The following is a 133100-nucleotide window of genomic DNA, read 5'->3' as shown; positions in this document are numbered from 1 at the left end:
TTCTGTTTCCAATAATGAGAGGCTCAGAGAGTCACACCCTGGAATAGAGATGAATTAGAAATAGATCAGGCTCAAATAGACAAAATCAGCTACAAATACCTCATTCTTAACTGAATTAAGTTTATGTGCTCCTACCCTAAAAGAGTGCCCGAAACAGGCTTGAATTCTTTCCGGAGGAAGATAAAATCACCCAGATGTCTACTAATAATGAATGTCTCTTTCAAGGTAATAAGAACAAAGAGGGCAGCAGAAGTGGAATGGCAGAGCAAAGATTACAGTGGAGTTAACTGAATCATCTACCATCAATCTGAGTGTGAAGGTAGAGAAGGAGTCAGAAGGAAGAGGCAATTTTGACTAAGAATTATAACATGCAGTGTTATAATTTGAGTAGGACATAACACAGGAGAAGTAAGTCTAGGAAATGAAAGAGCTAATAAGTTTGGATGGGATTTATTATACTTTGAAGTATCTGTGGATTTGTTCCAGGTGGAGATGTGTCCTATTACAGGAAAAGTGTCTAGGAAAACAATATTTTTTATATGTCTGGACCTGACTCTTTGCATTTGCCATCACTGCGCAGCCTGAATATGCATGATGTGAATGCCACCTGTTAAAGTTCATCTGAAACAGCTATGCGGTGAAAGTCTAAACTGCACAAATAGTCATTTTGGCAATGAATTCTTCTAAGTAGATAAAGGAAATACAAATTTATAAGAGTGAAATGGAAGCATAACTTAATACATTTGAAATAGTATTAATAAAACTCACAGTAAATTCTTTTTAAAAAATTCTCACTTATAAAAAGTTCTATTAATATTTGAGAACTATGTAATCCAAAATTTACATTTTCAATTGTTTGCAAGATTTTATCTAATTTATGTTTATCTGAACACACTAAATTGTGTTGTTTTCTTTTTTTCTGTCTCAGTATATTTACATAAAAATCACTTTCTAAGGAATTTTAACTCCTTCCATTGAGAAAAAGTGGTTATGAATCAGCCAGTCCTAAACCATAAGGAAACAAACAATTGATTAAAAGAATTAATTCCCTTAGAAACAGATTATCTAATGTAAAATATTCATTTTTCACATTCAATACAAACACTTTGTAAATATATTATTTCATTCAATATAATAAAGTATGACAAAGATCTAAAAATAGTGTATATGTTGAAGACATTTAAAAATGAATAAGAACAGGGATTATAAAGTATTTCATAAAGGGAAAAGTTTACACTTTGGTTTTGCTAGAAAAGCCCAATTTTTTTTTCTAATTGAAATATATCCATTTTCAGAAAAGTGGTGAAAGAGTAAAAGTCAAGCAAAATCAGTGTTCCTGAACCTCAGTCTACCTACTTAGATTTCAGGCCATACATATGTCCCCCTCTCAGAGAGCTAGTTCCTTAATGAGGAGAAAACCTGCGAAGATCAGCAGAGCCTGAGTGAGAACTGCAAGGAAGAACAGATGTAGTCTTGCAAAACACTGACAGGAAAGGTGGTTCAAGCAAAACAAGGAATGAATTCTGCCAGGATAGTGTTCCTGAAAGGTACAAAAACAAACACACAAAATCCACTGTGAAATATGAGTTAAAATGTTAGCAATGGAGCAAAAGCATAACCCAGGGTTTAAAGATACGGAAGTACCATGTAGAAAAAGTGGAGCATGCTCCACTGTCTGGTGCCGCCGGTAGTGATGAGATAAGCCACAATGATACGTTATTATCTTCTATATGGCAATTTAACTAAAAAGAAGGGAAAATAATTTTCCTACAAAAATTCATTGAGATATTTAAGACCTGTAGCATAAACAACCATACTGGTATATCCTAGATTGGTAATATTAATCTTTTAAGTGTCTTATATAAAATTAATTAATGGGAAATGTACATTGGATTGTAAGTTGCATTACATCAAAGAATCCTTAATATAGGGCCATCATAATTAATAAATATGACTACTTTGGGAAATGTCACTTTGACTGTGAAAGAGATACAATTTTAGTTGGTAATTTCTGAACAAGCATTTCCAGATAACACTAAAAATACTTAACATTATACCCAATTTCCAGGAACTAGATTTATAGACAATTCAGAAAAAGAGCACTACCAATAATAAAAGGCACTGGTTAATGAGGTAGTAGCAACTAAAATATAAACACCAGATAGAAGGAGAAATGGAGAAGAAACATACTTCCCAAAGAAAAGGAAACCTAGTATTAAAGCAATGTAAGGCATATAACGAATTTTTAGTGGAAAGCCACTACTGAAAATTAAGAAATTATGCTTGAAATAAAAATATAAACTAAAAATCTGTCAGGTGGAACTTTGTGTTTATAAAACACTATTTTTATTGGTCTTGTTCAGCCACTAAGGCATGATTACAAACTGACTTAGCAATTTTCATCTCCTGTCTTTAGTCTAACCCTCCCCTTCTCTTGCCATATTTCCTGTCCATATGAAAAAAAATTTGTATTTGCATCTCTTATTTACTGTTTCAGGAGGGAAATTTTTGAGTGATTTATAATATTGTAATATCCTAGAAAAAAAATGTGCTCTCAAAGGTTAGAACTCAAAGTGACAGTTTTGAAATAGAGCAATTTAAATACTTAACAAGATAAGTAAACAAGGCCAATCTCCCTGTTTCCAATTTCAATCTATGCTCCAACAACAAGAATTTGTTAACAACTGACTTATGACTGTCAGTAGATTCTGGTTCCTTCAGTCTCACCAGATTCTCTGGGAGAGAGAATATATACACCAATATATATACATTTGGAAAACCCATTTCACACCTTTTCACTCATCTAGATTTCCCAAGGAGGAGCCACACCAGATGTAGTCACAACATCACGTTCAGGAAAAAAAGTTTCAGAATAGAATACCAGGATGAAAGTGTATGAAATGTCATAATTTACTACTGAGCCTGAAGATGAGAACGTGTTAATCAACTGACATATTTTTATTTAGTTTTTTATACACTGCCTTGGTCCAAAAAGATATTTAGCTAAATGGAATTTTGGATGGAAGAGTCACCAAAATGAAAAAGAAAATTAAATAATAATATAGGTCCTTTATTTCTAAGGGTCTTTAAGAGAATTCAAAACACAAAGTTAAAAAAAAAGTCTAATAAAAGGCAAAAGAATAAATAACATTTTTTGCTTTGATAGCAGGTAAGTCCATGATTACATTCCTGATATACTATATATTCATAAGATTTGCATCATTCCACATTGTAGGCCCCCTGGAGTCCTTCATTACCAAAGGGGATCTGCAATACTAACTGTGTCAGGGTTAGCCAATATTTAAGCATCTGCCATTCTGCATTCAGCAATACTGCAATGCTCCATTTCCTTACCTTTTGGATTTATTCTTATTTTCTTAGAATTTTTTTCTTTTTCCTCTATTGGATATATAGGGATACATAGAATACATACGGTGTCGAAATGTATTGGGACATGAAATCTTCTCTATGTAAAATGTCACAAACTGCCAAATGTTTATAAGGAGATTGGGCAGGGTACCCAGACAAAGGTGAGGATTTCAGCAGAAACTGAATGAATCTTTCTCTTTTTATAATGTTCTTTCCAGTCTCCTGTCATGTGATATGGATGATAACATTTTTGGGGGGGCAGCTAAAAATGGGGAAAATAACTTTTAACACTCTCGTAGGGAAAACTGTCTTATAACTACGTAGGTCTAGACAAAAGCTTACAACTTTGAGAAAAGTTTCAGGCACTGTATTACCTCCTTGGATACAGAAGAATGATAAATTAAATTATAAATTGAATTAGCCATTGTCTTTTTTAAGGTTTAACAAAAGCATTAGAAGGCCTGAATTACTGCAAGGAGTCCCTGCAACAACTTGTTCTAATGTCACAAGCAGAAATGCTCCTAAATCATACACTCACATGGAAGTCTGGGTAAATCTAATGGCATTTGGAATCAACTGAACCTGTGAAAGCAGGACCTTGGGTACTTTATTTGACGCAGACTTCTAGAAGAAATTAAAATTTAAAAGATCTATTATTTACCAATGAGCAAAAGTAGATAATATAAATTAAATATTTAGTTATAAGCCAAGGAACACACAAAATAAGTCACTGAACTAGAGTTTCTAGACAGATGATCACATGACAAGGTCTAGATAAGAAAATGACCCTATGCCATAGTAAAAGAAATCACCCACGAATGAATGTAGGTAAAATCCAATGGTGTTTATCCTATATATATTTGTTGAATTACATATTTTAATGGTGATGTTAGTTAAAATGTATTATGGTTTGTTTGCTACTGAATCATTCATTATAAATACACATCTATACAATAGTTTCAATTTGCTATTCAAATTTTAAACTACATATAGAGGAATTTGCAATCATTATGAAATAATACTTAACTTTCTATTTAACCAAAACGACAATAGGAGTTATTAAAGAAAAATACAGAAGATTACATAGTTGTGAATGAAACTTAGCTCTTTTAATACGGAGAAGACTGGGCTTTTTTTTTTTTTTTTTTTTTTTTTTTAAGTAATTGAAAGCCTGATAAAAACAATGGGAAACACAGTAATGTATTTTGATAAAACAAAAAATCTTTACTGTCTAGAGAGATTATATAAAACGTAAAGAAAAATCTTTGTTTACAATTTCTTATTAAGGGCAGACCAATAATCTAAGAAAACTTTGTTCTTTTAACAGAGAGAAAACCAAATTCTAGTTTTACGCCAGTATACTTTTGATATTAAAACTCATTTTTAAAAACCTTAAATAAGTCCATTCCAATCTCAGCTAGCTTTACCACACACAGAATTCCTTCCTAAGATTCCTTTTCCACAAACTTACAACTTTTTTATTTCCATTCAGTTTATGTCCTCATTTTTTCCTTCTTTCTCTCTTCTGGAACAACCAGTCACTTTACTTCCCTTACCTACTTTTTATTCACAGTTGTTTCCTTTCACACTTATTATTTCTAAGTAGTTTGAATTATATATACTAATAAAAATTTTAGCACTTAGAACCATTCCTAATGAAAACTAAGAAAAAAACAATTGTGGACTTTCTGGTACACTAGCATTCTTTGGATTTTATAAATACAGTACATAATTTCTAGAAGTATATCCTTCTTCATAGTAAGTTTTCCAATGTGGCACAGAATATGTTTATTAGGAGACTCCAGTATCTTTAGTTTCTTAGTAAAAGGAAGCCCAAAGTGTATAAACTAGCATTCAGTAATTAATGTTTCAATATTTCATCTTTTTTGGAAATGGTCGGGATGTTCAATGAATATTGATCATTTAACTTGTCTCAGTATAACTGCAAGGTTTCAAGTTAACAAAAAGGGTCTAGAAACTATTTTTAAGTAGACATATACTTTAAAACATAGTTATTACTGAAAAGGTCATTAATAAATTTTTATCATATTTAAATCTACATAACTTAGTTGTTCTTAACATTATACTTAGATTACTCATGAAAATTTTATGAAGACATTAAATACTAACCATCATCTTATGTTCTCTTTCTTGCTGAGAAGTTCTGTAACAGAGATAAGGTGAGCTTATTTGACTTTCAATAAACTTAAATAGATTAAATGCTGTATGCCTGCATTACATTTAATATTGCTACTTCTTTTTTTTAATTATTTTTTTTTAAGAGAGAAAGTGACAGAGAAAAAGAGAGACAGAGAGACGGGGGGGGGGAATCTTAAGCAGACTCCATGCCCAGTACAGAGCCTGACTCAGAAGCTCAATCTCACAAATGTGAGACCATGACCTGAATCAAAATCAAGAGTCAGACACTCAAGTGATTAGGCCATCCAAGTGTCCCTTAATACTGACAGTTCAGGAGATATGCTGCTTTAATTAAAATAACAATCTTAAAAAGCATTTATTTACCTAAGATTATGCTGGATCATGTGAATTTGAAAAAACATTGGTTTAGGTTCTATATTTCTGGGAGTATTATTTTTTTAAATTTTTTAATGTTGAATTATTTTTGAGAGAGGGAAAGTTAGAGAGAGATGAGTGGACGAGGGACAGAGAGGGAGACACAGAATCAGAGGCAAGCTTCAGGCTCTGAGCTGTAAGCACAGAGCCCAATGCAGGCTCGAACTTATGAACTGTGAGATCATTACCTGAGCCAAAGTTGGATGCTTAACTGACAGAGCCACCCAGCCACCCCGAGAGTATTCTCAATTACTGTCTTTATCCCAATTAAATAAAGATTTTTACAAATTACTTTTGGCAATACTATCCCGAGGTAGAAAAAAATCACACATTTATAACATACATACCTAGATATACATAAACATATATATAGACACAAACAGAGATCTTATGGCTCTGGCTTCCTAGAGGAGACCACACCTCAAAGGCATAGAGAAGGGACACAAGATTCTCCAAGAAGGGCTCTTGTTATCATCTAAATCTAGATCTTTTATAATACCTGTAATCCTTTGTCTCAAGAAGAATACCTTCAACTAAGATGGTATTATATAGGTAAAAGTCTCCTATATTCTAAATTTAGAAATGTGTGTCTTTGTTTTAGCAAATCCTCCCACAAAGACTTCAAAATATTTTGCATTTTCTCTGTGTACATAGTTTCATTGATGTTTAGGGGAGAACTGGAAAAAAAAGTTTCTTTCAGGTTCTGAATATTAGCTCCAGTTTGGCCAATTTCAGACCATAAAGACACGTTAAAAAGTTCTTTCTAATATTTGCCAGGTTTCAGCTGAGACAAACACTAAATATTCCTCTCAGTGTTGAAAAAATTTGATGGTCACAAGGGGCATCCCCAAAGAGGTGCAAATGATGCCTCCACTATCCAGAGCTATTCCCAAAGATAGATAGATAGATGATAGATAGATAGATAGATAGATAGATAGATAGATAGACAGATAGACAGACAGATAGATAGATAAGGAAAGAAAAAATTAGACAATTTCCCCCTGTCAACTGAGAGCTGGCATTAGCCAGTAGGACCCTAACCACAAATGGAGTGCACCCCCAAATCCTATCTGGCTATATTTTGAGTGCCACTACCCTGATGGGTGATCTGACTGCACACATACAAGCTCACATGCGCTAATCAGGCAGCAAGGTACGTCAAGTTCTTAGGACACAAAATGAAACAAACAAGAAGGCACAGAAAAGACTGACAACCAACGGTTACCAGAAAGCCAAATTCACAAGCCATAATTCAAAGATCTAATTCTTACAAATGTTTTTTTATCTGCCAATCTGAAAGGAGCAGTGTAAAATTTTATCTTTCTCTCTTGACCTCACACCACGGATAGAGATTTGGGAGAAGGGACTTTGAGGAATTCTCACCCTTTGCTGACTTCTGTACTTTTCCCATGATGCCCTCTGCAGGCTCTGGAGCATGTTGGGTGTCTCAGTGGATCTGAGTCACCAAAAACTGGTCACCAAAAACTGTAGAGAAGGAAAAGCAATCTCCCCTCTACCCTTAATACGGGGTGCTTGCCTAAGATCCCTGTTTCTCTAAGAGTACCTTATAAATGGATAAGTGTATCTAGGTGAAAAGTTCTACACTGTGGCCACCATAAGTCAAGATTACCTTTGTTAAGGTTTAACTGCTTTTTCAGCCTTAAAACAAAAATTTTACTTACCTAAGGCTTCAGTTCCAGCTTTAGTTGGACCTAGTCTGACACTATGCCTGGGGTAGTTTCTAAGTTGGACCCAGAGTGACTATGGCCAGTTTCTGAACCCAGTCCAGAAAAAGAAATACTCAGTCTCTGAAAGCACATAATGCAAAAGGTGGAGAGGCAGGGTCTGAAAGAGACCTACCACAACCCTGAAGCTGAAAGAAAAGCAGCGAGCTCAAGAGGCTCAACAGCTACCTGTGTCTAGCAGCTCACCGCTCCTAAAAGCCTACTGGGGGTCTCCTTAGGTTCCCTCCTCTGACTGTGGAACTATTAAAAAATAAACTGAGCACATTAAAATTTTTAAGAGTTTACTTGATCAAAATTCAACTTAAATCTGGCAACATTCAATCAAGCAGATAAAAAGAGCTCGGAGGAGCCATAAAAAAGAAAGACTTTTATAGACAAAAGGGAGCCGGAACAAGAAAGTGATAGAGGGTGAAAAGCAGGTTGGTTATTGCAAAGTTACTTTCCTTCAGGGGGTGGCAGGGAACTATCAGGCAGATTATCTAACTAGGGCCCATCCAGTGATTCCTTTTTGACTGGTTTCAGATTTCATTTCTGAGAGAACTGAAACTTATTAAGTCTCAGTTTGGTGACAGTGGGCTTTAATGTTTGTGACTCCATTTGGAGCCTAAGGTCTTGTTTTTAACGCTTCTTAATAACCAAATCATACTATAATACAGATTTTTTAATATAAAGGCAATTAGCTATGTTAAAATAATTAAACATCTAGAGGCCATTAGACTGATGGGGATCTAATGCTATCCTGGTCTACATAAGTAAGCAAACAGAAACCCAAGCCTATAAATGTCTGTGGGTTTGCAAAACCAAAATGCCAAGACCATGCATTCACAAACAGCCAAAGAGGCTTTAATCTGTAACTAATCAATAATTTCCTTACTTTGTTTCCTTCTTTTCTCTATTTGTATCTCCTCGTAGCTCCTGTCAGTGGAGTACTCCTAACCACTTCCAGTCTGGCAATGCCTCATTTGAATCACTTCGTGCTCAGAAAAACCCTTATAATTCTTAATAGGCCTCAGTGTATCTTTTAACTTTTTATTATTTGTATTACTTTTTATTATTTTTTCATATTGTCCTTTGATATTTAAGCTTCCAGTTCTGTGCCTAGCCCTGTGCATGGCACATCTGATTTGATAATTCTAACACACTGTGGAATGAGAAACAAGATAATTGAGCAACTGAATAGTATACAAGAATAAGCTTCTTGCTTTAAGTTCCTTGGCTTTAAGGGATCCATGAAATTCAGGATGAAGAAGCAGCTTTCAACCTTCCTGTTTGTGGCTCTGTTTGCCTTGACTATAGTGGCTGAAGTACTAGCTGAGACCAAGCAGCATGTAATTTATGATATTTTACTATGCTAATTACATTTCTTTTGAGGTCAGATGTACTAACAAAGGAAATCGTTCTACCTAATATACTTGTTTGGGGAAGAGGCTAATTTTGAAATAGTTAAAACACAAGCTTTAGGATGCAAAAGACTTGCTTATGAGCCCCAGTTCTGCCATTGAGTGGCATGTGAGTTTAGACAAGACACTGACATTTACTGAACACAATTATCTCAGCCTAGGACAATACTGGACTCTAACAGAGCTGCTGTAAGGCTTAAACAGTATAATGTATTAATTATATTGCAAATAGCAGGTAGGTCACACACAATAAGTAATAACAAATCTAGATTCTTATTAAGATAATAAAGACTTTTTATTGTAGTAGACATCTCTAAACCCTTTAAAAATTGTCTAAGTTTTTCTACTTTGCTTTATAGGAGTCAGCACCATATCAAATGAGTGTTATCAAAAATCAGTGGTAAAACTATGAAAGCCTTCAATACTTCCTTTTAATCGATATGTATATAAAGGAAATAAATTGGTCATTTGGCTCTGGAGAGAATTCAACAACTCTGGTGAGGTCTGTTTACTCTGATAATAGAATGGGTTCCATTTAGTAAGTATTTAAACCTAACTTGGCAAGAAATTAATTTATGTATTTGGAATTGGTGGTTATATTTTTCATCTCACTCTTCTTTCTTCATGGACTTTTCAGCAAAAATATATAATTGGAAGATTATTTTAATAGGAAATATATAACTTTGATGTAGCCTATGTCCCTGACTTAAAGTAAAGCTTTATTCCACTGCTGATGTTAGAAGTAATTTGAAAATCTTAAAGTTTTGCTGTGCAATCTGACCTTTGCAACACCCCAAAAATGGAATGCTTACATGCCATGCTTAAATTCCATTTTACAATATTATACTTTTTTTCAACAAAACATAGTCATTTTAGACCACTGTAAGCTTGACACCTGATTTCACTTTAACAGCACCTGCCCAGAGCATAATTAGCAGTCCACTTTTGAAAAAGGACTTCCATACTGCACAGATGGCATTCCTCATACCAGACAAGCAACGATGTATGTTTGGAACCTGGCCAAAGTGTCTGCAAAAATTGTGAGAATTTCAAGACTGACATCTGAGCAAAAGGAAAAATTTCCCTTTTCTCTCAAACATAAATGAACATCTGTTAAAGACTATTCTCCTTAACTTTTCTTTCTATTTAGTCTCATCTGACTTGATATATTTTTAGTGGAATTTCAAAGGCTGTAACAAAACTTTTGTTTTATCTTGTGACACCCATATAATGGCCATTAAAAAAATGTTTGAGCTGCATTTTACAACCTATTTAGATTCACAACTATTTCTTTGAATAGATAATGTCATTTTATTCATGAATTAATTCAACAAATATTCATTGATTACTACAATATGTTAAGAGCATAATCAGTGTTCATAATTGTGCAAATTATGCATTGCACATCTCCAGGGGATGACATTCACATCAAAATTACTATATAGTTTTACAATGATCATTATCATCACCAGGTGTTGCATTCTAATATTTTGAGGCAGAAGTGACCTTTTCTAATTCATAAAAATCCAAATTATAAGCTGGTGGTGGGGCTTCCAGAGATTGTTTAAGATGCTGGAGACATGGCAATGAACACAGCAATGTTCTTGTTCTCATGAAGGCTAAAATCACTAAGGGGAGGAACTAAACAGAAGACACTTATCTAAAGCTGGCAGGAAAAACAATATTACTTAAAGGAGTAGAATGTGGTGGCATTTTATTTAAGAAGATCAAGGATTGCCTATGAGGAAGTAGAGACCAAAAAGGGATGATGGAATAAGTCCAAGATATATGTGATGGAAAAGCATTCCAGGCAAGGAACTAGGGAATGCAAGACTGAAATGAAGGAGCACTCAGCGTAGTCAAGGGTAGGCAGGAAGCAAGAATGACTGAAGCTGAAGGCCATGCAGAGGAAGTGTTGGCAGACAAGATGAGTCACCAGTTGGTGGCCAAATGTGACTACCTCGAGGCCCAGGTAAAGATTTTAGTTTTTATTCTAAGTCCCTGGAGGGTTTTGTGTAAAAGGGGGACATGATCTGATTTGCTTTTTTAAAAATGTCTACAAGTGTTTCATTATGGACTACAGCTTTCACTTTAAATTTTATATTTGCAAAGTCACCATGAACCACTTATTAATCTGATTTACATTTTAAAGGAATGACTGCGGCTGCAGTGTGGAGAAGTGATTACAGCAGAAGAATAGAAACAAGGAGGACAGCTATTTTCAAGAGTCAGGTTTCCCTACATGGTGTAAGTGGCTTCGATCCAAGACCAATTCTTCTGTCCTCCTGCCCAGGGAGCCACCTAAAATCTCAAATGCTGTTTGATAAAGAGTCACTGTTTCATATGGCTTCATTCATGACATTATTATTATTTTAATTGCAGATGAACTTTCTTTAACTTTGAACATGTTAATCAAAATTATTTTGAACATCTTTAAAAGTCACTTTAAAATTATCTTTTATAATTGGATTAGTGATTACCAAGAATGACAGAAAACAACAGGTGTACTCAAATTTCTAAAAGAATAACTTACAGGAAAGTTTCTGTATAATCTAGTAAATTCCGAGTGAATAGTCTAACAAACTTCTAAAATATATGTATTTTCAAAGACAGCAATAAAATGGTAACTAGTGATCAAAACAAATTTCCAAATATGGAGTTTAAATGATCAGAATCATTATTGGTTTTGCCACAGTATCTTGAAAATCTGTTGCCAGAAATAAAATGATAGTTGAAAATACAGAGAGTGTGGTCATAAATGTAGCCAGCCCTTAAGTGCTTCGTCTTTTTAAGATGCTCCAACTGTAGCTTTACCTGACCCATTTTTAAAATACTCTTATGGGGACACCTCGGTGGCTCAGTCAGGATAAGCATCAGACCTCAGCTCAGTCATGATCTCCTAGCTTGTGAGTTCAAGCCTCATGTCTGGCCCTGTGCTGGCAGCTCAGAGCCTAGAGCCTGCTTCAATTCTATGCCTCCTCTCTCTGCCCCTCTCCCTGCTCTTAGTCTGTCTTATTTCTCTCAAATAGAAATTAAAAAAAAAAAAAAATTAAAGCCTTGTAAATAATTTACAGGGATTAGTAGTTTGATTTTAAAAAAATAATGTAGGTGTGACATTTCATCAAAAAAACTGGGCAAGTAGTGATATATTTTCAAAATTAACATTTGTACTAAATTTTTAAAAAATCAGCATTTGTACTAAATATAAAAAACAATAATATTTAATGTTTTCAACTAGCTATATCACCTACACATATGAAGAAATACAATGTATGTTCAAATAATTTTAGGGTAATGTAATTATTCCTAAATCATGTGATTTCTTTTTCATTTAAATCAAAAACATTTTATAGTGGCTCATTTAGTTCATAAAGGGCAGAAATATACAGTACAGCCCAAGCTTGATATTACTATATATTCAAATCACTGTATCACTCCTTATATGAAGTGGATGTGATAATAATTTTTATTTGCCAATACATTGTGCTTTGGAAATTTTTTCTGGAAACCATCTTTAATCAAAGTAAATAATATTAAATGGGGGTTTACTGAGCTGATTGAATATAGTATTATGCAGTAAAAAAAGTTGGGATGGCTGGGGTGTGGGCCCTGGGTGGCTCAGTCAATTTAGTGTCTGATTCTTGATTTTGGTTCAGGTCATGACATGGAGCCCTAAGTGGGGTTCTGGTGCTAAACTAGGCTCTGTGGAACCTTCTTAGGATTAGTTCTCTGGCCCTACCCCTCTCAAGCACGTGTATACATGTCTCTCTCTCCCTCAAAATAAATAAATAAGTTTTAAAAACAATTTTTTTCTTGATTGTTTCCTTGACTGTGGTTTCAAGCTGGATTTGAATAAAACTTAGCTATTAAAGAGGAAAAAAATATAAAAGAAAACATCTTTACCCCTTGAAATGTACCCTTAAAATATTTAGTCATTTTAAATGTCAAGATGAGAATATTATAAAAAATATATAATAAAAGAGAATCACTTAAAGAAAAGCCACATTTAAATCTCCAAATACATTTTTGATAGGTTTTCAGAGTTTGCTGGAGCAATGTTTTTCCTTCTTTCTTTTTTTTTTTTTTCCTGGACCTGTTTTATTCCTTTGTCTACTACCTCTAGCATTATTTTGCAAGAACTGAAACCAGAAATATGAAGGTACCCATGGAGAAGGACTGTTCTTCAATATTCTTCTCAACTTTAGGTAGGGAATATGAAAACATAACAACAAAAAAACACACTGTTAAAACACTTTTTTCTTTTTTTGCAAATCAATGCTTCAGATTCTTAATGTGCTAAAGATTTGGAACATTTAGAATATCAAACTAAATGTTAAGTTCTAAGTAGCCATGAACTCATTTTTATAAATAGATTGCATTTTGCTGGAAAAAAAAAAGGTGTCAAGAAAATATAATTAGTGTATACCCCAAATGGTTCAACGAACTATACCAATTAAGTCTTTGTGTTCGATAGTTTAAACACTGCATCGTAATTTAAATATCATTCCCTTCAAATATTAAGTGAATTATCTTAATGACATTTTATTAGAAAATAGGTTATGGAGTAAATGACTTATCTTAAAAATCACCAGCCTAAGTATATTTAGAAATTAAGGTCAAACATACTACAGTAAACATTTCTAATCACTAACTTGATACTCCACTGTCTTGTTACTGATTTTATTATAGTTCCATAGTTTCCTCTAAACATCCCTAAGAAGAAAATTAGCATTGACCATTACAATTATGCTAGTAATTTTTTAAAGGTTATTGGAAACCAGCAAAACTAAAAACATAAGGGGAGGGGCCAAGATGGCTGAAGAGCATATAAGTTATTTTTTGCATCTCTTGTTTCTGAAAAGCAGCCAGAGCAATACTAAACCAACTTGCACGCTTAGAAATCTGATTTGAGGATTTGCACAACAGCCTGCACAACCCAAACCACAGAACTCAGCAGGTAGGCGGCGCAAAGAGGTGAATAAGGGGAGAGAGAATCTGCAGAGGGCGGGGAGCTGCTTTTGCTTGCAGAGAGGACGGAGACGGGGTAGGGAGAGTATGGGAAAAGCACCTCCCACCAAAAACAGAAGGAAAAAAAAAAAGAGAAGTGGCAATAGCCACAAAGGAATGAACAAAAAAAGGAGAAAAGAAAAGAAAGGATTTAAATTCCATTAAGACGCAATAAACAAGGGAGCATAGAGTCTGAAACTCTGCAGCTGGATACCTGGTGGTGCTCTGGTGGGAACGGCGAATCCCCAGGAGCAGAGCGCGACGTCCACGGGGGTCTTGGGGCCACACGGGTGAGGTGGATACCCTGCTGTGTGGCCTCCCACAGCAAAGGTCCCAGTGGACCCCAGAGAACAGCCACATTCGCAGGTACTGGAACAAGGCCATTAAGGGTGAAGACTGGTGCCAAATGTGTGTTGCGCTTTACCAGAATCCCTGAAATGCTGCTGCTACAGGTTCGCGCAAACTTTTTCTGGGGCAGGCTGGCACCTGGCCGCAGTCTGAGCATCGGCAGCAGCACAATCAGTCTCGCGAACGTTCCCGGAGGCAGGCCGGCACCTAGCCTTTTCTCTGTGAGACCTTTCCCCAGAGGGTCTGAGCGGGTCAAAGCCGCAGTCGGTCAGAAATGATGGGCTGGGAAACACACCCCCATTTGAGATAAAACTCAGGAGGGAGGTGCGCTGGCCAGCCCGATGGCTTGGTCACTGACAGTGTAGGGCGGGGAGTAGATGGAGGCCAGAGACAAAGGAGGAGAGCTTGATGGCTGGTCCTCGGTGAGAGCACAGAATTCTGACACTAGGAACCGTGTAGCTGGGTGACGCCATTTTCATCCCTCCTGCGCATGCGATTGGGCCTACACACGCCACAACAAATCACCCCAGTAAGCTAAGCAGCGCCATCTAGTGGAGAACGGAGACCTTACACTCAGACCCGCCCAATAGGGCCAACCACACTTCTGAGGAACACAAATCTCCCTGTTGGCTTAATTTATGGACTATAAAGTGCTTCATAGTTTGACTTCTAGGGGAAACTGGATGTATTTCAATCATATTTCAGTCTGTTCATTGGTCCATCTATTCAATTTTTTTCCTTTCTTATTCTTGAATACAGAATGAGGAAAAATTAATTTTTATTTTCCACTTTTATAAAAAATATTTTTCTTTACTTTTTTATCATATTTTTTGCTTTTTGTAAACTTTAAAATTCTATTTTACTTTCATCATTTCATTGTATTCTATTTTATTGTATTCATTTTTAAATTTTCAAACGTTTCCTTTTTTCCTCTTTTTTTTTCTTTTATTTTCTATCCTTTCTTTCTCTATTCTAACAAGCTTCTTTCAACAACCAGACCAAAAAGGCCTAGGTTCTAGCATTCTTTATTTGATTTTTTGGTGTTGTTTTAAATTTTTAAATATTCTTTTTTTTTTACTTTATTAATTTCTTTAACATGATGAAACAAAGGAATTCACCCCAAAAGATAGAACAGGAAGAAGTGACAGCCAGGGTCTTAATCAACACAGATACAAGCAAGATGTCTGAACCAGAATTTAGAATCACGATAATAAAAATACTAGCTGGAGTTGAAAATAGCATAGAATCCCTTTCTGTGGAGATAAAAGAAGTCCTAGTCAGGATGAAGCTAAAAAGGCTATAACTCAAATAGATGCCACAGTGGCAAGGATGGATGAAATAGTATACCAAATCAGTGATACAGAGGACAAACTTATGAAGAATAATAAAGCAGAAAAAAAGAGGTAGACTAAGGCAAAAGAGCATGACATAAGAATTAGAGAACTCAGTGATTCATTAAAGAGGAATAGCATCAAGAAACATAGGGGTCTCAGATGAAGAGAGAGAAAAAGGGATAGTTTTTTGTGAGCAAATCATGGCGGAAAATATTCCTATCCTGGTACAAGACACAGACATCAAAATCCGGGAAGCATAGAGAACTCCTATTGGATTCAACCCAAACCGACATCAACAAGGTATATGATAGTCAAATTCACAAAATACGCAGTCAAATACAGAATCATGAAAGCAGCAAGGGAAAAAAAGTACTTAACCTACAAGGGAAGACAGATCAGGTTTGCAGCATACCTGGCCACAGAAACTTGGCAGGCCAGAAAGGAGCGGCAGGATATAATCAATGTGCTGAATTGGAAAAATATGCAGCCAAGAATTCTTTATCCAGCAAGGCTGTCATTCAAAATAGACGGAGAGATAAAAGGTTTCCCAGACAAACAAAAACTAAAGGAATTCATGACTACTAAGCCAGCCCTGCAAGAAATTTTAAGGGGGACTCTTTTAGGGGAGAAAAGACAAACAAATAAGCAAACAAAACCAAAAAGACCAAAAGCAACAAAGACTAGAAAAGTCCAGAGAACACCACCAGAAACCCCAACGCTACAGGCAATATAATGGCAATAAATTCATATCTTTCAGTATTCATTCTAAGTGCTCACTTTAAACATAAATGGACTAAATGCTCCAATCAAAAGACAAAAGTTCACAGAATGGATAAGAAACAAAATCCATCTATATGCTGTTTACAAGACACCCGTTTTAGGCCTAAAGACGCCTTCAGATTGAAAGTAAGGGGATGGAGAACCACCTATCAAACTAATGGTTGCCAAAAGAAAGGCAGAGTAGCCATACTTATATTAGACAATCTAGGTTAAAAAAAAAAAAAAAGACTGTAACAAGAGATGAAGAAGGGCATTATATCATAATTAAGAGGTCTGTCCACCATAAATATCTAACAATTGTAAATAAATAATGAGTTAATCACAAACATAAAGAAACTCATTGATAGTAACACCAAAATAGCAGGGGATTTCAACACCTTACTTATAGCAATGGACAGATCATCTAAAACAGAAAATCAACAAGGAAACAATGGCTGTGATGACACACTGGGCCGGGGACTTAACAGATATATTCAGTACATTTCGTCCTAAAGCACCAGAATACACATTCTTCTCAAGTGCACATGGAACATTCTCCAGAATAGATCACACACTGGGACGCAAATCAGCCCTCAACAAGTACAAAAAGATCGAGATCATACCATGCATATTTTCAGACCACAGCATTATGAAACTCAAAATCAACCACAAGAAAAAATTTGGAAAGATAAATACTTTCCAAAGAAAAAAGAAAGAATGAATGGCCTAACCATGAAGTTAAAGAGGAAATTTAAAAATACATGGAAGCTAATGAAAATGGTAACACCACAGACCAAAACCTCTGGGATGCAGCAAATACAGTCATAAGAGGGAGGTATATAGCAATCTGGCCTTCCTAAAGAAGGAAGAAAGGTCTCAGGTACACAACCTAACCTTACACCTTAAAGAAGTGGAAACAGAAGAGCAAATAAAACCCAAAACCAGAAGACAGGAAATAATAAAGATTAGAGATCAATACCATTGTTTCAATGCTATTGAAACAGACAAACAAAATAACAGGAGTTGGCTCCTTGAAAGAATTAAGAAAAATGATAAACCCCTAGCCAGTCTGATCAAAAAGAAAAAAGGGAAGAACCCAAATAAATAAAATCAAGAACAAAATAGGAAAGATCACAACCAACACAGCAGAAATACAAACAATAATAAGATAATATTATGAGCAATTATATGCCAATAAAATGGGCAATCTGGAAGAAATAGACAAATTCCTAGAAACTTACAAACTACCACAACTGAGACAAGAAGAAATAGAAAATTTGAACAGACCAATAACCAGTAAAGAGATCTACTTAGTGATCAAAAATCTTCCAAAAAACGAGTCCAGGGCCACATAGCTTTTTATGGAAATTTTACAAAGCATTTAAAGAAGAGTTAACACCTATTCTTTTGAAGCTGTTAAAAAAAAAAAAAAAACAGAAATGGAAGGAAAACTTCCAAATTCATTCTAGGAAGCCAGCATAATCTTGATTCCAACACCGAAGACCCACTAAAATGGAGAACTACAGATCAATTTCCCTAATGAACATGGATGCAAAAATCCTCAACAAGATACTAGCCAATGGATCCAACATTACATTAAGAGAGTTATTCACCACAACCAAGTGGGATTTATATCTGGGATGCAGGTGAAATATCTGCAAAGCAATCAATGTGATATATCACATCAATTAAAGAAAGAACAAGAACCACATAATTCTCTCAATGGATTTAGAGAAAGCATTTGACAAAATACAGCCTCCTTTCTTAAAAAAAACCTTCGAGACAATAGGGATAGAAGGATCATACCTCAATATCATAAAAGCCATATATGAAAGACCTGCCTCTAATATCCTCAATAGAAAAAAATTGAGAGTGTTCCCCCCTAAGGTAAAGAACATGACAGGGATTTCCACTCTCATCACTGTTATTCAACATAGTGTTGGAAGTCTTAGCCTCATCAGTTGGACAATACAAAGAAATAAAAGGCATCCAAATCAGCCAGAAGGAAGTCAAACTTTCACTCTTCACAGATGACATGATACTCTATATGGAAAACCCAAAAGATTCTACAAAAAAACTGCTAGAGTTGATCCATGAATTCAGCAAAGTGGCAGGATATAAAATCAATGCACAGAAATCGGTTGCATTTCTATATGCCAACAATGAAGCAACAAAAAGAGAAATCAAAGAATCAATACCATATACAATTGCACCAAAAACCATTCTAGTAACAAACCTAACCAAAGAGGTGAAAACTCTGTACACTGAAAACTATAGAAAGGTTATGAAAGAAATGGAAGAAGACATTTTTTAAAAAAAAGGAAAAATATTCCATTCTCCTGAATTGGAAGAATAATCATTGTTAAAATGTCAGTATAACCCAAACCAATCTACATACTCAATGAAATCCCTATCAAAATAACACCAGCATTCTTCACAGAGCAATAACAAACAATCCTAAAATTAGTATGGAACCAGAAAAGACCCCAGATAGCCAAAGTAATCATGAAAAAGAAAACCCAAACTGGAGGTATCACAATTCTGTACTTCAAGCTATAATACAAAGCTGTCATCATCAAGACAGTACAGTACTGGCACAAAAACAGACACTCAGATCAATGGATCAGAATAGAGAACCCAGAAATGGACTCACAAACGTATGGTAACTCACTAATCTTTGACAAAGCAAGAAAGAATATACAATTTAAAAAAGACAGTTTCTTTAGCAAATGGTTTTGGGAAAAATGGACAAGGACATGCAGAATAAACCTGAACCACTTTCTTACACCATACACAAAAATAAACTGAAAATAGATGAAAGACCTAAGCGTGAGACAGGAAGCCATCAAAATCCTAGAGGAGAAAACAGGCAACACCTCTTTGATCTTGCCTGCAGTAACTTCTTACTCAACATGTCTCCAGAGCAAGGGAAACAAAAGTAAAAATGAACTATTGGGACCTCATCAAAATAAAAACTTCTGTACAGTTAAGCAAACAATCAGCTAAACTAAAAGTTAACAGACTGAATGGGAGAAGATATTTGCAAATGACATATCAGATAAAGGGTTAGTATCCAAAATCTATAAAATACCTAACAAACTCGACATCCAAAAAACCAATAATCCAGGGAAGAAATGGGCAAAAGACATGAATAGACACTTTCCCAAAGAGGACATCCAGATGACTAACAGACATATGCAAAAATGCTCAACATCAATCATTATCAGGGAAATACATATCAAAACCACAATGAGATACCACCTCACACCTATCAGAATGACTAAAATTACTCAGGCAACAAGAGATATTGGCAAGAATGCGGAGAAAGAGGGTCTCTTTTGGACTGCTGGTGGGAATACAAACTGGTGCAGCTGCTCTGGAAACAGTATGGAGGTTCCTCAAAAAATTAAAAATAGAACTACCTCATGACTCAGCAATTGTACTACTAGGTATTTATCCAAAGGATACAGTCGTTCTGATTCAAAGGGGCACATGCACCCCAATGCTTATAGCAGCACTACTGACAATAGCCAAAGTATGGAAAGAGCCCAAATGTCCATAAACAGATGACTGGATAAAGAAGAGGTATATGTTGTGTGTGTGTGTGTGTGTGTGTGTGTGTACACAATGGAATATATATATGTGTGTGTATATATATATATGTATATATACATATATATACAATGGAATATTACTTGTCAATAAAAAGGAATGAAATCTTGCCATCTGCAACTACATGGATAGAATTTTAGGGTGTTACGCTAAGTGAAATTAGCCAGTCAGAGAAAGACATGTATCATATGACTTCACTTACATGAGGAATTTAAGATACAAAACAGATGAGCATAAGGGAAGGGAAGCAAAAATAATAGAAAAAGAGGGAAGGGAACAAAACATAAGAGACTTTAAATTATAGAAAACAAACAGAAGTTTGCTGGAGGGGTTGTGAGAGGAGGGATGGGCTAAACGGGTAAGGGGCATTAAAGAATACGCTTGTTGGGATGACTACTGGGTGTTATACATAGGGGACGAATCACTGGAATGTATTCCTGAAATCATTGCTGCAATATATGCTAAGTAATTTGGATGTAAAATTAAAAAATAAAAAGTATAAAATATTATTTTTATAATTTACTTTTTCTATCTGACCTTTAATCTCACCATATTATCTTACAAAAAGCTCACATTGAATTTTATGAGTCATTTCTACATTTATTTTATGTAATCACTCAAGAGTGTATTAAAGCTGTGGTTGGGGGTAAGTGCGTTTAGTTCTTAAGAAAAAAAAAAAAAGGAAATTGGTCTTAGGTCTCTGAAAAGGAAAATGCAGACTGACAGCCCTAGATAAATATGGGAAGTAAGCGGTGATTGGGGTTGTGTTAATAATGAGTTAAAAATTTGTGGATCAGCTTTTGGAAAAACTCTGTAGTGTTCATCCCTCTGAACCCTGCTGGAAAAATCTCTCTAACCATGATTCTATATTATATTCAGAGAAAGGTACTTTCATGCTATTATAAATTTCCACGGAGCTACAAGTTCTGAGACAGAATTACATGTAAGGGGTTTTATGTGAAAACATACCCTGGCAAGCCAAGATCCTGGTGTAGAATAAAAACAAGTAGAGTTCTTTCAGATTTTGCTATTTCTGGGGTATTTAAACCTGATAATACATGAGAATATCTTCAGAGAATTTCCTCAGAGGATTTTGATCCTAGAATGATGTTGAGGTATTATCTAGTAAACCTATTCACTGCTTTTAAGATAGAAGCATATAAAACACTCCAAAAAGATAGTAAGTTCTAGTGAAAATTAATCTAGACTGCTTGTTTACCTGTCCATGTGTGTCATTGTGCTAACGTGTTCCAGCATCTTATATGGTGATCATTTAAATCTATTATGAATAAAATGATGCCCCCTTTTGGTCATCCAGTGGTCTGTCCTGCCTGGTGATTCTTCATGGTCTCTGGAGTCAAATTTCATTACATCATTTTAGAATAGCTCTCAGCTCTCTCATAAAGTCCACAGTACAAATGTCTCACATTTCCTAACTGTCATAGCTATTCAGAATCACTTTTTCCTACTTCACTTATCATACAAAATTATATTTCTTATATCTTTCTGTTTGGTCACAACCCTTAGTTCTCTCTTTAGCTACTCCTAAGCAGTCTTTTCCTCTTATTTCTGGAAATTATTTTCCTGCCGCAGTGAATTATCCTCCGCTTTATCTCTATTGAACTCAGTTCAATTTATATCTTCCCATTTCCCCAATTTGTCAAGATGTTTTGAATTTAAATCTTAAAATCAGAAAGTCAGTCCACCCGCGTAGACATCATCAGTACAAATACACTTTGTATTCATTCAGGTGATTGATAGAAGAGTGTTTGTTTTATGCCTGGAAGATGTCAATCTGATTGGTCTTCGCCCCCAAAGTTAATTCAGAAATACTGCTAACTGCTGTGATAACATTTATTACACAAAGGGAAAAATGTAATACAAACAATCTAATATTTTAAATTTATTGAATACTTTTTATATATACCATACTAGACTAAGTAAATTGAGATTAATCAAATCTATTTTGGCAGTATCACTATTCTAAAGAAAATGAAATTAATTAAATAATAAAGTTTTGGAAATTTTTACTAACTAGTTTTCTCTATTTGTGTTTTGAATTAATTAGTGGGGAGAGGTAGCTGCTGGAGATTTCTAAGCATTTTAGGTCACAACATGGAAAAAATGAAAAACAGTATTATAAAGTTATCAGTAAAACTTAGGTATCCCATGTATGTGTAATCATGTGTGAAACAAAATACATTAAAATAATTCTTAACCTCTTACACTGGTAATGTCCATAAGAATTTGGATTAGCTTATTTAACTTATTTTCACATCAGAAAACGGATATAATGGATATTTTGATGTAGAAAGAATCATTGGATTCATATCTATTATTTGTAAGTTTCAGAATGTGTGACTGTTCCCTTTACCTCATAACAGTAAATACTACTACTTTTTCTCATTTTTTATCTTCAATTTCATAAAATACACACAAAAATCCATTTCACATATTCTTCAAATCAGAAAAATGGCTTAATATATATGTATTCTTAGATGCTCTTTGATTATTCAAAGATTAATTTTTCATAATAAATGATTTCAGAAAACAAAAAGAAACAGTAGATGATTCATTTATTATGATCATTTGTATATATGCAAGCGCAGGTGAATTTGGGACCTTCTTAAGTCTTTACTTGAAAACCTGTAAAAATTTAGAAAAGCACAGTAGGGAGACCAAAATTATTTACAAAGGATGATTTATTAAACACTTTTTTTTACAAAATACAAAGATTGTTGTTCTGCATGAATACATCATATATGAAAAAATAATGTCTTTACTGAATCTAATTTGAAAACATTCAGAATTTTATCTTCTACCAACTTGAGAAGTCAATTTTACTTTGCAACTTGTCCAATACTATCACCAATCAAGGGGAAACTTTTTTCTTGTTAATTAAATCATACAACAGCTAGCATTTTCAAGAAATAAAATCAGACAAGATCTGTCATACAAAGCTCTTTCTGCAAGTTAACTGGTTTGCCTATGATCATAATTTTTTTGTCAAGCTATAAGATAGGAAGAATTGAGGAGCTAGGTAAGTTTAATAATGTATTAGCAGCAGTTGATAGAAAATGCAACATAAGATTTGTTTTGTCTGTGGTACAAGAATATGTCCTATCAGACTCTAATGTATTTTTCTCTACTTGAACACAAGTAAGCACGTGCTGATTGTTTCTGGGATGACAAAATGCATAAACAGACAGGAAGCTGGTTCTGGTTGTCATCTTAAGTGCCTATTTTCATCAGCTAATATGAATGCATTGCTAAACTTAGTGAAGACAGGAAAATGACTTAAGGGTAATATATACAGAGTTAAAATACATTTTTTATCCACTTAAAAGTGATTTCAGGCACTGTGGCTATTCAGGATAAAATGTTTCATGGTTTATTCTCGATAGCAATTTAAGTGTCAGTGCAAGCAAAAGCAAATACCTGCCCACTGTCATACATATAACCTTGTACATCTGGAATTTTCAAAACAAGTTCATCTTCTGCATCTTCACTCTGGAGGCATCCTGAATTAAAAGGTCTCATAGTTTGCTCTTGATAGCAATTAAATTTTCAGTGCAAGCAAAAGCAAACATACCTGCTTACTGTCACTCACACGACCAACACATCTGGAACAGTCAAAGCAAGTTCACTTCCATCTTCACTGTGGAAGCATCTTTAATAAGTGGCACTTAGTGTAAACCCTCTATAGATCATGAAAAACAGACTGGAAATGCCTGAATTTAATAATAATTAAAAATCACTGTCATAGTCCTCTCTCTGTGTAAACGATGGTTTGAGTAAGGCTTGCCATCTTGACATTTCTTTCCTGAGAATGGAGCTGATCCTCTCTGTGTATCATAAGTGTGCATGCTCTGAGCTGTGGTCACTGTCGTGGCTGTCCTCATTTGCTAGAGAGTCCCCTGTTTGCTGGAGGGTGGCTGCACCAATCCCCGAGAGCTCGGAAGGAAGAAGTGTTCCCTTTTTGACATTCACCAGTTCCTTTTCTCGAGCTGCAGCTCCTTGCTGCCCTCCTTTTACTCTCTTCCATTTCATGCGCCTGTTCTGGAACCAGACTTTCACCTTAACAAAGAAAAGGAGTGAACAAAAGAAAGAAAAACAAGAAAGAAAATGAAATGGCATTTTTTTCTTCCTTTTTTTGTCACTGATGAAAAAATAGCTCCTCAAAGACTTAGACAAGGACTCTGTGAAGGAGTGAATACGAAAATAAACCAGCATTGAATTTAATCAGATCCCATACTTAATTATAGTGATTTAAACTTTCAGAAGACTCCCACAAAGTACTCTATTCCATATTTTACGACATGCAGTATCAAAAAATAGATGGGAAAGAATGCTGTCATTTTGGGTTGCTCAAGGGTATTTGGCTTATAAAGAGTTTCTATGAATATCGGCCAGTATTTTAATAATTATATTGGTGAAATATTTTTTCCTCCCAAGTCTTTTGGTTTGACATCTAGCTGTCAACTCCTGAGCCAATCTGAAACATACTCAGAGAGCTACTGGGAAGCTACATCTTGAAGGACCATTCTGTACCGTCGCAGCCCACTGCTGCATTCACAAAGCTTTATGTGACTGTACCACTTCATTGTGAGTTCATTTTATAAACTATATATGATACTTTGAACTAATATCTATATAGAACTATATATAGATATATATTTCACATCAGCATTGTAGATACAAGTTTTCCTTCTAAAATTTAATTGAATTTGCCTAATACATTTTATATATCTATATCTATCTATCTATATATATATCATAAAACAAAAACTAAAAACTAAATAAATATACATTAAATGACAATTTATTTTCAGAACCAGAATAATATTGGCATCATTTAACTTCTTGTTTTAGAGGAAATTTATGTTCCTTTCACATTGTGTTTCTCATCATTGTGTATTCTTGTTAAATGTCCCTTTACATTGTATTAATCTGTGTATTTCATTCAAAGAATGAATTTTGTGCTTATCAGCTCTAATCCTTTATATAAACAAGCAAACAAACATAAACAACAGTATTTTTCACAATGTGTGACCTGAAAAAGTACTGTGTAATTTTGCTTGTCTTTTAGGTTTATCCAAATGGAATGTTTCTAACGACAGGCTTCTTGACCTATCCACTTTGATTCAAGAGACTGCAATCATTCATTCTTTATGGTTGTATACTATTCCACTGTATGAATATACTACAGTTTATCCACTATTCTATCCATGGGCACTTCAATTCTTTTCTTTTCCTCCCCTTTTATAAATGATGATGCTATAAACATTTTTGCATTTGTGTTCTGATAACCATATGATAGAACTTCTCTGAGTATATACCCAGGGTTTACATCAATGGATCATAGGATATATGAACATTCAACTTAATGTGATAATACAAAAAAACTGGTTTCCAAAATTTCTTCAATTTACCCACTGCCACCACATATACACATAGAGTCCAGAGTGTAAAAGTTGTTACTGATCCACATCTGTATCAACATTTGGAGTTACCAATTTTTATCTAATATAATGACTATAAATGTTATCTTACCATATTTTTATTTTGCATTTGCTAATTACCAATGAGTAAAATATATTGAAAATGATGCTTAAGTCTTCTTTGTGAAATCTGTGTTTGCATTGAAGTCATCTTAATTGAGTTTTATTCTTCATAGCCTTTTAAAATATATTCTGAATGCTAATTTAATGGTTTGTGCTTACATGGCTACTACTATATTCTCCCAATTTAGTTTCTTTCCTTTCCTTAGAGTGTCTTTTAATGTTCAGAAACCCTAAAGTTTAAAATACTCAAATTTATCAATTTCTATCATTTTTATGTCTTCATTAAGAACCCTCTTTCTGCTGAGGCCATTAAGATGTTTTTCTAAGTCTTCTTCTATGATTTTAAGGTTTGCATTTCACATTGAAGTGTTCAATCCATGAAGTAATGATTCTAGTATACAGTGCAAAGATCAAAATTTACTTTATTCCATATGGATAACAAGTTGCCACAAAACCTTTTATTAAATAGTCCACTCTAGGGGCGCCTGGGTGGCTCAGTCAGTTAAGCGGCCGACTTCGGCTCCGGTCATGATCTCACAGTTCACTTCGGCTCCGGTCATGATCTCACAGATCGTGGGTTCGAGCCCCGCGTCAGGCTTTGTGCTGACAACTAGCTCAGAGCCCGGAGTCTGCTTCTGATTCTGTGTCTCCCTCTCTCTCTGACCCTCCCCTGCTCACTCTGCCTCTCTCTCTCCCAGAAATAAATAAAATTTAAAAAAAAAATTTAAAATACAGCAAAAACAAAATGACAACAAAAACTAGCTGATGGGTGTTCATGTGCTATTGTTACTTAATAACAAAACGACCAGTAGTTACCTTTCATTATATACCTATTTAAGGCTAGGCAACTCTACTATAGGTGTTGTTTATGTAATATTTCTAATAATCACAGTTTTTTCCAGATATCTTTAACTTATTCCTATTTTATAGATGAGGAAGTTGAGACTCTGAGGTTAAGTAACTTGTTTAAGATTACACAAAGGGGAAAATGTGGTGCCAGAATTTAAATATGGGGGTGGTTTGGCTTCAGACTGGTCTTTTGTTGTTGTTCCTGTTATATTTCAAACCCCTACTTTTTTAGTAGTTAGAATACAAAAGTAAAGCTTATAAAGTATGTGAACTCCATCCATATGATTACTATCATTCATGTAATTCTCCTACTCGATATAATTAGGTTTGTAAATATGACACTATTTCCTGTACTATAATTTAGGTAATTATACTACTCAATTTAATTACCTTTGCAAGCTTGACATTGCATGTTGCATTAGATCTTTTCCACATGAGTTGGGTTCTACTCCTGGCTTCACTTCTGAGTTTCTGTGTGAATTTGAGAAAATTATACTTCTCTCTGCCCCAATTTTCATATTTGTAATATTGGAATAATGAGCCTTTCAAGATTCTCCATAGGGACATTTTCTCCATGGACAATTCCAGATGGAAGAAACACATCATCATCATTGTCACCAAGAGCTGAAACATTCAGTCAAAATAATCTTGGCAGAAAATGGGAGGAATAGATTTCTTTTAACATCTACACTTATTTCCTTTTCTGGGAGAAGGAGTACAGTAATTCTATAATAACAGTATAAAACCTGTTAGTGAAATTCTAAATGAGAAAAATGTAAGAATATGGTATTGATTTTAGAGCTCATATAGGCTATTTTGTGTTGTTTTCCATGTTTCCATGTGAAATTTTGCCATTTTTTAAAAAACAGGCTGATAAAAGACTTTCATAGTATTCAATGGTAGCTATATATCCATACATAAAGACACATACATGTATATATGTGTGAAAGCATTTGATAATTATACAGTAATTATTTACTATTTTCTTTAGAGGTCAGATAACATATTTGATATCAAAACTACATGAAATTAATAACAAAACAAAAATCAGCAACAAATACATGATAGGTACATTGTATAAAAATGGAAAGGAAGAATGCAAAAGTCAGTGCATCTAGATATATTTTCAAACATACTATAAAATACTGAGGTGAAATGACATTAGAGAAAGATTTTGAGGAAAAGCCTATGTTTTTCTCTTAGCATCACAGTATTAAAAGCAAATCTACAAAAGCAATTCCAGATTATAAAAATATTTCCATTAGAATATTAATACTACAGTTTTATAAATAAATAAACCATAGTTTAATTTAGTATCACTTTATAATCCAGTTTCATGGGTCGAATTGAAAAAAATAGCTTTTGTTTTGTTTCATTTATAAGTTAGCTAAAGCATTATCATTCAAATGTCTGACCCTTTATTACATTTTTTTTTTCATGTTTATTTATTTTGAGAGCAAAGAACAAGAGCGGGGAAAAGGAGCAGGGAGAAAGAGAGAGAGCATCCCAAGCATTCTCCACGCTATCAGTCCAGAGCCCCACATGGGGCTCTAACTCATGAACTGTGAGATCATGCCCTGAGCTGAAATCACGAGTAATACGCTTAACCTACTGGGAAACCCAGGCACACCCTGACACTACATTTTTTAAAAACAAATATACTATTTATTTTCATTAAAGCTTATACATGTGTTTAATATAATGATCTGCATTTATAAACTAGACAGAGTAAAGCTAATCTCCCATTTCCTTGGTGACTTTCAAGCTCCATTTATTCATTCATTCATACACTTGATAATACTAAATGTCAGCAACAGCTACTGTGTTAGATAAAAAATGGGAGGGTTAGAGTGAGGAATGTACAAATAAATAAGACAAAGTCCCTACACATTCAGAGTCAAGAAAAAAGACATGTAAATAACAGTTTACTGGCTGTATATGAGAAAGCCTTTGGTATAAGAATTAGCTTCATATTTTACAGAATATCCTTAAATTGGGGTGCTGGGTGGCTCAGTTAGTTGAGCATCAGATTTCTGATTTTGACTCAGGTCATGATCCCAAGGTTGTGGGATCAAGCTCCGTGTCAGGCTCTATGCTGTGTGTGGAGCCTGCTTTGGATTCTCTCTCTCTCTCTCTCTCTCTCTCTCTCTCTCCCCCTCTCTCCCTCTCTCTCTCTCTCAAAATGAAATGAAATGAAATGAAGAATATCCTTAAACTGTTGTTGTTCTGGATGGTATCATTGCTAATTCACTATTAAGAGTTTCCCCCAATGTTCCATCATATAGTATAGAACTCTATCCCTAGGCTCAATGTGCCCCTCTTCTAATACTGTCACACAATTATTATAGTAAATTATTTATTTCCTCTGGGAATCTCATACTTTTGATGTTATTGGTATTGGAATATTTTGTCCCAATAACATAGAATAATGCCATAGGTTCTAGGATATTGGGTCATCAAATATTTTGCATACAATTAAAACAAATATGTCCATCTTGGAGCATGAATATAAATTCTGTGAGCTTTTATTATTTAGGGGGTCCTAAAGCCCATTTTATATACGAGATTGCCATTTTTCTGAAAAGTACTAGATAAATGAATTTTTTTCTTTACAAATATTTCCATTTTTAAGCCTTGATCTAAGGCAAGATTGCATGTATAGTGTGTATTGTTATGTCACATAGTATGATTAACAATCTGGATAAAAATAAACTCTTGGGGCACCAGGATGGCTCAGTTGATTAAGCATCTGACTCTTGATTGTGCCTCACATCATGCTGTCACAGTGGTGAGACAGAGCCCTGCAGTGGACTCTGCTGACAGCACAGAGCCTGCTTGAGATTCTCTCTCTCCCTCTCTCTCTGTCCCTTCTTGCTTATGCATGCTTTCTCTCTCACTCTCTCTAAAAATAAATAAACTTAAAAAGATAAATTCTTTATCCCAAGAATCTGAGTTATGAAAAAATACTATTATTCTTGAATTCAACTATATGGACCAAACCTTATAGACTCTTAATATCTAGTAATGCAGGTATTTTTTGAAAATATTCATATTAAATAGTAACAAATATATAATAATCTGCTGTATTATAGTAATGAATACTTAAAGTGCTCAGTTATGTGCCTTACTTTTCAGAACATTTACTTATTATGAAGAATTCTTACTTTTTATGCCTTAGTCAACAAACTATTTAGTATTCATATTGTCTGGATTATCAAACTACTATTTAAATTAACAGAAAGCATTTATTTACATCTTGACTCCTTTTACTGAATAAAGCAGCCAAGACATTTCTGCTGTGATTAATTTCTTTGAATGATGTATTTCAGAATCTAGTAATCATATTTTTGTCTTTAATAATACTGTGAGAATCACTGTTGTCACTTACTAAACATTCATTTTACCTTATTATTTAATTTATTTAGTCACTCACATTATAGCCTTCTATATAAAAGTTTACAGTACCTGTCCTTTTAGGGTTCACAATATACCATAGGAGAACACAAATGAAATACATGTCTGTAACTGCTACACAACTTCCTATGATGGCCACAGGCAAACAGATTGAGATAATGTTAAACTATATTATGCTATAACCCATATTTATATAACACCATAAATGTCTGTCTTTTGAAGAAACAATTGTAACACCAAACATCTGGATGAAAACTATTTCAGTGATATATCTAGAGGTCTCTAAACATCTGGAATTTGTAGCTTTAACATTTCAAATGTTTTCATTTGTATCTGGCCACTTGAAATACTGTAGACATCGTCTAACAAATATTTGTTCACATCTTTACCACGTGAAAACTGGCAAAGAATAATTTTATTAAGTACAATGTTCAGATTTAATCACATTCCCTGTGATTAAATTTGGTCATGGCAGCTGATCTAGTTAGCCAAGGTAAAGAGGCCCTAGAAAGACTCACCCATGTAATTCAGTGGCAAAGTCCTCAGTTGAACTGAAGAACTACAACCAATAATGCTCCATAAGGTAAGCATGAAAAATGAGGAAAAGAAATCTTCTTTACTCTTGCTGCCTGAATAGATTTATCTTATAAAGAAAAGGAATCCCTCAGCTCTTTCCAAGAAATGCATGGGAGCAGCCAGTTGACTGTGCTTTTTCTACAGCCATACAACATGGGGTTGGGAAGCGGTTGTTTGTATGTATAGGAGGCTGAAGGGCATTAGGATATATTCCATGACTAAAGACTGAATTCTTGTTTGGAGGGCTGCATTTCGTGTTTAGCCTCTATTTCAGCACAATGTTTATAAATGTTTCCTCACCTTTATAATCTTCAGTTTTGAATCCTCTTTTTCTTTCCTCTTTAGAATGCTTGAGAATTAGGCTCACTAAATGTCACCATAAAACATTTACTATTTTGCATATTTTTAAACAAACTAAATACACATCAGCTATTGGGAGCCAAGGCAAATTATATACTCAACCAAAAAAAGTAACTTTTTTGAGGCAACAAATGAAATTCTCCATAATAAATTATAATGTGATGGGTATTATTATAAGTCAACAGAACATTCTCCTTTCCAAAAATGCAAACCAAAGTAGCCTTTCAACATGGTGAGCAAATTCTTAGAGGAGTGATTCTTTTTAATTGATTTTTTAAGAAATGTTGCAGTAGTAATAAATGCTAACAACAATACCTTTTCTGTCATACCTAATGAAATTCAACTTAAATGGCCTATTTCAATAATATTAATTTAGAATGAAAATTCATTATTCCTAACACTATTTTTCATACAGTTGAAAAATAGGTGTACCTTTCAATTATTTTAAGTGAAATACTGTTTACTTAACTATAGTATTAACACATGACTTCTGCAAATTTGTGTGGATATTTAATATTTAACATTTCCAACCAAAATTAAATCAGGCACCTTTATCTTTTATTGTATTAAAAAATTCCTGACTAGCAAATCTTTACTATATAGAATTTGTGTATTCTAGGCCACAATTGGTACTTACTTTGTTTACACCACTGAAATCAACTAAAATAACAGCATTTGTTCTCAACATTTTCCCATCATCTGGGATGATGTTTAACAATGGCTAGCAACATACCATGGTCAGTATATACCATTTTGACTAACAGCCTCTTCTAGCCTTGATCTAATTAAGTGAAATCTATCAAATATAAATATGTGGTTGAAACACAGAAGCACACTATTTTTAACAGGACACTAGAATAATGGGCAACTTTCTATGGTTAAATTTAAGAAATTAATATTCTATTTCTCAACATCTTTAAGGTCATTATTATAATATATATGAGCCTTCAGTATACTTGTCATTTAATTTATTAGATTTAGGAACCACCTCCTTAGGACCAATATTATTTTAAGAATAATAGTAATTATTACTATCATATTCATATGCATTAATCACAAAAACATCAATAACCTTAACAACTGGAAAAAGTTCAAAACTTAAAAAAAAAAGTCCAGCATAAAAAATAAGAAACAATAAAGAGATGGGAAGTTAAAAATCTATTCTTTTTTTAAATGTTTATTTATTTTTGGGAGACAGAGAGAAAGAGCGCAAGTAGGGGAGGGGCAGAGAGAGAGTGAGACACAGAATCAGAAGCAGGCTCTAGGCCCTGAGCTGTCAGCACAGAGGCCAACACAGACCTTGAATTCATGAACTGCAAGATCATGACCTGAGCCGAAGTCAAGACACTTAACCAACTGAGCCACCCAGATGCACTAGTATTATACTTTAAATGGTGACCCTGTGAAGCAATGCATGTTATATTTCAGAATGTTATTGTTGATTTACTGATTAAGTATAAATTAATAGATTTGTTTCTGTATTGAAGACATTGGGAAGTAAAATATGGCAATTCTGAGATTAAACAGAGAATTATCCTTATGCTTTCATTATATCAGTTTGATGAATGCTCACACCAAAAATTGGTAAAGCAAATTTCAATAAAGTTGATAAAATAAAGGTTCATTTTATAGGTGTATATATAGATACATATACACAGATATATATATATATATGAATGTATGTATATATATATCCATATATATATGGATATTTCTATCTCTATTCTTAACAGCATTTAAAAATTGATTTCTTATATATTTTCAAGGATATTTCAATAAGGGTAGGGCTTTATTTTTCAGAGTTCTTTTTCTATATTATTTCACATTTAGATATTTATATTTGTAAACTGTTAGAAATCAATTGTTTACTTCTCAGTGTTCTACTTTATATAGGTAGTATTTCTAAAAATTGATTTAGGAAAGGGTTAAGTAATTCCTTTTTTAATTTATAGACCTTGCTTTATAATCGGCTATCATATGTTACTCTTCTTTTATCATAGCCTTGGTTTTGTAGTATGTAAGATAGTTCTGATTCTTGTTTTAGATTGTACATTGTCAATATGCATTTCTTTAAAAAACCAAAAAACAAGAAAACAAAACAAAACAGCAGTACTCAGGCAATACCCCTTTCCACTAAAAACTAAGATTCCGTTATGTTCCACCATCAACTCTTCTATCCTACGCTTCCCACCATGTTTCCAGTGGAGTCAACTCATATTTAATCTTTTAAAATGGCAGGCACACCATGATTTAAGCAAAGAAACATCTTGCTGCTACCGCAGGTGACTATTAAATACTACTCTAAGAAATGAGAGAATATTCTAACATCATTGGCTATCCAGGTAGTCTTGAATTACCTTGAACAGACAATGTGTCTGGTCATGGGGAATAATTTATTAGGTAAAAAGTATCCATATGGATGTAAAGGAATAAACTTTTAAAGGATACAGAGTGTGTAAATTGCTGAGCAAAAGGCAAAACCACTGTTTATTTGATACATGAAAAATTCTCCTTCATAGTGATCCAAAAAGTGGATGCCTGTTTTGAAAATATTTGACATTGAGCCATTTAATGATTTATGGGTAACAAACAAAGCATAATCCTTCTCATTTCTACTAATGGAATATGATCCAACTAGGTGGGATTTTCCATTTATCTTGGCAGAGGTATCATGAATTCGGTCTGTTTATTCCAGTAATCTTTGATAGTTTACAATTCTGCAACACTGCACCTCTGATTAGCTTTGTGAAATAAAAGGATCTCCCATTCTTTTTATATTTGGCAGCCTTATCTATATAAAAATGTCCATTTGTCACTCCTGTTATAGTTTCATACAGCTGCCTTCCCTCCTCTTCCCACTGTGAGATATTAAAAAATTGCGGGAGCTTTCTCCAAGTGTGTCTTGATGGACGAAAAAGCCAGAATAAGCATGCCCAATGTAAAAATGCCTTGGGACAGGAGGGTCTTTAGACTGACTGGCTCTTCAAAATATTCCAAGTGGCTCTGCCAATTGAGGATTATTAGCTGTTGATTGAGAATACAGTGTAAAATAGAAACTGTAAGTTAGAAGCTGGGAGATACTAGACTGATGTTTGCACAAAGCAGTTACATAATTAAAAAATATTTGAAGTGCAATTTTGTTCTAGTATCTCCATTTTTATTTGACATAAAATAATTTTCTTTAATACCTATGTGCTAATGTGAAATTACATTGCAGAATGAGCCTCTTCTTTTGCTTCTTTGGCCAGATGGAGTTCAAAGGGGATTATAGGCTCCCTGGACCTACAAAGGCACTGTAAAGACACTAACATAAGAATCTGACTTCTTTGTGAGATTTCAGAACTATTCTTCAGGTGGGGGGTTGAAAATTCAAGTCCTGAGTGATATTAAGGATTTAACATATATTACTTTTTTCCTTAAGGGAAATCTAATCATCATAGCAAATCTTTATAATTACGTGTATGTGGCCTATAATAAAATGTAGCAAATATATTGATTAGTAATTTATATCACTAAGCAAGGTAGGAGTATATACAAATAACTTATCAGTTATACATATGTTTATTTCATAGGCGATCATATAAAATTCTTACATGAAAATACATCTAAAGACTACTTCTGATTATAAAGTAAGTTTCCATTTAGGAGAAAGTTATTTCTTTACGACAATTCTGCCATAAATTGTTATAGCTTATTTAATATTTATTTTTCCCTTTACATCATATACCTATGAGTTCTACCTTTGCATTTATGTCTTTGAATGCTTTTATAAAGTCAAGAAAAATATTTTAGGAGATTGAAAATTCCTTTAAAGTTAAGGAAAACACTGAACAATATGGAGTTAGATATAAGTCTCAGGTTATTTTAAAGTATGGAAAGATAAATCTTGCAGAATGGAAATGAAAAAAGTACATGTCTGTAATTAGAATATTTTACATCTGGAAATCTTATAAATGGGGTATTATTTAAGAATATATAGTGTTAGGATATAGATTACACAGATAGGCACGTATAGCATTAATTCAAAATCAAAGTAATAGAATTACTGTAAAACAATTAAAAGAAGATGAATGAAATGGGCTCAGTTTATAATTCTATGTTTTTAAGTTTAAAAGGCCAACTTTGAGGAAAATAAACTGAAAATATCTCACTGGGACAAGAGTGCTGGCATCTTGGAAGAAGTTTTCAGACCTTTAAGAATAGCAAAATTGATGACTGACAGCATACAATATTTTTCTGATAAACTTAGCATAGTAAAATTCATCCCAGAGAACATAAGTAAAGCCTTTAGATTCCCAATTTAAGATACTACAGGGGCACCTGGGTGGCACAGTCAGTTAAGCGTCCAACTTCGGCTCAGGTCATAATCTCACGGTTTGTGGGTTTGAGCCCCGCATAGGGCTCTGTGCTGACAGCCAGCTCAGAGCCTGGAGCCTGTTTCAGATTCTGTGTCTCCCTCTCTCTCTGATCCTCCCCTGCTCACACTCTCTCTCTCTCTCTCAGAAATATATAAAACATTAAAAAAAATAAGATACTACATGTGCACAGAAGTCTAGGAATAAAATGAACATCTGGCATAACCAGGAACTTTTTCCCATACAACCCTGGCATACGTCTTTTGTGACATTCAACACTCATCACAGTTGTTAATACTTGTTCGATTTTTGCCCTTCCATGAGTTCTAGCAGAGATTTGTCTAGCTTATTTTAGCAAGATTTAATTTCTAGCATCTAGCTCAACAAATATTTGTATTACAAAATAATCAATTCACTATGTCTTGCATGGCAAAGATTTTTTGCCCCTCTGGTTGACAGTTGTGTTTTATAGTTTATGCTAGAAATACTGTCATATTTATTATGACATACAGACCTGAGTAGAAACAATAGAAGATAGTTTGCTTGTATTTTGTTTTGTTTTTTTAAGCAGGCTTCACACTCAGTGTGGAGCCCAATGTGGGGCTTGAACTCAGAACCCTGAGATCAAGACGTGAACTGAGATCAAGATTTGGACACTTAATCAACTGAGCCACCCAGGTGCCCCAAGAAGGTAGTTTTAATTTCCATTTTGTGCCTTAGGGACGTTGTTACCTGCCTAAGAATACACAATTCCAACTGGACAATCTAATACTTCTCTTCAAATTTTTATCATAATAATTCAATTTTTTCTCTCTAATAAATAATGGCCCAGTAAAAACTTAATTTTTTGTTGTTATTGAGAGAAAAAAAGCATGCAAGCCAGGGAGAGGGGTAAAGGAAAAGAGAGAAAGAATCTTAAACATGCCCCAAGCTCAGTGTAGAGTCCAACACAAGGCTTTATCTCATAACCCTGGGATCATGACTTGAGTCAAAATAACAAATCAGATTCTCAACCAACCAAGCCATACAGACATACCTAACAACTTAATTTTGATCGGGAATTTGGATTCCACATGATACATCTCCTTTTCATATTAACTTGCAAAATTGTAAATACAGTTTATAGGATTAAAAAATGCACAAAACCAAATTGCAGTTTTTTGCAAGCCCCATTATATCTCAATTTATTTATTTTTTAAATTATTTTCCCCCTATAAAGCTATAGTTAGATTGTTTCAGTAATGGCCTCCAACAAACATTGCCTTCCTTCCATGTATACATTCTTCTATATTGTCTCCTTCTACACAGACACTGAGTTTGGTCATATGACTTGCTTTAGACAATGAAGCATTAGTAAATATGAGGTTAGGAGACACTATGAAAGCCCTTGTACATTGAAGTTTTTCTTCTATTCCTGGGAATGCTTCTACCACCATCTGAAAAGACCCAGGACCCTATTAAAAAAAGATGGAACCACACACAACAGAGACAAGCTGTCCCAGCTGAGGCTGTGTACACCAACTGCTCTTCAAACTCATAAGGTGACTATAGCTCTATGATAGATCTAGGTAAGCCTAGCAGTATAACAATCCAATTGAGCTCAGTCAAAATCCCTGACTCACAAAATTGTGAGCAAATTAAATATTGGTTATTGGTTGAAGCCACTAAAATTTTTGAGTGCTTTATTACCTAGAAAAAGCTAACTGATAGGGGACCTTAAAAAAATGAAAATCCAAAGATTAAAATGGGGGGGGATAGGTGGCTCAGTCAGTTAAGGATCCGACTTCAGCTCAGGTCGTGATCTCACAGTTCATGAGTTCAAGCCCCAACATCAGGCTCTGTGCTGACAGCTCGGAACCTGGAGCCTGCTTATGATTCTGTGTCTCCCTCTCTCTCTCTCTGTCCCACCCCAGCTTGCACTCTCTCTCTCAAAAATAAACATTAAAAATATTTTTTACTGTGTGTGTATAATTACGCATATAATTACACATCACTCTTTATCAAGAATGACAACTCACTAAGAATATGAAATATCCAAAAGAACTTCAAAATTGCCAGGTCAAATTTACAGAATTGCTTCTAAAATGAATTATTCTAAACCAAAGGTGAACCTTCTCCTTTATAATAAAATAACCACAGATAACCATAGCTATGTTTGGAGTACCAAGAACAGAACCTTGACTTTTTTCTTGACTAAGGGAATTATAGTACTAAGGTACCATTATTGTGGTACCTTGGAAGCAAATCCTTGTTTGTTTCTTTTATGTATCATATAAAACATGGTTGCATTTTTTAGAATTCACTATCTATATATGAAGACATCAACCTGTAATTCCTCCTCTCCTCTATATGGTCCCAGTGTTTTTCTTTAATAAATGGAAAAAAAAAACCAGATATCTGATAATGAAGATTTTGGATTCTCCTTTCTTGCATGCCAAATGTTGGACACTTACAGAGGGAATTTTGTATGTGAAGTTCAAGGGAAGGAGAATGTTGTGTTTCACAAAGTAGGCATTAGTCAAAATATTTAATAAAATATAAACTGCTAATAAATAAAACCACATAAAAGTGTTTCTTTATATATTCCCACTATCCAGAAATATCCCACGAAAAGTTGAAGCATAGGAATTTAGCAGAAGGAAAACAGATGATTTAAGAAATTGGATAAAATAACTTGTTCTCCTAAGATTGTATTCATTTGTCCACACCCTGTTGGTATTTCTTTGGTTCCGATGGGATCCCTGGAGGAGGTGTACACAGTGAAAGAGGAAATGAGACTCTACTCCTAGGAGTGCCAATCATAACTGCACTATCCATAAAGTTGTTTGGATTTGCCTTTCAGGAATGTTTTTCTAAAGATTAGCAACTGTTGACCATCAGTAGGCTAGATTCTCCCAGGGCAAATCAAGATCCATAAAAAGAATGCACTGGCAGCACTACTGGAGCAAATAAAATCTAAGAAAGAACCCAAAATGTAATTAATTAAAAAGTATTTTTTAGGTTTTATCCCCTGGGGTAGAAACATCATTAATAATTTCAGCATTTTCTGAGTTGGTGTCAGAATTTTTAGATTTTTTAGACCAATATAATTTTTTAAATAGTTGGGAAATATTTACCAATAATCTACACGCCCTTGCTCTCATCATTTCCCAACCCCCATGAACTTAACTGGCACTACTGATGATTTCCGGACCTTAGAGTATAAATGGAAGTGACATGGGTCATTTCCAGGTGAAAACATTTAAAGGTCAATGCATGAACCTCCAACTCTTTCTTACCTCCTGTGGTTACTAAGGACACCACATGTCGAGATGCCAGAGAGTCAGACTGGGTCTGTGAGTGATTGTTTGTAATGCTGGACTTGTAAGTATGGCGAGTGAGCAAATAGTGAGCATTTTTGTTTTGTCATTGAGGTTTGGGGGTTAATGTGTTATGGTAACATAGCAAACCCTGTACTGAGCAGTAGAGGAAACTAACACGGGGTTTCCAGCTTTCTACTATAGCAAATAAGGAGATTTTAAAATTTAAGCAAACAAAATTGCTCACTATATGTTATTATTATATACAAGAGACAGTACTTTAAAAACAATTACAGAATAAAGAATGATTCCTTAAACTGGATAGATGTAGTTTTTCTTAAAACACTGCTATTTTATCCTTAATTTTATCATTCTGCTGGGCCCAAACATCATCATGGAATACAGCACCTGTCTTCCATATGGTATTTAAGAACCACAAATCTAGTTATTTCAAAAACGGCAAGAGAAGATTGTTGATTCAACGCAATTAAAAATACCACAATCACATCAATGTCCAACTTTACCTGTCTTTCAGTGAGATCCAGATTCACTGCTATCTCATATCGCCTCAGTCTGGTCAGATAATTATGATGGGCAAATTCTGCTTCAAGTTCTCTGATTTGCTCTTTGGTAAAAGCTGTCCTTTCCTTCCGGGGTTTGCTATTGACTTCTGACTTATAGTTTCCTTCCTGGGAATCTGAAAAAAAAAAAAAAGCATTCAATCACATCCTTCATACCAGAAGCATTTATTGAGTAACTAATTTTATCAGGTACTGCGTTAGACATGGGAAAAATAGAGCAAAGATAGTTAAGACTAATCTCACAACAGGATAAGATACATTTCTTTTTTTCAATCTGCTCTCATGTGACTCACAGCCTAATGTCCAAAATATGAACAAAAAATTTAACTGCTCTTAATATGCTATTATAATAAAAAGACCAATATATAAGATAAACCATTTCTAGAAAATAATTTTAGATATAAAATTGTGTCTAATAAGTTTAACATATATATAGTTGGGATCTAAGTATGATTAAATTTTTTAATTCCTAAAAGAAGTGTTGACTTAGTATATGAACACTTAAGCAATTGAAATTTTTAGCAACTGGGCCATAAGAGTCATTTCAAGTTCAGACAAAGCATACATATGAGTATGGTTTACTGACCTTCTAATTTCTATTTAAGTTCAGCTTCTTCAAGGACAATAGCATTGCTATTCTTTTATTTTGTATAATACATATTCCAATGTGGGGTCTATAAATAAAATTGTGTTCATATAACTCAAAATATAAAAAGTTTTTTGTTTTTTCATTATATATGAGATACACATAAGATGTACAACACCTAACCAAAGCTATCCAAACACCAAATCTTATAATGCCATGTAGAAATAATAATAATTTAGGGCATATTACTCCATCCTTTTTTCTAGGAGTTTAGACATAATTAAAATACGGTATTTCACTTATCCTTATCATATCCCTGAGATGTATGTTAGAATATATTCTTAATATACTGAAGAACAGAATGTGTGCCTATAATGGAAAAAAATTAACATAAACCAATAACAGATCATTGTACCAGTTCTAGTAATTCATGTCGAATCTATCTTCAGGGAAATACCAACATAATCAAGGTAAAGTGGTGTGTTTGTGCTCTCTTAAAAATCACTTCAGTTCTCTATTTTTGAGCATACACACACAAATTGTGATGTCTTCATCAGGTGGAAGTACAACAAATTCTTCTTGAGCCCAAATGAGAGAATATAGGAAAATGATGGTTAATCAAAGATTACAAAGAGTGACATTTTATTTTTTAAATTGACAAATGTAATATGGTATACTTTGGGAAAGATCCTTTTCGGCAACATTTGTTTCTTCATTCAATGATGCTTAAATATGCTAAGTAGTATATGCATATATATGTCTGTATTTAAATATGCTAAGTACTATATATATATATAATTAGTATTTAGTGTGTGTGTATATATACATATATATAGAGAGAGAGAGAGAGAGACACTAGTATATGCTCTTTTATGTGTTCTTTAATGTCTGGCTGCTAAGTCTAATGAAGTCAAGAGAGCCCTGCATAATGGCAATCCACTAGAGAAGGTGTTCTAATGTAAAACAGTTTAGTTCTGACTCTTTCTAGAATCTTGTTTGGCCAGCTGCAAAGCTGTGTAGGTCCAGCAGTAGCAGCAGTTACACAAAGCCTGCATCAAAATTTTGGCACACTGGTCATTACTTGTCTTCTGAAGAATCAGAGTATGATTCACTGATGCGGTGGCACAGTCAGAAATTCCTCAGATTTCACTGACCACATTTCTAGGCTTATCACTTACCCCTGTGTTGACTGGCTCCCTACCTTGCTAGAGCAGGCAGGGCTTTATCCAAGGCAAAAGTGGTTTGTGATATGTCACATACAGGCTGTACTTTAGAGTAAGCCACTAGGATCATATATAAGTTGTATAATAAGTGGAACGAGTAGTCCATCATCCACTTTTTTTTTTTTTTAAAGCCACGGATGTACCAACCTCTTCATCTTTGGAGCATTTAGCTCTTCTGTGTGAGCAAATCTTCTTGATGACTGAATTTTTTAAATTTAATTTCTCCATGTTTCATCCTGGCAGACTGGAAACTCAGTCACAGCCCAGAATATTCAGATAAGTCCCTCTCACAGGATCTATGTCCTCACGTGAATTAAAACTTTTATTGCCAATTTGGATCTATACTCAGTCTGAAATCTGCAGTTAATTATTCTTTATATGGGGACAATACTCTTTTCCTTTCAGTAAAGCAACTCTGGAAACTGACAGCAAAGCCAGAACATTTTTTCTCATGAGCAGTTCAATTTGAATGATTCATGGTTAACACAGTCTCTTATATAAGCATGAATGAACAAATTCACAATGAGGAGAGCCTATCAATTTATATATATTTTTGAAATACTTTAACTTTTGTAGTATTCAAAAGTACTTAAAAACCAATACACACACACACACACACACACACAAATAAGCACACAAAACTTGGTTCAATGCTTATAAGAATGATCATTTGGAGTCAATCTATATACATGCCCATTCTAACTAGAAATATACAACAGGAGGTTTATACATTCAGTGACTGAATTTAAACAAAAGTCTGGCTATAATTCAAAATTTAAATCCAAAAGCAATTTATTGAATGCTTGAGTTCCAAACCAAAGTAGCTCCTAGTAAAATCCAGTGACTAAAACAATATGAACTGTGCATACTTAAATTTACCATAATCATACATGGGTTAATTAAACTGTAACTAACATGATAAAGAGTGGGTGTGTGTTTCCTTAATTCATCACCTAAGAGAGAGGATGTCATTGTAATTGAGGCAGCACCAATGTCAATTAATTCTGTGGACACTTTCATCTGTGTATCTGTGATTCTCTTGTGGTTTTCACCAGGTTTGCTCCCACGTTTTCTGTCTTATTGAAAACATGTTCCTTGGGACTACAATTCTGGACTTGTATTTACTATAATCTTTGATTATTTTTTTTGTTGCACTTCCTGAAGCCCATCATTGCTGACCCTGAGGCTTCTACTACCGTCACCTGACTAGCTTTTCTTTGGTGGAAAATGGGTGGAAGACTTGGACAAGGCTTTTGGCAAATTGCACACCAGCTTCCATCTGTTTCCCAGCTGTTTCAACGGAGGCAAAACTCCGTTTTCTTCAACCTCCCATATCCAATGCCAAATGGTAGGTGTTGGGGGGTGGGGGGGAGATCTGGAAACTGCCTTACTTTCTTCTCTACAGCCACAAACAAAATGTCACCATCTGTACAGTATATTCCAATGTCAAATATTACAATTGTTGTTTCTTGTCTCAGATACTTTAATGCACATGTGGGTGCACTCTCACACTCCCTCGCTGCTTGGCGGAAATGTTGACTTATGTGTTCAGGTAGAGTTGGCAGTCCCGGTTCCCTAACCTTTTGCTCCCTGGGACTATGCTAATGGAAGAAGTCTGCAATACTTCCGTGGAGGATAAAAATTGCCCTCCAAGGATCATTTCTGTCTAGAATTTAGAAATTCTCCACATGTGACTTTTTATTTCCCATAGTACAAGGGGATGCCAAAAGATAATAATGTTTTATTGAAGACAAGTAATGTAAGGGCTTGGTCTGCTCACTAGTGGCATAGAGTGCTTTTTAGCAAAAGAAATATTAAAGTATGATTGAGTATATTTTTTGGCTACCCTAGGTAAGCTTATTAACTTGTTTAAATGAAGAACATAATTTACCTGTGTCTGTAAAATATCAAAATGTAGAGGAATGTCTCCATAGCTTAGACTACAATGAATGTTTGTTTCATATTCTGAAGGAAGAATGAATACTAAGCCACAGCCCTTGCAACTTCTTGTATCAATGTTTTGTATTCTATTCAAAATGACAGATATTCTGTTATTATTAACAAAGCTGCACAAATAATTGGCATAGGAAGCTAATAATTATCTTTACATGGGCATAAGGATTGTGGATGGAGATGGGGAAATTTATAGAATAATCCTATTGATGCTAGTAACTTTCACATTTAAATGGGAAATAGACTTCCTTATGGCAAATTATCCACCTTGCTACTCCAGCTTCTTAATGAGTAAGAATTTCAGCCTTTCCAAATTTCTTTTTCCAGAGTAAACAACCTTCCTCAGGGGTTCTTAAATCCTCTTGCCGATCCACAATCTACTCTCCACATTTGAGAACCATAGTCTTAGTGAGCTTCTATTACTAATGAATGTGACTGTTATACACTGGGATGTTAAAAGAAAAACAGGATTGAAAACCATTATACTAAATCCACAATAGAAATTTGTACTGAAAACATCCACTATTTCTTGAGGCATTGATGTGAAAAACACACAGCTATAATAATTGCTTCTTTTTACTTATAAAGCAAACCCATTTTTCAAAGACAAAAAAAGGAATTTCCATTTTTTAGTTTAGTAAGAGCAATAGTAATAGTATAAGTTGTATTCAACATGCAAAAATCATCCTATGGGCTGGACCAGTGCTTGTCAACTGGTAGATGTACTTTTTCATCATCCCGCCTTCCTGCTCATTGTCTCTTTGATTATCGATGGGATTGTCTAATATGCTCTCAAGGATGAAGTCAGTTAGATAAATCGCAGTTTGTGTAGCCAACTATATGTTTTGAATAAATAATTTAGAGCATATCCTATTTATTTCTGTTAAAGGCATTTAGATTCTTACTTGGTGGGCTATATGGAAAGATTCACTGTATATAGCTAAAACTTTTATGCAACAGAATAGTTACTAGTATGTAATAGTGAATTTTATTTTACAGATTTGACTGTTTCCCAGTACACTTAAGCTTATGTTTATATAATTAATTCTTAAAAGGAGATTAATAAATATTAGCATACATTATTGTGTTAGTGTTTAGCAGTAGCTGCTAATGTCAGCAAATATTACAATGTTAACTTACTACACAATCATGCTATATGATGTAATGACAGAAAGGAGAAAAGAATGAAGATGTAAGATACTTTATAAAATCTATATATTCTTAGGTTACATTTTCAAAAGAAAGAGAGGGAGATTGAGAGAGAGAGAGAGAGACCTAATAATAGCACAAGATTGTTCCTAAATTGGTACCAATTTAATAATTTAGTGCAGATATGGACATGAATAATTTGAAATGCATATCTCATAATTTGCGTAAACAAAATATTCAGGTCACTAAAATCATCCACAAAATGTATGTAGGTGGTTCCACAAAGTTGGTAATGATCTTGCCGTGGCATTGCATTTCATTCCTAGAATAAACTGACAAATATAACAAAGTCCATCTCTTTGCTTCCTCTCTCCTCTATAATTTTGAGATAATGGCAGTTACAGGAATTTTAGCCAATTTAAAATAGTTTCCTAGTTTTCATTCTTTTTTATGGATGAGTAATGTTTCATTGTATATATAGCCCATATTTTTATGGGATATATCTTTATCCTATGCCTTTATTCTTCTATGGATGGCATTTGGGTTGCTTCCATATATTGGCTATTGTAAATAGTACTGCAATAAACACAGGGGTGCATAGGTCTTTTTAAACTGATGTTTTTATTTTCTTTGGGTAAGTACCCAATAGTGAAATTACTGGATCATATGGTCATTCTATTTTTAATTTTTTGAGGAAACTCCATACTATTTTGCAGCAATATGGATGGACCTAGATGGTATAATACTAGGTGAAATAAGTGAGAGAAAGAAAAATACTATATGATTTCACTCATATATGGAATATAAACACAAAACAAATTACAAAGATAGAAAGTCAAACAAACAAACAAAAAACAGACTGAACAAATTGGGCGTTACCAGAGGGGCACTGGGTGGGGGGAAGGGGAAAGTGTAAAAGGGAGTAAGGGTACACTTATCCTGATGAACACAGAGGAATGTATGTAATTGTTAAATCATTATATTGTACACCTGAAACATATATATATATATAAATGTTTATGTGTTGTATGTTGACACTACTTGAATAAAAAATCATTAAAAAATAAAAGTTACCTATTTAAAAATTTTTTAATGTTTAATTATTATTAAGATAGAGAGACAGAGGAGAGAGAGAGAGAGAGAGAGAGAGAGAGAGAGAGAGAGAACGAACATGAGTGGGGGAGGGACACAGAGAGAGACACACATACAGAGAATCTGATGCAGCTCCAGGCTCTGAGCTGTCAACACGGAGCTTGATCAGGGCTCAAACCCACAAACTGTGAGATCATGAACTGAGCCAAAGTTGGACGCTTAACTGACTGAGCCACCCAGGCACCCCCAAAGTTACCTATTTAATAACAATTTCTTACTTTCTGTGCCCATCAATATAGGAATCCATTTTTACCTTACAGCCTCTTCTTAGTGGAGTTCCTTTGTTTTTAAATACTGACATGTTAACAATTGATTTTAATTTCATTAGCTTGCCCTACTTATTATTTATTTACTGTGTAGTTCTTTCTGATAGTAAGAAGATGTCAGTCTAATTGTTCTTCTGTGACATAACTATAAAATAAAATATACAAAGAACTAACAAGTTTTGATGAAATTAACATAATTAATATTATACAATTCTAAATACACTTAATAAAATAGTAATATTGTTTAAAGTTTAAAAGGAAGCCAAAGACACAAAAATGGGAATATAATGCAATTTACTGGAGTCGAATTTAGCAAAACTGTAGTTCCCACTACCAAGGTCAAAGTATTTAACACAAAGACAAAACCAGCATATGTTTTCTTGGTAAATGTAAACTTCTTCAATCTTGCTACATGCTTCTAGGATTAGAAACTGGTTACAGATGCCCAGAATTGACTTTATGCCTCTTTTTATATGCCAGAGAAAAAACATAAACTACAGAAATATCATGGCCATCTGTCCAACAAAACAAGGCACACGTACATGTTTGAATTGTGCCTGCTAGCAAAGGACTTCACAACAGTCGCCATTTGCACCTCCAGGGGAATCCCTAGTGAAGAGCTGCTGACATATAGCATTCCATCACATTTTCCTGATTATGTTAATTTAAAAAATGCACCCTTCCTCTGAGGTCTCATCAAATGATCTTTATTCCTGTCTTCCAGTGCTTAACTCATTCTGTCATTACATGGATCCTTTATTTCCTCAACTAATATAATATATATAAATGTTTGATGCATACTACTGCTCTCATTTATTCAGTAATTGAAGGCAAATATAAAGATAATCTGGGTGCTTGGATGGCTCAGTCAGTTAAGCATCAGATACTTGATTTTGGGCTCTGAGCTCGCAGTGCAGAGACTGCTTGGAATTCTCTCTCTCCCTCTCTCTCTATCCCCCTGCCCTGCTCATGCTCTGTCTCTCTCAAAACAAATAAATAAACTTTAAAAATTTTAAACAAATACACAAAGATAATCTTGGCATTCACATTTACATCCTAATACATGCAGACACAACAGACAAGGGCATTAAGAGGATGTACACCTCCATATGCACCTCCATCCCCCCCGTTTACCTTCCATTCAACAAAAATGTCAGGCAATGGCTTAGAGTTATATGGTGTTGAAGAATATAAAGGGGGAAAGTCTTTTCAGAAACTAGGGGCAATAAGTAACTTGGCAGTGCCAGAAGAATTGTGACACCTCTAATTTACAGCTGTCAACAGGGTAAAAAGTACTGAGATCTCTTGAGACTTCAGAAAACATCATACAGCATTTGCAGTGAGGTACCAATTCTGCTAGTAGCTTGGTAAGTTCCTTGGGACATGTAGCTGGAGAGCTTCCAAAAAAGGTTTATTTGTACGTGTGCTTTGTTTTGTTTTGTTTTTATTCTGGAAGACAAGTCTACACCTTCTAATAGTGTGAAGGCTTGCATTTATGCCATGGTTCTAAGCACTTTTTTTTTTTTTGTCAAGTCACCATAGTGATCCTAATATATTTTTAGAGCAGTAAGTCTTATAAATTGTTGAGCTTGTTTTTATCTTTATATTGCTTCTCTGAACTCTAGACTCCAGGTAATTTAAGATTAAGAAACGTGCTTTATTAATCTTCATATTCCCAGTACTAAGCATCTAATTCTGAAACTCTGCTGGATCTTTGATTTTCACAATTTGGCTGTGGATTATGATTCCAGTCATAGCACTAAGGGGTTTTGTTCTGTTGTAAGAATTTAAATCACCTTTAGCTTAAAAAGAGAGAAAGCATCAAAATAATATTGCTTCATATTAACTTCACAAAGCACTTACATATATCAATTAATAGCAGATGGAGATGAGAAATATCACTTTCATTTTATATCTATAATGATATCTCTAAACATGTTCAGGTAGAAAAGTACCAAATCAATGTCACTATTGTGAAATTTAAAGCTGAGGGTGAATGTTATACAAGTGAAGGAACAGACTTCACACAGACTATAGTTACCACCCTCAGCACTACTGATTGACATGTTGGACTGGATAATTCTTATTACATTTATATTCAGTGAAATACAAACATATTTAAGGTAAATGGATGGTGATGGCTGAAATGGGTACTGTAGGATACTTAGCAGCATTCAAGTCGTACTCAGGAAACTTCTATAGTAACCCTGAAGCCCATTTTAGCATTGTTCAATACTATATAGGACTCCCAGTTCAATTTAAAATCCAGATAAACAGGGGTACGTAGGTGGCTTGGTTGCTTACATGTCCAACTCTTGATCTAGGTTCAGGTCATGATCTTAAGGTTATAAGATCAAGCCTACAACCAATGAGGCTGAGCTCTATGTTGGGTTCCTTGGGATCAGCTTGGGATTCTCTCTCTCCCTCTCTCTGCCCCTACCCTGCTCATGTTTTCTCTATTTCAAAATAAATAAACATTAAAAAACTTTAAAAAAAGGTAAAAAATTTTTTGCCAGTTCCCTAAGCTATACCTTTAGAAATGTTGAGTGTCAACAGATTTCAGAGGAGTATTAGGTTTTTATAATACATCAAAGCACACAAGAGCTACTACTAATTAAATTATTCTATTAAATATGTTTATTTAATTAATACACTTGGATTTAATTAATATTTATTGATTTAATATGCATGAATTTTAGAATTTGAATAAATTTTTTACAAATCATCTATTTGTAAACCTGCTTTATTTATACATAAGAAAAAATGAGACTCAGAGTGAGTGAAGGGTCATGGAAGGTCTCATTTCTAGGCCTCATGTGTCAGCTATAGAAATAGACATAAATACAGTTTCAGAACTCCCTAAATACCCTTTACATATTGCATGACCTTTTCATAAGAACAAAGATTTGAGAAACACCACCATTTAACTGTGATACTAACTATGGCTATGAAAGCTAAAATCTACACAGAATCTTTATTACCCAAGATGTCAAGGCACAGATTTTAAGAGCATAGTCTCTGCCACTAATCTGCTTGTTCAATCAATAAACTTCCTTTTCTCTCATCTTTAACACAGAATTAAAGTGAAGGATATTAAATTAAGTAAATCAGTTGGCATAGTGTCTGCAGATTACAGACACTCAATAATCAGTTGCAAGGTCTAGCCATTCTGGGGTACTCTGCACCCCAGGACCTCAGTAATTAACAATGATAGACTGATAGAGTCAGGATTTAGAAAGTTGGGGGTTTTTTTAACTGTAGGAAAATTTTTTTGGAAAACAGAACTCAACCTAAAATCTAATAAGTTTAGAATTTACATAGTAACTAGCAAACTTCTATTTGACATTGAAAATTAATGAATCCACAAACCTATCTGTGTTACTTTTTATTAGTCTACAAATGAAATGAAGCTTAAAGTTTCATTATGATTTCCCAATGCAACTGTTGAGGTAACAGTTTATAAGGCTCCAAGGGATCAATGTATGAATTTCTGCTTTCTCTGAAAGTTTATTCAAAAGTTTGTTAAAACTTAATCAAAACTGGCATATGCAATACATTAAAGTAGTGTGTGTGTGTGTGTGTGTGTGTGTGTGTGTGTGTATTTCGTCTTCTTTAAAGAATACTGACAACCATTTACATGGATTTAGGGAGAAAGGAGTCATATTCTGCTTTGACGTTAAACCATACAAAAGATTTAGCAAACACTATTAAATGGGTTAGAAAATCAGGTAAGGGGGATTTACTAAACAAATAAACCCATTCTCTTAAAAACTGTTAACTTATTTATTTGCTTGGGAATATTGCCTACTAATAATTTTCCTCACATAGAAGGCCTGAGAAATAAATAACTAACTTAGTTTAATCTCAGAAATAATCATATTAGAAGATTAATAGAAAAAATATTACAAATTGATTTTGCTTTAATTTCACAGTAAAAAGGAAGATTAAAAATAATAAATAAAGGCTCCAGGGTGCTTGAGTTGGTCAAGCATCTGACCCTAGATTGTGACTCAAGTCATGATCCCAGAGTAGTGAGATCAAACCTTACATGGGGCTCCATGCTGGGTGTGGAGACTGCTTAAGATTCTCTCTCTCTCTCTCTCTCTCTCTCTCTCAAATAAATAATATATAAAAGCAGTAAAATAAAAACAATAAAAAATCCCACCCAAATTGGTATTCTGGCCCATATAATAAGCAGCAGTTAGTTTACTTTTGATTGCTGTTGCTAGAGTTAAATACTTTGTGATCTATTTCTTTAGTGCAGCTGTACCAGAAGGAAAACAGTCTTGGAGTGACTCATGTGCATTGAAGTCAATTTGTGATTATTTTTGTAAAGGGATTTTCCCAACAGGAAGAAGTGTAAGACTTTAGAACTTACATTTATGGAACACTCTTTAAATATCCTCTACAAATAGAATTCTGTTCACACTGACTAAGGAATATTTGCTTTATATTAAATAAACAAAACAAACAAACAATCAGGGCTCTGTGATTAAATCAACTACTTGTGATTTGATAGTCTACCCAAATAATACAATCTAATGTAAATATGTTTAAGCATATTATGAAAATGACAAACACATGCTGTACAGGTCATATCATTCTTTTTCTCATCATCATTGTTACTACTACTTATATATATTTTGAGTTGGGGAAAAACTGAAATGATATTTACTTGAAAAAAATATGAAGCATGAGATCTGAGTATGGGGATAAAATATAATAGAAAAGGATTTTTTAATTAAAATTTTAAAAATTTACATCCAAGTTAGTTAGCATTTAGTGCAACAGTGATTTCAAGATTGAAAAGGATTTTTGACGAGAAAATGTTAAGAAATTCCTGAGCTATGCTATTAAGAATATGTAAGCGAAGGTGGTTGGTGGCAGATACCAGTGAAGCCCGAATGGTTCCAAGAGGGTAAAAGATTATGAATAAAAGAGGAAAAAATGAGAGGTATGTGTCCAACTCTTGATTTCGGCTCAGGTCATAATCTCATGGTTCGTGGGTTCGAGGCCCATGCTCGGCTCTGCACTGATGGCGTGGAATCTGCTTGGGATTTTTGTCACCCTCTCTGCCCTCCCACTCTTGCCATCCCTCTCTCTCTCTCCAAAAATAAATGAACATTTTAAAAAAGACAGAGAGAGGGTTGCCTGGGTGGCTCAGTCAGTTAAGCGTCCGACTTCAGCTCAGGTCATGATCTCATGGTTCATGGGTTCAAGCCCCGCCTCGGGCTCTGTGCTGACAGCTAGCTCAGAGCCTGGAGCCTGTTTCAGATTGTGTCTCCCTCTCTCTGACCCTCCCCTGCTCACGCTTTCTCACTCTCTCTCTCAGAAATAAATAAAACATTAAAAATTTTTTTTAAAAATAAATAAAAAAGAGAGTAAAAGATGAGGTCTCCATTTAGTTTATAAATATTATTCTGAGAGATGGAGGAAGAGGTTAATGTCAGAGAGATTTGATTCTCGAGTTTATTTCTTGAACAAAGAAAAGTGTGAATGATAACTGAGTCTGAAATCTGCCCATCTATGGAAAAAGGGGTATTAGAAATTGACAATATTGACGGGGCGCCTGGGTGGCTTAGTCGGTTAAGCGTCGACTTTCGCTTAGGTCATGATCTCGCGGTTCGTGGGTTCAAGCCCCGCGTCGGGCTCTGTGCTGACTGCCAGCTCAGAGCCTGGAGCCTGTTTCAGTCTGTGACTCCCTCTCTCTCTGACCCTCCCCTGCTCACGCTGTCTCTCTCTGTCTCCTAGAAATAAATAAAACATTAAAAAAAAAAAGAAAAAAAAAGAAATTGACAATATTGTTGAACTGTGAAGCTCAAAAATAAAGTGTAATTTACATACCAATTTATGCTATAATCCATCTTTGAACCAGGTATCTACAGCCTATACTCTATGTGGAGAGTGGTGTGCTATATATATGTATGTGAATAACGTAACGTGTCATGTCCTATCAAATGAATCAGTCCAACATAGTACCAATCCTAAATTGGCTTACAATCAAGGTGAGACTAAAAGCTGAAGATAAATTCTAAAGGTAAATCCACAAATAATTATAAGTAACTATTTGGGGTATAACATCACAGAAGTTGTTTATTAACATTTAATGTTTGGTGGTATGTAACCAGTGTTTTGTCAGATCATTTTGTGGGAAATGCCTGAATAGTATCATTATTACTAAATTTCATGGGGTGGGGGGGACAATTTTTAAAAGATACACATATATATTTTTATATATTATGGATTCTAATCATCTACCCATGAAGCCTTCCTTCAATCCTACATATGATATGAAACATATGATATGAAAGAGCCTTGAGAATTGCTACAGAGGAAACCTCTAAGAGACATTTTTGAAAGACTTACACGCAATCATACATTTGACAAAGAAACCTAAGAATTTAAATGCAATTATCTATGCATCCATAATATTTTACATCAACTTGAAGCATTCCATCAAAACTCATGATTTAATAAGTTTTTCACATGTCTTGGATCACAGACTATAGCTTTTGAAATGTTTCAAAAGCTTTTGAGCCTGCAATATTAAGCAGCATTTAGTATTCCACCACACTGTGGGAGGAAAAGGGTTAGAAGTATCAACAGTTTTGTTGTACTTAACACTTGAGAGTCAACTCCTGTGTTCTACAAAAGCATGTACAAGTTATCCTAAAATGTAATTTTCTAACACACAGACACACACACACACACACACACACACTCATGCGCACACACACACACAGCGTATCCTCTGCTTCTCTTGTAATAATTTTCAATCAGTGGAAAAAATCTTAACATATATTTTTTAAAATTTTGCATTGATTAAACAGAATTATTATTATAATTAAAACTGTATCAGTTTACAGCTTTATATATTGCTTAAAACTTCTACATATTTAGAAGGGAAGCATGACCAGGGGAAAAGTAGCAAGAGCTTTAATCCAGCCAACTAGAGTTGGAAATCCACTGTTGCTACTTACTAACTGTGTGGTCTTCTGAGCCTGTCTTCTGAAATTCAGATTCTCCATTTACAGAACCCACATGGGATTGTTGTAAAGAGGAAAATTAGGAAATTTAAAGTGTGTATATCTAAGATGTGGTACCAATTCAATAATATACACCTATTTTTAATAATATTATTAAACTAAAGGTGTATCATGAATCAGACTTAATTAACTGAAATTTTTACTAAATCACATTTATTACTCTTTTAATTTTATTTGAATCACTTAAGTGTCATTTCACACCTAGCCTTTACTGAAATACACCTTGATGTGTTTTTAAAAATGAAGTTGATTTTAAAAAGGAGGTGCCGATATTTTTTTTAGCTCTTTCTACCAATACGTATTTTAAAACACCCAGCTGTGCTCATAATTTCTTTGGCCAATCAGCAAGGTTTAATTATGTTTCCTATAAAAAAATAAATGGGTTATGCAAGTCTGTATGATTTTATATCTTTCATATTTTCTTTTTACAGCTTTGTTACTAAAACCTGGAGTCAAAATTAAAGTACATTTTTTTTGTTCTGAGCATAATTGAATGTCACTATCTTTTATTTCCAAAGTAAACCAAATAAAAAAATGTATGTTTGTATGTGTGTAAGGGTATATGGATATATATTTATACTCTAAACATCTAAAATCTTTATTTTAGGGGCGCGTGGGTGCTTCAGTTGGTTAAACGTCGACTTCGGCTCAGGTCATGATCTCTCGGTTAGTGGTTCGAGCCACCTGTCGGGCTCTGTGCTGACTGCCAGCTCAGAGCCTGGAGCCTGTTTCAGATTCTGTATCTCCCTCTCTCTCTGGCCCTCCCTGCTCATGCTGTCTCTCTCCCATTCTCAGAAAAAAATAAACATTAAAAAAATATTTCATTTTATGTAGTCAACATTGGTCACAAATGCAAGAAGTCAAATTCATGCAAATTTCTGGTATATATATGTAAAACATTTGTAGATTTTTAAATATTTTATCACTTGTGGAATATTTCAGTCCTCTTTTTGAATTATTTAGAATAATCATACCCAATTGTGTACTGGTAGAAAGCGAAAAAAGTCAGGTTTGTACAAATTGCCACTTTCCATGATATAAATACTCTTACTCTGTCAACTTCACCTCAAGTTTCCTGAAACTTTAACAATTGATCCCTGAAAGTCCCTACTAAAGTAATTCCCACTAACAAGGCCCCAGCACAACAGTAACACTTTACTATTGCACAAACTAAATTCTGGTATTCAGGAACAATCATAAAATCATGAAGAGCAATGTCTACAGTAATAAAGTGTTAGAAAAGATTGATAAGGCTAAGAGCATATACTTAGTTAATTTGGAATTGACCTCAATGATGAGACAATAGTATTTAAAGCAGTATTCTAAAGTTCATCTTTAAAATTGACATCAATTTTCTATGATTCATTAATAACCATTATTGCTGTGTTGATCTGATAATCAATTCACTGTAAATCACAGATGTTATGCTGATGTTATTGTGGGGAAAAAAAGCTAGGAGTATCTTAAATAAGTGCAAAAAGATTTCTTTTTAACCTTATGCAAAACATAGTAAACCATCACAAATCATAGATTATTGGGGTATCCAGCAATAATCAACACATCTAAGTGATTTGTTGTTTAAATGAAATAATAATTGTGCCAAACCTAAAGCATAATATAAAATACATCATGGAAAAGGATCACCCTTCACTTATCCAAATACTGGAAACTAAAAGTATAGACATAGTCTCTTACCAGTGAAAACTCCTAACTTCCCACAACTGCAATAATATTTTTCTTTTAAGATGGAAATTAGAATTATTTTCTCTCAAAAATATTTCTACATTGAAAGTACTTCAGGAACTTATAACTTAAAACAAAGGAAAATGTAAAAAATTGTCTGGAAAAAGACAATAGAGTACCTGAACTTTCGGGACCTTCAGCAAAGAAAGAAAACATTTCTCTAATGGTCTCTGGACTATCATGCTATTTTAAGTACTATACAACATAATTAAAATATACAAAGCACTTGGTCGCTAGAAAGAAGTTGGCCTACAAATGGTAAACAGAAGGAAAATTACATAGAAACATATATAACATTCTGGGAAGTGTGTATAAGTGTTTTTGAGTCACATGCATTTACATGTGTGCATATGTGTATGTACACATGGCAGTACTGGGGGGGGTTTCTAGTTTTAAGCTTACATTTAATTACAACATCAGGGAATCGTATATAATGGCCACTTACTATGAAATATTGGAAATTAAAAAGAATGTGGTTATAATTAAGCCCCATGTTTTTAGCCCCACAATAAATGTTAATTAATCTACACTAAAACACTTAAGTTTTGTGGCACTAGCTATGGAAATGCAAATGCAAACAGCAGTCTTGGCATAAAACCTCAGTGCTCATCCTTATTCATTTACTCAACAGTTGTAATTCCTTATTCTCAGTTTTTTTGCCAGCCTCGTAGATTTCTTAAATGGGTAAGTGAGATAATACACTTAAAAGTACTTTAAAAACTTCCCCATAAAAAAAAGGATTTTACTGTAGACAGTTTCTAAAGCATTTTGAGATCCATTTTCACAACATAATTGCATCTTTTTTCTCCCCAGACTTCTGATAAAGTGATACTGGCTTTCTATGAACTATCTCAGAAACCTATACATTTACTTCTTTCTACTCTGGAATACACAACTTCTCAACTGAAGAAGAAGCTATCTTTGTAACACAGAAAATGTCTTAAACTTGAGTTTGATAAAGTATATCAAACTCAGTAAAATCCATGCTATTAAAGATCTGTGCTACTAGGAATACTGTATTTAAGTGATTATGTTTTAAATGCTTATTATAGGTCTCTATCACATACTTAGTTGTCTATAAAGCAATGTCTTATTAAAAGTATTCTGTGGAACATGAGGTTTACATAATGGAAGGAGAAAGCTCTATAATTCATAATTGTATATAATCACCAATTTGAGAGGAGCTCTAGTAGTTTCCACTTAAATAAGTCACACTGACCTAAAATTAAAATCCAAAGTATGAAAGAATAATGAGTTAGTGAATCTATGTTAAACTTTCCACTCTAAGATAATAATTGATTTAAATACATGTTTTCTCTTTATTGCTAGCTCATTATCATCAAGGCACTATACAGAATGCTGTTCATATGTCGAAAAGTATTTGCCACACTAAATGAAATTTAGCCACATATTTTATGTTTATATACATGTGGATATGTATGAAGGAACAAATACAACAAATACATTTGTTATATGTTAAATCATTATTAAACCTTATACTTCATCTAATGTTCATAAATAAGACTCAAATATTAGAAAAATTTCTTAATTTATGTATTTCAATAGTGTATGAGAATAAAGTTTTTAATAACATAGCTGAAGCCTTTTCTGATTGTGATTATGCTCTAGAAGCATCAAATGAGGATTCTGTTGAGAAAAAGAAATCATCGTGCAATTCCCACAAACCTATAATACTTAAGCATGCATAAAATGAGTGTTGGAAGTACACTGTCAATGCTCATTTTTACTGATAATCCAGGTTTGCCTCATGAAGTCACCATAACATTATCTCAGTGAGGTCTCTGTGCTTTCCACATTAAAATGGTAAGGCATTTCCAGACATATGGCTCAAAGATATGTTTTAGTAAATGCTGTAGCTAAGTTCAACAAGCACCAAGATTCTGCTTGTTATGCAAAAGTCTACTTTGATGGTTTGATTTCTTTGTCTTCTCATATTACACCATTTCCTTCCCTTAGTAATTGTATGCATTAACATAGTAAAATCTCAAGGATCATGATCTAGGTTCTAAAATGTAAAGACAGGAAGCTCAATTCCTGTTTCATGGAACATGAAACTAAAGCTGCTGTGAACAGTTATTATATACTAGTCTCAATTCTACAAAATGGAAACTTTATAATTGTTTATAATAGCCAACAACAACAAATCACAAAAAGTGTATTATGGTACTTTGTATAAAATTGCTGAAACATAATTTCTCATTTTAAAAGATAATAATTTAATAAAACAATAAAATTTTTAGAAGTTAATGAACTTCACTTTTTCTAGGATTATCATGTATGCATTAGCTCATCTTCTTATAAAGATATAACTTCTAATTCTAGTTTACTTTTAAACTCCTCCATCTACAAACCCTGTTTTGGAGAGCTCATACAACAAACTCAAATAATGGAAACATAATAATCTGAAAAGAATTTGTATTATTCACTCATTGAAGTGGGATAATCTGGCCTTCAAAATGCTAAATATTAACATGTTGACCCATAATGCCAGTGATATTCCCACAGCATTCAAATTCATCCTTACGGCATGTGTTTTTGAAATTAAATTAATACATATTGGAAAACAAATATCAAGACTAAGCAAGCTTTGTCTTTTTTTGTATTTAAAAAGACTCTAAGATGTAGTATAGTATTGGCTTCTTTGAATTATTATTATCAGTCATATGGATAATATATGTTTACAGATAAAGTATGGCTACTTTAAAAGATAAGCCATGATAATGGCTTCATTAGCATTATTTCATTGAATAACAAGGCAATTTTGAACCATATACTCATTTTATATAGGAGAACACTTTCTTTTTCTTGAAAAATGTAGCAACACATAAAAGAATAATTTTATGCTGTTGTGGATGAGGAATAAAAATAGGAAAGCAGGGATCACATTATGCAGTAAATAAATGACAGATTTCACTTGGAAGTTTCAAGATGGCTCTCTTTTTGGAAGCTGTATAATCATTGCTGGGATATAGAGGAAAGGATAGCAGGCCAGAGATGGGGATCTGGGTCCTTTATTGTTACCATTAAAGTCTTACATAAAACTGTCTCCACATTCCATAAAAATGCCATGGTGCTTCAGGAAAAATATAGACCTGAGACAATAGTTTATTTTGGCTGGAACTAAAGTTCCAGAACTGAAGAGTTACTGCCAAGAAATAGGAACCAGCTTTGAGAAGATTTAACTGACCTAGGATGCAGCGAAAGTGCTGCAGCATTAATACCCTGGTGCTTCAAGATCTGAATCAAGGGTCCTTTGTTAAGAACCCTGCAACATAATTAATCATCCAGAGGAAGTAAAGAGCTTTGAGGTTGGAGTCTAGTTACCCAGGGAATTCCCTTTTCCTCTGGCACCCACTTGCCAGTACAACTATAAAATAGGAGCAGAAATGTCTCACTCTGTAAATGATTAAAACAGCTGATTTACATGAAATTAAGTTGTTCACTAGCTAAGCCACAGTTGACCTGCGTTTCAGAGAGGCCCTCCCACAACTCCCTGAAAAACCAAACCAAGTCACCACCTCTGGGCTGCCCCATCTCTGCTCCCCTTACTCTTCCCTCTCAAAATGGGGAATTTTCCAAGAGCTGTGCTTCCATAAAGAATTTCCATAACTAAAAGTTCACAACTTTCAAGGTGTCAATTGCCTTATGAATTCCACTCAACAAATATATAGAGAATATGTATAAACAAATTGGTAAGTAATTTATCACGTAACTTCATTAAGGAGCTTATAAAAAGTGTGTGTGTGTGTGTGTGTGTGTGTGTGTTTGGTGAAAATGTCAGAAAAAGATTTTTTTCATTCAAAAATAGCTTAAAACATTAAAATTTCATGCCAGAAGGGAGACACAAACACCTATGGATAATCAAAGAGGGGGAGAAAAATCACATGAAATTGAGGAATCTTGAAAAGTTTCATGAACAGATTACACTTATGGTGGTTCTGAAAGAAAAGGCAGAACTTCTATAATAGGAGATAGCAGCTTTCCATGTGACTGGGAAAATAGGAACAAAACCTAAGGTGAGAGACTGAGTGATGGGTGCTCAGTGAGTGCCTGGGGTACAAAGTACAGATGGGAGATATGGGAAAGATAGGCTGAAGCCATGTGGTACCTTAAATGACAGGCTGAGGGAATTATTATGTTTTTAAGCAGAAAAAAATATGTTCTGGCACAGTGATAAGGAAGAGATAGATCAGGGCAGATCAGAATACTGTTGCAGACAGATGATCTGGAGCTCAGGGCAGAGCCGAGTTCAGGAAAAACCTTGATGTCCCATGGAAAAGTCAAACAGAAGACTTCAAATGTAGACAACACTATAGAGAAATTAAAGGGTGGAATGGATCTGTATGTTTTGCAAAACAATTCATCCTAACCTCTCAAAGTCTGTAACCAGAGAAGCCTACAACTATGGATCAAAGGTTTTGAAAATCTACAAGGAAGAAGGGGTGGAGGGCCCTTACCAGCCTTACTCTTCTAACTGCCCATTGGACATTCTCACATAGTTGTCCTGCCAGTCCCTATAAGGTAACCAATTTTGAGTTAAATTCTCCCCCAAAACTAAACTAGCTTCTTTTTCCAACCTGTAATCCTTGACAAATTTTGATTCTTTCCACTTTTCTCCACCCCCCACAACCTGTTAGTCACAATGCTCTGTGTAATTTTCCTTTAAGATGGGAAACAACATCTGAATCAGTTTCAGCCTCTTGTGCTAAGATGACTACAATAATCGCTTAACCCAATCCACACTTGTTTGCCTGCTTTCTAGGTAAGTCAGAATTTGCTTTTATTTTGCCTTTTACAAGTAAGTTCCTACTGTATCAAGGAATGTATATCATATGTCAAAATGATGCTGGTCTCATCATTGTTATCTCAAGAATACCTCAAACTAATTCCATCTCCTGCAAATGCAAGTATTTATAAAATGTACACGGGAGTGCTTGCTGTGTGCCGTAACTGTGCAGGGTACTGAGGGGACACAAAGAGGAGTTAGAAAATATTCTTGCTCATAAGACATTCACAGTGTTGAAGTGGGAGAGGGAGCAGGAGACAAGGAAAGGGAGAGAAAGGAAATGGCGAAAAAAGAGAGAAGGAGGAGGAGGAAGAGAAAAGGGGAAAGAGGAGAAGGAAGAGATAGAGACACAAAAAACATGGATTCCAATTATTCTTTTCTTTGTACTTTTCTGTACTTTGAAATTTTGAAACATAAAATCAAATTGACTAAAAAAAATAAAATAAGACCATATAATGAAGAAGATGCTAATAGAACAGAGGGATTTCCACTGTGGTTTGAGTAGAGAACAGAAGCACTCACTCTGCCTGATTTTAGCTAAGAAGAAATCCCAGAGAAGGCAAATGTAAGCCGGAATTTAGACATGGCAAAGAGTTCTCCTATAAGAACTCTCCTATAAGAAACTGCATTAAGATCAGAGTGAAGAGAGGACTTGATAGAGCACCTGGGATATACTCAGAAAATAATGTACTCAAAGTGCTAGAACATGGGGAAAGAGGGAAGAGGAGGCTAGGGAAAGCCTATGAGAACATTTGATTTCCAATGTTGACTGTTTTCTCTTGATAATAGGAAGCCACTGATGGTTTTAAAACGGGGTAAAAGATTGATAATTTAATGTTTAATTTTATTATCTATAAATAAACTATGACATATTCCCTCTCTACTCCTATGAAAATCTTCATGTTATTATCCAGGGTAAAGGCAAGGATCATTTAATATATCATCATCAGTAACACTGTACAGTAGGCACTGAACCAAAACCAACCAATTCTAGCATAATCTTGATAGTCAAAGATAATAGGCTACTGTCTCTGGTAAAGTTCCAATGCAGTATCATTTCTAATCACTAAAAAAAAAAGGAATTCTTGAAGAACATAATAATTCTACAATGTTCTTAATGTTGGCATAATAATAATAATAATAATAGCTAATCCCTAAGTAGTGCTTATTATGTGCCAGGCTCTATTCTAAGCACCTGCATTTAATGACTCAAGTAATCTTTCATTTCAAGAATGAGGAAACTAAGATAGAGAGATATTCAGTAACACACGCAAGGTCATATGGTCAACAGGGAACAGGGCTAGGCTTTAATCCTTAGGAGTCTTCAAAATCTGTGCTCTTAATCATTGCACAAGACAATCTTGCCCAAGTACTCCATTTTTAACCCATATCAAAAGACACCCTATGGAAAGAAATGCAAAATAAGGAGGAAAGACCATTATGAGTAGCATTTAATGGCTTGTACCTTCCCAATCTAAAAACTTTAAAGCCATTCATGATATCAAAATTCTCAAGGTCTTTAATTACACAGGTAACTATATCATTAATAGACTTACATGATTACTTGGTAATTTTGCTTTCCCAACATTAAACAGCTGGACATTAGCAAGTATATCTTGGGAAGAAGGAATAATATAAAACCCACCCAATGATTAACACATCTTCTCAGCCCTAGATTCTACCAACAAGGGATCTAAACAGCTTGCAAAATACCATCCTTAATACTATGACATTACTATTATATATAATGATAGGAGATTAGGTGTCAAATGCTTTGAACCTATGGGCATCTCAGCAAAAAATTAATTTTCTTTTGACTTTTCTGAAAATTTGATTTCAAGTGCAGTTATTTTTTTTATTATTATTCTGCTTAGAAAAAACTATGTTAGGTGAACTTAGCTGTGAATAAAATATTCTATGGATGTCTTTTTAGAATCCTCTTACAAAGTATAAAACTATGTAATTACCCATGTTTCCTGAATACTCACACTTAATTAATTTATAGAATTTTCAACAAAACATATACGACTTAACAAATGGAACATATGTTGTGACATTTATAAACACCAGTCATGTAAACAGATCTTTTATTCTCAGCAAAAAGGAAATGTTCCTATTCTAAAGCAGCACTAACATTTCCACACGGGAAGAGAAAATATTTACTATGAGCATGAATAGTATCATGGCCTATACAAAAAGTTAAACTTTATTATAGTATAGTATATATAAAGATAATCTAGAGAACTACTAAGCCATATTTTGAGTTAAATTAACCTTTTTTGAGATAATTGTTGACTCATTTGCAATCCACAAATAACACAAGGAGATTCCATGTACCTTTTACTGTTTTGCCAGTAGTAATCTTGCTAAACTAGAGCACAATATCACAATCAGGATATTGGCATTGAAACAGTCATGATACAGAACACTTCCATCACCATAAAGATGCTTCATGCTATTCTTTTATAGCCACACCCAATTCCCTCTGGGTTCCACCACTTCTTTAACTGCTAGCAACTACTACTCTGTTATCGATCTTTATCAGGTTTGTCCTTTCAAGAATGTTATATAAATGGAATGATATAGTGTATAACTTTTGGGATCAGCTCTTGTCACTCACTATAATTCTCTGCAAATTCATGTAAGTTGTTGAGATTCACCAACTCTCCCCTACTCTTTAACTTCACAGGGTCTTTCACAGAGCAGAAGTTGTTGTGCTTGAGTAGAACAGTTATTGTCTTAAAGTATTTTGTTTTGTGAAGCCTACCCCTTTCCTGAACCTTTGCCTAAAGACAGCAAACTTCTGTTGGAGCTTTTTATGTTCATGTTTGTGGGTGTTTTGAGGTTGCTGGCTTCTTCAGCTCCAAGTCTGAGACATATAAGGCAAAGGTAAACCCAGGGAACTCACCACCATAGCATTTTTTGGGTCTCAAAATCATTACCCATTCTGCTTTCCTATCACTACCTTTAAAAATCTTTTTAGGTGTGTTTTATGTATAATGTCCAGTGTTTTCATTTGTATTCAGTGAAAAGAATAAAGAAAAGAACATCTACTCTATCTTTCTAGAAACAGAAACCCCAAATCTACTTTTAATATATAAACCTACTTATACACTATGCAGTGTTATTTTAAAATATGAGTGCAGAAGAGTAAGGAGCGGAGAAGTAAGGAGCTCNAAAAAAAAAAAAGATGAGTGCAAAAGCCATAACATTGCATCTTTTTTTTTTCCACAAGCAATCTCCATGTGTATAGGGATTACTAGTAGGAGAAATGGAAATAATCTTATAGTCTCATGTGTGTATATAGGATGCTAATTTCATATCAATTTCTATTTTTGTCAAAAGATGTCTAATGACTATACTTAGAATTTTAAACACCTGAGAGTAAAGTACACCAAAAACTTGTTGTTTAAAGTTGCATGCAATTTAGATTCATTATTCTCCTTCTACAATTATTCAGGTACTTATTTATTCCTTTATCAAATATTTGAACAGAAACTTCTTGTCTGACATTATCACACGTTCTTGGAGCTAAATACTCCATATCTGCAGTCAAGTTCAACAGATATAGGTTAATAAATAATTTTAATGCAAAATGGCTCATTCAAAAATAAAAGGATACACAATAATCTACAAGACTAATGTAAGGAAGGCAGGGAATATCTTTTCTTTTTGTTTTATTTCAGTGAATTCCTTTTCTAGGGTGGGTTAAGGATGGCTTCAAGGAGGAAGTGACATCTGGAGTGAGATTTAAAGAATGAATGGAATTTCTGTAGATGCAGAAAGAAAGGTATTCCAAAGAAAAACAAGTACAAAATATTAAAACACAAGAGCATAGAGTGCCCTTCCCTTTGGAAAGCAATACTCTTATGGGGTTGAAGGCCAGCATATGGAGAGTGCTGTAGAATTGGGAGAAAAAAAATTGGCAAGATAGTGTAGGCTAAGACAACATGAAATGTATTAGTTTGAGGATTAATGTATTAATCAGGGCAGGATTAGATGGATGCGCCTGAATAGCAGAAACCTGGCCTTATTTTTTAGATCCTCTCCATCTGCACCTGAATTCATGCACTATTGACATTTTGGACCCAGTAATCATTTCTTATAGAGACTGTCCTGTGCACTGGAAGATATTTAGCAGCATCCTCAGCCCCTATCCACTAGTGGCTAACAGCATTCCACACATGAAGATAATCTGTCTTTCAATACTGTCAAATGTCTCCTAGGGAACAAAATCACCCTGGTTTGAGAAAAGTAATGTCACCTTAAAGTTTTAGCAGTGAGCTTGACACATAGTCAGTGGTCAGTGAAAGATATTATACCAGTGGTTACACATGCATTAAAAAAAAAATGAGAAAGAAGCATTAGCATAAACTGAAGAGGAACTCTTGTCATTATACAGGTGAAAAAGTGTATTTTAAGCTAAGAAATTACAGTAAGGGAAATATTAAAAAGTGATTCCAAATGTAAAATCAATAGTCTTTGGTAACTAAATAGATGAACAGCTCTGCTACTGGTAAACGGCTTTCTTCTTTCCTTATCAAAAGTGTCATGATCTGTAGCTGAGATCTTAGAGCTAAGCTAAATAAGCATGGTTTGAGATAGTAATATTTGAATCATTTCAGTTTTCTCTTAATTGATGAATATATTAACATTCATGAAATTGATTTGGTTAAATGGGCACCTTCATAATATAAGGGGCCTGAGCTTTTAGACACTTTTTGCTTTTTTAAATCCACCACAGATTTCTAATTTAAGTAGAGCACTATGCCAATGAAAGGCACTCAATATGCACATTATAAATGACTGAATGACTGAAGGAGGAGGGGAGATGAATCAATCATCCTAAAAATATGATCAACCATTTCAAACTGGCATTCTTAAATGGGTTTTCCATTTATGGCTGGGCAAACACACACTGTTCCTGTGTAACACAGAATGCATTTATTATACGGCTGGCAATGATTAGGGCAGTGCTCTGTATAGCCACGAAAGAAAGTCATTCTCTGAAAGACGCTAATGTCACAGAACCTAAGCCTGCGATTTTGGCATTATTAGCACCACTCTGTCTGCTTAAGCAAGTTGACAAATTTTCCAGTAACAGGTAATGACTGTCTGAGCTACCAAATACAGTTTCTACTACCATCATGGTTATATTTAATCACATTAGATAGCATTATGAAATGGAAAGAGTCTAGTTAAATAGGGTAAAATAAAAATAAGTTTATAGTTAGACCTTTGCAAAGGTAATTATTTTTATTTTAGGCAAGACCATCATTATGCCATGGAATTAAAAAGGACAAGATCCCTACTCCTTCACATTACTGTTTATTCTCTCTTCTGGGGCTGATTAAGGAATTCTAGAACAGAAAATCAACACCACTACTGTTAATTGTTTTCTGGATTACTTTTGTAGGAAAAATAAAATCAACCAAAGACTATTAGAGACTTCTATATTCAGCAAGTTTGAGGTCTTCAAATAAGGGTACTATCTTTATGTAACACATAATACTTTTTATTTAGGAAAGTGTCCGAGTTTTAGTGCTTTTTAGCTCTCTATTTTCCTAAACTAAAAGCAATTAAGTGTATGTGGAGAAAATCTTGAATCAACTCTATTTATAATCAACAATACAGTGTATATATCAGATAGTACTTATAGCATTAGGAGAATATTAGCTGTACAATATTCTAATGAGATTTTTTTTTTTTTGAGAGTGAGAGAGGGCTCAAGTGAGCAAGAAATAGAGAAAGAGGGAAAGAGAGAGAATCCCACGAGAGGCATAGAAAAAGAGGGGGGAGAGGGAAAGAGAGGAAGAGAGAGGGAGCCAAGTGGGGCTCACCCAAAGTAGGCTTGAGCTCACCCGATGCAAGACTCAGATTCACGAACTGTGAGATCATGACCCGAGCCAAAGTCAAATGCTAAACTTACAGAGGAACCCTCGCACCCTCTAATGAGATTTTAATGGTTGGTAGATTAGAACTTTTGAATGATACTGGATTCAAAATAAAGAAATAAAGATAAAACTGAGAAAATTAAGCATACCTTGTAGTTGCCAGGCAATAATATTTTCAAGGTTGAGTAATGCATTAATCCCCTATAGGAGTATGCAGACTTTTAGTTTCCATAGTCTTATGAGCCAAAATTTTATATTTTTGGCTTAAAACAATGAAGCAACCCTCCATTCCTTCAAAAATTTCCACATCCTCTTTCATATCCACATAGAGAAGTGACCCACATATTTTGGGTAATTTATTTGTATTTCATCTTGATGTTTATAAAGAATGAAGCCACTCCAAAGGATTTATGATTGCATGCAGTGCATATAAGCATTTAAAAACACAGTTATATTAAATCAATAAATGTCTCCCGTAACTAGAAATCAATAACCAAAAAGATTATCAATGCTGTGGGAACAGAAGCCCTAGAATTAAAAGGTCTCTATACCCTTTTATCAAATAACTCATGGATATACATTACTCAGTCCACAAACATACTAACATAGCGGTCATTCCCACATCTGTAAATAATCAAAGCTATAACTGTGGATAGAAAATCAACTTTCCCATTGTAGCTCCCAATGACTAGGGAGTGGTATGACACTCTTTCATAGCCACAAACTGCAGTTTGTTTAAAACTATTGGGAATCATTAAAAAACAATATAATTATAGACCTATTGATGAATAGGTGATGAGTGGAATGATTCAATTTTCAAAAAGACATAATGAAATAAGAACTTTCATACTGTGGCCAAATCTCTTACTATCAAGCGAGAGAAATTTCTACAAAAAATCGTATTATTGAAATATTTTTATTGAAACAATATTGACATACATTATATTACCTTCAGTTGTCCCCCATAATGACTCAACATTTGTATACACTGTGAAATGATCACCACAGTAAGTATCTGTCACTATACACAGCTATAAAACTTTTTTTCTTGTGATGAGAACTTTTGACATTTACCTTCTTAGCAAATTTCACATTAGCAATACAATATTACTGAGTATAGTCACCACACTGTATATTATATCCCCGTATAATGATGATCACTAATCATAAGGGAAATGCAAATCAAAATCACAATGAGATACTATTTCATATCTATTAGGATGGCTCTTATAACAAAGAAAATATAACAAAAGCTGGCAGATTTGCAGAGAAAAGAAAACCCTTGTGCATGGTTGGTGGAACTGATGCAGTCACTAAGGAAAACCATAGGAAAGTTTCTCAAAAACTTAAAAATAGAACTACCATATGACCTAGCAATTCCACTACAGGGTATTTATTGGAAAAAAAAAACCCAAATACACTAATTTGGAAAGATATCTGCACCCCCATGTTCACTCCATTATTATTTATAATAACTAAGACATGGAAACAACTTAAGTGTTCACAAATGGATAAATGGATAAAGAAGATGTTGTACAAACATATACAATGAAATATTACTCAGCCATAAAAAGGAATAAAATATTTCCATTTGTGACAACATGGGTCAACCTTGAGGGTATTATGCTAAGTGAAATAAATACAATATGATTTCACTTGTATGTGGAATCTAAAAAAACAAAACAAATAAGCAAATGAAAATATAACTCATAGATACAAAGGAGAGGGAAGTGTATGGTGGGCAAAATGGGTGAGAGGGATAGCTTCCAATTATAAAATAAGTAAGTCATGCAGAGGTGATATACAGCATGGGGACTATAGTAAATAATGTATCGCAAATTTTAAAGTTGTTAAGAAAATAATATTTAAAGTTTCTGAATGGCAAAGTCCTAAATTTATTTTTTTTAAAGATTTTATGTTTTTTTAAGTAATCTCTACACCCTATGGGGCTCAAACTTACCACCCCAAGACCAAGAATCTCATGGTCCACTGACTAAGCCAGCAAGGTGCCCCACAATGAATTCATTTTTAAACAATGAAAGAGTGTGAAAACTTTTTGAAGGCAGAGCTATTGTAAATAATTGCATGGTGCAGGCATCCTTAAAGTAAGGACAAATTAGTCTAAGTCATGCAGTGAGAGGTATAGGTATAACAGTAGCATCATTCCAGTCACTGAGCAACCGGCAGACTCAAAACAATTTGCAGTATTGATCTCCCTAGTTACACTCCTGGGTCTTTCAATGTCATGTATTTGGGAAAAAATTAAATAAATAAATAAGTAAACACACACACACACACACACACACACACACACACACACACACACGCAGGCACGCACGCATGCACCAATACCTGAATACCTGAATTAAGGAGTTTATGAAAACCTGAGATGAAAAAAATTTTAGTTCTAATGAAAATTTTACTTTGGGTCAATTGTATTTTGCTTTTGTTTTTAGTATTATGATTATTTAAATGAGTATCGACCACTGTTATATGTTCTCAAAAGCTAATAACTACATAGAAACACAGGCTGAGAGACTGGTTCTGTTATTGAGGTAAATAAATTCCTTAATCAAAAATAAAAGATGCAGACAAAATTTTTAAAAAATAGCAATGTACCCCCATTTTAAATTTAATTTTGGAATACACTGTCAATTTTCATTTCAATGGCTGTTTATTTCCTTAGTATCTTATTTGATTTTTGGTCTTTCTAGGAGTTTCAGCTTTTGCCTTCTCTTTTTGTCCTGCCTGTTATGTGAACTTGTATTTCGCTAGTGAACTGATGGTTAGAATGAATGTGCATTTACTTTAAAGGAATTAATTTATTTTGGTTGACATAAATAAAAATAAAACATAAGTTTGGAATTCTGAGATTAAATAAGTGAACAAACAATAAAAGCCTTTAACAATGGAGGCTTGATATTTCTTAATCAAATCTCTGCCTTGCTAATAAAAGTTCTTATACAAGGATCAATTACCATTTGATTTAAAGTAGAATATGAAATAACCTAAAGATGAAAGAAAGCGAGAGGACTAATTCAGTTGAGGGCCACAGGCCCCCAGATTTCGAGCCTTTCCTCTTCAATTTTCCTATGTTCCCACAGTTCAGGCTTTCTACTTAAGACATTTCCAAGGGCCCTACAAAAGTTCATTTTTGGCTTCATCTCTGCATTTGTGCTGAATGTCAAGGTTTGAGGTTTGTTTGAATTCCTGCTCTGTGGATATCTGCTGGACTTTCTAGCAGGTGTGAAGACCCCATGGCTCCTTCTGTTGCATCTCATTTCCACTTATTAAATACTTTATCTTGGAGGATGAAGCAAAAGTGACTTTCGCATTTCCTGGCAGTCTTTTGCTTCAAAGGACTTAATAGTGATTTGTTTATTTCAGAGGAAATGGAGACCAGTTAGTGATGACAGATTTATTAGTTAAGTGGACATCACACACACAAAAACCTTTTCTTACAGTTCAGGCTTCCTTCTAACCACACTGTAAATGTTCAAGACAATGTCAGGTATTTGCCAAATCAAAATCATGTGATTCTATATAGTCAAATTTGTGAATTGATATAACCTCCTTCTTCGCATATACTTCCATGATAACTCAGAGAAGAGAAAATACATCAAGAAAACAAATATTATCCTAAATTAAAAGAAAAAAGACACCCTGATGAGTTGGTGACACTGAATATCTTTTGTAAAATCACTGAAGGAATATTGAAACAAAAACTCATGAATTGCAAGCATTCAAGTAAGATGCCTGGGATTCAGAAAGAGCACTTACAACAAAGTAAAACCCTCAAACTCTTATCGTGAAGTTATTTCAAGTATAACAATGTTAGAAATTTAATTTTTGTATTAATCACTGATAAAACATTTCCTAATGTTTAAATTTTCAGAGTAAGTTTAAAGAAGAGATATCAACTCCAGAATGGCCCAAATTATTGCTGCTTAATGAATGACCAATTTTACCAGGAAATAAATGTTACACAAGACAGACACTGGGATCTCATCAAAGGAAATTAGATTCCTTCCAGATTTATATTTTTAAAATAAAAATAAATTTTTTAAAATAAGCTAGCTGTGGGGCACTTGAGTGGCTCACTTGGTTAAGCGTTCGACTTTGGTCTATGAATTCAAGCCCCATGTCAGGCTCTGTGCTGACAGCTCAGAGCCTAAAGTCTGCTTAGGATTCTGTGTCTCCCTCTCTCGCTGCACCTCCCCTGCTCATGATCTGTCTCTCTGTCTCTCAAAAATAAATAAACATTAAAAACTGGATACATAAATAATCAGCTAACTAATGTTCAGTATTCATTCAAGTCAAATGGACAGTGGTAACTCCATGATAATATTGCTAGTCTAAAGAAGTAGATTTTCATGCTATCATTACTCCTATTGTAAAAAGTGACCAGTCGAGCAATCTTCAAAAGGAAAATTTCAGCTATTTGACATCTTAATAAATGGGATGAAATGTTCATATTTTAGAACTAAGAGAAAGATACCAAATTGGAAATTATCAGCACCAGCACTTTATATATTATTTTAGGGATGCCACTCTCTAAGTCTCCATTTTTCTCATTTCAAGATTAAAGGAATGGTTTTGATGAATTCTAGAATCCCTTCCAGTCCTAACATTCTATGAAGGTGCTTAAATATGTCCTGTGGGAAAGTCCTAACAACTCTCAGGATAAAGATGGAGAGAAATGCCAACAGGACTGAAGAAGGGAAAGCTAAGGATTAAAAGTCATTTCACTTGTTTCACAATATTCATCTCAAGTCAGCCCTTGAAATATGGGAGAGCTAATGACATCACAGTTACATCAGTAAATGGACTCCACAATGTCTTCCATGGGCCTAATTTTCCCTTGCCTTATCAAGAGGACACCAATTTCATGCCAAAAATAATGCAGCATATACATTTAACCACCTAGCAAGGTCTCTTACCTTTCACTCTGATTTTATCAAATGACATCTTGGAAATAATAGTTTTGAATTGCAAAATTTAGCTATTATGAACAATCACTACTCCACAAACCTTGGTGCATAAGACAAGGAAAGCTTAAATCTTAAAACTGAGGATATGAATGAGAAAGCCCTAGAAATGCATTTTATGCATGAGTCCAAGAACCCAAAAACCTACTCACCAGTTATCTTCTTTATCTTTTTCTACTTCAAAATTAGAAAGTATATATTGAGAGAAATTGAGGCATTTTCTAAAACCTTCCTGGATTTCTCTGGGTATTTTCATCACTTTTGCTACATTATTATATGTTCTATCATAGTGTTACATTCAGTTGTCTCTATTTTTGTCTTCACTACTATGCTCTGAACCCTTCCAGAAACCTCAGGGTGTTCTATTCATCTTAGTGTGCCCACAACACAGAATCAAGACACTGGCACATAGCAAGCATTTATTGAAGTAAGTATGAGTTTGTGAATTATGATGCTGCTGAAACACCTATAGCATTGGTGTCTGGGGCCAAAGGGAGGATGGGGTACAATTTGACACTAATTACCACTCATCTAAATAGTTCTTCTCTGAGCTACTTGTTTTTAAAGAAGTCAATTTGATCTTCAATATTAATGCTGCTTCCTAATATTAATCTTTAGGTGATTCTAAATGAAGTGTAACTCTATTAGAAAGTCTAGAGGCTTCTGGGTGGCTCAGTCAGTTGAGTGTCTGACTCTTGATTTTAGCTCAGGTCATGATCCTAGGCTCTTAGGATCAAGCCCTGTGTCAGGCTCCATGCTGAGCGTCGAGCCTGCTTGAGATTCTCTCTCTCTCCCTCTACCCCTCTCCATTTGTGCTCTTGCCTCTCAAATAAAATGAAATGAAATAAGGTATTAATAAAGAAAGTCCCAAATGAGGAGTTTTTCTTAATATTAGGAGAAGCATAGAAAAATGTGAGGAAGTATCGATATGACCTGCAAACAATACAACCACCTCATGAAGAAAATCCTTTAATGGTATTTCTGCTGTACCTTGTGATATGCAGCTCTCCTTGCCTAGGTTTAACACCTCTTTAAAATTATGGATCCACTTTATTCCATTCACTTTGAATAAAACATTTAAATGGTCTTAATTGTTTAGTTTGGCTTTTTGTATTATGAGTTTTCAAGGTAAAATCATCCAATTTGGGGCTCAACTATTTCTATTGTGTACTAACATGCATTTAACTGCTTTATTGCATGTAATGAACATACTTTAATTAGTGATACTCTCAAAAATACAGATGCTTTGCAGATGCAGACTATTTCTTTTTACTGGTTTCTATAAAAAAAAAACACTTCTTATCTCTACTTACTATGTTCATGAAAAAGACATTTTAATTGGGAAAACTAAGATTTATTCACCTAAAGTAAAGAAAAATAAATGACCATTCGTAATATAGATTACCATAACCACACACTTATGCACCAATGGCTACCTGTGTCATATGAGCAGATTTTCAATATAGAAGTAAACTTATACATTTCACTCATTGAAAACTACTAACATGTTTTCCCTACTCTTCTTCTACACTGATATTAAAAGAGTAACATAAATTATATTTCATCTGTCCTGATTCTGTTCCAAAACCTCTTAAAAACAATGAGAGTTGCCTGGACACTCGCATATGCTTGGCCTAGAGCTACAAGGTATATATTTGTGTTTTGTGTTCTTAAGATAGCCTGCATATAATCATTAGCATTTTTCTATATTCCCATACTTGAATGTACACTCTCTAGTCATAAATTCTACATGAATGTATCCAGTGATATCTTTGCTTAACGTGTAGTGCTACTATTTCTTTTTCTCCCACAAATTGCTAGCAGTTCAACCACCAATGAAATACCAATTAATCTTTATTAACAATGATTCCACTGAAGAATAGTCCTCCTACTTCCCACATATTCAAAACCCTCAGTTGTGGCAACCTAATTATGTAATGTATGGGCATGGCCAAATACACACAGATGTTTCACAGTACAGATGTGATACTCCCTATACTCCACTCTTCATCGCATTCGCTCTTTTCTAATGCCAAAGTGAATGCTTTATCCTCATTTTTCCCGCAAATGTTAAAAATCTCCTCTAATAGGCAACTCTGTCAGCTACCTGACTTGCAATTCCGGAAATCACACCAGGGACTGTGAAAGACCAAATCTTTTCAGAGGCTATAAAAGTTAATAATTCTTTGTCATTAATTGCCACTGTCTGATTCTATTAAGTTTTCATACTTTCCCCCTGGAAAATCTAGCCTAATTCCTGGCATGTTCCCCACCCTTTCCCAGAAAAATGTTCTCCTCCCTATTCCTCAAGAGGCCTGGAAGAATCTCCCTAGTTGACCTTACATTTTTTAATATGCTTTGTTTGCCCTCTCCACTTCCAATATTCTGGGTTTTTTTTTTTTTTACATTTATATCCATTATTATTTTGTGTTTTACTTTATTTTAATTCTGTATTTATAATTCAACCATTTAATATCTCTGACTTTGCTTTTATGTTTCTAACTGCCCCAATCCCAGGCTTATATATTTTGTTTAATTAATAATCATTTTAGGATACATTTTGGCCTCTTTAAAATCAAGAATGTATTTTATTTCAGTAAACATTTGGTTGACCAAGCAAGCACCCATGTATCCAAGTCTTTTAACAAAATAATGCTCTTTACATTTTACTTTCAGATAAGCTTCAACTTTTACAGTTACACACTTAACTGTATTCAGCTTAGTGTTGTATCTAAATTTGCATAATCTCTTTCTCCACTTGAGGAGATTCTCATCCTTGGGGACTCTTTCAGTAGCTGAAGAGCAAGAAAGTTTGTCTTTTTGTCTAGAGGCCCTGTTCAGTGGCACTCTCTAACAAATGGAAATGTTGTGTATTTCACTGGTTAATACATTATCCAACAGGCACACATGGCTGGTAAGTATGTGGAATGTGGTTACTGATGTTGAGAACTGATTTTTAAATTGTATTTAATTTTAATTAAAATTTAAATGGCTATATGTGGCTAGTGATTACCATACTACACAGCATAGAAGAGTATTATGATTATTGGCGATACACACAGTTACAGTTACACAAATGTCCATTTTTAGGAATCCTATCATTTTTATTAAGCAAACAGATCTGACATTGCTCTCCATGTGCAGAAAAGGATAAAATTTAGAATACAAAATCCCTGCTTCTCAGAACGTTTCAACACAGAAACAATATTCTAAACCAGTAATTCTCAATCTCAATCTGGAATCACTTGAAGTTTTGAAAAATTCAATATCCAGATGAAATATGATATCTGAGATCATTTCAAAATAATTAAGACAAGGTGAAGGAGGAGTAGGATGGTATAAATTACATAAGATACGCCATGTTTGATAAATATTGAACACAATGGACACATGAGTGTTTGTTATATGATGTTCTCCCTTCTTTAAATGATGTAATTTCATATTATAAAATTCAAAACAATTACAGATTAACTTAATTATAATCAATGAATCATTAGTATTTTTTAAAGCATGCCCCACTAATTCCAATGTAATATCAGTAATGAGTTACTGGTCTGAATAAAGTAATTTCATAATACCATATTAACGGAAAAGACCAGAAGCATGAATAATCTGCAAGTTATTTTTCTTTATGAAGTGAAGGAATTGTTGAAATAGAATCAATATCAGAGTCAGGGATAACATAATTTTTAAAAACTGTCAAAACGTATTACAACGCAGATTAATGTTAACTCATTTACAGAAGTAAAACCCAACTCACATGCACAGGTAGGTCTTCCGCAAACTTTCCTTTCATTAGTTTATATGATTTGTGAAAGCTCAGACCCACAAGTGAGATGATTTCTTCAGCTTGCTCACCCCTCACTGTAAGTGCTCTCTCCTTATGAGCCAGGATATGTATGTGTGCCACTTGTCAGTGTCTTAGATCCACATTTTCTCATCATGTAGCATTGTTTAAATATGGTTAGCCAGTCATACTCAAGGCAGAACCCAAGACATTGTGAACTGAACTAGCATCACTGCATTACTTTCCTCATAAAAGGGACTTTTCCTTTCTTTTTAGTAATTCGGCCTATTTGAAAATAACCCTTTTTTTTTTCTTTTTCACATCACCAAGTATTTGTGCCACTATTCAACACAACACTGCAGGTCAATTAATATTCCATATTTTCCCCAACTGTCCCATGATTTCTAGTTTAATTTATTTTTTGGCTTTGTTGGACAGACATTTTAAATACTACAATTACTTGGCTACATGCAATGTGCTCAACAATGCATGGCATAACTTCACAGAATGTTTATAGAATCTCATGTTTCACCCAAAAATAAGGGAATGAGGCATTCCTATACATTAATTAACAGGAAGTTAGGCTTAACAATCACTGAACTGTTGAAAATATAGACACATTAACTTTTGAAATGTAGGAAATTTTTTTGTTGATTTATGATAAAGATTTTAATAAATGCATATTTATTTTTGTTCTGATTTTTTTTCATAAGTGGTAACTATAAACCACATAATCACAGGTATTTGACCTTAGAAAGCATCCATAAAAATAACTCAGAAGCAAACACAGATCATTACTTAGGTTGGATATTAATTAAACTCTCTTAAAAAGGTGTCATAAGCAAGGTTTTAATGACAATAATAAATATATATTGAATAAAGATATTACAGGCTATGGGATCAAAATACAAAATAAATCTGGCAGGCAGCATAGAGATAAATATACACAGACATAAGTACATGTAAAACGAGTAAAATGTAAATAAGATTAATGGATATATTAATACCAGTTTTCTGGTTATGCTATTGTATTATAATTATGCAAAATATAACTATTGGAGGATACTGGGTAAAGGGCATACAGGATCTCTGTATTATTTCTTACAACTGCATGTTAAGTTATAGTTTTCTCAAAATAAAATGTTTTTTTAAACAAGGGTAGGCATAAAGTTTATTGAGGAAATAGTGGTTAAAATAAAGAGAACCCACGGTCAGCAACACTGACCCAGCTGATTAATAAAAGCTTTAATGATTGAGTTAGGGGACTTTAGCTGGAAGCCCATTAATATATAGCCTAAAATTCCTACCAAAGGAAGCTAGATAGTAAGTAAGTAATATCACAAGGAGTTCCTGACTAAATGGGAGATGTAGAAAATCCTGTGGAAAACTTCTTGACTGTGGCTATGTTGACATGTATTTAGGCACCCACATAAGGAATACCAGAACACTGTTTTAAAGTAAAAAAAAAAAAAAAAAAAACTAAACATTGTGTTCCAAATACTACATGAAAAGGTTACTTTTGAGGTGCCTGGATGGTTCATTGGGTTAGGCGTCAGACTCTTGGTTTCCACTCTGGTCACGATTTCATGGTTCATATGTCCAAGACCTAAGTCAGGTCCTGTGCTGACAGCAAGAGATTATCTGTCTTCCTCTCTCACTGCCCCTCCCCCACTCTTACCCCCTTTCTCTTAAAAATAAAATAAACATTTAAAAAATAAATAAATAAAATGCTTATTTTTTAAAAAAAGAAAATATCACATTGCCAGGAAAACTCTACTTTAAATTTCTATCTAGTTATATATATATATAACATATATAAGATTATAAGACACATTATTATATGTTATATTATATCTAATTACATGTTGTGTACATATGATAGTAAACAAAACTTGGTGGCACACAAGAAATTAGAAATCTAGTAGTACATCATTGATGGACATTAGCCATTCCATGTATCATTTGCATCAAAACCTATAATTAAACATTCATAGCATGTGAAATAATTTCAATTTAATGTAGAATTCCAACAAGAGGAATGAGAGTTAAAATATTACTATATTGAATACAGGATTCCATTAGGGAAGAATGAAGAAAGATAAAGATAGTAAGAAGAGAACTGCATCAGGAGTCTTAGAAAGGAAACTAAATTAAGTGGAAGAGACATCAGTACAAAGAAGAAAAAATTAAAGGAGAATGTGGAATAGAATGGATTTGGGCCAAGCTATGTAGGATGAGGCTACATGGCTGAGCCTTGAATATAAGTCTAGCAGAAAAGGAGAAATTATCATTTGAGATCATTAATGTGAAAGCAGTCTGAATGTAAATTAAAATTAACTACACAAAAGAGGAATTATGTTTTATTATTTTCAAAATGGTGTTTAGAGGACAAAAAAGGAAAAGAACATTTGTTGAGTGAATGAACTGCATTTTTTAAAGTGTTTATTTTTGAGAGAGAGAAGGCACCAGCATGTTCCTGGGTGAGCAGGGGAGCGGCAGAGAGAGAGAGACTGAGATTCAAATGGGCTCTTCTGCTTTTGGTGGGGCTTGATCTCAGGAACCAGGAGATCATGACCTGAGCCTAAGTAGGATGCTTAAATACTGAGCCACCCGGGTGCCCCCAACCATATTTTGATGTTTAAATTTGTGTTCTGAGGGTCTAATAAAAACCAAGGATCTGGAATCATCATTAAAGGTCATTGTTATAGTGTTTCAGAAGCTGTATGGTTCAATGTATTAGAGAGGAGCAGATGGGTCTGGTGTTTACAGATTGTGAAGAAGGTGGGTGTGGGCCAGCAAGGAGAAATAAGGAAGGTAGGGCTGGTTAGCAAAGGCAAAATGGCCAACCACTAACATTTCTGAATATTTTCTATGCAAGAAGACTGCATTCAAATAAAAACTAAGATGAATACTTAGCTAAGAATAGAGATAAAGTTGATGACTTGTGACAAGTGAGAGCTTCTAAGTGTCTACTTAGAGCTATTCATTATTTTGAACACAAAAAGCTAATACTTTATAGGTAAAGCCCAATTTAGCAAAATTCACTTGAGTTAAAAATTTTAAAACAGAAAACATATTCTTCAATTCACAAGTGGTTACCCAAAATATTATTCTGTTTACATAAATATCTATTATTTATAGATATAGTACAACAAAGTCTAGCTGCACATTACTAAATATTGAAACTTAGAAATGCTACGATTTATTATATGAGGTGTTAAAATATATAGGCAAATTGATAACAAGAATTATGTCATTACAAAAATGAAGCTCAGAAAGCATAACAGTGTTTATATTCATAAAACAAGAATGAAAAGTGACTGAGGTAACCATAAAATCAGATTTAGAGAGAGGTAGTTTACACCCAAGTAAAGCACTTTGTCAAATTCCATTTTATTCACTCAAAAGCAGTAGCCAACATTTTAAATGATGCTGAAATTTATTTTTATTGGGAAGACTAAAAACTTAAGGTTTCAAAATATTTTATGAGATTTTCCTTTTAAGGGCACTAGGCTGAAGTCAGGATATGGAAGTTCAGCTTCCACTACTTGGCTGAATGGACAGACATGACTTAATTTCTCTGGGCACATTCTCTCATCTAGGAAATACATTCATTGAACGGGGTAATGCCTTGGGAGTGTTATGGTGTCTTGATAATTCAGATCCTAATGACCTATTTAAACATTAAAGATTACGACTCATTAAGAAAGTTAACCAATCAAGCCTACCTTGAAATCTAAGAATAATGAACTAGATAATGTCATTGGCCCTTTAGTATCACTGGTAAGTATTATGTAACGTTTAATGTTTTCTTCTTCCTGGACCTCTCTCCCAATGCCCGCTCAGCTCTTCCATTATCCAGCAGAGAAGCAATCACTACTAATTTGAATTCTCTAACTTTAAGGGTTATATTGCTATGAATCTAGGATCTTTGAAGTGTTAGCTCTGGCATTTAGAATTTTAATACAGTATTTGATTTTTTTATTTATTTAAAAGTAACTGGCTCAGACCATCAGATATAATAAAATTTCCCGAAAGTACTTTTCTGAATTCCCCACATTGCACTGTGGGTGGAAGAGAGGTGACTAAGCTTACCAGAGTGAAATCAGTCAGTCATCTAGGACTTGCAACTCAGTATATAATCTCAAAAATTTATTAAATATAAGTAAATACACAAATAAGTAAAATATTTTTGCCTTTTTTCTATGAAAATTGAAATTATCAAATAAAACTGTATGTATTTTATGAGGGATATAATACATTTTTAGCTTTTCATGGTATCTAAATATTTACCTTTCATGAGGGTCTCCAAATGAAACCACCAAAAATAACCAGGAGCTACAATACGTAAATTCTCTCCGCCGGAAACTTCATAACATGGCAGAAAGAATATCATGCCTATGCTCCTAGTTAACACTGAAAACAGACACCTGAAATGTCATTGCAATATTGAAATCCCTTTGGTTTAAGTCCTGCTCCCTTTTGACTAAATAAATACCCTTTTGTAATGTTGCTCTTGGGGGAAAAAAAAAAAAAGCATTTGATGGAAAAGTGGCAGGAAGCACCAGAGAATGGTGAGGCAATGCCCAACCAAAAGAGGCTGTGGAATGGGAATCTTAAGGGTGATTAAGTGAAGGAAATTTGAGTCCTTACACAACTTGGTCTACAACTCGTTCTACAATTCAGGAAAATGGCATGGGACTTACAGTTCTAGTGACAATGGCAGATTATTTTAAATCTTTAGTTATCTTTAGGCAAGTAACATTGCCTATAGAAAATTAGTGGTAAAATACAAATAAACAGACAATATAAGATAGAGCTTATTTTCAGGTGGGGCATACCCATGACATAATTGCACCTACACTGATATAAAAATAACAACACTTACTGACCCAGACATTGCTCTAAGTGCTTTATATTACTTAACTCACTTTAATATTTAGGAAACTACAAAGCAGAGAAGTTAAATCACAGCTAGCAAGAGAATTAGCAAGACATTAGGCTTCTCCCAGATACATGGACATTTCTCCTCGGCAGCCTGCATTCCTTTACGGCTTCTATGGATTTCATTACCAAGACTAGTATGGTCCGTTTCACTGTCTTCTGGTTATAGTTGGCCAATGGAAGGCAACAAAAGGAGAATGGAAGTCATGAAGATAGTTTACTGGATGATATTTGATACTGGCTGCAATCTTCCACCTGAGCTCCCCACTTTGCCAGAAGCCTCTGTCCTGCTGCTTTCCCTAGATTCTGGATTCTTTTAATAGCTCCCTCTATTTACCACCTCAGGTTTAGAGGAGCTAATGCTTTCCAAATGTGGGCAAGACCCTGGATGATTGACCATTTCCTGTTGCTTTCTAACATATTGGTCACCATCACATAGTCATCATCAAACTCTTTTCATCTTCAGTTATCCCTTTGAGTGTGCCATCTATTTCCTTGTCTGATAAGATAACTAAGAAATAAGATAAATCCTTAACGATTTATCAACTACTGGCTAATTAAGCAAAACAATTACACACACATACAGTGTTTCTGTTACTTTTTATTTTCCCAAATATCTGAGAATCCAAGAATAAGTTTGGTAAAGGTCATCTTCCAGGAACAAAGAATAGAAGAAAAGATATCTGTAATTCCCTGAATTTCTAAGGTGGACATGCAAAAGGTGATAATCCTGGAAATGTGCACAGCAGCAGGCCCCCACATTTGGATGCCTAACCTCTGGCTTTCCTGCCATTTTGGTCTATCGCAACAACTTACACCTAGATGCTGTCTAATTTAATGCATCCAGATCCATTGGTATTTCATATAAAAAATTCCCAAAGTAAAGTATCCTGTAGTTGGAGAGATATTAATTGCTGAAGACAGTAAACATGCTGAGAGCTCATTTTACATTTGAAAAGTATTAAGGAGAGATGTCACTTAATTTCAATCTATCCAGTTATGAGTAAAGCTCTCTTTACATGGTTCTTAAAATGTGGAAGCCATTTGCTAAATTATCAGTGTACGAAAAAATCAAAGCTACATTTTATCTACTTAGTTCCCACTACGTTTCTGATCACACAATTCTATTTTCGTAAACTTCATGTTTTAGCTATCAAAATAAAATCAATCATTTGTGAAATTTACTTGGTTATTCACTGTTCATTTGGTAAGAGTCACTGCCCATTTTACTTTTTCTTTCAACTAATAAGAATATACTTCAGTTTAGTTTGCTAGTTTTTCATGAGGCTAGGAATGACCATCTAAAAGTTTACTGAACAGTCCAGACAATATAAGAAGCCGCCTCTACAGACACTTGATGACACTTCACCACTACATTTGCAAATAACTATCACTTTGCAAAAAACTAAATTTTTATTTGGGTGTCGTTTCTGGCAAAGCTTTAAGGCTACATTTTCAAAGAGCAAAATTCCAGGCCTTTAAAATCCTACTGGCATCCACCCGCCTAAGCTGGACCCTCCTCTACGTTTCCGCAGAGCCTGAGAGGGAGATGACTTCATCTTAATCATTTTCTTGCCCATAGTCATGTAAGATAACTGAGGGGTTTTCTTTTCTTAGAGCATTATGGGATCCCTTGAAGTGTGTGGAGAATAATGAGCTAAAGGAAGAGAAAAACAAAAGAAAACAAAAACTGCAGGGGAGTTGGCAGATTTGACTTTAATGACTATCATTGATTACCAGCTTCGGCCTGTTGGACTCTCCACACAGCTGTATATGTTTCAAACCTAATATTTTATTTTCTAACTGGAACATTTACATCATATTGAGGTCTCTAATGTGCATGCTCTACTTCAGATGATATTTTATCAAGAAATTAAGTTTAGAATTTTATCAATTTATTAGTATGTGTGTTTATACATATATATCTTCATATAAGCAGATTTTTAAAAGCATGCTTTAAGAATAGCTGCCATGTCCTAGATAATTTAGCACCCTCCCTGTTTTCTTTTCACCACTAATCTTTCTAATAAAACACAGTAGAAACTCGTACCTATAAAAAAATACCTCCTTATATTCATAATTCCAGCCAATGTAATTTACCCAAGTGTCAAGAAACATACCTAAAACATGTTAGAAAGAAAGTTTATGAAAACAAAGAGGACATTTAAATACATTTGAAGCATTTGAATTGAGTTGATTCTGTGAAATTTCAAAGAGCAATGATTTTTTAATTTAAATCTGTAATCAAAACCCTAACGGTTTTACCACTATGACTTATTCCCTTGTAAACTTATGTTATATTTATAGTAAAAGTAGAACTTCAAGGATAAAAGAATTAAGTCACCAAAATATACAAATAGTTTAGAATCATTAAATTTTAGGAAACGCTAACTTTTGAAAGAAGCACAGCAATAATATCATGTAGGATAAGATCAGATTTATTAATTTTTAGATCTCTATAGTATATAGACAGCTGATTATTTCCAAAAGCATTTTTCTCTGTTTCATATAAATTATTTCTGAGAATGTATGTGTATAATACAGATTTTACCTGATGATTCTTGTTCATAAACACATGTAAGAGATAAAAAAGTGCATCATAAATTATTTTCAAACCCTATGAAAACCAATATTCTAACACATGATAACAAATGCAGAGAGTAATGTGTAAACTCAGAAATATTATATTGCTGTGGAAAATATAACATCATAAGTGAAAGTTTTGTGAATAATCAGAAACTTTATTACATATTTAAAATTCCAAATACAGAGAAATGAATAATTAACCCATTCAACCACATATGCATTTATACTCTTACCAAGTAACTTTCTGTTAATTTAGTAGTAAATATGTCAAAAGGTTTCAAATAGAAATACTTACTCTAAAATTTAAAAGCTACGTCTGAAATTTATACAGATGGATCAATGGCTATATTTCTGGTTATTCAGTATCTTAAAATACTATCTAACACAGCTTACTGAAAGAGAAAATAAATTCCCTACATATTTATAATGTAAGTGGAAAACCATTAGAGAAAAAGGCATTTGATTTAAATTAATTCTGCTTCCACATAGGTAATGCAAATTGAAGGCTGAGACCTAAATGACCTTTACCATTGTAAGTTTTGCTCCCTGAAAGCAATAAAATATTCTGCAAAGTTTTCTCCAGTTGGATTTTGAACCTCACCGATGACTAAGATTTAGGAGCAGTGCAGAGTGTTACAGCTAACTTTTCTTTACTGTGTTCCTCCATCCCTACTTGCGGGTTTCAGTTCAATACCTCTATTCCAACAGATGGTCCTAAGACCATCATAAGGAAAAGGGAGAAATTGTTAGTGCTTCACTTTCTTTCCAATCTTTACAGAAAGCTTATTATTGATAACTAAGCTGTATTAACGACTAGAGCACAGAATACAGAGAAATAAACTGTGACCATAAAATGTATTTTATTGGTTAAATACATTAAATAGGAAATATATCATATGTACCTCAATTTCTAATTTGTGGACTTTGGCCTTGGTTAGTATTTCATCCTTTAATTTTTTTTTTTATTTTAACCGCTAGAATCAGTCACCAGTACCATAATGCAGGAAATATAACTTAACTGGCTACTCAAGAATTAATCCTTCTTATTTTATGATTTCAATCAAGAGGGGGGAATGCTACTTCTGATAGGCTCACTTCATGTACCAATATATTTTCCCAGACAATGTTTTATTATTATAAAAAACATTATGGTAAAAATATATATAATTTAAGAGAGATAAATCATCTACAACTATTAACTCAACAAATATTAATTAAGAAATTCCTAAATGTAATTTATTCTCTAATATTTTCCCATTCTTAGCATATATCAGTCATAGGTGTTTATAATCGTTATAGAAACACTTAGAAGAGAGACATGCTCTGAAATTTTAGAAATAAACTACTTAAGTGAACACAGTGTGAAACCTAAAGTACATTATTCTATTATATTTAGGTCTTTCTCATTTGAAATCAAAACCTAAAAAGCCCTCACATCTTTGTTTCTGGCTGCCATTTTTAATACAGTTAACAAAGTTGCACAGTATATATATATATATTTTAATATAGTAAATGAATAAAAATGGCACCATTACCAAGTCAGGTACATGTAATAGATTTATGTGTGGGGAGTTTTTATATTATTCAGCTATTAATTCATACTCAAGTTATTTCTCAAATTTAAAAAAGTTCATTTTTATATCAAATATGGAATTAATCTCCCAAATTTCTCTGGGTCTAAAGGGAAAAATTTGTCCACTTTTGCGATTTCATTTTTTGTGTAAAATTAATTTCTTAGAGTGTTTGGGACTTATAATAAACATTATGTTATTATAAATGCCAATGCTCCGATGTAGGGTAAATGTTTTCAAATCACACAGAGGGAAAACGGTAATATACTTAAAACATTTTTTCAGTTTATTAGTAGAGAGAGATTAGTAGAGATCAGCTTACAGGGTGCCAACTTAATGGTTTCCATTGAAAGTTACTATAAATAAAGATTAAAATTTTAAATATTCGGTGCTGGGTTTTTAACACAAATTAAAGTTTTAGCAGTATCATGCCTTGCATTTAATGCTTTTCCTTTTCAAATGAACTATAAAATAAAAATATTTACAAAGATTTCAAATCCATATCTATTTTTATTTGCTTTATTCTTTCCATTCATTGCTAACTTTCAACAATAAAGCACCTTAGTCCTAAAGGGACTGCTGTTCTTGACTTTTGAGTGTAATCATTTGAGACACTCATGGAGGTCAATGGTACTTAGAATTTTTTATGTCAGGTCACCATTTTAAAATGTTCACACCTAAAATTAACCTACCACTCCAAGAAAAATACTTAAATGACATTTTTTTATTCTGTAGATTTGAGACACTTAATTCGTTTAATATTCTTCTATAATTATCAAGATCCAATAAACTATTTTTAATTCTAGAACAAATGCTAAAAAGCCATAGCCCAGTAACATAAAGATAATAATAAAGTAATTATTCTTCCTTTCAGAAAACATGATTGAAATATCTAGAAAAAATTACAATAAAATGCCAGAGTCAGAGTGGGTAAGACACTGCTCTGTATTTAAGTTCCAGCTAATTCAGNCTATAACTATTTATAATTTTATAAGAATCTAATATTATTCAAAACCTTATAAAATCCACACCCCAAACCACTCCCTTCTTTTTAAATATAATTTTTATTTTTTAATAAAATATGTACTTATTCAAGTAATTTGAATATGAAATATTTACATATGTATACTGTATATTGCCTGCATAAAATCTAAAGTTAGACTGACTGATCTGTTTTCATTATTTTAACTAAAAGTGGACAGTTTATACCTATTACCACATTGCTTGGAGAACAATCAAATGTAATTGAAGCCAAGTAATTCACACTATTTATAGACATTTTTTCAGAATCACCTGCTTTGTATAGATTGTTTTAAGTGAGGTTGTAAAGTTTTGATTTTTAAGAGTTCCTTTGAAGACATCGCAGATGCTGGCTTTGCTAATAATGCTGGAAAGCATAGCAGGTTCAAAGTTGCAAAAATGTTTAACACATATAAAAAATAACAGTGTGCTTCTCCATTAAACTTGGCTATTTTCAATTGTCAGTAAACTATAATGAAAGCCCAAAGTCCATAAATATTTGTTTCTAGACCCTTAAGCTTCTTGAGTTTGCATATGTGTGTGTTTGGGAGGGAGAATGCACAGAAATGTACACTGGACAATGTTACCTGTTATAGTTTTAGCATCATTACCACAGATAAAAATTTGGGTCACTTTTCAATATTTTATGTTGCTTAAAATTCTATTCGAATTCCACAGGGTCATGCAAACATATACATACACGTACAATCTGAGTATTACATGCAATGATACAGAATTTTGGTTCTGACTTTGCCCTAGATTTATATGCCACGATTACTTTCAATTATTAACATACAGTAATTATAAACTTTCTAACAAGGTCTCTACTATGCATGATATGACTTTCATCTCATACAATTTTAAAATTTCAAGAGTTCAGAAATTAATCTCATTTTTTAAAAAATACTGAAATACTGAAACTGTGCTATAAGCAATATGAGATATATGTGTTAATAATATGCCAAAATTATAGTGGTTTTCTGAATTGCTTTAGTTTCCATTGGATCAGGATGCCCTTATAATACTGTGACATGAACTAACTATAAACATTAATGTGGAAGACCAACTGAAATATCACAGGAGAAACATATCTTGAATCTAAATCTATCTAAAGATCTAACAAATATTAACACAAATAGTGAAATTCCCAAACTAAATTTCATTTTTAATGAGTATACATATATTTAACTGAGAACCATCACAATATCTCCTTTTAGTTAGTCGAAAAGTTCTTTCAAAATATCCCACCATGAATAGAAAACGTTCGTTCTAACTCCGGAGTGATTCTACCCTTGGTGATGACTAATTGTATTTCCCACTCAAGATCTAATCTATTAATACTTTTATGTAGCTGATGCAAAGTTTTGTGCTTGTTTTTCTGGGACCCTAGTTTCAACATATAAATATAAACTTATTTTGTTATATTGTTATTTCCCACCAGATGAAGGTAGCACTATTAGTATAACCGGTTTTCTTAAGAGATTTGTTATTAAAATAATTTAAGGGAGCCAGTTCTTGAATACCACTTTCTCTATTTCCCTCTGACCGATAGAATATGTGCCTATATGAAAATTCAGTTTACAGTAAGAAGCTTAGGTGCATTGATTCAGTTCCGGAGACATAAGGAACAGCCCATCATAGGTTTTTCACTGCAAAAGTTAAATGAACAGTAAGAGATTCTGTGAAATGCAAAAATCGACTGACCAACCTGAATTGGGATCTGCTCCAAAAAAGTTACATTGATATCAAATGCTGAGCCTAAGAAATGAACACTGTATTTTAAAGTTGACTTTTTTAAAAATGAAGATGGAAACCTTCTTGCTATGGTTAACCTCTAAACTGTCTTAAGAGAGTCACTTATATTTAGTAAAAACCATTACAAATGAATGATACTGCTGGTAAGTTTCTTAGATATAAGCTAATTTGTGATGGAGCATTAAAAGTTCACCCCTGACCTTGAAAAGTAAAAGTTGGATTTTAAGTTTGTGATAGAAGAATGTATCTCATTCTAACGCTGAAGAGCAACAGATACCACTGCTGCAAAAGAACATGAAGTATGCGGCTCAAACATAGCCATTTACGATGGCCATTTACGATGACCTTACCTAAAGCATCATAACAAAACATTCTCCAATCTTTCACATTAAGATCTGAAATTACCTTCTAGGACTTGTTAACCAATCCCTCAAAGGAAGAGAACGACGTAAATATTATATGGAACAAGTGACACTTTCCAGAAGATGGAACGCAGGTTGTGCGATGGCTACAGAAGAAAATTCGTTAACTCTCTTAATTGTAAAGTATCTTTTAACAATTTCATAATGATGCAGACTGTGAAGGGCTTTAGGGAGTTGCCTGAAAAGCTTCAGTTTCCCGGGAATGCTACAGTTTACTTGGCAGTCTATGCTTTCAAACGTCTGCGTTTAGTAAAGTTCCCTTTTGCGTGGCTACTCAAGTGATCCCCACGTAGTTCAGCGCCTACTGCGCGCACCCTCGCATACCAGGCTCAAACACTTAGAGAATCAACACTGCCCCGGTTGCTGTTTGTTTCCAAGCACTTGCCTCCCATAATACTCAGCTGGAGAGTATTTTACTTTCCACATTTGCAACTCAGATTTTCTATTTAGATTAGCACCACACGAACACAACTACTATTAAAAAATCGTTTTTCCTCAAGAGTCTGATCATGTATTTATTTACCAATCTCTGACACATTCCTTAAAATCCTCTGAATTCCTAGATTGTCTTCTTCCCCAAGAAAGGGAAATTTTTACCATTTGGAATAGGGTGCTATTTAAAGAACTCTGAAATCAGAATTTAAAAAAAAAAAAACCTAAAACTTTTTTTTCTCATACGTTCTGCCAAGTTCCACTGCAAGTTCCAAATATTGTGCAATAATTTGGAAATCCAGTTAACGATGGGAAAAATCGAGCCACTCGGAGTCGGGAACTTGCAAGCGAAAAGTCAAGGAGCAGCAGCCGCACGCACGCCCAGCGGACGCTGCATCCCAGGGTGCACTCCCCTCCCCACCGCTCAGATGGAAGGTCACGCTACGCAATCGATTTCACATACTGTCACTGTCCTTTTTTCTTAACCCTCTGGTAAACTAGTTGGAACCTTGGAGAGATTAACACTGTTGGCTGCAGTGTTGCCCTTGGAGAAACACGTGCCCCCAAATAACAGGACCAAAGCAGCCCCACCGAATCTGGCGGCGGGGAGCCAGAGAGGGCAAGACGTATACCGTATTCCCTGCAGCCTCACAGTAGTGCGAGAATCTTCCCAGCCATCTCCCCGCCCCTTTTTGCCGACAGTGCCCGGTGCGCTCTTACCTGAGCTATCGCTTTTCCTTTTGCCGCCACTTCTCTTCTCCGCCTCCGCGGGTGACAGCGCCTGGCGGCCGTAGTCCCCTGGCGCGCACGCGGCCCCGGTTGGGGTGCTGGAGCCCAGACTGGAAGAATTGGAACACAGGACCGGCGGGCTGCTCCCCAGCTCCGGGGGCCCTCCCGAATCCGGCTGGAGGCAGAGGCTGTGACGAGCCGCACTCGGGGGGGAGGACATCTGCGGGAGGTGCCAGTTGGTTTGCAGAGCTTGGTGCTGCTGCTGCTGGTGGTGGTGGTGGTGATGGTGGTGGTGATGGTGGTGCCCCCTGTGATGCTGGCTGGCAAACATGCCCTCCTCGTTGGGGTATCCCGCGATTATGCAAGACGAGGAAGAAGTGGAGAGCTCGGGGTAGGACATATGGTCAGATCTTCCATGGAGGGCGAGAGAGGACTGTGAAAACGGGTGCAAGCCTTGCGCCGTGGCGTGAGGGCTGCGCAGGCAGCCAAAGAGCGGGTGTTCCATAGCATGCAAGTCTCAGGTTCCAGGCAGACGACTTCACGATGCTTCCAAACGCTACCACCCTCTGTCACTTTTCACTGGAAATCGTGTTTCCCCCCTCCCAAATAAATAACCGCCGTTTCTGCAAAGCTCAGATAATCCCGGTCCCGAGCCCTAGCGGCCAGTCTCCTTTACATATAAACACTCGGACCTGGAGAAGCTTCCCTTCGAGCTACTCAGATGTCAAGAGTAGGAGAGGTTGAAGCCAAAAGAAGGTGGTCCCAGAGAACTGCTTTCAGGGGGAAACGGCTCGGAGAGGTTATAAATAGAGTGTAATGTGAGCTGGGGGCTGGCTTAGGAGCCCGGCGCTGACCACATGCAAACTCCCTCCAAAACTCCCGCTCAGTCTGCGCCATGCGCTCNCCCGGCCCGTCCACGCCCGCCCGTCCTTGCCAACAGCCGAGGCTGCAAGCGGCGCGCCTGGCGCCTAAACCCGAGCCGGGCCGTACAGCTCTTCTCCCTTCCCGGCGGCCAAGGTGCTCCGCGGCGCACGCCACCCCAAACTCCGCACTCAGTGTCCGGCCCACTCCCTTCCCTTAAGAAAGGTGTCTTGTCCGTGCCACTTGAGCACTGGCACCTGCAGGATAGCTAGCGGTAACGGCTAGCTCTTGAAGAGCACGAAAGGGAAGTAGGAAGGAGCAAAAACATCAGAGCTATTTTGGCGCGCGCTCAGAAAGTTTTCAAACTCTACATCAACGCGTGTCCTGGGCGCAGCGGCGCGCCTTGTTTTTCGCAGTTGACTCTGGGTGGGTTGTTAATGGGCTCGCTTCTGGCGCCCGAGGTTTCTGGGAAGTGCCTCACGGCAGAAAAGGGCTATTCCCAGCGCTGAAAAGAGAGAAACCTGGTGGCGTAGGTGAAAACCGAGGGGCGGCGAGAGTTGCAGATATCCAGAAACGCGGGCATCCTCACCTGCGGTGCCAGAGGGGGTCTTTCTTCCTTGGCTTTCTGAGTATGCCCTCCTTGCTTTGCACAAGGTCCTTTCCCCAGCTTTCCTAGTCCCTGTCAATTTCCTAGCCATTTGGCTCCCCCAAAACTTTTCGGTCAGGAAAACCCGAAGTGATGTCCTGGTCACATGTGATGTGTATATTGCACGCACATTTCCAGTCTTTCCTCTTAGAAGCCAGCCCGTGTCTCCTCACGTCCCTCCAGAAATTCGCCCTCTCTTCCGCTCAAAAATAAATCAGCTAATGGCACAGTTTCGAGCCCCCGCAAGCTGCCATGGTTCCATTTGTTAGTAAATTTTACACTTTGATATTCCCAAAAGCTCACTAAACCTGGGTGCGGCTTCAGGTCTCCCTGGTTACAATCTTGCATCACACAAATCGAGGTAGAAAACTTGCCGCTAGTTAATTAGTATGAGCTACGGCTGGGCTTTGGTACTGCCACTTGCTTCAGGGGTGACACTGTCTGCTGGAGGCAGAGTCGTTTACACAAGGCAAGCAAGCCGCACGTAATGAGCTACAGGAACAGTCTAGTCTTGCCTGGGACGTATGGCATCAGAAGATCCGCGCTCACCTATACTGCTCGGGACCCCCAGCATGCCACCAGCAGTGTAACCCCGTTATTTGCATTGTCTCAGGTGTCCAGAGGATGGCTACTAGGTCTTTGAAGCTGTTAATGGGATTAATGAGGACAGCAAACCGGGCCAGCCATCTGGTTTGAATCAGGAAAAAGTATTGATGGATCTTTGAGAAGTGTCCCCAAAGCAGAACCCTTCCCTCCACCAGGCCCTCAGGTTTCAGCCTACCTCTCTTGTCTTTCAAGCCCTGCTGCAGAATAGTGTGGCCTCTCAATAAACCTTTACATCCGTGTGAAAGTTCGAATTGTTTTCCATTGCTTAGAGGTGGGATGGGGTGGGGGTGATCAGGAATTCTGAGATTTGTAAGCGCTGCTTTCTTTAACGGAAATTGAGCCCTATTTTGAGGGAAATTAGTTTTGCAGACTTCGTTAGAAAAAAAAAAAAAGCTAAAACTTTTGTTCACCAGCTGCTCAGCTTTTCAGTCTGGGTCTGAGCTGGAACCTGCTGCGAGCGTTTGACGGTAAGACTTTCTTTGCCGATATGTTTTGGGAATCTAATATTGTTTTAGACTTCGAAATGGGGTGTTCTTCAGGTTGCACGTTTCTAAGGGTTTTAAGCACTCCCAGGATGGCGTCCAGGGCTTAGATCTTAAGAATGTTTCTTCCTGCCACTCCCCACGCCCTTGGCTCTTTAAGGATAAAAAAAAAGGAGGGGGTATATTCTTCTAATATGGTCGGAATATTTTTTGAATTTTCATTGTGTTTATGGTTTCAATATGTGCTCTGATATTAAAAGTTGAAGTACAAAGAACAACACTAAACTTCCCAAACTTGAGTAGCTCCTCTGTAGGGATTATGGGTGAATGCATTAAAGGCTTTATCCAAGGAGAAATTTAGGCAACCATCTCCATAAACAGTAACCAGAAATATTTACATAATATAATAGTGTCTACTAAAAGCATTATGGAAAATGTCAGACAACGCTAACTAAAGATACACTGGATCTACACAGATCAACAAAAATACATCCATAAAGGTCCCCTTTTGGTTTGCATTACAGGGGTTTGGAGGGAGCAAAGCAACTGAGAAATGAATGGGCTTGAATTTAACCAGTGTGGTTCAGGTAACTAGTAAGTAGCAAACACAAACTCTTCATCTCCAGGAGCTGCCAGTTCTCCTTAAAACTGCCCAGTGATTGTGCTGGCTTTGTCTCACTTACTGTGTCAGATGTTAACAACATGTCCAGAAATTTCTCTACAACCTGCCTCAGTCAGTCAGCTTCTGGAACTATGGGGCTAGAAGGTTGGGAAAGAACAGTTAGAAAAGATTAGAAAAAGAAATCTCCTTGAAAGTGCACAATTAGAACAAAGCTAACAGGAAAGATCTTTTTAATTGAAGACCCAAAACACACAATATTAGTAAAAATGATGAAGTCTAGATTTCTAATAGAAAACATAATATAAACGTGGTTCAAAGAAGAAGGTCTTGATGCAGTCCAACATTAAATACTACTTTTTGAATGTTCTCTGAATTTCCAAATATATATTAATTATTCCATAAAGCTTTTTTTTTCCCAAAATTTTCACTTACTGGAATATTTGGAATAAGAAAACAATATTGATTTTTATTTTCTAAGCCATAGAAAAAACTTGTAATGTCTTAACAACAGGAAAAATTCCTACCATTTCCTATAACAGCTGCTTCAGTGTCCACATCTATATCCCAAAATTGAAAGATGCCTTTTTATATATTATGAAGAATGGTAAAAAATTTAAAAATATAGAATTTTTATAGCCTTCACTTTAAACTATAAATAGTCGAGTGTTTATCCTATATTTATAGTATATTTGAATTTCCCTGAAAAACATTCTATTAATACCAATATTTCATGCAAAGCTTTAATATCAAGCAGTGTATTGTAGCAAGAACTTGAATACAGGAATAATGTAAGCTGCCAGTCTTTTCCAGAAAATGTAATCAAAACTATTTAAGCATGTGCTAGGCTCTTTAAATTTGACAAATATGTACATCTATTATTCATTTTGCTTAATAAAACAATATTCTATAGTAAAGGCAAAGATTTTTTTTAATTAAGATTATTTTATTTCAAAGAGACTAGAACTTAAGCAATCTGAAAAGGTTGTTTAAATTTAAGAATCATGATGCTTCTTTTAAGAGTTGCCATTCTTCTATATATTTGTGTCATAAGGTATGATGGGAAAAATATTTAAAATTAAGCATAATCTTTAGCTAAAGATATTATAAACTCTGTCTTACATTTTATCTGCCAGACAATTTACTTCAGTAGCATAGAGCCATGATGTATGAATTTAAGTATAGAAAATTAAATCAGGTTGGAATTTGTCTCTGAACTTGTACATAAAAATATTTTTTCTGCTATATTTCTCCAAGAAAGAACAGTCCTGTCCTTCAGTTGGTTCTTCTGAAATAAAAAATTTTGAGAATATATTATAATATGCTAAATACTCAATGGTAATTTATGCGATTTATAATGCACTCCATGTTTAAAAACTAAGGAACTGCCCTTCTCCAGGAAATATGCATTGTAGCATATCAGGAACAATTTTGCTATGGCTAATGCATGTTATTAGATGATTCTATATACTTTAACTGATTTTTAAAGTAAGTTGCTATTTTTTACATAACACTAGTTGGGGCTTTCACAATAAAATTTGTTGTTTCTATATTACTAAATGAATACTTAAATATAACCTCAAAAAAGTGTAAAATAATACCCAATATACTTTGTTTTCCTAATTTCTGTGTTCTTCCCACATTTAGTTTTATTTCTTTCACAAATTGGTGGTTTTCTTCATTTCAAATATCATGTAGTAAATATGTTCAGAAAACTAGCATGAAATATAGATCATGACTGATAATTTTAAATTTATAAGATTTCATTACAAATTAAAAATATTTGCAATTTTTCATTATTCCAATTTCTTTCCACATATATTTTATGAAATTCTAATTATCCTTTGGTGTGTATGTGAGAAGTGTTAAAATGAAGAGACACTACCTCTCAAATTTCAAAAACTTCTAAATGAACTTCCTTTTGTCCACCTGTTTTAAATCCAGAATTATTCAGCAGTTTTCTTATAATGCACATGGGAAATAATTACATTCAGTTCCTACAGTGTCATTTGCATTTGCCTTGTATGTTATTTTTGTTGATAAATGTATGCATCTCAAATTGCCTCCCTCATATACCTAAGTATAGGCACACTAATGCAAGACAGTTCCATAATGAAATGCTATATTTTACATTATATATTCTATACCACCAAACTCATAAGCATTAAATTTCTATCCACAATTTAAGGGAAATAAACCATTTATTTTTCCCATGTCATAAAAAGCAATGCTATACTTTTAAGTGGAATGAATTTAGAACAAGTTCATAAATCTCGGAGAAAAAAAATCATTCGAAACTAAACGCAGGAATTATAGGTAAAGCCTTAGTCTTCTGTTTTAAATTTTCCAACTTGAAGAGTTTAACATGACTAATGTAATTTTGGCACAATGGTAGGTTATTCTTATGTGTTTTTGTTTTTCATGCTTCATCAATTTGTAGCATGTTTTATTCTTAACGTGGTTCTTTCATTTTGAGCTTGGGTTTATGATTTGAATCACTAAAACTCTCTGTGTTTTAGCTATGTTGGTATGGCTCTCCCAAAATATGTAATTGCACACTAGTTTTATATGAATCCAACTCAGCAAAGAAACACCAGCTGCCTTTGATATCAACACTTTTGTTTGTAGGAATAAAAAAATGTGTATTTGTGTATACTAAACAAAATAGAAAGGTAAAACAAGACACATGAGGTCTTATACAATATTTTTAAGAGTTTAGTATTAGTACCTTGATAAGCTCAGATGTGTAAAAGATTTTGAGAATACAGAGTATTTTTACAGAAGATAATGGCCATATGAAAATGGATCAAAACAAGAATGAAAATGATTAAATGACAACTACCTGCTTCTGTCTCATTTGATGTAAGGAATTAGAAAGACTACAGGAGCACAAAATAGGCCCAGGGAAAACCAGAAGAAGGTGTTTAGCAGGTGAAAAGACAGAGAAATAAGAAAAGCCTAAATATATGAAAAATAATTCTATATTTGATAATACAAATGTTTAATTCATAAGCCACATGCATTTACAATGGTGGTAAAAAAAATCCTAGTTTTGTGTATTAGTTTAATTGGAATAAAACAAAATAAGTAATCAGAAAGGTTTATGTTTAAACATATGCATGGCATATATTTTTGATAAAAGAGATACTAACAAAATACTGTTCTGAGAAACAGTTTCAAGTAATCATGTCCATATAATGTGAAAGTTAGGTACAGATGGGGTCAATGCCTGGACATGTGCGAGCTACTGAGTACCTGAAATTCTGAGTAATTGGTGTCTTCTTGACTTACAAATCTGTAACCTGAAACTCATTGTAGTCAATTGTTTTTCTAAATTTTATTTATTTTTAGAGAATGATTTCTGCTATGTTGGGGCAAGAGTGTACGGGAAGAGAATTAGCTGATTTTCAAATGCTTTCAGTGGCCGAGAACAAAGAAAAGAAAAGAAACCTATTGGGCCGACTGCATCTTACAGCACTTCAAAGTACAAGGGATTCCAACAGAATCAAACACTAACCAGAACCCTGAAGGAATATCAGCTCCGAGCCCAAGGGCCCAGCATAAGGCAATTACTCATACCATCAGCTAACAGTCCTTTCCACCAACTACAGAGACCTGTGATCAAAGTGAAGCTTCCTCTATATTAGGTATAAATACTAGATACTATTAGGATAAATACTAGAACATATAAGTACTAGATGAAACTTCTTCAACACAGGGTGACCACAGAAGGTTCTCTCCCCCTCCTTGGCTTATTCATTTTGCATGACCCTTGTCTAATAACCTGAGTGACAGGAACCACCTTGTTCCAACTCCATGATTCTAATGACTAATTCTTGAGGCATAAATAATGAACAGGGAAAGAGAGGTGTGACGAAAAAGGTCAAAACAATGTTGGAATACTTTATGATAAAATACAGTAAAACTTATTACTGATCTTGAAAGTAGACTACACAGTAGTGGGAAACCTGATAGTTCCTTCCTCTAATCTAGAGCATCTGTAGCGATCTGCAACAACACTTCTGTAAATAATAACTTATGAATGATGATTATGTGTGCTAGTGACAGTGAGGTTAATGGTCCTATGAAGACATAATCAAAGTCAATTTAAATAAATTTCACCCATAATCAAATACAGTAAAACCTTTACTTACCACAAACAACTTTAATATTTCACTGATATGTTAGATATAGAGAAATAAAAATGGCACAATTATGACTTTCCAGGATAATTCTTACATTTTGTTTCATAATAGCTCTCATTTGAGGACCAGTATTACCTGTCGATAGCTTATGAAATGCCTAGATTACTCCAAGTTTTGTTCTTAGTCAAATCATACATTCAATCTTGTTCAGTTAAAAATATGATTTGATCAGGGTAATAACCTGAATCCCTTTGGATTTTTAAGATCAGATTTTCCAAAGTATGTGGCATATCCTCAGCTGACAGACTTTGCCAAGGCAGATGCCCAGGTGGCAACACTTAGAATTGTTTTTTTAGGTCCAAAAATAAACATATAATTAGAAAACTCTGTAAAACTCTCCACTGTTGTATGTGTGGTGACAAAGTTGATAGTATCTTTAAAAAAGACATAGGGAAGCACACAGAAGCTAGTAAATGTTCCACTCTGTAAATCTGAGGTTGTTGAATTAGCTGTTGCTGTTCCTCTTTCTGTAATAATATTAAAGACTTGACAATTCATGTCTAGTTCTTCATGTAGACTCATTTTAAAAAAAAAAATAGCAGCTGCCTTATCATCTGGTATTTGTGACCAAATGTAACAAAAACAAAAAGGTGGGTATGGTTCCTTGCACTGTACTGGCAATTCCAGGTGTTCAAAACTTGCTAAATCCTGCCTCAGATTAACAAGGCCCATGTCAATCTCTCTCTAAACAGTATCATTGCAAACTCAGTGGCTCAAGTCTGAAGTAAGATGCCACCCTCAACAAGTCCCTCCCTTCTTACTCCTTCCAATTATGCAATGAATCCTCAAGTAGAATAGTCCCAATTCTACTTTAATATTCATTAACTCCAATGAGTTGATTACCAATGCCATTACTTTATTTTTTTAATGTTTATTTATTTTTGAGAGGGAGAGAGAGACAGAGTGAGCACATGCAAGCAAGTAGAGGAGGGGTGAAGAGAGAATCCCAAGCCAACTTCACATTGCTGGTGCAGAGCCCGATGCAGGGCTCAAACTCATGAACCTTGAGATCATGACCTGAGCCAAAACCAAGAGTCGGACGCTTAACTGACTGAGCCACCCAGGTGCCCCTTAGTTAATCACCGATGTCATTACTTTAATTGGGGCCCCATCCTTCTTGCTTCACTTAGAGGACTCCCAATGGTACTCTACTTGCCTAGAGCATTGCTCCATTTCCAGAGGCAAGAGGGAGAACTGATTTGACCCTTAGCTCTATCACTTTGTAACTCTGTGAGTGGATTCATTTGCTAATGTAAAAGAATACTATAATGAATTAAATATGACAACGTTGTGACTGAACCTAAAAAGATGCTGAATCTAAGGTGTAATAATTTTAAGGTACATCTAGAGGTGCACTGTTGGAAACAGTATCATGTGCCTGTTGAGCATTTGAAATGCAACTTATCCAAATTAAAATGTGCTTTAAGATTAAAAGCCTTCATGAGAAATTCCCATGATTTCAAAGACTTCATGTGAAATGAATAGACTGTTATATGGATTGCAAGTTACAATGGTAATTGTTGGATACACTGGACTGAATAAAGTATGTTACTGAAGTTAATTTTCTTTCTACTTTTTAAAGTAGCTACTTGAACATTTAAAATCATAGGTGGCTTGCACTGTATTTCTCTTGGATAGCATTGACCCAAGAGTCTAGAGGATGCCATTTAATTTTCTCTCTCTCATGCCCCACCACCTTTGAAAAAAGGTACCAAATTTTATATATATATATATATGTCTAAATTATGTAGGACCTGAAATATCTCTGTAAGTTGATCCTCTTGACCCCATGATTAGGAGCTTCACAACGTGGTACCACACAAGGAAACATCCAGAACAAAATCTCAAGGAAACAGAGGAAATTCCTGGAGCACCAAAACATCCTATTTGAAGACATTCACTTACTCCTTTGTACATCAGGAGCATCGTTATTAACTAACTATTGATATGCTTGGAAGAGTTCTTTTAGCAATAGTCTTTGCAAAGAAAGAAGAACAATGTATATGATCTATGATGAACCAGACGATACTGTCACAGTGGGTTAACCTCTATATTCTTTTTTTTTTTAATTTTTTTTTTAATGTTTTATTTACTTCTAGGAGAGAGAGAGAGACAGCATGAGCAGGGGAGGGTCAGAGAGAGAGGGAGTCACAGACTGAAACAGGCTCCAGGCTCTGAGCTGGCAGTCAGCACAGAGCCCGACGCGGGGCTCGAACCCACGAACCGCGAGATCATGACCTAAGCGAAAGTCGGACACTTAACCGACTAAGCCACCCAGGCGCCCCTAACCTCTATATTCTAAGTGTTAGCAAAAGTTTAATTGTTATTCCTACAAATTCTGATACAAGATGGTTGGCTCTCCACTCATCAAGTGAGCTTATGAATTCGTCATCTCAACATGTTTCTCCAAAATATCACAGCAGGGATAAAGAGAGGTAGAGGGTTACATGCCTGGTCTTACATACGTTAATCCAGAAGTGATACATATCAATAACTTATAGGCCATAATAAAGCTTAATAGACCTGTAAGGTGTCTGGAAAATATTATAAAGCACATGACAATTTGGTGAGCAGTAAATGGTTCTGCAACATCAGGCTTTAGCAAACTTCAAATTTGTTCCTAATAGGCTTACTTCATAGCACTAAACAATATAATATGGAGACTTCTTAGCATTTTATGTGGGTGTTTTCCAGGAAAGCGCCTGGCATAAACACTCAATAATTATATTCAACAGAGCACTCGGATCTGCAAGTTTCACTTTATCATTAGACTTTGGTGCCCAGGGAACTGCTATCATTAAAGTGTATCTACAATATAAGTGCAAAGAAAATTTGACTGATAAGATGTTCAGCCCAGCTTCAGGGTTTTGTTTTGTTTTGTTTTGTTGGTATTTTTTGCTTTGATTTTTCTTCTAGAGCATAGATACATTCCTAATTTTCATTGGAATTAGAACATTTGTGTCAAAATGTAATTGAAATACATAATTCCCTCAACTCCAAACAAGACATAATAAAAATGAAACAAAATGTCCCTGAAACTTAAGATTTAATTAACATCTTAGAGCCTAAGATTTAATATCTATGTACATAACTTACATTTGATTCAAATACTTGGTGTATATAAATTATGCTAAACGCTAATTGTTATATAGGTAATGTCCAGACACTGCTATCTCATCTATCCCTTAATAATCTGAGATAGCTATATTAGATATATATGAGCCCTATCTCTTATTATGCTGATTAAAATGTATATTATTTGGTACTGAATCTCTTCCTAGTTCCAGAAAGGTTTTCGCTGATGTATAGTCAAATCTGATATAACCAGATAATTTCCCATAAAGTATAGAAACTTTCTGGAGCAGTAAATCTTATAATTATCAGATGAATTATCTTTTTAAAAAAAGGAAATTCATTACAGAAGTGCAACTATTTAAAGCAAACAGTGAGAAGTACCACAGTTATGATAAATACAGGTAAAGGCAACCTGGTACACTGTCTGCTGAGTGTTCCCCCTTCTCCTTACCTATCACAGGTTTGTGTGTGGCACCTACAAAGAAACAAAAGGTTCTTGAAACACAACCTGAAATCCACTAATCATTAAAAGATGCAGTCGGTCCAATAAAATGGCCCCTGAAATGTCAAACTCGTGTTTTCTTGGCCCATTAATTTACTTTGATAGGCATACTCCTGGGCATACATTTAAGCCACATTATTTTCATTTATTTTGGCCTTCACGTATCTAGTTATCAAATCCTTCAGGTTTTCTAATTTTAAAAAATATACAAAGTTATACTGCCAAAAACTATGAAAGTAGACATATTTTTAGTAGATAATATTTTAATATAATAATCCTGTATTTATCAAGAATCCAAATCAGAAAAAAATAGCTATCTGAGAAACATCTCCATAAAGTCCAAAAGGCACAATGTTAGTTAATAGAATCAAAAAAAGATCTTGTCATGAGCACCGGGTGTTAGATGTGAGTGATAAATCACTAAATTTTACCCCTGAAACTAATATTACACTATGTGTTAAATAACTGTAATTTAAATAAAAACTTGAAACCAAAAAATGAATAAATAAAATAAAAAGGATCTAATCCCTGTAGAATTCAGTGCTGGAAAAACAGATTACCAGATAGGAAAAGGAGAAATAGGACACACACTGTTATTTTTTATTATGTATGTTTATTTGTAATGAAAATATGAGCTACAGAAGACAGCATTGTCCAACTACCAAAATGATAAAGTTTAAAAAACAAATTGGTTATGGTGACAAGAATTTAGGAAAATAATAGATTTCATACACTACTGGTAAAAGAATAATTAAAACAGGCAGCTAAGACAAAACACACAATAAATAAAAAGCTAAGTTTTGATTCCCCAATTCCACATGAATTAGTATGAAGTTAATTCAAAATTAATATATATAACCAGATATATCAAAAATTTTGCGTATAACCAAGTCTCTGAGGTAATATTTATTGTATTGAAAACACATATGCTTTATGACAAATCATTATGATAAATACAACTATTAGAAATTATGTTCTAAAATAATAACAATATAGAATATGAGTTATGATATAATGTCAAGAAAAAAGCAGGTTACAAACATATGTAAAACACGATCCAAATACAACTGCAGCATACATCATTTGTTACACATATTTCATATATTTATATATTGTAGATATTCACTTATTTGACATCAAAAAATATACTCAGAATGATAACAATTTAATATTATCTCTGGCTAGTTTTAAAGCTACCTTAGAATTTTGTGTAATGAATGAATATCAATTTTATAATCAAGAAAAGGACATTTTTATTTCTATATAATTATCCTATAAGGGAGAAAAAGCTTTTGTGGTTTGAATAAACTTTATATACGTTAAATATTTCCATTACGAATAGACATAATCATCACATAATTATTGATTAGTTTGTGTCAAATGCATTAATTATCTTTACTTTATCTTGGCTTTAGAAACTACTGCTCTTCTCTAAGTAATATCTGTTCCTCCAAAACTATGACTGTGCTATCTGCAATTTGCAACTAATCTGAAACAATTCAAATGTGAAAGATCCAATTGTCTGCCTGTGCTGGGTGGTAACGCATATGGAGTGCATTACACCTAAGACTGAGACTCAGCAGTATCTGCAGTATAAACCAAGGTGTTGTCTTGGACAAATAAAGCCCTTAATGGCTTGAGTTAGAGTAAATTTGAAACCAATTTTTCTCCCATGTGTGAAAACAGAGATTGGGTGAGGGATTTTATTTTTTCGGTTTTTGCAATGGCAAGGTTTAATCTAAAGGGAGGTTCAGAACAGTAGAAGGTGTTCTCATATTAAGGTATGACGAGAAAAAGTTCAGAGTATCACATGACGCTTTCTATTGTCTAAGAAGCAGGAGTTGCCACAGTGTTAAAGCAGAGTTTACAGAGTTTCAGTGTCTTGAGATTTTCACACAAACTAGAGTTCAAACTGTTACCTTTTCTCCCAGTTGATATCATTTTGGGAAATAGGCTAACAATGCAAAAATAGCACATTCAAATTTCTAACACATAACCAAAATTGTCTTTCCTTACTTCATTACTGAGCATGTTGAACAAGAAAACACAATTTAACATTCACTGGCAATAAAAAAACATCCTCTCTCTCCCTCACCCTCTTTATTTTCCTCTCTATCTAGCACATGACTTAGATACTATTATCGGGATCTTTAATATCAAAATACTCTTGGCATCATCAGAGTTTAAACCATGGTGGATGATCACTAAAATGTAAAACTAAAAACAAATCATAGAGCTGGAAGAGACTTTAGAACTCATCAAGTTCAATCCTCTTTATTTAAAAAAGGTACAGAGGCTATTGACAATTCATGAATGACCCATAAAGTTTTAAATTATATTGGTAATTTGTTAATGGGCTGTTACAAAATTTAAATCTCAGATAGCCACCAAATCTGATATTATATTTCAAAGCAACATTGATGTTTGCTATTATTTCATTAGTATCTATCTCAAACTCTCATTAAGGATCTAAACAGTCTCTCTTAATTTTAGTTACATATATTGCTTGCTTCAGGGAGGAGAAACTATGAATATAAATGATATTCACAAATATATGAATTCACAAAATCTAGATGAATGTCTCTTGAAAATGTTGGCAGAGTTCTTTATTTTCCAAAATTCCTTACTGAAGTTTAACATATATTTTAATTTTTTTAATGTTTTATTTATTTCTGAGAGAGAGAGAGAGACAGAGACAACGAGAGCAGAGGAGGATTAGAGAGAGAAGGAGATACAGAATCTGAAACAGGCTCCAGGCTCTGAGTTAGCTGTCAGCACAGAGCCTGACGGGGCTCTAACCCACGAACCGTGAGATCATGACCTAAGCCAAAGTCGGATGCTTAACTGACTGAGCCACCCAGGGTACCCTAAGAATTTCTTTAAAATAGCGGACCCAATATAGTCCTCCAGTCTCTGAATGCACAGATGGAAAACAAAAAATTTACCAACTGAATTGTTCATTATGCATCATGTCTCATTCCTCCAAATCCCACCAGATCTATATCCAGCCAGGCCACAAGTGGCGGTCAAAGCAACGTTAACTCGTCTGGTGCTTGCTTTTGCTGAGGATTTTAACAAAGCTGTGGTCCCCCTAAAACTGTGATGTCACTTAGTTTTGACACCACAGTCAACCTCATATACCAAGGGCATATGTATACAACATGGGCCATCAGATGAGTTTATATAACGAATTGTATCTGGGAACAAGAAAAGCCAAATCATTGAAGCATTTGCAACACATCAATTATCATTGATACAAATGCCCCATACTGACTGTCTTCTACCCCACTGCCTTTACTACATACCCATTTTATTTTTAAAATGTTCATTTTTAATATGCATGTTTTCCAGTTGAAGAAACATTGTGAAGCAAAATTCATTTTATATTTAATTCAGTTACAAAGTTAATTCTGCCATAATTTGACACAGAATTTCTAAGTGGTCTCAGTTAATACATGTTAAATCTTGAAAGAACTAGTCTGAAAATTGAGAAAAATGGACTGTCCTAATTCACATCAGATGTTAATATTTTATTTTCCCCTTAAATTTTTAAAAGATTGTTCTTTAACTTTGTATAACCGAGGCTAACTAAAATTAACTGTCCATAAAAATCTCCATGAAAATATATATTAGTGAGGCACTATTATGATTACACTTGAGGAAGGTTAATAGCAAATATTTTCCATTGGCTCTAAGTTATAATATTATCTCAAAGTCCTATCATCTATTAGAACATCAACATTCTTTTTTTTAATGCTTATTAGTTTTGAGAGAGAGTGACAAACAGAGCACAAGCAGGGGAGGGGCAGAGAGAGAGGCAGACACACAATTCAAAGCAGGCTCCAGGCTCCAAGCTATCAGTACAGAGACCGATGCAGGGCTCGAACTCATGAACTGAGAGATCATGACCTGAGCTGAAGTCAGACACTTAACCTACTGCGCCACCCAGGTGCCCCTAGAACATCAACACTCTTATACTTTAAAAGAACATTTTTATTCATGCCAAAATAAGTCATATATAAGCAAGCATTTTCCTATACACATAATTAACCTGTATACTAGGAAGAGTTTGTTACATAATATCTAGTGAATATTTATTGTAAAAAAATGACAAAATTGAAAGGTTAATGGGAAAAACTGTGCTTAAAAGAAGAATTTCAAGACTTCAGAGCTACAAAATGTGTGTTAGATGGAGAAAAACATCATTTTATTTATGTGATAAATGTCAGAACGTATCTTTTTATCTTGACTTATTTTGTTCCCATTCAAAAAACATTACTGTATTTGACAAACTGCAGCTGTGGCAACAGTTTTGTTTTTAATATACCTGACACAATGATGGGAATATTTGGTTCTAAAATTGGCCATATATTTCAATTTTAATAAGTTAAATAAGGAGTACCTAAGTCATTTAAGTGTCCCACTTCAGCTCAAGTCATCATCTTGCTCTCGTGGTTTGTGGGTTTGAGCCCCAAGTCGGGCTCTGTGCTGACAGCTCAGACCTTGGAGCCTGTTTCAGATTGTATGTCTACCTCTCTCTCTGCCCCTCCCCAACTCACACTCTGTCTCTCTGTCTCTCTCTCTCAAAAATAAATAAATGTTAAAAAAAAATTAAAATAGGTCAGATATGGTTTAGGTCCAAAAGGTGACTGCAAAACATTTACACAATAATATTTGCCATCAGATCAGCATTTCTAAAGATGTCAATAATATGAATATATACCACTCATTTATTTTTAAAAATTAACATTATTTTGATAATAAATCTTCATGGAAAACTTGAACAAGTGTGCCTTATAACTACTTGGGTTGTAGAATAAGACAACCCAGGACTGAATTTCTGCTCCACTATTTAGTATCAAATGACCTTAGAAAGATAACTTCATTAAGCCTGTTTCTTTTCTATAAATAGAAGAATTGTAGTTAGGATTAAATTAGATTACTCATGTAAAAGACTTAATTAGTATTTCTTATAATATATCAAAAGCATTTCTTATTAAGAGTAATTTTTCTGTTTCAGGCATGTTAAACATGAAAAATTTATAAAATTCAAATTAGACTGAATTTGCATTTTTAAGAGCATATGTTTATTACAAATGTCTACAATTGTTGTTTTCTTAACATCAAGGACTTTTAAAAATTACATAATCTCCAAAATAATAAATACTATGTGCCATAAAACCAAATTATATTTTTAATCAAAATATGGCAATACTGAGCAGAAATCATTAACTAAAATAAATTGAAAACCATTTTCTACATTTTTTTCAATGTTTGTTTATTTTTGAGAGAGACACACACACACAGAAACTGAAGCAGGCTCCAGGCTCTAGCCGTCAGCACAGAACCTGATGTGGGGCTTGAACCCACAAACTGTGAGATCATGACCTGAGCGAAGTCAGGTGCTTAACTAACTGAGCCACCCAGGTGCTCCTTCCATTTTCTACATTTATAAGACAAGTATTACTGATTCATCTGAGAGATAATGTACATATAAGGCACATATATTCTATTATTATGTTCAGTGCAAATGAAAATTATCAATTATAATTTGCTCCTATAGTAAAAAAAAAACCTACAAATTAAAAATGTCAAAGTGTTGCATCTCTATACTGTATACCTGGAACTAATATTATACTGTATGTTAGCTAATAGAACTTTAAAAAAGAAAAAGGGGCTCCTGGGTGACTCAGTTAGTTGAGTGTCCAACTTCGGCTCAGGTCATGATCTCGTGGTTCATGAGTTCAAGCTTCACATCAGGCTCTCTGCTGACAGAGAGACACCCTCTTCCGATCCTCTGTCCTCATTTCTTTCTGTCCCTCTCCCACTAATGCTCTTTTTGTATTAAAAATAAACATTTAAAAAAATATCTTGAAATAAAAATATACTCTATACATTTTTAAATTGCGATCAATACTTGCTTCCATAGGCACTGAAGGACACACATATTCTTATATTTGCCAGCATTTGGTTGTTATTGACTCTTGTTTGAAATGACAACTAGCTAGTTTTTTTTTTTTTACTAATTGTTATAGATATATTCTGTGCTTCACCTTTTTTCAATGGACCTCATTCTTCTATTTTTCAATAAATATATATAAATAATTTTTCACTCTATACTAAAACATTTCAGTTTTAATTACTGAATACCTATCTAGCTTTGCCAGAAAATTGTTAACAATAAATTCAAATGAGAAGTAATAAAATTCCAAATAGCTCCAAAGATGCCATCAGTCATAAAGGTAATATTTAAAAAGTATAGAGAGATTTCTGTCATTTGAAATTGCGTTATATTTTTAATAGGACAAGATTTACACTCATGAAGCAGTTAGGTAATAATATGAAGATACATATAAAAACATATATTTTTGTGTAATTTATGAATGTAGAAAAAAGGCTTTGTGTATTAGATTATGCAAAGTCTTCCTTTTAGGAAGATAAAGCAGCATAAATTTGAAGGGAGTTTGGAATTTCATTTACAGGGAATGTTTGTACATTGTTTGGGGCAGCAAGTGAGATAGTCAGGAATTTTCAACTGATTTTATTTTATTATCAAAGGGAATGTTATTGATGGCCATGGCGTCCATCCTTTGGGGACCAAGAGAATATCTATCTTAGTTGACAGAATCAGAAACATAAAAAAAAGATCCTATATAGAGAGGAAGGTGGGGAGTTTTGCATTAAATACATGGAACTTGAGCTTAGGGCTGATTATTGAAAAGATTCCTTTATTAGACATATTAGAGCTTGCATCAGAAATAAGGACAAAAGTAATGCTTGGCTGCCAAGTGATCAATGAAACTATGATTATGGATGTGCTAAGATACTATAAAAGGTAACAATATAAAAATAATAGCTCAGCCTTATGGTAGCCTCATGTTTAGAAAAGGATTAAAAACCATAAAGAAGGCTTGGAAAGCTTATCAGAAGAATTATTAGAGAGCAAGTGGCAAATAAGCACATTATCCTGAAAGCCAAGAGAAGAAAACAATTCTACAAATGAGTGATGAATAGTTTCAGGATACAACAGAGCTATTGTGCAAGATAATATCTGGAAAAAAAGACTCAGAGAAAGATATGGCTAACAGCATAAATAATGCTTCATCAGAGTAGCAGGGGATCCAGAACACAAAAGGGAAGAAGGAAATGAATGCACTACTTTCCAAAAATCTGTATATAAGCCAGAAAAAAAAAGTGCAGTTATCTAAAGGAGAAGCAAAGATAGCAGAAGTGTTTTTGTTTGCTTGCTTTTTCCTAAGAAAGAAGCAACTTTTTAAATTAATTTATTTACTTTTTTAATTTATATCCAAGTTAGTTAGCATATAGTGCAACAATGACTTCAGGAGTAGATTCCTTAATGCCCCTTACCCATTTAGCTCATCACCCCCACACACAACTCTTCCCCCCCCCACAACCCTTCCCACAACTCTGTTTGTTCTTTATATTTAAGAATCTCTTATGTTATGTTTTCGATATTATTTTTCCTTTCCTTTATGTTCATCTGTTTTGTATCTTAAATTCCTCATGTAAATGAAGTCATATGATATTTATGTTTCTCTGACTGATTCTGCTTACCATAATACCCTAAAGTTCCATCAACGTAGTTGCAAATGTAAAGATTTCATTCTTTTTGTTACATATATATATATGTATATATATATATACACACACATACAGTCTAGTATTACTCACTCTTTTTTATCCATTCATCCGTTGATGGACATTTGGGCTCTTTTCATACTTTGGCTATTGTCAGTTGTCAATAACATTGCTATAAACATTGGGGTGCATGTGTCCCTTTGAAACACCACACCTGTATCCCTTGGATAAATACCTAGTAGTGCAATTCCTGGGTCGTGTATAATTCTATTTTTAATTTTTTGAGGAAGCTCCAACTGTTTTCCAGAGTGGCTGCACCAGTTTGCATTCCCACCAGCAGTGCAAAAGAGATCCTCTTTCTCCACATCCTCACCAACATCTATTGTTCCTGAGTTGTTAATGTTAGTCATTCTGAGAGGTGTGAGGTGGTATCTCATTGTGGTTTTCATTTGTATTTCACTGATGATGAGTGATGTTGAGCATTTTTTCATGTGTCGGTTGTCCATCTGGATGTCTTCTTTGGAAAAGTCTTCTATTCATGACTTTTGCCCATTTATTCACTGGATTATTTGTTTTTTGGGCACTAAGATTGTTAAGTACTTTTAGATTTTGGATACTAACCCTTTATCTGATATGTCATTTGCAATATTTTCTCCCATTCCATTGGTTGCCTTTTAGTTTAGCTGATAGATTCCTTTGCTATGCAGCTTTTTATTTTGATGAGGTCCGAATAGTTCAATTTGGAAAGAAACAACTTTTAGGAAGTTAAAGTTAAAGAGAAAAATGATTATGTTGCCATCACCTTGCACATGCCAATATTTATTGAGTGAATAATTGAGAACTAATTGGAAAAGGCAAAACTTACAGAAACAAGAGCATTTTTAGAAGTTAGAGAAGGTGACAATAGCTGGTGAGTTTACTTTAAATGAAGAAAGAGAGAAGCGTGCCACTTATAAACACATTTTACAAGTCACCATATCTTTTCTATACAATGGGATGGGATTGTGCAGTTTTAATAAAATTTATTAATAATAATAAGGAATATTACTTGAAGGTCTTAGTTTCTCTTTTTCAGGTATATTTCTCTCTACCTTACTATTTTAGGATGCTTGTGTTTGATATACAATACTCCCCTAAGTATCTATAATAAATTCTATAATAAATACTATAATAAGTAATAAATAATAAATTACTAAATTTTATAATATGTAATAGTGTAATAAAAATATGGACATCAAGATTCTGACCCATAAGAACTTGGTAAAGAAAATCAACTGAATAACTCTCATTAATACCTCAGGAAGGTATTAAGCATGCAACTTTTAGAAACCTACCAGAATAAAGTGTTTTGCACTTTAGGTGATACATTTTTAAAAGATTCTGTATTTCATACAAATACAAAACATGCTTTATCAACCTTAAATCATACTTCATATTTCTATGAATAAATTGATTGGGAATTGACCAGTTCCATCAAGCAACTTTCCTGTTTGCTTAAATATAAGATAGCACACTTTCCCAATATTATCTCACAGGAAATAGGAAGTCACATTTTAAATCCTTGAATCCCTGCATAGTCTCGTGTGGGTCACTCTCTCAATTATTTCGAACTACAAATCACTATGTGGAAAAACATATTAATCTGAAAGAACTTCAATATACAATGGATGTTAACGCTTATGCAATTAACTCCATAAATGAGTGTTTAAAAAAAAAGGAAAAAAGACGAAAATAAGTAAACAGATTTTAATTTTTTTTCCTAGGAAATGACCTCAGAATTATAAATGTTAGATGTCTAGTTAATTTAGAGTACCATAAAGAAATCTTTTAAAGACTATTTTAAAATACTGAATAATTAAATAATGAGATCAACCATGTACACTTTTAGGAAAAATAAAATAATTTGTCTTTCTGTCTTGTACTATGCAAACACTTATATAAGAAGTAAGAAAAGTGTGTGTATTAACACACAGTTTTAAAATACTCAGCATCTCAAGTAGTGTTGAAGGCAGGGAGGATTATGTACTCTTGAAACTGTCTTGGAAAACTCAAAATATGACGCCATATTTACTAATGCATGGGTGGTAAAGTGTATATTAGGAGTGTAAATGTATCACTGTAAATTCATTCTTAGGCTGCCATAACAAATTACCAAAAACGGAGTAGTTTAAAACAACACGAATTTCTTTTCTTCCAGTTCTGGAGACTACAAGTCCAAAATCAAGGTGTGGCAGGGCTGTGCTCCTCCTTCAAGTATTAGGGAAGGATCCTGTTTTCCTTCTTCCTACCCTCCGGTGCTTGCCACAAATGCTTGGCATTCTTTGGCTGCACGTGCATTATTCTGGCCTATATCATTACCTGACCTTGTGCACTGTGTCTTTTTTTTTTTCTTATAAGGACACCAGTTATACTGGATTTAGAACAACTCTAATATGACCTCCTTTTAACCAATAACATCTGTAAAAACCCAATTTCCAAATAATGTCACATTCTGAGATTCTGGGTAGACATGAATTCTGTAGGGACAATATCCAATCTAATATATAGTGAACAAAAAGTATCCCATGAAAGGAGAAAATAGCAAGATTTCTAAACCATACATTATTGTATATAGTATATTATTTAATGTTTTTGAAAATTAGTACATTAAATAATACAGACATATGACTAAGTGTTTGCTTTCATCCCACAAAGCTTATATATATCCAAAATGGACAAAATCTTTATTGTGCATATTTCCATAGGGGAAGTGATCTTATATTCAGGCATAGACTTTAGTCTGGTGAATCAAATGGTTTCTTACTGATTATTTGCCCCCTCAAAATTGATGTACTAAACACTTCCCCCTCCTTGTTTTACATCACTGAAACAAGGTTGTTCTTAATTTTTAAGGAAGGAATTATATCTGGCATGCTTTTCAATGGAGAAATAAAAGAAATATTCCTTTTTTCAAAAGGAGAGTTCAAGTCTAATTTCATATACTTTAATCTCCATAAACGGAATTTCAGCAAGGTTTTTCTGTCTACCTCATTTAAAGACAAGAGTGCATCTTTCATCCCAGATGGATACAGCTTGGAGATACAGTCATGTATCCATTTCTTTTCACTCTCTCCTCTGTCTCTTCTTTCTTTTCCTTTTTCTTTTTTTTTCTCTCTCAATATTTAAAGGCCAAGTCCAATACACACTTTTGCCAGGAAACCAAAATCGTATGTTATTTACTTAGTCTTCTACATATATCATCTATTGTTTTTCAAGAAAAACAAAACTTACACAGAGTATAGTTATTTCTCAATCATCATCCCAATGAGATATTAATAGTTTGTCCATGGTTGCATAGCTCTTGGAGGTGAGGGCCACATATTAATGACCAATAGTTTCAAATTGTAATCCATGCCTTACAGAAAGCCTTCATTGATTTTCACTTTTTCTATGCATTTACAGCCTTTATGATTGATATTATGGAATTGGAAAGGATTTCACTCTAGTTGTTTCAGTTAAGCATGTCTCATCTCCCTAGATTCCTATGGGAAGCCGCAGAGTAATACATTAGGAGGTAAAGGAATTAAGAGTCTAGATTTGTAGCATGGTCTTAGTACATTCTAGCTCAATAACCTTGGGCCAACTATCCCATCTCTCTGTCCTTTACATCCTTGTCTCCACACTGAAAATAATAATACCTTAAGTATTATTGGAGTGAGGATATTTTTAATTTTTTTAATGTTTATTTATTTTTTTAAAATATTTTTTTTTATTTATTTCTAGGAGAGAGAGAGAGACAGCGTGAGCAGGGGAGGGTCAGAGAGAGAGGGAGACACAGACTCCGAAACAGGCTCCAGGCTCCGAGCTGGCAGCCAGCACAGAGTCCGGCGCGGAGCTCGAACCCACGAACCGCGAGACCATGACCTAAGCGAAAGTTGGACGCTCAACCATCTAAGCCACCCAGGCGCCCCTGTTTATTTATTTTTTAGAGAGAGACAGAGTACAAGTGGGAGAGGGGCAGAGAGAGGGAGACACAGAATTTGAAGCGGGCTCAAGGCTCTGGACGCTTAACCCACTGAGCCACCCAGGTACCCCTGGAGTGAGAATTTAATAAATCATTACAAATCAAGTAAATGGCACAGTATTTTGTCTGTACCTCCTGTAGTCCCTTAAGCATTAAGCAAACAATAGCATCATTTGCATACTTTCTCATTTTACCAATTCTTTGAAATACCTGGTTTGATTTAAAATCTGACTTAGTGTTGAGTCACGGTATAATTTAATTTGAAAATTAATTGAAAAATGTATGTTCCAAATGTTACTTTAGTGAATGTGAGGACTCCCTGATTTCTAGCTTTTGAAGATATGAAAATACATACAATTTGATATATTAAAAAAATAATAATTTAGCTTTTAGGCACAGTCTTTCAGCTTTAGCTCTGCTACTTAAATTGTGTTAGCTTCAAAGTTGTTGTTATGTGATAGACAGAAGATCCTGGACTGGATTTCAAAAATGCCATTCTATAGTACCACAGATTTCTGAATAGAAAATCTTGATAAAAATACTAATGTTTCTGTATTATTAATGCTAAATAATACAATATTTAATCATGTATAATATGTATGATATAAAAATATAGAATTATAGCTATGGAAACTACCATATGAGAAGTATATACCATTGAAGTATATTATTCATATTCATTAACTGAAGGTAATAAAAGTTCCTATGAAAGGAGAATTCCTATTTAAACAAAAAAATGCATGAAAAATGAAAGCTGGAGGACAGAGATTACTGAAAAATATAAACAATAAAATTCTAACTATACTACATGATATAACAATACTATCAGAGTTCATATACTTTAAGTAAAATAGATACAAGGCATTTCTTTTTAATTTACTTAGTATACCTACTCAATAGGAAAATTTCAGGGTCTACTTTCCCTGGAATTCCAATGAAATCTGTGTAAAATGCAGTTTCTTTGTTAAATGAAATCTTCTGAATTACAATAAATAATTGTTAACCCTCACTTTATATAAGAGAATAAGGAGAAAATTTTGAGTAAATTTATTCTTACAGCATTTGCTTTGTCTAACTTAATTTCACAAAAACCAGGGTGGATCAGTGTTTCATATGCAGTTCAATCCATTCTTACTTAAGACAGAATCAAATATTTCTAGGAAGTAGTTTATTCTATAATTGTCCATTTTTCTTAGGCATAACACTCTCTAGCAGTTGTCAAATCTTACCAATTCTATCTCCTAAATATGTTTGAACTCTTTCCCTTTCCCTTCAAAATGATCTATATTGCAGTTTGTAAAATAACTTCTAAGTTCTTTTGTTTCTAGTGAGACCCTCATCAGATCCAGCCTATGAGGGTACCAGGGTGGCTCAGTCTGTTAAGTGTCTGACTTCGGCTTGGGTTATGATCTCATGGTTTTTGAGTTCAAGCCCTGCATAAGACTCTCCGCTGTCAGCACAGAGCCCTCTTGAGATCCTCTGTCCCCTTTTATCTCTGGCCCTCCCTGCTCATGCTTGCATGCTCTCTCTCCCTATCAAAAAAACAACAAAACAAAACAAAACACAACAAAAACAGTTAAACAAAAAGAAATCGAACCTACATGCTGTTGTCAGCAGAATAAAACCCAAATCTGGCACACATACAATGCCTGACATATACAGGATATTAACATGTTAAGGCAGAACAATGTTGTCTTCCTCCCCTTTAAAATTCCATTCCTGGAGCCCTGGGTGGCTCAGTCAATTAAGTGGTCAATTCTTGATTTCGGTTAGGTCATGATCTCACAGTTCATGAGATATAAGATCAAGTCCTGCATTGGGGTTTGCAATGATACTATGGAGCCTGCTTGGGATTCCCTCTCTCCTCTCTCTGCCCATCGCTCACTTGTGCGTGTGTGGTCATGCTCTCTCTCTCTCAAAATAAATAAATAAACTTTTAAAAAATAAATTTAAAAATATTTCTTTCCTAAATTGGCATCTCTTTTTTATTTTGAAAATGAAAATCTTTTGCCTTTATAAATTAATTGGATGAAGTTAGCACAAGAAACCCAGACTCAAAGTGGCTTAACAAGATGAACACTTTTTTAATTTATTTATTTATTTATTTTTCCCCATTTAAAGCTAGTAATATCATTATTTATTTTAATTTTTTACTTTTTAAATTTAAATTCAAGTTAATTAACATAAAATATAATCTTGGCTTCAGGAGTAGAACCAATATCTCTTACATATGGCATCCAGTGAAGAAGAACATTTTATTTTTTTAAATGTTTATTTATTTATTTTGAGAGAGAGAGAGCATGAGCATTAGCTGGGGAGGGACAGAGAGAGAGGAAGGGAGAGAATCTCAAGCAGGCTCTGGCTGTCAAGTGCAGAGCCCAACATGGGGCTCAATTTCATGAACGACGAGATCATGACCTGAGCTAAAATCAAGAGTTGAATGCTTAGCTGACTAAGTCACCCATGTGCCCTGAAAAGAATATTTTAAATTTCACATACCAGTTTAGAGATCTGGTGGGCTCTGGCGAGAGTTTCAGCTCTGCTTTTCAGGTTTTAACTGCCTTGTATCAGCTAATTATTCTCAATCTGGCTCCTTTCATGGTTGTTAGAAGCTTCCAACAGGAACTGTGGAACATAATTCCCACCACGCATCTAGTTGAAGAAAAACTGTTTTTGTTTTCCATGGAGGTAGTGTTTAGTTTCTCACTGATTTCAACCTGTTTATATCCACATACTCCTGGGACAATTATTGAGAAGGAACGAAATACTATTACAGGCTTATTGATATCTGGGGAAAAATCATCTGGAATATAAAGAATATTGAAGAGTCAATCACATATTCCCTTCATGTAACATCTAACTTTTGCATTTGATAGCCCCAAATTTGCCTACACATACTCTAAATGCTAATCATGACAATCTCTTATTTCTTAAATATGTCATGCTCTTTCTCCCCATTAGCCATTTTCCCCCTTTGCAAGAATGCCCTTCACCATTTGACTCATCTTAAGCATTCTTTAAAGGTTAATCTAAGTATCAACTTTTCTGAATAAATGTTTCTGATTCCATCAGATTGAATTAGGAACCCTTTTCTTATGATCTTGCTTAATTCAAGCACAAGTATTTCTCAACTTCCTGAACATTAGATTTCTTGCTACAGCATTTCAAAATACTAAGGGCCTGAAACCACTCCCAAATATTCTGATTCAGTTGGTCTGGACTGGAGTCTGGACAAGGGAATTGTTCTTTCTTTAACTTCTCAGGTGATTCCAATGTGAAGACAGGGCTGAGAATCCATTAGGATATTACCTGCCACAACTATTACTATATATTTATCATTCTTTCCTACTACTAAGTTGTGAGTTTTTGAAGATGGGACTACATTTTCCACTTCTGAATGCTAAGCACCTGAAAAGCATGTCTGATACAAAGTCAGTACTCAAAATTAGTTAATGAAAAAGGCTGCACTTCAAAGGATGGTTATTTCAATTCAAAAGCTATTAATTGCCTACTGTATGCCTCTATAGGATGTGTTGTTATACAAAGGTAAATAATACAGTGTCAGCCTTTAGAGAAAGTTTTTTCAATGCAGTGCTCAAAAATGAACATACTGATAGTAGCATCAGAGTATTATATCTTAAATTACTCTTCCAGAACTTCCAACATCTTCAATTCAATAAAGTCATTTTTTTCCTTAAATAATACTCCTTTACCATAAGTAAAATAGGACCTTGTGAGTATATATTTATAAATACATACAAAGTCTAGCTATAAATAGTTCCCCCCTTTTTGTCTTTATACAAAGATTTTAAATATAAAAGAGTTTCTATTTTATCTGAGCTTCAAAATAAAAATGCTAAAAGAATCCAGCAAGTTTTACTTTGGTCCAATATCCAAGGAAAGGCAGGTGTTCACCAAATAGAATGAGAAAATTAAAAGCAGTCCAACTGTAGAAAGTCCCTTTGAGCCACAAGTTTAAATTTTTAATGGTTTTACAATCTTCTCAAGCTGTCAGTGGAAAAGAGTGGCTTGACACTGAACACATACCAAGTCAGTAGCATAACTATTTTATAATGTCTGATTGGTCACTGAAAAAAATACTTTAAAATTCAATCCATGTGATGGAAATGCCACTTAGAAAAAGACCATTCATACTGTAGTGCTGCAGGAAAACTGTGGTTAGAACAGTTCCCATTTCATTCAGCAACAGGATTCTTCAAGAATTACAAGTGGAATCGCTCCTAGAATACTGTTATGTTGAGTATTATATATATAAATTTTATCATCATAAAATTCACCATTAATAAGAAAATATGTTATTATGTTTTCATTCTATAGGTTAAAAAAACTTTGTATGTTAAATGAAGATTCTCAGATTAATTTATGGGAACCTGTTGGGAATATCCATTCATAATTCCTCCAGAACATTCACACATTAATTTAACCAAAACATACTGAACACTTGCTGTTCTTGTTTCCCAGAGTGGAAGGGGTCTGCCTAGTCATCTGTTTAACTTTCACTTATATTATTAGTCATAGATTTTGAAGTCTTTTTAGGAAGTCTATGAGTGGATATTAATGATTATGGGATGCAGAATTGCAGATTACCTGAAATAGAAGGGTTTATATGCTGAAGAGCTCTCTCTACCATGGAAAAAAAAGGAAAAGAATAAAAATAATAGATTTCAACCACATTTAGAAATCAGAAATAGCTCCCATATTTCAGTATTCGATAGTTTTGAGGCCTGTAAATCTTTAACTTTTAAATCTGTGCTAATTTCAGCTAAATGTCAATACCTAATTTTGAAAATTCCAAACCCATTGATTTTTTTTAAGTTTATTTATTTTGAGAGAGACAGAGACAGCACAAGTGAGGGACAGGCAAACAGAGAGAGAGAATCCCAAGCAGGCTTTGCACTGCCAGTGCTCAGCCCACCACGGGGTTTAGACTTATGAATCATGAGATCATGACCAGAGCCAAATCAACAGTGAGATACCTAACCTACTAAGCCATCCAGGTGCACTCACCCTCCATCGATATTCTTTTATGCCTATTTTCCTGTCTACCTTGGGCCTTTTTCCTTGTTGATTAGCAGTTTCCAAAATGAAAAGGGCAGGGACAGGGAAAGAAAGCATTGCAAATCAAACAGAATTGGCCCCATCTTGGTTATTGGCATTAAAAAATGATTTAATGGTTTTGTTTGGTTTCTTAAATAAAACACAGTACTAAGGTTTTGTTTTGTTCTTTTTTAAATTATTATTAAGGTTATTTATTTATTTTGAGAGAGTCAGAGACAGTGTGAGCGGGGAGGGGCAGAGAGAGAGGGGGAGAGAGAGAAGAAATCCCAAGTCAACTCCCCACTGTGAACACAGAGCCAGACTCAAGGCTTGAACTCTTGAACTCATGAAACCAAAACCGTGATACTATGACCTGAACTAAAACCGAGTGAGCCACCCAAGCTCCCTTGTTTTGTAAATAGGCTTTATTCTTTAGATTCATATAAAAGCTGAGCAGCAAGTATGGAGTTCCCATTTAATCCCTGCCTCCATGCACACAGCCTCCCCCACTATCAACACCCCTGACCAGAGTGATACAATGAAGAAGCTACACTGACACACCATCACCCAAATTCCACAGCTTATCTTAGTCCTCTGTCTGGGTTTGTATATTCTGTAGGTTTTGACAAATGTACAATGACATGTATCTGCCATTATGATACCATACAGAACAGTTTCCTGTCTTAAAAATCATCTGTGCTTTGCCGTTCATTCCTCCTTCTCCACAAGCCCTGGCAACCACTGATGGTTTTACAGTCTCCATAGTTAGGCCTTTTCTAGAATGTCATACAGGTGGAATTATATAGTACATAACCCTTCCAGATTGAGTTTCTTTGACCTAATAATATGTATTTACAGTTCCTCCAGATCTTTTCATGGCTTGATAGCTCATTTATTTTTTGCACTGAATGAAATAATATTCTATTGTCTGGATGTACCACAGTTTAACCATTCATTTACTGAGGGACATCATGGTTGCTTCCAAGTTTTGACAATTATGAATAAAAATGCTATAATCATCTGTATGCAGGTTTCTGTGTGGACATAAATTTTCAACTTATTCCACTAAATATCAAGGAGGGTGATTGCTGGATCATAAAGTAAGGCTATGTTTAGTTTTGCAAGAAGCTGCCAAACTCCCTTCCAAAGTGGCTGTACCATTTTGTGATCAATGAGAGTGACTGTGGCTTCACATTCTTGCCAGCATTTGATGTTGGCAGTGTTTTATACTGTGGCCACTCTAATAAGCTTGTAGTATCTTGCTGTTGTTTTTCCAATTCCTTAATGATTTATGATGTGGAGTGTCTTTTTATATGTCTATTTGCCATCTTTTTATCTTCTTTGGTGACATGTCTGTTTAGGTCTTTGGCTCATCTTTTAACTAATTTATTTTCTTATTGTTGAGTTTTAAAAATTCTTTGTATACTTTGGACAACAGTCCTCTACCAGATATGCCTTTTACACATATCTTCTCCCAGTCTGTGGCTTGTCTTCTCATTCTCTTAACATTGTTGTTCCCAGAGCAGGAGGTTCTGTTTTATTTCAGCGAGGTCCAGCTTATCAAAACTCCCTTTCCTGGGCTATGTCTTTAGTGTTATATCTAAAAACCCATCACTATATCCAAGGTCATCTTCTCTTACATTATCTTTCAGGAGTTCTATAATTTTCAATTTTATATTTAGGTATGTGATTAATTTTGAGTTAATTTTTATGAAGGATGTAAGGTCGGTGTCTAGATTAATATCGTGTATGTGGATGTTCACTTATATTGAGGTTTTAGAGTGTGTATGTGTGTGTGTGTTTCTTGTGACCTGTGTCTTTTGTCATAAAAACTGTGAACGTCGTGGGATGGCTGGGTGGCTCAGTCAGTTAAGAAACTGACTCTTAAATTGGCTCAGGTCATGATCCCACAGTTTGTGAGTTCAAGCCTACATGAGGCTTTGCACTGAGTGTGGAGCTTGCTTGAGATTCTCCCTCTTTGCTCCTCCCCTCCAAAAAATAAATAAACTTAAGAAAAACTGTGATAGTTTCTTTGCATTTATTTTTATTTTTTTAAGTTTATTTATTTTGAGACAGATATAGACAGCAAGTGGGGAGGGGCAAAGAGAGGGGGGAAAGAGAATACCAAGCAGGCTCCCCATGCTGTTAGCATGGAGCTGGTCACAAACCATGAGATAGCCACCAAAGCCAAAATCAAAAGTTGGACACTTAAATGACTAAACCATCCCGCCGCCCAACATTTATTTTTGAAATGCACTGCAAAGTTAACAAAAGTAACAGCTATTAAGACCAAACAATAAAAAATCATAACTGCAATGTTTATGAATAGAATACCCTTTTAGGATGCCAGAGGCAATTGGTTAAGTGTCTGACTGACTCTTGATTTTGGCTCAGGTCATGATCTCATGGTTTTGTGAGATCAAGCCCCACATGGGACTCTGCGGTGGCAGTGTGGAGTCTACTTGGGATTCTATCTCCCCTTCTCTCTCTCTGCCCTCCCCTGTTCACTAGCACACATACATGCACACATGCATGCACACATGTGCCCTTCCTCTCAAAATAAACTCTAAAAAATGCTTTATAAAGGTATCAGAAAAATATACAACAGAACATGTTTATAGGAACCAAAAGAAACATCTCCCTATTACATTTTAATTTATATATTACTAGAAAAATAGTGAATAGTGATTTCACTATTAACTTGGATAGTATTAGTATTTATTAATCAGACAAATTCACACCTATACCTAAACCAACAAAATGATGTCTATAAATAGGATAGCATAGTTCCTGCAATAAAACCCAAGCCACTGCTTTACAGAAATGCTGAGAGAAGAAAAATGAGGAAATGAAATATCTATCACATTTATTCAGCCTCTAATGTAACAATTTATATATCTTAGAAGGCAACTATCGTTTAAATGTGAAAAATGCACATTTAGCATAAAAAGATATGTGGTGTGAAGGGTTATGAGTCATCGTCTGATACTGTGATACATTAAGTGTCTTTCCTCAATAAGCAAGTAATATCCTTTTCATCATGCTTTCTTAGGACAAAAAGTCAAAAGCTGTGATGAGAGTGTATATGTGCACTCGCATGCTTCCATGTGCAAACACATGCTCTTTTTCCATGTATGTGATGAGGTAAACAGGATTTTTCTTCCTGGACTTTGAGAACCGTATATTTATACACTTTCCAAAATCAATCACAAGACAGTGTTTAAAATGATGAAATACATGGGGTGCCTGGGTGGTTCGAGTCAGTTAAGCATCCAAATTCTGATCAGGTCATGATCTCGCAGTTTGTGAGTTTGAGCCTCGTGTCGGGTTCTGTGCTGACAGCTAGCTGAGAGCCTGAAGCCTGATTCAGATTCTTTGTCTCCCTCTCTTTCTGCCCCTCTCTCACTCATGCTCGCTCGCTCGTTCTCTCTCTCTCGAAAATAAGCAACATTAAAAATAAAATTTTTTAAACAAAAAATATATACACAGAAATGAGAGGAACAAAAATTACTGACCAAAAAAGACATGATATAGAAGAGAATTAAGTATATGTGTGGAAAAGTTACATTGATTAAAGTTTTTGTGAATATAGCTCTACACACACGGTATTTCAATAACTTGTCCGTATCTTCTCTTTTCTATACTAGGTATATTATTAAAATAAGCAGATTTCCCTTTTCTCTTTCCTTTCACCCCCTGATCCATTTTCCAGTCCCCCAATGGTTCCACATCAGCATGCTATGTTTTTGACTAGACAAATAGTACACAGATTTATTCCTACAGAAACAATCTCTGGTAAAATCATAGAGTGTCTGCTTGAATAATACCCAAAAGTAAACTGCGTGCTTTCCATTGGCCAGAAATAACTCAAAGAAAATGAATCCACAAAGCAGTCAATGGAATATTATAATCCTCTTGGGGAGCCATTGTACTATGAGAGAAATCTGGTAGAAAATCAGCCTTCATTTTACACACACACACACACACACACACACACACTGTACTGTGTTTCATATAAACTCTGGTAAGACTAAGTCACACTACTGATCCATGCAAAATTTTCACTTGAAGTCACATAATGCTATCTTAATACTCTTTTCATCTACACTGTAACATTTGACATCCATTTATTACAGTTGTAACAATAACAATGAACTGGATTGCAGTAATCTAAAAGGAGAATGGACTCTTACATACAAATGGACATGCATTGGAAAGTTGTAATATGGATAATATAGAATAATATGGAAAGCTGGTAATAAGGGATGTGCGTCCTTCAAAATCCACCCCAGAATTTATTTCCCAGGGAAGAAAAATCTCACACTTTCAGTGAATACAGGGATTCTGTATTTCTAGGGTTAACTATAAACATTAATTACACAAATATCTTTTACTAAAGTCACTTTGGAATTTGATGGCAGGGCTAGCGCTAAAGGTATGAAAAAATAAAGATGAAAATAAAATTTTAGAAATAAAACTCAATTTTTCACATGAGAAAAATCGTTAACTTTTTAAGTAAAAATGTTTGACTATTAACATAACACGGTTCTGCCAATGTACAGATTCATGGTTTTATGCTGACATGTTGTGTTCTAATTTTTGTGTCACTTTTAGGAGTTCACACACTCTTGAAACTTTCTATGAACAGACTTGGATCTAATGTTGCTGAAAACAAAGAAAGATGGCTTTTATGAAGGAAATTAGTGCACAGTTAAAAGTGGAGACACATTCTCTATTTGTATCAATCCGACTTAAAGGTAAATGTCATCAAGAAATAACAGTATTCTAGCACAGGGATTTGGAAAATCTTTTCCCCTTCCAAAATAATATTCCAGGGGATTTCCAGACCTTTCTTCCCTATTATACTTGATAGCTTTCTATCTTATCACCTCAAATTCTGATGTTTCCTAGAATATCTACACATTTATACACAAACACACTAACTACTATATCTACATTATGTTCTCTTTTGTCATAGTCACATTTTTCACTTCATCTAGTTTATGGATGGTAGATTTTTCTTCCTCCTAATTCTGGGCAAGGGCAGGATTTACCATGTCAGTAATGAGACTGAAAAATGGCAGAATGAAGGTGAAGAGAGCATGCCCATTCCTGGCCTCCTGCATGTCGCTATATTCTTAATGGGTAAGACATGAAAAACTGAAGATCAGAAGATAAAACTGGGAGTCCCTCTACACAGCCCTTTCTCTCCATTTGTTAATAAGTCTGCAGATTTTTTTTAAAACATCGTGGTCTTCTATGTTCTCCTTCAAAGACAGGAGGGCAAAAAGATGCAGTCGACTTCAACCTGTTCATGGAAGGAGACAGAATTAGAGAGTTTGGTGGGAATAGCCAAAGCCAGGAGAAAGGGTAATCATGCAGCCAAATTCATGCCTCAAAGGAACACAAAAAGGATGAAACAAAGATTCCTGGACAAAGAAGTGTGCTCCTAGTAGAACTTTTTGCCCCATCCACATTTCCACTTCTTCCCCAGCTCTTCCAGACCACTCCTCCCAGATAACAGGGCCACCAGCAATAGCTTAGAGCTCATGATATGCCAAATACTGCAACAAGGCAATGTGTTCATATTCTGGTGTCAGATCTGCCGTGTGACTGTGGGCACTGAGCAAATAATTTTGACTGAATATTCCTTTTGTTTGCTTGTTTGTTTGTTTATTTATTTTGCAGTGTTCTTTATGCACAATACCTAGCCTAACAGAACATTGTGGGTCGGGATGGAAATACAACCATCACTGATAACATGGTTTTCTTCATTTGCCCAATAAATATTCATTAAAGTACTGTAAGGATGTATTCCACTTTGCAAGCAAAAGAGACTACAAGTTTTCTTAAAGGACCACAGGTTTCTTAAATTGGTGATTATCTGAATATGGGTGGGATTAAAATGTGTATTTCAAATTTATTAACTTTTCAACTTAGATAAAGGCGTAATGCTCTCTTCCACAAAATGACAAAGAATGAATTTCAATTATTTTAATCACCATAATTGATTTACTATGACTTCTCCAATTAGATGTGTTGGTGTGAGGTTTTCTTACTTCTAAAGCACATATAATTTATATCCTAATTATTATTATTTTTTTAAGTAAGCTTCATGCCCAGCATAGAGCCCACTGCAGGGCTTGAACTCACAACCTGGAGATCAAGACCTCATCTACGATCAAGAGTCAGACACTTTACAAACTGAGCCACTCAGGCACTTCTATACCCTATTGTTAAGACAAAAGATTCCCTCTTTTTCTCTATCTATCTAGACAGATATGTATATACCCAGGCTGAAATCTCTCTATAGATTTATACTTATACATAGAATAGGTAGAAATAGAGATATCTATATCTTATAACTAATACATATCTTATATCTAATATACGTTTTATATCTTATACCTAAAGACACCCATATTTCTAAAGATAGAGAACCTTCCATTTTCCTTAAGAATTAGGATATACACACTTACACATACTCAGCAATAAAGGTATAGGGGTGTGTGTGTGTGTGTGCACACGCGCACGTGTCTACATATCTATCACCTCAAAATGGAATACAAACTAGGACAGTACTAAAGATTTCTGCCATAAAAATAATAAATAGGAAATGACGTAATCTGAGAGGTACTCTTTTCCTATACAATTTTCATAAGATTTTAAATTCATAAAATATCTTCTTAATTTGAAGAAAGTAATCCTGTTTTTGAAAAAGACACTATACCAAAAAATTTACTTCTGAGTCCAGCTTCAGATATAGAGAAATATTAAGAGACATTTTAGTGCTAATCACACAAACTTAACTTTCACATCTATAGTAAGTACCACATGATATTTAAAAACCTCTATACCACCGAAGAAATAGAACATTATAATATTTAATGTTATTTAGTATTAAGATTTCATTCTTGTCAATGCATATTTTAATTGAAAACAGTTTTAAGAAGAAAAGAATGAATTAAGGAAAAATAACATTGTGATGGTTGGAAGAACTACCGTGGGCGGTTGGAAGCAATAAGCTGAGTTGCTGACTTCTTGTCAATTTCTAATCAATTGTTTTGACCTTACATTTAGATATGTGAATACACAAGATTTTAATATAAAAGAGTTTAGTTTTAAAATGTTTTGCATTTCTCCTAACACCTTCAAAATGTAACATTTATATCTGTGATACTGTACTTGATACATTGAACCTCAGAAAAATATTTTCTTGAACTCATTAGGTGAGCATAAAAGGCTTTTATTTTGACTTTTATCCCCAAAATTATCCTCAATATTGGAGGTATTTAACAGTATGATACGAACCTATGGTTTAAAAAGTAAAAACCTGGCTATCATATAATCTTAACTATTTTCATATAGTAATAAAAAGGCTCTTTTCCTTAAAATGATACTTACTTTGAGAACCAGTTTCTAAACAATTGCATTTTCCCATATAATTTCATTTATTCAGAAAATTATTTACAGTTTTCTTTTCCATGAGTAGAATATTTATTGTTTTAAATAGCATTTCTAGAAAAACAAATTAGCTTAAAAATATCCAATCCTGGACTCTGTAAAATGCTTATTATTGGACAAGAAAAGCTCGTTCAGGTTTTTGACTTGGAAGCTAACATAGCCAGGGCATTCTCAATGTTCATAATTTACAAATGCTATTACTATGATGACAAAACTTCAAATAGTCTTGGAATAATTTAGACCTCTGGTGTTCTAAAACTCTATAAATATTCTAAATACATATGTAAAACATATATTTATATACTCAATTAATATATACAGATAATTTTTCCCAAATAAAGAGGATTATAATTTTAAAAAAGTAAAAGCCTAATGAATGACTAAAAGCCACTGACTTGATTTAAAATCCACTCAAAGGGTGCCTTGGCAGCTCAGGTGCTTAAGCATCTGACTCTTGATTTTGGCTCAGATCATGATCTCAGTAATTGTGAGATCCAGCCCAGCGTCTGGCTCTGCACTGGGTATGGAGCCTCCTTAGAATTCTCTCTCTCAATCAATAAAATAAAGTAAAGTAAAATAAAATAAAAGAGATTTCCTTTAAAAAATAAAAATAAAATCCAGTCAAAAAGATCATGGTTCTGTCTTATCAAAGCAGCACAAGCTGTGTGACTACTGTGTCACATCTCATTCTTTCCCACACTTATATCCTGGTGTCAGGAGAACATTTATTTGGATTCTCAAATTCTTGCCTCCCTGAGGGAATTTCAATTTCCATACAATTCTCAGGAGTGAATATGAACCATCATTTTATACTGCATAACATTTACTTCAATATAGCAGATGCTAAAGATAACATATTTAACTGAATCACACTTTCACATGACACAATGCATTATGAGTCTTTGGGTTATAGCTGGAAATAAAAGTAATCTACAGAGGCAGAGAAAATATTCCAACAACATACTTAATTAAGATGACAAAACTATTTTTTTTTTACACTGCCTCTTTTTCTATTTCATATTTTTGGAAAGATATAAATACTTCGAGATCTCCCAGAACTGAATTAAAAAATTTTTAAAGATATAAAATTATATTTTTAATTAAAAATGTTAAAAATGGTACAACAAAATGTTATAGATTTTAATGCCTCAAATTTAGGATGTTTTGTGGGTGCTCATTTTATACATAGCCTGTATTAAATACCATATGATCTTTATAGAAAAGACAGAAGCTAGAGATATTCAAGAATATTCTTTATTTGCTTTTAATATGGAATGTCAATCTGAAAATTATAAATTTTATATAACATGTGGAATTTTTCAGCTGTAATTATTAAATCATGGGCATTCTTAGGTGACAGATGAGCCCCACTAACTGTGCAATCCTTTGAACAAAGACATTTTGCTAATTATTGTACATGCACATTGTTTTAAAATTTATGTTTTAAAAAGAATACAAACCAATACGTTATACCTTGTCAAGATAATTACATCTTAATTTATAATAACATTATATTTAGGAAAAACTTCTAAGTAGTGTTTTATAATGTTGTTGTTATGAAATGATCTATAATATGTAAATGTGGAAAATCCCTATTTTTCCAGTGGCCAGATGTTTTGAACTTGTGTTGACTGAACCATAAAATGGCTGACTCTACCAGTAAGGAAATTAAACCTGAAAGATATATTTCCTTGTTTTTTTCCTCTTTTTTTCCCCTCTAAATTACTTGCTTTGCTACAAACTTCAGAATCCTTTTTCTTATACTTTAAAATTATTTACTAACCTCTCAAGTATGTGAACAAGATAGTCGAATCAGTTATGTGGCTGAAAAGTGATAAAAAAGAATGTTGTGCCATATAATTTATTATTATTATCATTATCATTATTATTATTATTATTAGCCCTACATGATTTTAAAAGTTTGGATGTTCTGGAAGGGAAAAGTTGCACTGGGAACAAAATATGCTTAGACCTACAGACAAGAAAGGCCATGTTTCCTAAAAAAAACCTCTACCTTCCACTCTTGTATGATCCACCACTGAAACCCAGATAGATGTAGGGGAAAACACAAAAACAAAAAACAACTGAAAAAAGAAAAATTGGAAAATGTGCTTAAGTGTTGGAGAAGTTAGAGTCTATCAGGAACTGACCAGATTTAGATATCTTAAACACCTGGAGTAAGAGCCCAACAAAAGTACTTGATAAAATATAATGATATTTCTGGGAATTACCTGGAAAAATCAATAGTTGGTATGTTTAATGCCTAAGAACATTCCTCCAACGCACTCAGCTAATATGAAATTGACTTTTGAATTTCTGAGAAAAGACTACAGTGATGGATTCATCTGTGACCCTGAATCACACCCTGTCAGCGCCATCTATCAGTTGCAATTTAAACTACAATGGAAAAAGAGACTAAAGTCCTCTGACTGCAAACCAAAATAATTTCTTAAACCATTTAATATGTAGTTGTGTCTAATATGAAACATTTTATTTTGAGCTGATCATTTTATATTTTTTTCTATGGCCTCATAATAAATGATATAGGTATTGTCCAGTTAGTCAGAAGTATGTAGTCACATAATCCATGAATATATAGAGACCTACATGTCACACAAAAATAGTTTCCTAGACTAATTACTATTTTCAAATTCAATTATTTTCATCACAAATACCATTTTCTCTAGGACAACTAAAGTTGGATCACATCTTTCTAACTGTATTGGTATGTCATGCAGTGAATTTTCTATGTATCTTTGGTTTTCTCCAGGATCCAAAAAAATCCTATCTTCTATACTAGTACAGATAAGAGTCTGACATTTAAAGGCCTAAAAGGATAGCCTTTATTTTTCTGTTGTGGTACTGGAAAATAAGTGAAATGAAACTTATTACTAAACCATTAAAGCATTATCACAAGATGTTTTCATACAGTCACTTGGTTTTGAGTCTGTGGAATGGGAAGCACACTATGGTAAATTGTGCCTTGGAGCCCTTGCTTTAGTTAAAAGACATTAAAGTCTGTCATGGGCATGTGGTATACATAAACTTTTCTTTCCAAAACTAACAGTCAATTGGCTCCTTTCTCATTTCCTTCTCTCCTTGTCTTCTTCTTCCTCGTACTCCTCCTCTCCTCTCCTGACAGAAGCAGAGAAATTATTTGAGCATTTTGAAATAAATGTCCTTTTGGGGTCCAACATGTCTTTCCACTACACAATTAGAAAAGCAGAAGAGGCTATACAAACTAGAGAACCACTCCAAACTGTGAGGTCGAAGGGTAAGCAAGTTTCCATGATGAAACACAAATGGTTCCCCACGGGTAATCAAATTGGCTTTGGCACTTGAATGCACTTTAAAGATTGAAAAAGATAATTTGCTTATAAGCATAAGCAATAAAAGTTGTACACATGAGTTAGTTGCCTCAAGGTATTTCTTCTTTCATATATAATCTCTATTATGTATTACAAATGAAAAGAATGAAAAGAATATTTGTTGGATCATAAAGCTCTATTTGGTTGACTTCTTCTTTAAAAACTCTACAAAGAAGTTTAAAGGCCTGCAAATAATGTTCCAATTGTTTTGCTTTTAGCAAAAAAAGAGTATTCAGTTTGCACTGGTCCAGACCTCAGCCCTATAAAGGTCTTTTCCTTTTTGGAAAGGAAGCTTTTTATACCTTTGGTTGACTTCACAAAAAACAATCTGGGATGCAAATGTAGCCAATTTAAACTAGTTGTATGGGTGAAAATCTCTCTGTCTTCATCTCACTCAAAATATTACCTAAATGTAATCTGAACCATTTAGAGTAACTCTACTTAAACCGTGTTATGTTTTCAGTAGTAAAGACTGATAACTTGATAGTTCCCAAGGGTTTGATTCTTACAGTTTAAGTACAGACTTGACATTACATGCTATTTTCCGAAAATCCCCAGGGCAATGTTAGAGATAAGTAAAGATATATAGAGCGGTTTAAAAACTTGTGGGTATCTTCAAACCCAGTACTATTAGTCAACTTCCTTATAGATTTATTCATTATCACATAAATATCATCTTTTAATTGATAATTAAAAGAAAATAATGAAAATTTGGCTTCCAAGTTCTAAATTTGTATATATTAATTGTACTCTGATTATGCCACTAAAAGCATTTCATAGGTATTATTTTTTGGGGGGTTCTGAGGTAATTCTTCCATTCTCTAACATAAAATCAGATTTTCATTACCAGAAAGGTTCTCAGCTCAGGCCATCATAATTTATTCTCTGGAGTATGGTTGGTTCCCTTTCTTATCTATGTTCTTAACCTCAGTCTCACCATTCTTTAATTTATCTTTCTAAGTTATTGGATTGATCCTTCTAAGATGTATACTACACCATCGCTGCATAAAAATACAAGCTGGTCCTCAAAAATGGTCTCTCATGATGATATTTCATATCTTTACTTCTCTATNTCTCCCTCTCTCTCTGACCCTCCCCTGCTCACGCTGTCTCTCTCTCTCTCTCTCTCTCCTAGAAATAAATAAAACATTAAAAAAAAAAGAAAGAAAGAGCGAGCGTGAGTGGGAGAGTGTCAGGTGAGGGACAGAGATAAGGGGGGAGGGAGGGAGAGGGAGAGAGAGAGAGAGACAATGAATCTCAAGCAGGCTCTATGTTCAGCATGGAGTCCAACATGGGTCTCAATCCCACCAAACTGGGATCATGAGATGAGCCAAGATCAAGAGTCAGACATTCAACTGACTGAGCCACCCAGGCACCCCAACAGTTATTTTAAAGATCTTGAGCTTGCAAATACACACTCTCTCTCTCCCACATGGTCATATCCACAATCTCATATGTTTAGAGCATCCACACTCATTTCCTAGTACCTATTAAAACGAAATTATGAGAAATATTTCTTGACCTCTTGAACCTCTCTATCAGAATGCATGCCTGATTCATTTAGTAACCCTACTATTGGATAATGTCCGACTAGAGGCTGTTAATCAATGTAAGTTCACTGAATAAATGAATGGATGATAGAATAAACAACTCAACTCAGTAACCTTAGAAACAAGGAAACTGAGAGGTAGTTTAAGAAACTTGTCTAAGTCCAATCTTTGGGAAAAAAGAAAATAGCACTATAACTCAAATGTCAATTTCATTATTATATTGATATTATTATTATATCTTGATAGCCATTCCAAAATATTCTTAGTGTCAATAGCGTTAGTTTATGACTAAATCTTAAATACATACAATGTCCTGGTAAGAATAATATTCTATTTTTTTTTTTTTAAACCAAGTGTGTAATCTAGAACAGTGCAATTTGAACATAGCAGCCTCTGCCCCACACCTGAGGGAGACAGCACAGCTTTGGGAGCTATGAGTGAGTGACAGCCCAACCTATGAAGTAAGTAACCAGGCTGCCCATTTAGTCCTCTTTTCCATGGTTTCTTAAATACTTGGGTTTTCCTGACTTTCTTTTTTTTTTTTTTTTTAAGTTAGAGAAGTACAGCCAGCTGGCTAGAATCTGCTTCCCATGTGTTCTTAATAACTTTTATTTCCCTAAGGGCTAGCCTGTGCTTCTCAAACCTGGCTACACGAGAATCACCAGGGTAACTTAAAACAACAACAACAACAAAAACAACAACAACAACAATGTGTGAATCCATAACCAAAGATTCTGATTAAACTGGTCAGGGGTGGATCTTGGGCAACAGTAGGTTATAAAACCTGCCATCTGATTCTGATGTGTGGCTAGACCTGACCATCTCTACTTTTCAATTTTCCAGGTAAAATACCACAATGGCATGACCTTTTATTCAGTCTGCACATGATATCTGCACACTACTTCCAGAGCAGGGGACGTTGCATGCTCAATATATATATGGACTCATCAAATGTGGAAAGAATGATACATTTGAAAAGATTATTCCTTCCTTCTGTTTTAGTTTGGGAATGTGGCTAGTCCCTAATGCCTACGAGGACCAACTGGAAGAGAAGAAATCATTGATTCTTTACCATCAGTATGTGACTCTGTCTTGAAAAGAATATACTGGAATCCGACTCAGACTTGATTTTGGGAAGCAGCATCTCCCCAACCCTCCTCCTCTCTGGAGGCTTAGGCATGTGGTCAAAGGATATGGGTACAGAACAGGGAACCAAGTCCCCTAATTTATCTTTAATTCCTGATATTTTCTTAATGAACTTCCCTTCCCCTAAATTAACTCTCCTTTGTATGGTATGGAATACGTGATCGGAAATAGGTCCTACATCCATGTTAAATGTTAAATAGATACTGTTAGGATTAATAAAATAAAAGAACAGCGATAGAAGAGATAATAGCGGATAATAGTGGAGATAATAACTCCACTTAACGACAGACGGGACAATAACACTTTAGTGCCTTATGTCTGCCTAATTAGTGATGCTTCTCTCTTGAGACATTAATTTCAGTGTTAGCGGAAGTTAAGGGAAAGGAGATTGCTGCTAATGTGCCAGTGATATTCTGGGGCTGTGGACACTGAAACTTGAAGTTCAAATATTCTGAGAGCTCGTGGCCAATTTCAGCGTATTTGGCTTAATGAGCATACACTAGAATGAGCGACTAAGAGAGAACAGAGAGAATCGCCAAGGGAATCCCAGTCGCCGCAGCCCGAAGGCGCACGCAACCGCGGCGCGCCGGCCTCTCCCCTGCGACCGCATGCCGACGGCTGATCCCGGCCGCCGACTCCCTCAGCTGCACGAATCTGCACAGCCCAGAGACCTACCTGACGCACAGAAAGTTCTCAAGCTCCGCCGCGCCGCACCATCCGCAACCCCTCGCCCACACCTTGGCTGCTGAGTGCTCCGACAGCCCCTTCCCCAGCCATTGGCGTGGCCCCCAGAGACCTCAAGGATCGCTTCCACCTGCCGCACTGCATGCTGGGGGAAGCCCTGCCGGAAGTCGGCCTGCGCGGCCCACGCTCACCGGCAGGGCCTCTTGACCCCTGGGACAGCCTTCCACCAAGTGCTGAAGGAGCGGGCTCTGGGCCAGGCAGATGGCAGCCCGGTCCTGCCAACCCCAGTCTCCCACCACCACCTCAGCCCACAGCAGCTCCCCAGAGCCCAAGGCATTACCATCCTCCCCGATGCCTTCCTTCATCCAGACCCTCACCAAGGCAACCACAGATACTTCCTATGCGTAACATCAAGTTCATCAAGTTCACGGGTACTGCTGTCTGTTCACCTTCATCGTCCTCAAGAAGTATTGCTGTTTCTCGAAGGCCAGCGGGCATATGAACTTAGTCAGCCGACACAGTCTGGACTGGGGACCACTTTCTACGTACCCACGACCCGCAACTTCTCCATCCAGGAACTAAAGCCAGCTTTCCCACCTGCATCGCTGTCCAGTGCCACCCCGCCTGGACCCTTGGCACTTCATAAAGTTCAGTTTGATGAGCACAGTTCAGTTTGAAGGTGCATATAAATTCCATTTCCTCTATTTATCCAAAACATTCATTTTATTTACTTATTTTGTATTTTTGTATTTTTTATTTTTGGAGAGAGAGTGTGTGAGTCAGGGAGAGGGAGAGAGATATGGAATCTTAAGCAGGCTCCATGCTCACCCCAGAGCCCAGGGATCATAACCTGAGCTGAAATGGGTTCATTAAAAGAGCACTTTCCTTAAGTAATATGAATAATAAAGAGTTCCAGAATGTAGATATCTGTGCACTTTGTTTTTCTTTCAGTAAAAAAAAAAAAAAAAAAAAAAATAAAAGCTGTACCCTTGGATGGACAAGTCTCCAAAGAAGGCTTTTTACCAAAAAGATAAAAATGTGGAAAGAACCACAGACTTGTGTGATGCAGGAAAAGCAAGAAGAACTTAAAGATGAGAAAGGCATTTTAAACATTACTGAAACTTCATATCAGTAAGTTATTTCTTTTTCTATAGTGTAGATCAGAATATTCTTTACATTAACATACATATTTTGTGTACTCCTGAAAGGCTTCATGCACACACTGGTAAAAAACAAAAGAAAGAAAAAAGTGCTATCATTGAGGAATTATGATAATGATTGTTAACATTTATGTGCCAAAGCAATAACAACAAATGTTATAAGGAAGATAACAGTGAATTGTAAAAATTTCATGAAATATTATGCCTTTCATATGACCAAATAAACCTAGGCTTAAATGATTAAATCACATGTCTAAAGTCCTTCAGCTGAAATGTGGTACATGCAAAATGCAAAACCAAGTGAGTCTTGTTTTAGAGTCTATGATCTCAACCACTCTGTTTTGTTATACTTAGAGGAAAACTTTTCCCAATTTCTGGAGTTAAAGTGGAAAATTATCCAGACTAGTGGCATTGCAAACCAGCTGAGAAGGGAGAGTCAGGGAGTGTGGCTTTCTGAGAGACAGCATTTCATCACAGCTGGTGTTCTTGGGAACCCTAGTAGAGACTCTGTAAAAAAGATTTAACATGAAAAAGATTTTGTGGATACTTCAGTGGAGGGTTGATTGGAAAAAGAAAGATAAGCCAGAAGACTATTTTAGTAATTAGAATGAAATAAAGACATTTGGACTTCGTTTATCATTGTCAAGATTCGTGGAGGTTGGTAAAGGAGAAGTTACAGACAATCTAAATCTTCAGATTAGTGAACTAAAAAATTATGGTGCCATTGGGAGCAATAGGAAAATGGGGAAGTGTCCATTATTTTATGACAGAAAGAAAAATAGTTCATATTTTACTGGTGATGAAATTAAATTATAAGCAAAATTGTAAGATAGATCTTTTCTTATTCAAGTGCATTGTCTGCTTGTTCTAGACAGATCTAAGTATATACCTCAGAATGTCAACATCAAATTGATATTTTGTGGCCTTTGTCTTGTTCTTTGGGATTGTCTTCTCTTTTCTTATTCTTATTTCAATAGCTGGATAGTACAATATGTTATGCCCTGATATTCTGTCTTGTTTCCCACATGTATCCAAGGTCATGGAGACCTGTAACTTAACCTATTTTTTAGAGTTTCTAACTAGCAGTAGCTTTTTGGTGCTTTATATATACTTGGATATTTGCTTATTGACAAATATGCCTAATTCTCACGGTGCCATATTTTGCCTATCACATAATATATCACCTTGTAACTTTCCCTAGCTAAACTTGATTCCAAAGAAATATCATCATAGATATCTAACTAGTTTCCAGAGACTAGCAATATCCAGTAGGGCTAATTCTACTGGGCCATAGTCCAAATATATATTTTCTTTGGTTCCCCCACATATGCAGAATTCCTTAATTTTATTTAATATAGTAGATGAAATGTGTTACTATAAATCTATGCACCAATAGCCAGTATATCATCATGTTTCCTTTCTCTTATTTTTTTTAAATATTTATTTAAAAACATTGAGAGAGAAAGAGTCAGAATGTAAGAAGGGGAAGGGCAGAGAGAGGGGAACACAAAATCTAAAGCAGGCTTCAGGTTCTGAGCTGTGAGCACAGAGCCCAAACCCTGATGCCCAATAAGGGGCCTGAACTCACAAACCACAATATCATGACCTGAGCTGAAGTTGGATGCTTAACCAAGTGAGCCACCCAGGGACCCCTTCTTTCTCTTAATTTCTTTTTCTTTTTTTTTTTTTTTTACAAATAGTTTATTAAGTTGGTTTCCATGTAACACCCAGTGCTCAACAGTGCCCTCCTCCATGCCCATCTCCCCCCTCCCCCCCACCCCCATCAGTCCTCAGTTTGTTCTCAGTATTCAAGAGTCTTTCATGGTTTGCCTCTCTCCCTCTCCCCCACTATTTCCCCCCTTCTTCTCCCCCTTGGTCCTCCATTAAGTTCCTCCTAATCCTCATCAAGATTAAAAGCTTCTGCACAGCAAAGGTAACAATCCATAAAACTAATAGGCAACCAACGGAATGGGAAAAGATAGTTGCAAATGACATATCAGATAAAGGGTTAATATCCAGAATCTATAAGGAACTCACCAAACTCCACACCCGAAAAACAAACAACCCAGTGAAGAAATGGGCAGAAGATATGAACAGACACTTCTCCAAAGAGGACATCCAGATGGCCAACAGACACATGAAACGATGCTCAGCATCCCTCCTCATCAGGGAAATACAAATCAAAACCACACTGAGATACCACCTCACGCCAGTCAGAGTGGCTAAAATGAGCAAATCAGAGAACTCTAGATGCTGGCGAGGATGTGGAGAAACGGGCACCCTCCTACACTGTTGGTGGGAATGTAAACTGGTACAGCCCCTCTGGAAAACAGTGTGGAGGTTCCTCAGGAAACTAACGATAGAACTCCCCTATGACCCAGCAATAGCACTGCTAGGAATTTACCCAAGGGATACAGGAGTGCTGATGCCTAGGAGCACATGTACCCCAATGTTCATAGCAGCACTCTCAACAATAGCCAAAACATGGAAAGAGCCTAAGTGTCCATCAACGGACGAATGGATCAAGATGATGTGGTTTATCTATACAATGGAATACTACGTGGCAATGAGAAAAAATGAAATCTGGCCATGTGTAGCAACATGGATGGATCTTTCTCTTAATTTCTAAACATGGATTCAAAAAAAAAAAAGGTGAAATCACCAATAACCTCAACATTTTTCTTCCTAATTTACTCATGAAAGTCATTCTTATGTTTGACTTGGTCAGATTCATCCCCCGTAAGTAATCACTAATGATTTTCCTGAATATGCTTTTCTGACTTCCATGTGCATATATGCACTTTGATATATTTGGTACATTTAGCTTATATTTATAATATAATATATTTATTATATTCATTGTATTCACTGAT

At 34.7% G+C, this 133100-nt stretch overlaps 1 protein-coding gene across 1 annotated transcript; it reads right to left on the bottom strand.

Annotated features, from left to right (window-relative positions):
• Positions 1 to 22876: 22876 nt before the first annotated feature.
• Positions 22877 to 87949, bottom strand: MEOX2 (mesenchyme homeobox 2). The gene is made up of 3 exons (XM_077757622.1): positions 87191 to 87949; positions 39090 to 39262; positions 22877 to 24225 (listed from the first exon to the last, which is right to left on the bottom strand). Exons 1-3 carry the CDS (start codon positions 87702 to 87704, stop codon positions 24001 to 24003), a joined length of 912 nt encoding a protein of 303 aa, XP_077613748.1. The 5' UTR covers positions 87705 to 87949; the 3' UTR covers positions 22877 to 24000.
• Positions 87950 to 133100: the final 45151 nt, after the last annotated feature.

Source organism: Crocuta crocuta, unplaced genomic scaffold, assembly GCF_008692635.1.
Source record: "Crocuta crocuta isolate KB4526 unplaced genomic scaffold, BGI_CrCroc_1.0 scaffold62, whole genome shotgun sequence".
Taxonomy (NCBI): Eukaryota; Metazoa; Chordata; class Mammalia; order Carnivora; family Hyaenidae; genus Crocuta; species Crocuta crocuta.
Note: the sequence above shows the minus strand (reverse complement) of the source record. Positions and strands in the feature narration are given on the sequence as shown.

What these genes read in the sequence shown, in the direction of transcription:
- MEOX2 (XM_077757622.1), bottom strand. Translation starts at nt 87,704, where the DNA reads ATGGAACACCCGCTCTTTGGCTGCCTGCGCAGCCCTCACGCCACGGCG. An exon ending in AAGGAAAAGCGATAGCTCAG is followed by an intron (nt 39,263 to 87,190) that starts GTAAGAGCGCAC and finishes TTTTTTTTTCAG; the next exon opens with ATTCCCAGGAAGGAAACTAT. An exon ending in TGGATCTCACTGAAAGACAG is followed by an intron (nt 24,226 to 39,089) that starts GTAAAGTTGGAC and finishes TTCTTTGTTAAG; the next exon opens with GTGAAAGTCTGGTTCCAGAA.